General features: G+C 48.2%; 2 protein-coding genes and 1 non-coding gene across 4 annotated transcripts; 2 read left to right on the plus strand and 1 right to left on the minus strand.

The window, feature by feature from the left end:
• The first annotated feature begins 4,260 nt into the window (after window positions 1-4,260).
• On the plus strand, window positions 4,261-48,646 carry LOC144276841 (protein-arginine deiminase type-3-like). The gene is made up of 16 exons (XM_077837213.1): window positions 4,261-4,386; window positions 22,349-22,529; window positions 23,540-23,612; window positions 24,527-24,588; window positions 25,671-25,788; window positions 26,971-27,096; window positions 35,750-35,928; window positions 37,103-37,206; window positions 37,879-37,990; window positions 38,422-38,529; window positions 40,423-40,574; window positions 42,598-42,742; window positions 43,256-43,349; window positions 44,097-44,176; window positions 45,599-45,724; window positions 48,413-48,646. Exons 1-16 carry the CDS (start codon window positions 4,295-4,297, stop codon window positions 48,644-48,646), a joined length of 1,986 nt encoding a protein of 661 aa, XP_077693339.1. The 5' UTR covers window positions 4,261-4,294.
• Window positions 48,647-55,711: 7,065 nt separating this feature from the next.
• Window positions 55,712-93,001, minus strand: RCC2 (regulator of chromosome condensation 2). Of its 2 annotated transcripts, XM_077837155.1 has the most exons (14): window positions 92,868-93,001; window positions 92,459-92,661; window positions 91,110-91,450; window positions 82,140-82,233; window positions 74,470-74,613; window positions 73,568-73,699; window positions 71,598-71,686; window positions 69,797-69,911; window positions 67,522-67,688; window positions 64,945-65,125; window positions 64,565-64,670; window positions 62,215-62,287; window positions 60,298-60,375; window positions 55,712-59,171 (listed from the first exon to the last, which is right to left on the minus strand). In XM_077837155.1, exons 3-14 carry the CDS (start codon window positions 91,440-91,442, stop codon window positions 59,067-59,069), a joined length of 1,617 nt encoding a protein of 538 aa, XP_077693281.1. In that variant the 5' UTR covers window positions 91,443-91,450; window positions 92,459-92,661; window positions 92,868-93,001; the 3' UTR covers window positions 55,712-59,066. The 2 variants fall into 2 exon arrangements, with proteins under 2 accessions (XP_077693281.1, XP_077693283.1); XM_077837157.1 differs by lacking the exon at window positions 62,215-62,287.
• An 11,584-nt stretch (window positions 93,002-104,585) lies between these two features.
• LOC144277085 (U6 spliceosomal RNA) lies at window positions 104,586-104,694 on the plus strand. Its single transcript, XR_013348388.1, has one exon. It is a non-coding gene; the product is annotated as a U6 spliceosomal RNA (small nuclear RNA).
• Window positions 104,695-118,699: the final 14,005 nt, after the last annotated feature.

Genomic DNA, 118,699 nt, shown 5'->3' on the forward strand with positions numbered 1-118,699 from the left:
CGAGTGTATTTGCACCTTATCGACGCACAGCATGGATTATCAACTGGATTTCACTCAAGACCTTCAAGTGCAAAGCACAATTCTCTGCCACTTGAACCACAGTATGAGCTCCATCAGCTGATAGCAGTAGTAAGCTATTACTGTGACACTTTGGGGGTTCACCCACACCAGTAAGGGGTTGTGTTGCCAGCCTCCCTGTCGGCCTGGGTACCTCTGTGCTGTGCTCCTTTGTGTCAAAGCCCTGACCTAAGCAGCACTATAACCTCACCGTGGCTTCTCCCAGAAGTGACCCCAACAAACCTTCCAGTCCAGAGTTGCCCCCAAACCATCTCCCCTGCAGAGTCCAGTCCCTCTGCCTGGACCCACACAACAGTTCTCGAGTTCGCTGTCTTCAAAGAGACAGAGCCCACCCCAGCCTGTTAGTTTGGCTGAGGACTCACACTAAGATACAGCACTGAGCTGGTTTTGTAATAAAACAAAAATAAGTGTATTAACAAAGAACGGAGGCGAAAGCGATGACGAGCGCGAGTGAAAGAGACCGGGAAGGTTACAAACAGAACACACTTCCTGGCGAGTAAAACCTCGCAAGTTACAGTCTTTGCCTCCCCAGTTTCCTCACCTACCTCATGTTCTCAGCATCCCTCGTCCTCCAGACTAGGGGTCCCAATTCTGACTGGCTCGAAGGGTGCCGCACCCATCATGTCCCCTCAGTCATGGATGACAAAATGGCTTTTGCCTCTGCTTGTATCTTCCCAAAGTTCAATTGTTGCTTTGCTTTTTACTAGTCACCACCTAAGTTCCCTCTCAGGTGCGTGGCTGTGCAGGAGGTCACCAAGGGCCGTGCATTTAACTCCCCCAAGCCTCTTCCTCCCAGCTCTGGGGCTGCGGCGGGGAGAGGCGCTCTCCCCTGGCCCCAACCCTGGAGAAGCCGTGGCGGGGAGAGACGCTCTCCCCCAGCCCAGGTGCTGCTGTGAGGAGAGAGAGCTGGGGGGAGTCCTCTCTCTCCGCTGTAGCCCCGGGGTAGCCTGCACCCCATACCCCTCATCCCTGGCTCCACCTCAGAGCCCGCACCCCCAGCCAGAGGCCTCACCCCCCCCAACACACCCAATCCCTCTGCCCCAGCCTGAGCCCCCTCCCGCACCCTGAACCCCTCATGCCCGGCCCCACCCCAGAGCCTGAACCCCCAGCCAGAGCCCTCACCCCCTGCACCTCAACCCTCTGCCCCAGCCCTGAGCCCCCTCCCACACTCCGAACCCCTCAGCCCCACCCCCACCACACATCACCTCCATCTTGGTGCAGATAACAAAACTCATTCTGCACATGGATGGAAAAATTAGAGGGAACATTGGACAGTTGCTAGTTTTCCTCCACCACAAACCCCAGTTGTTCCTGGGGGGGTGCCACCTCCATCCCTCGTTGCTCCATGGTCATTTCCCCCCAACTTGCTCACCTGACGGCTTTGTTTACCTTGCATGCAAATGTGCTTTTCATTGTCTCAGGTTCCCCCGGCTTAGTTTACATTGGAGACACAGAACCTGTGAAACCACATTCCTTGGGCTTAAGCCCTGTCTGCCAAACACATCTGAGGAACGGATTGCCAGCCCCTCTCTCTAATTCGTTATGCGCCGCTCAGACGCACATCACACAATAGTATGAATGGCCAGCGCGTTACCAGTCGGCCTTCGACACATCATACGATACCTTTTCGATTCAGATGATGACAACAGCGATTTGGGCAACGAGTGTGCCAGGCCTGATGAGAGTTATGGGGTGCTGGGCCCTCTGACACTGGGACTCTCTGGGTCAGTTATCCTCTAGGTTGCTGCTCCACTAGAGAGGGGCATGACGCGCCTAGCCAGCGTGACACACGTCTCTCTGCAGGAGAGCTGCACTCCGGTTCAGACGGGTGCTCAAGGGAGGAATTGAAAATGGGACCTCCCAGGACCGGCTGCTGGGGACAACACTCATTTAACAGCAAGCTCCTGCAGGGTGTTATAGCCTCCCTCTCACTGAACGGGCCCTAAATCACTGGATGCACCGTGTGCTTCAAGCCATTTCTCTGCCTTTATTAAATCATCTCCATTCCCAGGCAGCCTCAGAAGACAGAACTCTTGCTCCCCGACAGAGACTGGTCCGCCCTTAGCAACATCATGCAGGGGGCGGAATTGCAACCCTGACCGTTGTACAAGTCAATTGCTTTCAGGCCGTTTCCCCAGGAGAACAAGATGCTGCTGCTTTAACTGTCCTGGATGCAATCCTCACAAGGAAGATGTCGTTCAGTACAATTTGTGCAGGTCCTTTCAGAACCCCTGGAATTTTGGCATCAGTTTTCCAGTGAAAAAATGCCTACCATTTCCAGGACGCTCTTTCGGGCGTGACACCCTAATTAGTCTTTCCACTTTAGCTATCCAGTGGAGTTGCTTTAGATTAGCAATGCCCCCACCCCTGGAGTGCTGGGCACCACAGCCGCAGAGCCCCCAGCCCTGGAGCACCTGCTGGGATGCCTCAGCACTTCCAGCGCTGGGTGGGTGACTCCAGCACCCACAGCCCCGGAACGGTGGGAGGGCCCCAGCGCCAGGTGGCCCCAGCACCGGCCCTAGCTGCCCTAGGACCCGGGCCGCAGGCTGGCCTGCCATAGACCCACCCCCAGCCCCAGCCCCCTTTGGGGAAGAGGAGCAGCCTGGGCTGGGGCTGTGGGGGAAGAGCGAGAAGCAATAGGGGTCCTCGGGGCGGAGCATGGGCAGGGCCATGCCTGGCTGTTTGGTGAGACTCAGCTTCCCCTGGCCTGCGATACCCACTGCCCATGGCACAATTCCATGTCACTGGTCCTTGTTGCAGTGTGAGGAGGGCTTAGCTAATTGAGCCAAGACTGAAGGACTCTTGACAAACTGGCTGAGCTTGAGCGTGATGGACCAGAGCTGAGTCTGAGATCTCACTATAGGCACATTTCAAAGCACCGAAGTCCTATTTTCAAAAGTAACTTACGCACGTGGGCCCAGATCCTCAGAGATATTTAGGCACTAGTCCAAGTCTCATCAACCTACAAGGAGACTTAGGCCCTATTTTCAAAATTGTCTTGGGCACTTAGGAGCCTAAAACACTTTGGTGCCTTTGAAAACTTTATCCTAAATACCTACGCTCCCCCCAGCCCACATTCAGGCCTCTGCATCCCAAATGCAGTCGCTGTAGAATTCCACGCCAGGCTCTTCTGTTCTGGGCAGTGTGCTAAACGCTCATGATGTTACTGCTTTCAACTTGAAAGCATCATTAAGTCCAGCACGTGAGCTAACCATAATTAATTGCTGCTGGGGTTATTTTGCCAGGGATCAACCCCCATTGTGAGGCAATAGGTCATTGGCTATTAGGTTGCACAAAGTCATTTCCCAACAATAAAAGTATAAACCAAAGAAGTCGGAATCTGAGGCTTGCTTTTAGTTCGGTACAAATTCAGTCCCATGCTTTGCTCCCCAAAACACCAGTGCACCATAGGTAAGACATAATTGTTCCACACACACACACACACACACATTGAGCACGGGCCCACGAACTCTTGAAATGAAGTGGCTCAGATGGGGCACCCAAAATTAGTGAAAATGTAGGCCTAAGCCTCTCTGTGCCTCAGTTTCTCCATCTGTAAAACAGGGATAACAGCACTGCCTCAATTACCTCCCAGGAGTGTTGGGGCTTAGTAGAAGATGTAAAGCACTACATGACTGCTGAGAGTTATTGTTGTTACAGTTTTAAAGGCAAAATTATAGACATGTGCAAACATATACAGACGCTCCCCGAATGAGCTCCATTGCAGTGAGTGACCAAGTTTGTTCCAGGAACATGCTAAATATTTTAAGATACTGGCTCTTCTTACATCCGCAGTTTCTGTTTCCTTGGTGTGCAGGTATGTAAAAGAGCCCTACAGTACATGGACAGGCAGGCACCAGAGAGGATGCTGATCTACTCCCAGCCCTGGAAATTGGCAGTACCTTAGATAACTGGTGTTTCCCCAAGTTAACCTGTCTCTCTTTCCTCCCATTCTTTCACCCCCTGCTGATGTTGCTGACCTCTAAACAGCTGATCACAGCAAGCAGAGTTCTGCTTGCTTCACAACCTGTCCCTCCAATCACCAAGCAGAGATCCTGGAGGTGGGATTACATCTATCTCCAGCTAATCACAGCCTACCGGAGAGAGAGAGGAGGGGTGGGACACTTGGCCCATGCCTTTTAATCTGATCGCGCTGGCTCATCTGCTGTAAACAGAGCAGCACAAGAAAGACTGCAGCTGAGAGAAGGGTACAAACATGTCCCAGCAAAGAACCATACGGCTATCCTTGCAGCAGCATACTAGCATGGTCTATGTGCTGGGCACAGAAATCTCCATTGACATACAGGGGTAAGAAATGCGAGCTTTAATAGCTGGCGGTTCTCTGATCATTTGGCTCTTTACTGGTGTCAGCTTTAAATGGATACTGTTCCCTGGGTTGGGGAAGGCAAGGGGTGCAGCGCTGGTAAAAGTAACTTGGAATGAACTCAGCTAGAAATATGTTGAAAATTATACCCTGGGTGCCAGCAGCCACATATAAGACTGGGAATGACTAAACAGCTAAGGGAAGTGGCATTTTCTACTGGGCTCCAGATGCGTGTCTGTCTAAAGTCAGGGGCCAGATCCTCACTGGTGCAAAGTGGCTCGGCGCCCCTGAAATCAGTAGAGCTGTGCGGATCTATCCCAGCTGAGGCTCTGTTTGGTATGCTCCGCACATGTACTGTTTGCGCATGCATTATTGTTAGGGATGAACGGCTTGGCTGCAGAACTCCGAGATTCTTTGTGATGCCCAGCTCTCCGCTGGGAGTGCTTGGCTTCTCATACCAATGGCGTGCAGGCCGAGATCGAGGGAGGGGAAATTTTGCACCCGCTCTCTGGGATATAATGTGGCTTCCTCACTCCAGCACCCTATTTTGTCTGGAGTGAGGAAATTCACAGAGTTCATTTACTGGCACTAAGGGACGAGGAGAAAGTTCAGAGGCAGAATGGTTAAGTGACTTGCTCAGAGAGTGGAGCAGGCTAGTGGCAAAGTCAGGCATTAGAAGGGAACTCTTGAGTCCCTCCTGCTGGTAGAGTACATAGGGCTGCTTCGTCCAGGGAACTCTTTGCCATCACCTGAGATTGTATGTGTAAGATCTTTAGGGGAGGGGCTGTCTCTTCTTATGCGTATGTACAGCCCCTAGCACAGTGGGGCACCGATCCCAGACGGGGGCCTCTGCATGCTACTGTAATACAGATACTTAATAAATGAATCCGCAGCATCTCCAGCAGTGCCATCTTTTATTATTTGTATTATGATAGCCCCTGGGGTTGGGAAGGCAGGGGGAATTATCCCTGGTTCGATACCCAGGGCTGTAGGAAATCAGGTAAAGTTGCAAAGAATACATTAGACTTGAAGGTGGGGTGAGATCAGAGTGCAGAGCTCCAGGTTCGCCTCCCTATAGACACCCACCTGTCTTTATCTGTTATCCTGCAATGTCCCTCCCTCTTCTTCCCGAGAAGTCTGAACCTTTGTAGTTGCATGTTGCAACTGCTGCTGAACTCCAGGCTTCCCGGTGCAAGGCCCGTCTGCAGTTGAGTTTCTCTCCCGGGGGAAGCAGGAAAGATCTATGTTGTATCACACTTATCTCCAGGTGTGACTGTTCGTTATCAGGGAGCAGGTGACCTGAGGCATCCCAGACCTCAGCCAGAGATGAACAAAAAGCCTCTGACAGCTATTATTCAACATCGGTTGCCTGGCAGAAAGCCAGAAATTAAATAATGGAGTGTCTCTCTGATGCAACTTCTTGCTGCCACTTGCAGGCACACAGAGAGTCTAGCCAGCTCCCCAGCCTCATGCAGAGCTCCAAGGCCAGCTCTTTGCTGCTGGGTGGCTCCAGGGATGGGATACTTTCTTGGTCACTGTGATGCTGGCAGACCAGGTCTTAGACCTTAGGCCTTACCTGAACACTGACAAATGCATCGCTGGTAACCAGTGTGGCTCACCTGTCTTAGTGTTGTTATTCTAGGTATTAGAATGATAAACGTGTTTAGACTTTATGAAGTGCTTGTAAGTTGCTGCCTGCATGAATCTCACTTACAACAGCTGTATCCATGCTTAAGTAAGGCTGCGAGTTTGTCCCAGAGGTCACGGACTCCGGGACTTGCCACGACTTCTGCAGCGGCTGGTGCTCTTGGCTCAGGGGCAGCTCAGGCAGCCCCTGCGCCAGGCATACCGGCAGCTGCTGGGGCAGTCTCGGCCCACCGCGTCCCCCCAGCAGCAGTGTTTGGCTGTGGGAGGGGGCAGGGGGTTGGAGCACCGGTCGGGGTGAGGTGGGCTCTGGCCTGTGCTTACCCGGGGGGCTCCCTGAAAGTGACAACATCCCCCTCGCTCAGCTGCTAGGCGGAGGCGTGGCCAGGCAGCTCTGCGCACTGCCTCCGCCCACAGCGCTGGCTTCGCATCTCCCATTGGCTGGGAACCGCAGCCAATGGGAGCTGCGGGGGCGGTGGTTGCACACACAGGCAGTGCGCAGAGCTGCCTGGCCACCTCTTTGCCTAGCAGTTGAGCAAGGGGGATGTCACCGCTTCCAGGGAGCCCCCCTCACCCCGTCCCATGCCACAACCCCCGACTTCCTCCCACATCCAAACTCTGCTGCTGCTGGGGGCGGGGAGGCATGGAACCAGGTAGGGAGCCTGCTGGCTCTGCCAACCATGCCCCCCCAGCATCAGCGGGGGTCCCGGGCCAGCTTGCGCCACACCCATGAAAGTGCATGAGTAATTGTCCCATCAGCTTGAACGAGCACCAGCCGGGGGCTGGGGCCGCAGGCCACCCCCCGCATCCTCTGCCCCCCCAAGCAGCCGGGCCACCCTCCCCCAAGTTTTATTCACTAGTATTTTTAGTAAAAATCACAGACAGGTCACGGGCTGTGAATTTTTGTTTATTGCCCGTGACCTGTCCGTGACTTTTACTAAAAATACCTGTGACTAAAACGTAGCCTTAGTTATAAGGTAATAGTTAAGTGCTTGCTCTGAAACTGGAAACCTCCCCAGTCAGGAGAGGAGCATTACCAAGTGTGAAATACCAGTTTGCCCCAGGAGGCATTATCTCCTGCCCAGTGAAAGAAGGCCCATCGACACCACACGAACCATTGTGAGACATCAGAGGACAAAAGACTTTGTGAATTGCTTGCTCCACTCCCATGAAAGTGCATAAGTAATTGTTCCATCAGCTTGAACTCTGGGGGAAGGGGATAAAAACCCCTGGCAGGAAGAAACTGGGTCTTTATGGTGCTTGGACTTTGAGGGGCAAGGATTTCTAAGCATAAGCAAGGGATCCCCAGTACTTGGCCTGGGTTAGCCTTAGAGGACTTATAGAGCTTGGACATAAGACTTACAGCAGCTTCTATCCCCTTTTGAACCTGAAGACTGGAACTCATTGGTATGTGTATGTTTATCGTATTTACAAGGTTAAAGAACTCATTTCTTTTTCTTAGTTAATCGATCTTCACATAGTTTATTATAGGATTAGCTACAAGTGTTGTCTTTGGAGTAGGATCTAAGGTGCAATTGACCTGAAGTAAATGATCAGTCCTTTGGGACTGGGAGTAACCTGAATATTGTTGTGATTTTTGGTGTAAGGGATCACATATCACAAAGGTAGGTTTATCTGGGTGGCAAGATAGATAGGAGTACCCAAGGAGACAGTCTGTGAGTACTGAGAAGTTCACACTGGATTTGTGAAATCTAAGTATAGAACTCATACCCAATTTGTGCTGTGTGCCCTGCTTAACAGTCTGCCCTGAGTTGGCACTCATGCTGTCTGGAGCCACTCCAGACAGCTTGACAGTCACTGTTTCAAATCCAGTCAAAGAAGATTAGAAGTTGTTAGTAAGGGTAACATGCTGGCTAAGTGTGTTGTCTTCCTCCAGTGCCTGATTCATAGAGATAAAAGCCTTCTACTGCTACCACATAATGGAAGTACTCCTTTAGGTCACATGGCAGAGACCAGTGTCTTGGAGCTAAAGAAGTGGGGTTCAGTCTCCACAGACACCCTTTTGGGTGGGGGATCATTACACATCTGATGGCTGTTTGGTAGCCTATTTGAACTGAGCACAGTTCATAGGAGACAGGTGTCTGTCAACACTGGCACCCTTGTTCGTTTTCTCAGTGGAAGGGCCAGGGACTGAATGGCCTATGGTCACTGAACTCAGTCTCCTCTTGTCCTTAGGAAGGGTCTCCCCAGGACAGTGCTGATGCATGTTGGCAGGGCAGCGTACGGGAAGTTCACCCCATTGGGGCCTGAGATGCATCTGCTCTGGGAACCAATCCACTCCTGCTTTCCTTCCCCATTCTCATCCTGCAGCCAATCTTGCTGGACCACAATCCAGTCCCCGACCTTCATCATCGCCATCATGTATATTACAGTAGCCCCTAGCGGGCCCAGTTGAGACTGGGGCCCCTCTGAAGGGAATGCACTCACCACGACAGGGCCTCTATGGGGCCAAGCATGGCATAGTGTCTCTTTCCCCATCCTGTGCCCCCTGCTGACGGCCTCTCTGGTCCTCTGCCTCTTCCCACGATTGGGCCCTCCAGTCATGTCATAGTTTCGTCCACTCCTTCTGGAGTAACAAAGTCCCACCAACAGAACTTCACTGTTGTTATATCAGGTCTCTGGCCCCAATTCTGGGCCCTGTGGTCCTTGTGCGCCCTATGCTCAGGGGTTCCAGTCATCCTTTGTCCCCTTGTTCAGCCTGTGTCACCATCTCAGTGGCTGGTAGGGAAATGCAGGCCCTCACACTACACCAGGTTCCAGCTTGGGGATCTTATAACCAGTTGCCCAGGTCTGCTCAGTCCTACACGATGCTGCTACTTCCTTGGGCTTCTTCCTACTCAGCCTCTCTCAGGTCTTCTCCCCACAACCTCTGTGGGCTCACCTGGCTCTCACGACCGCAAATTAAAGCATAATCTTGAACCCACTGCACCCTCCTCGGGCTTGGCCTTTCATGCCTTCCTTCACTGAGCACCTCCCTGGCCCTCCCTGGAGGCCTAGATCCTGCCCTTTTATCAAGGCTTATTGCTGGAGCCTGTTCCACACCTAGCAGCTGCTTCGTCTCTCCTGGCCTCTTGCCAGACTTCCCTACTCAGGATACAGTCCCAGGGCCTATTCCTCCCCGGGCTTTCTCCTCACACATTCTCTCAGGCCAACTGATCATGTCGGCAAGAGCAAATGGGACAAATGCCCACTATTGTCAAAAAAGTCCAGACAAGGCTTAAAAAAGGGACTGTCCTGGCCAAAACGGGACATACGGTCACCATAATCCTGCCCCAAATTGTTTACAGTCTCAATAGTCAAAGGATTATGCTCCCCTACCTTTACAGCTGGGGAAAGTGACACACAGTGAGAAATACATGACTTGCCTAAGGCCACACATGGGGTCGGTGACAGAGCCAGAAATGGAAGCCGGATCTTCTATATCTCAGTCCCGGGGCCTGAAACATAAACTAACTTTTAAATCCCAACGAGACTCTGAAAAATCAGGCACTCACTTGATTTCCTGTCTCCTCCAAGCCTGCCGTAATGGCTCCTCTTCACTGAGACTGCAGCATACACTCTGTGAAAGACCCTGCTGGGAGTGCAGTCTGCTTCCTGCATTCTCCCCCCAACCCTCCATATGAACAACTTTCAATCTGCTCTTCCTAGAGCTACTTGGCCCCTCTGTTTCCATCCCTCTTCTGGCAGCAGCAGCCCCCTGGTTCTGTTGTGGTCACAGGGCCTATCAATTTACCCTCACAGTGAGCTCAACTGTCAAAAGTCAGTGTAAGGTCATAAGATGTCACAATCACCTCCTACAACAGATGGGGATGGGGAAAGGGAGACGGACTGGATTGGTCCAAACAAAAAGGCCGATTGCTACAACTTTAGGACTGTGTTAGGATCATGTGGAGATAGAGGTGGTTAGGGACTATTTAGAAAAGCTGGACGTGCACAAGTCCATGGGGCCGGACGAGTTGCATCCGAGCGTGCTGAAGGAACTGGCAACTGTGATTGCAGAGCCATTGGCCATTATCTTTGAAAACTCGTGGCGACCCGGGGAAGTCCCGGATGACTGGAAAAAGGCTAATGTAGTGCCAATCTTTAAAAAAGGGAAGAAGGAGGATCCTGGGAACTACAGGCCAGTCAGCCTCACCTCAGTCCCTGGAAAAATCATGGAGCAGGTCCTCAAAGAATCAATCCTGAAGCACTTACATGAGAGGAAAGTGATCAGGAACAGCCAGCATGGATTCACCAAGGGAAGGTCATGCCTGACTAATCTAATCGCCTTTTATGATGAGATTACTGGTTCTGTGGATGAAGGGAAAGCAGTGGACGTGTTGTTTCTTGACTTTAGCAAAGCTTTTGACACGGTCTCCCACAGTATTCTTGTCAGCAAGTTAAGGAAGTATGGGGCTGGATGAATGCACTATAAGGTGGGTAGAAAGCTGGCTAGATTGTCGGGCTCAACGGGTAGTGATCAATGGCTCCATGTCTAGTTGGCAGCCGGTATCAAGTGGAGTGCCCCAAGGGTCGGTCCTGGGGCCGGTTTTGTTCAATATCTTCATAAATGATCTGGAGGATGGTGTGGATTGCACTCTCAGCAAATTTGCGGATGATACTAAACTGGGAGGAGTGGTAGATACGCTGGAGGGGAGGGATAGGATACAGAAGGACCTAGACAAATTGGAGGATTGGGCCAAAAGAAATCTGATGAGGTTCAATAAGGATAAGTGCAGGGTCCTGCACTTAGGATGGAAGAATCCAATGCACCGTTACAGACTAGGGACCGAATGGCTAGGCAGCAGTTCTGCGGAAAAGGACCTAGGGGTGACAGTGGACAAGAAGCTGGATATGAGTCAGCAGTGTGCCCTTGTTGCCAAGAAGGCCAATGGCATTTTGGGATGTATAAGTAGGGGCATAGCGAGCAGATCGAGGGACGTGATCGTTCCCCTCTATTCGACATTGGTGAGGCCTCATCTGGAGCACTGTGTCCAGTTTTGGGCCCCACACTACAAGAAGGATGTGGATAAATTGGAGAGAGTCCAGCGAAGGGCAAGAAAAATGATTAGGGGTCTAGAACACATGACTTATGAGGAGAGGCTGAGGGAGCTGGGATTGTTTAGCCTGCAGAAGAGAAGAATGAGGGGGGATTTGATAGCTGCTTTCAACTACCTGAAAGGGGGTTCCAAAGAGGATGGCTCTAGACTGTTCTCAATGGTAGCAGATGACAGAACGAGGAGTAATGGTCTCAAGTTGCAGTGGGGGAGGTTTAGATTGGATATTAGGAAAAACTTTTTCACTAAGAGGGTGGTGAAACACTGGAATGCGTTACCTAGGGAGGTGGTAGAATCTCCTTCCTTAGAGGTTTTTAAGGTCAGGCTTGACAAAGCCCTGGCTGGGATGATTTAACTGGGAATTGGTCCTGCTTCGAGCAGGGGGTTGGACTAGATGACCTTCAGGGGTCCCTTCCAACCCTGATATTCTATGATTCTATGATTCTATGTCTGGTAAACAAGAAAAGTGTGAAACCAAAAATCAGTGACCCAAATGTGGTGTGTTGGAAACGAGGCCTAAATGGTGGACCAGATAATGAGGGGATGGGCCACTCCGCCCACCACTCCCTCTGTGGGACTTTCAGAAAAGAGACATTGGGAGAGAAATTGGCTAGTGGAGCAAGCTTCACCATCATGCCTGCCTCCCCCACCATCTCCTGGGACCTTTGTCATCCTGATCCTGAGAGATGTCCTGACTGGACTGGACCAGAGAGAGGGACCCAGATGACATGGCTACCTCCACCAGGTCCAGCTGAATTCCAAACACCACCTGGGATGAAACAGGATCAAACTTTAACAACAGCAACACTTCCAGCCCATCTCAGCTAACTTCTCTTTTGCCCCAAAGGACAGCGATTAGCGTTTCTGATATTAGCTGAGAGACTGTCTAACAAGGGGTTTTTCTTCTAAAAACTCCCTCCAGCTCAAGGAAAGGGAACAAGGGATGTTGTTAAAAAGAAAGGTTTATTTAATACAGTACATTTCAGATGCTTTAACTGTCCTTTTCCTATATCTTTAATAAAGGGTTGAAAGGATTTCTAATCATAGATAAGATTAGATTTTGGGGGGAGGGATAGCTCAGTGGTTTGAGCATTGGCCTGCTAAACCCAGGGTTGTGAGTTCAATCCTTGAGGGGGCCATTGAGGGGACAAAAATTAGGGATCGGTCCTGCTTTGAGCAGGGGGTTGGACTAGATGACCTCTTGAGGTCCCTTCCAACTGGGATATTCTACTACTGTGATTCTAATAGTGTGTTTGCCGTGGTACTAAGCAGACCGAGGTCTCTGTGCACTAAACTCCGAACGTTGTTTAATGCTGCTTAATGTTGGACAGTGACTGGATGATGTTAATGCCTTTGGCCCATATAGTCCATCTAAATAAATACATCTCTTCCACAGGCTGTCCAGTTGCTCAGGCTCATGGCTTCCTCAAAGCTCTTTATGTTACATGCTGCAGATGCGAATTCCCTTCAGGCAGCTATTTGGACTTAAATGCAGAAGGCCTGTGTTAGGGGAAGAGAGGGCAAAGTGTTAGTCTCTAAGGTGCCACCAGTACTCCTTCTCAAAGTGTTTGAGTTGCTCTTGTGTTTCCTTTTCCCTGTGCTATCTCACGGTTGTACAGCAGGGAAGTAGATGGGCTAATAGTTTTATAGTTGGCTCAGAGAATGGCTTGGAGTGTCACTGATGCACACCATAAATTTAGAGCTCAGGCTGTCCTTGGAATCAGAGGAAGGGAGAGAAGCTTCACTGTTCTGTAACTGCATCCGGTAGCTTGGTGGACCAGCCACCACCAGGCCTGCAGGAAGGGGGAACGGGGGGCAGTTCTGGGTGTGACTGGCAAGTGGCAGGATTGCCAAACTGAAGAAATCAAGCACCAGGTGATGTGGAATGCCCTCAATTAGAGCTGAGTGAATCATTGTTTTTTTCTGTTCAGTGACCCAACTGAAAAATCCCAGATGCAAGCTGTTGGAGTTTCAAACTGAAACAGAGCTCTTTTCTTGGTTTGTTTTTCTTGCTGAAACAAAACAACTGAAAAAATACTTTGTTTGGGTAGAAGGAAACATTTTGAAATGCTGGTTTTGAAGTGACACCTCAATTAGAAAATGTCAATTCAAAAGGACCCGGCTTCTTTAAAAACAAAATGAATTGCAAAACCATTCAAAAGAACCTGGTTTATTTCAAAGCAAAATGGCAAAACGGTTCGTTCAGAAAATGCTGACATGAAAATGGCTCAGAAACCAGATATCAAAGATTAAGAATCCCCAGTGTATTTTTTCTCTTTCATGATTTTTATGAGTTTTGGGGGCTAACTCATTAGTTTTTAAGCACTTGGGGTTGGCAACACTGCACTATGGCGCCTTTGCTAGATGCAGCATGTCCCAAACAAGAACAGGGAACTTCCTGGAAAATACCCACAGGTAGAGGCTAAGGGTGGTAGCTGCATTCCTTGCCTGCCAGACTTGACTACATCCCTGACAGACCCACCTCACATCTTGGCTCTCCTGTCTTTAATCATCTTTGTGCCCCGCCTATTGTGAGTCTTCGTAACAGTTAATACCCCGGTCTCTGGGGCTGGGGCTGCACGGTGGGGAAAGCTTTGCTAATCCTTATCTACATAGGTAGCAACATACTGGTCACAGATTTTTGTGATGTGATCTCTTGTTTGTTCGGTGCTTGGTGACTAACACTTGGCTGTTCCCTCTGTGTCAGCTGGAAAAACAGTGGACTGACATGAGTTTGTCATGAGTTCTCAACCACGGAACCAACCGTCCTCGCTAATCATAGGATACCAGAGTTGGAAGGGACCTCAGGAGGTCATCTAGTCCAACCCCCTGCTCAAAGCAGGACCAATCCCCAACTAAATCATCCCAGCCAGGGCTTTGACAAGCCGGGTCTTAAAAACCTCTAAGGATGGAGATTCCACCCCATCCCTAATTGAGCAGCATGAATTGGCACGATGAAGTAGCTGTGTTCAGCCAGGCTTTTCCTCAAGTGATAATCCTTATAACAAGGAGGCAGTCCCTCCTCCAAACTCTCCTTTGCTGCGATGCCCACAAAAAACTGGACAATGGTTAGGCCACTGCTGTGTGGGGACCACTGCCAACATGCTGACCAGAGCTGTCTCAGCGTTTCCTTGTACTCCCCCGTCTGTTTGTATCCGTCTGCTGGTTTGTAAGCCCCTGGGGGCAGAGACCATCTTTTTGTTCTGGATTTATCCAGTGCCAGGTGCGACTGGGTCCCGGTCCGTGATTGGGGCTCCTCAGGGCTATGGTAACCCAAGTCATAAATAATAAAAGGTGAAGGAAACAGCCTCTCAGGTTGGGACTCGGCTCAGGGCTATGAGCTTTGGGAACGGATTCGGACCTTCCCAAGGCATCCCCCCAGCTCTGCACCAGATAAGGGGAAAGCTGAACTGGGTTTAATCCCTTGTTTGCTGGGAACCAGGTAGGGCTACTGGCCATTGTCACCTCATGCAGAGGGTCACCAATGACTGGGGCACTTTCTGCTGAGGTGAGGAGGACGTGCTGGGAGAACTGCCTTTGGAATGCTTGTCTCCTTCCTGACCCTGCACTGCTAAAAGGCAGCACAAGTCAGGGCCTGCCAGTAAGCAGGCAGGTTCCTCCATCCATGAAGGACGGCTGGGATAAACTTGTTCTTTCTGCTTTATTGATTAGCAGGAAATCTTAACTCCACCTGTTTGGCAACAGCTTGTTTCCTGGGTCTGCTTCTGGCCAGGTGTGACTAATTCAAAATGATCTGGACTAATGACTAAAGGGGGGAGGGGTAGCTCAGTGGTTTGAGCATTGGCCTGCTAAACCCAGGTTTGTGAGTTCAATCCTTGAGGGGGCCATTTAGGGATCTGGGGCAAAAACTGGGGATTGGTCCTGTTTTGAGCTGGGGGTTGGACTAGATGATCTCCTGAGGTCCCTTCCAACCCTGATATTCTATTCTATTCTATTCTATTCTATAATGACAGGTTTCAGAGTAACGGCCGTGTTAGTCTGTATTCGCAAAAAGAAAAGGAGTACTTGTGGCACCTTAGAGACTAACCAATTTATTTGAGCATAAGCTTTCGTGAGCTACAGCTCACTTCATCAGATGCTTATGTGGAAAGTGTAGAAGATCTTTTTATATACACACAAAGCATGAAAAAATACCTCCTCCCACCCCACACTCCTGCTGGTAATAGCTTATCTAAAGTGATCACTCTCCTTACAATGTGTATGATAATCAAGTTGGGCCATTTCCAGCACAAATCCCAGAAGTCACCTACTACAGGACAGGCCCAACAAAGAAAGTAACAGAACACCACTAGCCGTCACCTTCAGCCCCCAACTAAAACCCCTCCAACGCATTATTAAGGATCTACAACCTATCCTGAAGGATGACCCAACACTCTCACAAATCTTGGGAGACAGGCCAGTCCTTGCCTACAGACAGCCCCCCAGCCTGAAGCAAATACTCACCAGCAACCACATACCACACAACAGAACCACTAACCCAGGAACCTATCCTTGCAACAAAGCCTGTTGCCAACTGTGCCCACATATCTATTCAGGGGACACCATCACAGGGCCTAATAACATCAGCCACACTATCAGAGGCTCGTTCACCTGCACATCCACCAATGTGATATATGCCATCATGTGCCAGCAATGCCCCTCTGCCATGTACATTGGTCAAACTGGATAGTCTCTACGTAAAAGAATAAGAGTAAAAGAGAGTGGTTACTTTAAATAAGCTATTACCAACAGGAGAGTGGGTTTGTGTGGGGGGATGGGGGGGCAGTGAGAAAACCTGGATTTGTGCTGGAAATGGCCCAACTTGATTATCATACACATTGTAAGAAGAGTGATCACTTTAAATAAGCTATTACCAGCAGGAGAGTGGGGTGGGAGGAGGTATTTTTTCATGCTTTGTGTGTATATAAAAAGATCATCTACACTTTCCACAGTATGCATCCGATGAAGTGAGCTGTAGCTCACGAAAGTTTATGCTCAAATAAATTGGTTAGTCTCTACAGTGCCACAAGTACTCCTATTCTATTCTATGTTTTCTCTTGAAGAGGTTTGCATGGCTGCCACAGGAAGGATCCTCACCCTAACCACAGAGACCGTGACTCATGGGAGTTAACAGGAAAGGTGGATGCTGAATGACAAGCTAGGGCTCCCAATTGTGACCGGTGTCCTCTGCTCCTGATGGCTCCAAGGGGCCATTCTGCTGTCACTGGTTAGGAAGGGGGTTGAAAACATGCATCTGAATGATTGAATTGAATGCATGGACTGGATTGTCTCCGGTCAACCAGAAGTGCTCTGCTTTATGGCATGTCTTCAAGTCACCAGGGCCTGATGAAATACATCCTAGAATACTCAAGAAACTGACTGAGGAGATATCTGAGCCATTAGTGATTATCTCTGAAAAGTCATGGAAGACAGGAGAGACTCCAGAAGACTGGGAAAGGGCAAATATAGTGCCATCTATAAAAAAGAGAATAAGGACAACCCAGGGAATTACAGACCAGTCAGCTTAACTACAGTACCTGGAAAGATAATGGAGCAAATAATTAAGCAATCATTTTGCAAACACCTAGAAGATAATAAGTTGATAAATAATAGTCAGCATGGATTTGTCAAAAACAAATAGTGTCACACCCAACCTAATAGCTTTCTTTGACAGGGTAATAAGCCTTGTGGATGGGGGAAGCAGTAGATGTGGTATATCTTGACTTTAGTAAAGCTTTTGATACTGTCTGACGTAACCTTCCCATAAACAAACTAGAGAAATACAACCTAGATGGAGCTACTACAAGGTGGGTGCATAACTGATTGGAAAATCATTCCCAGAGAGTAGTTATCAGTGGTTCACAGTCATACTGGAAGGGCATAACGAGTGGGGTCCCGCAGGGATCAGTTCTGGGTCTGGTTCTGTTCAATATTTTTTATCAATGATTTAGATAATGGCATAGAGAGTACACTTACAAAGTTTGCAGATGATAGCAGGCTGGGAGGGGTTGCAAGTGCTTTGGAGGATAGGATTAAAATTCAAAATGATCTGGACAAACTGGAGAAATGGTCTGAAGTAAATAGGATGAAATTCAATAAGGACAAATGCAAAGTACTCCAATTAGGAAGGAACAATCAGTTGCATACATACAAAACGGGAAAGGACTGTGTAGGAAGGAGTACTGTGGAAAGGGATCTGGGGGTCATAGTGGGTCACAAGCTAAATATAAGTCAACAGTTTAACAAGGTTGCAAAAAAAAGCAAACATCATTCTGGGATGTATTAGCAGGAGTGTTGCAAGCAAGACACGAGAAGTAATTCCTCCACTCTACTCCGCGCTGATTAGGCCTCAACAGGAATGTTGTGTCCAGTTCTGGGTGCCACATTTCAGGAAAAGATGTGGACCAAATTGGAGAAAGTCCAGAGAAGAGCAACAAAAATGATTAAAGGTCTAGAAAACATGACCTAAGAGGGAAGATCGAAAAAACTGGGTTTGTTTACTATGGAGAAAAGAAAACTGAGAGGGGACATGATAATAGTTTTCAAGTATCTAGAAGGTTGTTACAAGGAGGAGGGAGAAAAATTGTTCTCGTTAACCTCTGAGGACAGGAGAAGAAGCAACGGGCTTAAATTGCAGTGAGGGCAGTTTAGATTGGACATTAGGAAAAACTTCCTGCCAGAGTGGTGAAGCACTGGAATAAATTGTCTAGGGAAGTTGTGGAATTTCCATCATTGGAGATTTTTAAGAGCAGGTTAGACAAACACCAGTCAGGGATGGTCTAGATAATACTTAGTCCTGCCAGGAGTGCAGGGGACTGGACTAGATGACTTCTCGAGGTCCCTTCCAATTTTACGATATGTGAAATATTCAGCAAGCTTTTTGTGGTCCCAGGTTCAATTCCTTTCTCTGCCACAGACTTCCTGTGTAATCATGGGCAAGTCACTTAGGGGATCATTTTAAAAGTGCCTAAGTCTCTTAGACTCTGATGCAGAGCTGGGCAAATAACTGATTTTCGGTGCATTGGCAGTTCTGAAAAAAAAAAATGGTTTAAGTCGAACGGCATCTGAAATGTTTCAGATTTTTCCTTGAATTGAAAAAGTTCATTGCAGGCTTGTTCCAGAGCAGGGATTTGGAATGTGGGTCTCCCACGTCCTAGGTGAGCGCCCTAATCACTGAGCAATCTCCTACCACCATTACCGCCTCCTTCACCTTGTCTGGCCACTTTGTGAATGGCTCAAGCTAGTCATGTCAAATTTGTCAATGCTTTCCAGTTGACCAAATCTTAATTTTTCCTCAAATAACTATTTGTCCCAGCTTTACAGGGAGATATTTGTCTCAGATTTACTCCTAGGTCCTGGTGATTTTTAATGAGACTTAGGCTCCTAAACCTGCACTTTTTGGTCTCCCTAAGCCTCAGTTTCTCTGAGACCCTTAATCTCTCTGTGCCTCAGTTCCACATCTGTACATTAAAGTCTGAGATGCTTACCAGATGGTGATGTCAGCCATAGAAATCCCTTAGATTGATACAGACCCATGTATTCCTACACGCACCCTTACACACCCCCAGTCCTCTAACCCTGCTCAGGAAACCACCACATGGAATAGGGCATTTACAGAGCATAAGAAAGCATTGCTAATTCCAACCACAAGGAAAGGTATCGGGAGGAGTAGCGGGTTTATAGGAAGATTTAGTACTACTCTCCAATGTGGTATTACCAACGTCTATTCCTATAACCTGCCACAACTGTACCCAGAGAAATGGGGAATGAACTTGTCAAAAGTTAGGGCAACTGCACCTCTAATCCCCCTCTGAGGTCCCTCGAGGGCACCCACTCCTGGCTCCTCAGCCATCATCTTTCTTGGGTAGAGACCAGTGTCTCTCTTCCTCCTGATTGGGGTTTTTCCAGGCTGCAGAGTTCCCTGTCTATACCATGATATCCCCAGCAAGCCAGATTGCTTTAAATGGGCCAGCGTCTGCACTTCGCTTTCTTTTAGCCCTGGTCTGCACTGCGGGGGGGGGGGGGGAAATCGATCAAAGTTACACAACTTCAGCTATGTGAATAACGTAGTTGAAGTTGACGTACTTAGATCGACTTACCGTGGTGTCTTCACCGTGGTGAGTTGACTGCTGCTGCTCCCCCATCAACTCTGCCTGATCCTCTCATGGTTCTGCAGTACAGGAGTCGAAGGGAGAACACTCGGGGGTCGATTTATCGCGGGTAGACTAGACGCGATAAATCGACCCCTGCTGGATTGATCGCTGCCCACCGATCCGGCGGGTATAAGTAAGCACCTTTATTTTTAAGGTGAAAGCATTACAGAGAAAACCTATTAAGATAATAAAGATCCTGCAAATGTGCTAATAAGCCTACCAAAGATCACCCCCCTACTCCGGCAGGGGCTCTGGTAGGAGGCAGTCCTTCAAACTCCACCACATAGCTCAGAATTAACACCACCATGAATAGCTCAGGCTATGTCCACACTACAAATCACTTTGGTGCAACTTACATCGCTCAGGGGTGTGAATAATAAATGCTCCTGAGCGACGTAAGTTACACCGACTAAGCGTCAGTGTAGACAGCACCATGGCAGTTGGAGAGCTTCTCCTGCTGACATAGCTACCACCTCACGTGAAGGCAGGAGTTATGAAGCCAATGGTAGAGCTCTCTCTTGTCTGCTTAGAGTGTCTTCACCAGAAGCATTACCATCAGTGCAGCTTGCGCTGCTGCAAATGATGTAGTGGAGACATAGTGTTAATCTTTCCTTTATACAGCTTGGGCCCTTGACCTTGAGATTCCAAGAACAGGCAATCACCAGACAATGATCTCCTTCTCAGGACACAACTTCCAAAGGCTGGGTTTTTGCATAACCAGAGGTGGGAATTTGCATTCAACTCCCTGTAGAGATTCCCCAGGCAAACCACTTGACACTATTTGTCCCCAGAGCCCATTTGTATCTGGCACGTTGTTCATTACAGTACTTTGAAGTTCATAACACTTCCCAGGATTCAAGCCCCCTCTGTCTTCTACGGAGAGGCTACATACAATCCTAACCCACAATAATACATAAATCACACGTAAAAATACATTTAATGCAATAGACCCCAAACACACAAACTTAATTCAGTAAGGTTTCCTAAGACTATTGCAGGAAATTGCCATGTCTGTCACAGAGATGATTGGTAAAGTCTCTAAGTATTTTTCTTCGGGTGTAAATGAACTGGCTGATCCCTACCTAAAGCTTTAGCAAAGCTTTTGACACGGTCTCCCACAGTATTCTTGCCAGTAAGTTAAAGAAGTATGGGCTGGATGAATGGACTATAAGGTGGATAGAAAGCTGGCTAGATTGTTGGGCTCAACAGGTAGTGATCAATGGCTCCATGTCTAGTTGGCAGCTGGTATCAAGCGGCGTGCCCTAAGGGTCGGTCCTCGGGCCGGTTTTGTTCAATATCTTCATTAATGATCTGGAGGATGGCGTGGATTGCACCCTCAGCAAGTTTGCAGATGACACTAAACTCGGAGGAGAGGTAGATACACTGGAGGGTGGGGATAGGATACAGAGGGACCTAGACAAATTAGAGGATTGGGCCAAAAGAAATCTGATGAAGTTCAACAAGGACAAGTGCAGAGTCCTGCACTTAGGGCAGAAGAATCTCATGCGCCGCTACAGACTAGGGACCGAATGGCTAGGCAGCAGTTCTGCGGAAAAGGACCTAGGGGTGACAGTGGACGAGAAGCTGGATATGAGTCAGCAGTGTGCCCTTGTTGCAAAGAAGGCCAATGGCATTTTGGGGTGTATAAGTAGGGGCATTGCCAGCAGATCGAGGGACATGATCGTTCCCCTCTATTTGACACTGGTGAGGCCTCATCTGGAGTACTGTGTCCAGTTTTGGACCCCACATTACAAGAAGGATGTGGAAAAATTGGAAAGAGTCCAGCGGAGAGCAACAAAAACAATTAAGGGGCTGGAGCACATGACTTAGGAGGAGAGGCTGAGGGAACTGGGATTGTTTAGTCTGAGGAAGAGAAGAATGAGGGGGGATTTGATAGCTGCTTTCAACTACCTGACAGGGGGTTCCAAAGATGATGGATCTAGACTGTTCTCAGTGGGAGCAGATGACAGAAGGAGTAATGGTCTCAAGTTGCAGTGGGGGAGGTTTAGGTTGGATATTAGGAAAAACATTTTCACTAGGAGGGTGGTGAAGCACTGGAATGCGTTACCTAGGGAGGTGGTGGAATCTCCTTCCTTAGAGGTTTTTAAGGTCAGGCTTGACAAGACCCTGGCTGGGGTGATTTCGTTGGGGATTGGTCCTGCTTTGAGCAGGGGTTTGGACTAGATGACCTCCTGAGGTCCCTTCCAACCCTGAGATTCTATGATACCACCCATTCCCCCCGCCCCCAGTTATGTGTCAAAAACTTGATCTAAATTGAGGAAATATTACATGAGTGAATATGTGTAAATAGTTAATGGTTCTCATGGATATGTAGCATAGTCTCAGGGTTTTGTAGGCCTAGTAAGACTACTTGTGCACTGTAAACCAGTGGCTCTGAACCTTTCCTGACTACTTTACCCCTTTTAGGAGTCTGATTTGTCTTGCGTACCCCTAAAGTTTCACTTCACTTAAAAACTACTTGCTGACAAAATCAGACATCAAAATACAAAAGTGTCCCAGCTACACGATTACGGAAGAGTTGCTGATTTTCTCATTTTTAACCATATAATTATAAAATAAACCAATTGAAATATAAATATTGTATTCACATTTCAGTGTATGGTATATCGAACAGTATAAACAAATCGTGGTATGAAATTTGCATTGACTTCACCAGTGCTTTTTATGTTGTCTGTTGTAAAACTAGGCAAATATCTAGATGAGTTGTACCCTTGGAAGATTTCTGCGTACGCCCAAGGGTACATGTGCCCCTGGTTGAGAACTGCTGCTGTAATCAGTTTCCTTTGTGCAGCTTTTGACACCAGATCTCAGCTGTACCTGCCCACCCCAAAATACTGAATGAAATCTGCTCACCTACAGCAGGTCTTCTCCATCATGGAGTACGGACTCCCGCAGTTTACGTCAGAAGCTTCCATGGGTGCCACTTACCTCACCCACAGGAATCCCCTCACCTTAGAACAGGAGCGGTCACATGACCACTGTCTGGCTCTGTGGCGTCTTTACGGAGCTGAAGTCGGGAGCAGACAGGATTTCCAGCTGCAACAGTAACTGAATGTGCTCCTCTGCCTCAGATCAGCCCCGAAGGACGCCACGTCGTTCGATGTCCGTGGCACCCCTGGTGTTGACATCTATATTGTCCACAACCCTGAGGTTGCCAAGGTACCAACGTGCGTGCCCAGATGGCCCCTGGATGCTGGGGTGGAGGTGGTGGTGACTATGAAGGCGCCAAGCAACACTGTCAATGATAACAAGGTGAGCTGGTCATGGAGGGGGAGAAGCACCCTTGGAAAAAACGATGTCAAACTTCCACAAGCGCAGGAGCAAAGAGCTGTTACTTGGGACTTGGACCAGGCAAAAGGGTGTTTGAAGTTGGACAACAGACACTGTGCCTTGGCTGGTGAGATGTCTGCTTGCTAAGGGTGCCCACGTCCTGGGCGTTAGAATGAGCGGGGTATCCCATGAATCCCTGGGCGATGCGTTCCCATTTGGGGCTTTCGTCACCTCACAGACTGAGAGAACAGCCCAGTTGCAAAACTGCTTCATTTCAGCAGCCGGGACCTGTTGCTTTGGTTTTACTTGCTGATGGATTGTTTATTATTTAGACTCCTTATCCTATTGTGCATTTCCATGAGGGAGCAATACGACTCTAATCTGCATTAGGTTTGTATTACAGTAGCATCCACAGGCCGCCTTGTCCTAGGTGCTGTACAAACACAGTGAGAGGCCGTCCCTGCCCAGAAGAGCTGCCTAAATTAGTGGTTTTCAAACTTTTTTTTCATTTGAAGACCCCTCAAAAATGTTGAATGGAGGTGCGGACCCCTTTGGAAATCTTAGACATTGTCTGCCGACCCCCAAGGGTCCACGGACCACAGGTTGAAAACCCCTGGTCTAAATGGAGAAGACAGACAGTGGGATAGTATAATCCTCATTTCACAGATGGGGAACAGGGACATAGAGAGAATAAGGGACTTGCCTGACGGCACAGTGCCACAAATTGAGCCCAGAACTCCTGAGTCCTGGCCCAGGTCCCAAGCCACATGACCATCCTCTTTGTCTTAAACTAATGAATTTTAATGAAGGAGTCATCTGCACAGCACTCCCAGTTGCTCCCAGCGTAGAGAGCGGAAGACCACCTGCAAGACTCGCACTCTGGTCTCATCCTTGGCAGCATTATGTCCCCAGGCAGTATCTGTTTTACTCTTAGCTTTGCTACAGGCGATGGTGTCCTGAAAATAGTAGTGCTGATCGTGGTGTCTTTGCAGGTTAGGATTTCATACTATGGGCAAGATGGGGGGCCTCCTATGCACACAGCCATGCTCTACCTTACCTGTGTTGGTAAGTAGAACCGAAGAATCCACCTGTTCAATAAACTCAGCCCCAAAATGCCGCTCCCTTCACTGGGTAGGAGGGTGGGAGGACACGTTTTCTAGGTTGGCTTCTGGGTACACTGGCAAAAATATCGGTGGGGGAAGGTGGAAGAGGAGCACAGAAATTTCAATTTTTCAGGGGAAATTCAAAAGCCAAAATATTTCTATTTGGAAATGCTGCAACAGTGACTCATGGGAGTTATAGTTTGGGTGCCTTATGCTCCCATTCTCTTCTGTAGGCTAGGGTCCCCAGTCAAACTACATCTCCCAGGAAGCACCACTGTCTCCCCCTTGGGGAGGGGGCTGGTGCACTATGGCTGGCGCTGGCAATGGTGCATCCTGGGAGATGTAGTTCAGCCAGGAGACTGGACCACAGGGGATCATGGGGATAAGAGGCACTTGGATTACAACTCCCATAAGGCACCATGGCAGCATTCCCACAGTTTCGAAATATTTCAGTTTTTGGGTGTTCTGTTTTTCAACTAAAAAAAAATCAAAATGTTCTGTGGAAAGCAAATGCTTTTCATGAATACTTTCATTTAGTCAAAGACAGTTTTGATGGAAAATTTTCAAGCAGCCCTGCTTATAGGGACAGGCCAGCTGATCTGAGCCCCATGTAATGGAGACCGGTTCCCTTGTAGCTCACTCCTCTCCCCATTGAGCTGTGTTCAGTTCAGTCAGGCCTTGTTTTGCCCTGAGGCTATGGGGGCTGCACACTTTTAAAGAAGCCTATAATGGCACATACCCACCGAAGGATCCCCCTCTATCTCCGCTTTTGGTACTGAAGATCCCAAGCTTGGCTAGAACATGGTCGAGTCCAGTTCATTGATTCTCAGAGCCCTCCAGCCTGATGGGTTCTCTTCTTCTCTTGTGCCATTGCAGACATCTCCCTGGATGCTGATACAACTCGCAGTGGGGCGGTGAAGAGAAAAACAACAGATATGGTAAGTATGATTCATCTTTGTACCCAAGGAATAAGGGAGACGAGTAGGCTGAGTAAATCCTGAGCTGAACATCCCAGAGCTCCCCAGCAGAGTATTAAGTGTAAAGGAGACATGGTTTATCTAGTACTGTGGTCTGCAGCCTAGAGCACCAGCTACAATAGCATTAATTAAGGGTTTGTCTACATGGGGATGCTCAGGAAAATTAATCTGAATTAATTAAAGGTGTGAAGTTCAAGTGGATTAGTTAAATGGCATTAAACCCCTGTGTGAACACGCTCATTCAGAATTAAAGTGGCTTTAATTCAATTTATTAATTCACTTGGAAGTTAATTAAACTGAATTAAGGCTACTTTAATTCTGGAGAAGAGCTTCCACAAAGGGGTTTAATGCATTTAACTAATTGATTTAAAATTCACACCTTTAGTTAATTTGGATTAATTTTTCTGAGTGTCCCCGTGTAGACAAGCCCTAAGTGATTTTATTTTTTTTGTTGGAAAATGTCAGTTCATCAAAACAGAAACTTTTCACAGGAAAGGGTCAGTTTTGACAAATTTTTTGACTTGGAAAAAACTCTGAGAAGTTTGGAAATTGTCAATCTTTGGTTTTGACATTTCCAAGATAAAAACATGTTAGTTTTCTGGGTTTCATGTAGAAATTCAAGCTAATTATAGTAAAAATAGTAACCAAAATGTTTCTAAATGACTGAAGTGTTTCAACTGACACAAAATTTGTTGATCTCTCAGAAATGTTCCTGGGATGGGAAGACAGTCCTCCACCCGGCTGTATCAGTAGGACCCTGGCTCCCAGTCCTATGCTCAAACCACACCACTTGCCTTACAACAGTGTATGTGTGTGAGTGGCTGGAACCTGGAAGCTCATATATTTCTGAGTTGGGAATGAGTAACATGGAGAACAGCTGGGAGGGAAACACTTTCCATAGGGGCTAGTGCAATAGGAAGCAGCTATGTCACATGCCTGTCCTCTCGGCTTTTATTACTGTAGTAGTGAAAAGAATTGGGTTCCAGCTCTCTGGTCTTGTTCCTCGTTTCCGTACCAAGCCTGTCTGTGTCTTGCCTCTGCAGAGAGAGTGGACGTGGGGCCCAGATGGGCAAGGAGCTATCCTGCTAGTGAACTGTGATAGGGATGACCCAAAGTCCTCGGATATGGACAACATGGATTTCTGTGTGCGATCGTATGCAGGTATTGGCTGGGAATGGATCACTGCTTTTGGAATGGGCATTAATCAGATGATGCAGAATGTTTGAAATTCCAGCCAGGTCAGGCCAGAATGCAAGATGTTAGCTGAGTCCTAAGAAGAAACTACACCTATATAAAAGGGAGTAGTGAGAGTATGAACACTGGGGACTAACCCAAGGAGCGGTTCATGGGCTCCACTCATCAGAGCTGGGCCTGGATTTTCATGGCCCCCATCCATGAATTGCTACCAGTAGAGCTGTAAAACATGTACTCTGGAAAATGCCCAGATCGTCCACTATAACCGCTGCTTATCAGGATGTCTCACTTATTCCGAACACGGCTCCAGGCACATCCAAGGGATCTCAGTGATACCATAAGATCTGCAAAAATGTTTGCCAAGTGGCTGTATTAGAAGTGTAACCCTCTAACTGAGCCATGTGACTGCCGGACTACTGGTCGGGCAGTGAGACAGCTCCAGCTTAGGCCAATTTTCAACCCATAGCTGGTCTACTTTCTCGGGAAGTCTAGATGTTGGGTGCCTCTTATGGAAGAGCATGTTCAAGATATCCAGGGGGTTTATTTTACATTGTGATGCTACTAACCTTAAGGCGCAAGTCTCTTGGAAATAAGCCTGTTGAACGGAATAGCCAAGGAGGCATATATCTCCTTCTCTCTCTTGGGTACCCAACCACTTTTAGTTTTGATTTTTGGAGGGTCATCTTTGAGTCTCCAATGCTAAACAAGAGACACCTGGATTGACAATAGAGCTTACAGTCTTCCCTAACCCACACCTGAAAAAAGGAACACAATGGAAACCGATAGGGTGGACAAAGCACAGGGGTCCCGTGTTCCGATGCTCTAACTTCATAGCTTCATAATGAGCTGCATCTTCCTCCTTTAGGACCAGCCCAAAAGTGGTTTCCCCATCCCTTCTTGATACAATTGAGATATATATACAGTGGTCCTATCAGACATAGCGTTACCTGAGTTTCTGTAGAGGGATCACATGCACTATGGACCAGATCCTCCCCCGGTGTACATTGGCCTACATCCAGTGACATTGGTGAGGCTAGGCTGATAGGCAGTAGCTGAACGTTAGGTTCCAGAGACGTGATGATCCAAATCTGAAAGCAGCTGCTTGAATAAGCCCCACTCTTTTCTCTTTTGGTCTCCTCTTACCCTCAGACCTTCAGGACATGTCCTGTATGATCTTGAGAACTCAAGGCCCTGATGCAATCTTTGATGACCACAAGCTGGTTCTTCACGTTTCCGTGTCAGACGCATACAAAGTGGGAGTTTTCCACGCTCGGGGTGAGTATCTGGCCTTCTGGCTGCTGCGGGCTTGGAATTACAGCTCTTGGCCAAGGCATTCTGAGAGTGTCTAGAATTGTCTCTGCCTTTGCTCTGTGCCTTTGCGCCACTGTGTTACACTGCAGTCTTGCATGCCATGATAACCTATTATGGTGAGAGCTGGCACTTCAACAGTCTGCTACACAGCAAGTGGAAGTTGGTAGTAAAAATTGGCTGGAATATTGAATCCATCCGAGGACCTGCTCCTGCTCCCTGTGAAGCCCGTGGGAGCTTTGCCACTGACTTCAAGGAGGGTGGGATCAAGTTCTAAATCTGCCCTTCAATTAGCTGTTCTCTAGCTGTTCCCTCTCAGGAAGGCTGCTCTCTACATCCACGTCCATTTACCTCCACCCTTTCACCCCGGTCTCGCAAACACTTCCACACATGGCATGCTGCTGGCCTGGCTCCCCAGCTCAGGGAAGACCAACGACAGGCCCCAAAGCTGGCCCGGCCCTTCCTGAAGGACACAGTTTTATTCTTTAAACCCCGCAGCACACCAAAACAAAGCTATTCCGCCAGCCAAAGCAGGCTTCAGTGGCTTTTCCCCTGTTGTCTTCCTTCCTACTCCAGGGCCTGCCAGCATCCCTCCTGCAGTGCTCAGGCCTGGATAGGACAAGGAATCTCCTGCCCACTTCCCAGCTGGGTCTGCTCACCCCACTCCCTGTTTGGAAAAAGGCTCCATCCCCAAACAGGGCTGAGGGTGGGGGGATCCCAGGGCGCCAGCCCTTAAAGAGGCAGACCACCCTATTACACACAGGCTCAGCTCTAAGCGAGTGAGTACTTCCATTGACTCAAGTGGACCTATTCAGGTGCTTTAACTTGTGCCTGGATATTTGCACAGTTGGGGTTTTCTATTGTATTGTTTGAGAAACAGTGGGCTAGCCCTGAACTGGGGGAACTCACAGGCCCTCTTTGCACCCCAGGGCACTCCTGAGCAGCACTGGAGGCTCATGGCCAGAGTGCAGTGCTGTAATTGTACTGTATCACAGTGATGATACAGGAGCGGGCAGAGTTAAGAGTGTCTGGTTGACCTTAACTGTTGCACTTCTCTGCTTTTTTATTGAGTACTTCTCCGTGCCACCTTAACATCCTTCTAGTGCGACATCCTAGTGTAACCAAGTGTCACTGCTGCCCATTATGGATGTCCGGGCCACCTTTTGTCCTGGCACCACCCCTGCTAGTGTGCCAGATGCCCCATAGCTGAGGCAAGTGCCACAAGTGATTCAGCTGCCAAGTCTCTGTGCGCCTTCACACCTGGGGGCCTCCAATGTGTGCTCTGCCAACTATCCCTAACACCACCCTCCTTCCAGGGCCACTCAGAGCCCCACCCTTCCCAACATGCAAGTGCCCTCCTGCCAGTGTCTTCCCCAGCTGGAAGAAGTGACCCACTTCCACCAGATCCAACACATGCTTCTGTTGACCTGTTCCCACGATCCACCACATGCCCGCTACTGACCTGCTCCAAGTAGATCCAGCACAGCGGGTGTTTGTTTTATGGAACAGTATCTTAACTTGGGGAAGATCTGAATTATAAGTGTTTAGTGCACTGGGGTTAGGGCAGTGGAAGTGAAGATGTGATATCAGCTACCAATGCAGTGAAAAGGAGAGTATTGCCCAAATAAGTTACTGAGACCAGACATCCCAGAGAGACATGACCAGTTCCAGAACAGGGGCAGCAAGTAAATGCAGAGTGTCTGCTGGGCTCTCCTAAAGGATGTTAAAACCTAGTTTCTGGGGAAGGACAGAGGTGCTGTGTTCGAGGGACGGGGCAGTGCACCTGGAGACCGACTGCTTCTGCTTCTCTTCCAGTTTGGGAAATGAAAATCCAGAGAGTCCCATGGGGCTCCTGGGGGTCAGTGAGGAGCAAACATCAGATGCGCAGGGGGAATTCAAGTACGTGGATGAGCGGGGTGGCTGGCTGGCAGGATCAGAGTGGAAGCAATTCCTTTGATGGCTTTCAAAGGCAGAGAGAGAATTTCACCCATTTCTAAGTGGTACTGGGCTCCAGGCAAAGAACGACACAGTTTGTGGGAGAGTTAGAGGTAACTGACTTGACTGCCCTACCTCACTCTTAAAAACTCTGCAAGGACATGGTGAGGGTTCGAGAGAAGGCCATTCTGTTTGGTGCTTGAGGCTGATGTGTGTAGAGCATAGGCTTGGCAGAATCTGATTTCTATCATTTCAACCAATAATATCGATTTACATTTTTACAGTGGCTGGGAATTGTGGCAGTGGGGGGCTGTCAAACAATTCCTGAGTGACAGCAGACACTGAGACTCAAAGAGTCAAAGCTTCATAAACCTTTCAACCACAAATTTTTCAACATCACAGGTCACAATATAGAAAGTAAATATCCTTAAAATCAACAACGCTGACCCGTTTTTACTAGCTGTTCGCTAGGCCATTTGTAACAAACGTAATTCAAAAGCCTAAATCCCTGGAGTTTGACTCTAATATAGTCTTATGTAGCATTTTTCCTCACTTTGCCAATCTGTAAATTTCAATTATTGTCGGTGAAAATATTTAGTTGTTGGTTTGCATGTGTACGGTGAAATCGACCTTTACCGATAAAAATCGAACCTTTCCAAGCCTGCTTATGGAGCCAAATGTAGGTCAAACTAATTCCAAACCAGAACTGAATGTTAGGGTCCTTTGCCAGGACTTGCCTGTGCAAGGCCCCTTTGTGGCCCAACTTACCTGGCCATGGGATCGCCAAGTATGGGTCCCCCCCTCTTGTGGTGTCTGATGCAGTCGTGCTTTAGCCCGCTGGCTAAGGAAGGCTCAAGTCCCACCCCTTCTGGGTACTGAAGTCCCCAAAATAAGAGAAAAATAAGAATTCAAAATAGGATTGGCCGATGAGTCTTTGGCACTGTTTAGGGCCTGTGTTCAAACCGGTCTCCCTGGGTCCAGCCGTCCCATCCGCACGCTGTCCCAGACTCCAGGCTCTAAACAGGGTTCCCTCATCGGGGTGGGTCTTAGAGCTCTGTCTCCTTCCTGGTTAGCCCCAAATTGAGCTGGGCCATCTCCTTTTAACTCCCCTGTCCATGTGTGATGCCTGCTGCCAGTGTCGCTGGACAAGGGCCAATTGGGTCCACAGGCCTCATGCACCCCCTTCCGGTCAGTGCCCCCCCATCACGGCTCCTAGAGCCTCACCTGGGCTCTGAAAAAGACTGCCTGGTTCTCAAACCTGCCGAGCTGCCCGATGATTTCAATGAAAGCTGCTGGATGCTTAGCACTTTTGAAAACGAGAGCATGTCTGGAGGAGTCCAAATGTAGATTTAGGGATGTAGGCTCCTTTTTCTGAAAGTCTTTGCCATACACTAAGGATATGTCTACACTATGAAATAGGTCGAATTTATAAAAGTCAATTTTTAGAAAGCGATTTTATACAGTCGATTGTGTGCGTCCCCACTAAGCGCATTAAATCGGTGGAGTGCGTCCACAGTCCCGAGGCTAGTGTTGACTTTCGGAGCAGTGCACTGTGGGTAGCTATCCCACAGTTCCCACAGTCTCCGCTGCCCATTGGAATTCTGGGTTGAGCTCCCAATGCCTGATGGGGCAAAAACATTGTCGCGGGTGGTTTTGGGTACATGTCATCAGTCGCCCCTCCCTCGGTGAAAGCAACGGCAGACAATCGTTTCGCGCCTTTTTTCCATGCGGGCGCCATACTGCTTTCAGCAGACGGTGCAGTAGGTCTGGAAACTGTCATCATCGAACGACCGCTTCCGTTGCCACTCTGCTCTCCTGGTGGTCTCGCAGGTCCTCTATATGACCGTTGTCATCTGCTGCTTCTGCTGCAACTCTGCTCGGCTGCTCTTGTCTCGCCACACCACGGCAAGTGTGAAGCCCACTCAGCTGTTGTGTCCTGGCAGCAGATGGTGCAGTAGATCTGCAAAACTGGTCATCCAACCACCGCTTCCCCTGCAACTCTGCTTTCCTGCAGACACCATACCATGGCAAGCATGGAGCCCGCTCAGATCACCGCGGCAGTTATGAGCATTGTAAACACCTCGCGCACTATCATGCAGTACATACGCAGAACCAGAACCTGCAAAAGCAGGTGAGGAGGCGACTGCAGCGCGGTGACAAGAGTGATGAGGACATGGACACAGACTTCTCTCAAAGCACAGGCCCCGGCAATTTGGCCATCCTGGTTGCAATGGGGCAGGCTCATGCCATGGAAAGCCGATTCTGGGCCCGGGACACTCCCACCAGACTGGTGGGACCGCACAGTGTTGCAGGTCTGGGGTGATTCCCAGTGGCTGCGAAACTTTCGCATGCGTAAGGGCACTTTCACAGAACTTTGACTTGCTTTCACCCGCCCTGAAGCGCAAGAATACCAAGAATACCTCACAGTTCACAAGTGAGTGGCGATAGCCCTCTGGAAGCTTGCAATGCCAGACAGCTACCAGTCAGTCGGGAATCAATTTGGAGTGGGCAAATCTACTGTGGGGGCTGCTGTGATCCAAGTAGCCAACACAATCACTGAGCTGCTGCTATCAAGGGTGCTGACTCTGGGAAATGTGCAGGTTATAGTGGATGGCTTTGCTGCAATGGGATTCCCTAACTGTGGTGAGGTGATAGACGGAACCCATATCCCTATCTTGGGACCAGATCACCAAAGCAGCCAGTACATAAACCGCAAGGGGTACTTTTCAGTGGTGCTGCAAGCACTGGTGGATCACAAGGGACATTTCACCAACATCAACGTGGGATGGCCGGGAAAGGTACATGATGTTCGCATCTTCAGGAACTCTGGTCTGTATGAACAGCTGCAGCAAGGGACTTACTTTCCAGAACAGAAAATAACCGTTGGGGATGTTGAAATGCCTATAGTTATCCTTGGGGTCCCAACCTACCCCTTAATGCCATGGCTCATGAAGCCATACACAGGCACCCTGGACAGTAGTCAGGAGCTGTTCAACTATAGGCTGAGCAAGTGCAGAATGGTGGTAGAAGGTGCATTTGGACGTTTAAAAGTGCGCTGGCGCAGTTTACTGACTTGGTTAGACCTCAGTGAAACCAATATTCCCACTGTTATTACTGCTTGCTGTGCGCTCCACAATATTTGTGAGAGTAAGGGGGAGACATTTATGGTGAGGTGGGAAGTTGAGGCAAATCTCCTGGCTGCTGATTACACACAGCCAGACACCAGGGCGGTTAGAAGAGCACAGGAGGGCACGCTGAGCATCAGAGAAGCTTTGAAAACCAGTGTCATGGCTGACTAGGCTATGGTGTGACAGTTCTGTTTGTTTCTCCTTGATGAAAACCCGCCCCCTTGGTTCACTCTACTTCCCTGTAAGCCATTCGCCCTCCCTTCCCCCTGTTCAATCACCGCTTGCAGAGGCAATAAAGTCATTGTTTCAAATTCATGCATTCTTTATTAATTCATCACACAAATGGGAGGATAACTGCCAAGGTAGTCTGGGAGGGAAGCACCACGTGGTGTGGAGGAGGAGGGAAGGACAAGGCCAGACTGCACTTCAAAACTTATTGAATGCCAGCCTTCTGTTGCTTGGGTAGTCCTCTGGGGTGGAGTGGTTGGGTGCCTGGAAGGCCTCCCCCCCCCACGTTCTTGGGCATCTGGGTGAGGAGGATATGGAACTTGGGGAGGAGGGTGGTTGGTTACACAGGGGCTGCAGCGGCAGTCTGTGCCTTTCCTGCACCTCAACCATACGCCGGAGCATATCAGTGTGATCCTCCAGTAGCCTCAGCATTGCATCCTGCCTCCTTTCATCATGCTGCCGCCACCTGTCCTGTTGCTCCAGCCATCTGTCCTCATGTTCATTTTGTGCTGTCCTGGACTCTGCCGTTGTCTGCATCCATGCATTCTGCTGGGCTCTTTCAGTTTGGGAGGACTGCATGAGCTAATAGAACATTTCATTGTGAGTGCATTTTTTTCACCTTCTTATCTGCGCTAGCCTCTGGGACGGAGATGCTAGTGGCAGCGTTGAAACATTTGCAGCTGCGGGAGGAAAAAAAGGGAGAGTAAAATTGAGAAAGACACGCTGGCTACTTAAAAGGAGGGGCTGATGTTTTCAGGTTAACGTGCAGCACAAACCCAACTAACCCCCTCCCCCCCCCACAATTCTCTGGGTTGATCGCTTCACCCCTCCCCCCACCGCATGGCTAACAGCGGGGATGATTTATTTTCAGCCACAGGCAACAGCCCAGCAGGAACGGCCACCTCTGAATGTCCCCTTAATAAAATTCCCCTATTTCAACCAGGTGACCATGAATGATATCACTCTTCTGAGGATAACACAGAGAGATAAAGAACAGATATTGCTTGAATGCCAGCAAACACCCGGACCACACGCTGCCAGGCTTTCTGATGCAATGATGCCAGACTATGTGCTACTGGCCTGCCGTGGTAAAGTGTCCTACCATGGAGGATGCAATAAGGCTGCCCTTCCCAGAAACTTTTTGTAAAGGCTTTGGGAGTACCTCTAGGCGTGCTTCATTGAGATGTCCCTGGAGGATTTCCGCTCCATCCCCAGACATGTTAACAGACTTTTCCAGTAGCTGTACTGGCCATGAATGCATCGCAAGTCTTCAGGGCAAATTAATCATTAAACACGCTTGCTTTTAAACTGTGTGTTATATTTACAAAGGTACACTCACCAGAGGTGCCTTCTCTGCCTTCAAGATCTGGGAGCCCGAGTTGGGAAGGTATTGGCTCCAGGGTGATAAACAGTTCCTGGCTGTCAGGGGGAACAGTTTCTCTGCTGCCTGGTGTGCACTATCTTCAACCTCCTCCTCATCATCATCTTCCTTGTCCCCAAAATCCTCATCCCTGTTGCTTGAGACTCCCTTGCAGGAGTCCACATACAGGTGTGGGGTAATTGTAGGGGCACCCCCTAGAATGGCATGCAGCTCATCATAGAAGCAGCATGTCTGGGGCTCTGACCCCGAGCAGCTGTTTGCCTCTCTGGTTTTTTGGTAGGCTTGCCTGAGCTCCTTAAGTTTCACGCGGCACTGCTGCGGGTCCCTGTGATTGCCTCTGTTCTTCATGCCCTTGGAGATTTTTTTCAAATATTTTGGCATTTTGTCTTTTGGAACAGAGTTCTGATAGCACGGATTTGTCTCCCCATACAGTGATCAGATCCAGTACCTCCTGTTCGGTCTATGCTGGAGCTCTTTTGTGATTCTGGGACTCCATGGTCACCTCTGCTGATGAGATCTGCATGGTCACCTGTGCTGATCAGCTTGCCATGGTGGCCAAACAGGAAATGAAATTGAAAAGTTTGCAGGGCTTTTCCTGTCTACCTGGCCAGTGCATCCGAGTTGAGAGTGCTGTCCAGAGTGGTCACAATGGAGCACTCTGGGATAGCTCCCGGAGGCCAATACCATTGAATTGTGTCCACACTACCTGAAATTTGACCCAGCAATGTCGATTTCAGCGCTAATCCCCTCATCGGGGAGGAGTACAGAAATCGATTTTAAGAGCCTATTAAGTGGACAAAAATGGCTTCGTTGTGTCGACGGGTGCAGGGTTAAATTGATCTAACGCTGCTAAATTCGACCTAAACTCATAGTGTAAACCAGGGCTAAGATTAGCTGGGATTAGCCTCTCTGCAGCTGGGAGCATCAGTTACTTGGGTGGACCCAATATGGATATATTTAAGTGATGCTTCTTAAATATTGTCAGTAAGCTCCTAGGTGCAACCGCGCCCCCGTGCTGTGTAAATGGATAAAATGATCAAAACTGGGGCTGCCCCGGATTCTGCTGTAATAATGGAGTGTGAGGAGATAGCAGGTTAGCAAATCAATGGTGAATAAACTCCTCCAATCTGTCTTGCTGTTCGTAGGGTCACACTATTCATTGTGAACATTCAGTGACTTCTAAGATGTTTTTGAAACACTTCACCCATCCTGAAAGTTTCATGAATTCAGAGCTGAAATGCACTGCCCACTGTTTGTCATTAGCTAGGCTCCTATGTTCTATGTTTGGTTCTCATATCCATCACCTGAAAACTACTCATCCAACCAAATACATTGGGCAGCTGATGGGGCTGGTTCACACCTGAAATCCCAAGGCTACCATTGACTGGATGCTCTCTGACTAGCTCTAAAAGATTATGAAGCTGCTTTCAGGGCTTTGGGTAACATCACCTCTAACCCCCGGCCTTTCCTCTTGTAAATTCCAGTCCAAACTAGAGATTGATGCAGAGCAAGACCGCATCCAGGCCTGTAAAGCACCTCTCATGTGATTGAAGTAATCAGACTTTAAGTCCACTCACTCTGGTCTTTTCTATCATGAAAATTGGCCCCAGTTGCTAGCATTGGTGTATTTGCATCAGTGTAGGCTGCAATTTACACTGGTGGATTTAACTCCTGCGAGGAAATTGGTCCACTGGTGCAAATCATGGCTTCGCCCGTCTCCATGAGGGGTTTACACTGGTGCAGCCACAATGCTGGGGCTAATTCTCCATGTAGACAAGGCCCTACACACACAGCATGCAAGGTCTGGTCCAATCGTCCAACAATGCACTTCCTGTCATGTCTGGAAGCTTGATCCCCAGGAGCTGGGAACAGCTGAGCTACCTCTGCTAGCTCCATTGTACTCAGTGTGGTTCCCCCGACATGTCAGTATACTTCTCTACATTCGTAGGTGATGACGTTCTCCACCAGTATGAGCACGTGCTGGGGTCAGATGAGCTCTCCTACATAGTGGATCGTCCCAGCGGACAAGAACAGGACACCTTCTACGTGGAGGGATTTGCCTTCCCGGACGCTGACTTCTCAGGGCTGGTGTCCTTCCATGTCACGCTGCTGGATGCCCCAGTTGAGGTACAGTAAGCCGCTGCGCTCACTTGGCCTGCGCCTACGTGGGCTGGAGAGAACGAAAGCTCTTCTCTAGCGGGGGTGCTGCCAGTCCACCATGCCCCTTGGTGGCTCAGCAGCAGCAAGGACTGAGCCGTGGCCCGCTCGATCTTAAAGCCTGAGCTCTATGCTGGAGCATAGGTTCAGCCATGGCAGGCCTGTCAACTGCTGCACATGGCATGACCACCACCGGAGGAAGCCAGAGCACCGCACAGCCTGGGTGTAGGAGATCCAGTCATGGGGACTGACGGGCTCATGTCCCCCTCCCCTGCGCTGGACGTTTTGGTCATGGAGTGGTTCAGCTTTGGAGTCCTGCCACTGGTGCCAGGCCGCTGGCTGCTAGCCTGCGGGATTAGCCTCTGCAGAATCGGTGTCTCTGGTGGGCCACCCAAAGGAAAAGCTGCTTCTAGGCAGGCTTGTTGGAGGATTTGGGGAGAGGGGATGGAAACGGAACAGTATCGGAATAACACATCCCACGGCCCCTAAAACCAGCAGGGCTGGGTGCGGTCTCCACGTGAGTGGTATGCTTTCCCAGTGGGCTGCTTGGTCCGTAACTGCTGCTGTGGAGATCGCTGTGCCAACCGCCTCGGTACTAATGAAACACGCTGGCAAAGAGAGCGTGGCGAGTCTACAGCTAGTAGCCGGTTCACTGCGGGATAACTACCTACAACTGCCGCCAGCTAACGGAATTGCTTCTTTAGCTGACGTGGTCGCAGGCTTCGGCAGCAAAGGTCATTGGGTTGACCCATGCTGGGGGCCATAACATTGGTAGGAGAAGGCGAAAATGTCCTGGCTGGATGAGGGGCTACCCTAGATGAGCCAAGGGTTTTGATGCTAAACACTTAACAGGAGGAAACTGCTTTTCAATAGCAACTAAATCGAGGTCTCCTGCCATTTGAGCCAGGCCTGAGTTTCCCCTTCCTTCTGGGCAGAGGCTTGAATTACAGTGGGGTAAAGGGCCAAATGCATGGGAGCAGCAAAGGGAATGATAAAAGGCATCACTGCCCTCCAGATCCTGTGGGGATGACGTAGCAGAGATGGCAGAGGCCACATGCAAGCAGGGATCTCCCCCCTGCTCCAGAGAGATCTTTGAAGTTGGACTAAGATCCATCAATCACCCCTTGTTTTTTTCCCCCCATAGAATCTTCCCGAGACCCCGATTTTCACAGACACGGTGGTTTTCCACATGGCTCCCTGGATAATGACCCCCAACACTCAGCGGCCTCTGGAGGTCTTTGTCTGCAGGTGAGGGCAGGATGGGTCAATTGCCCTGGGAAATGGGCTGAGCTGTCATTTTCTACCCAGGGGCTTGATCCTGCGAGGTGCTGAGCCCTCTGCTCCCGGTCCAGTGCAGCCCTTCAGCACATGCATAACATCACACACATGCATAGCCCCGTTGACTTCAATGGGCTTTGGATCAAGCCCCAAGGGCCTAACTGGGATTTAAGAGCAAGCCAGGTTGGAAGAGGCCACCCCCAAAGACCCATACTAGGATGGGCCTCTTTAGGCACGTGAAGTCAGATTGTGGAGACCTTACAACTGTCCCTGGACCCATCATGCCTGGAATCACTTGATTATAGCCTGGACCATTTCCATCAACACACCTTTGTGCCATGGGAGGGCAAGAACACCTGGACCAAAAGCCCCAAGTGGTGGCAGTGAGACTGATGGGTGAAAAATTCTCTCTTGATACCCAGGAAAGGGGCTTGGCTACTCTCAGGCACCAAGCCAATTAGCACCTCGTTAACATACTAAATCCCCTGTTGGATAAATAATGGTTGGCCAATCCATTCCCCACTGTTGTTTGACCTGGGCCTGCTGGGATCTCCCCAGTGACGGGGTTTTTTTGGGCTGGCGGGATGGTGTCTGTCTGTCCCCTAGTTTAGGCCTCACTCTCCTCCCCCGTTTCATTCCCAGTGTGAGCGACAACGCCGACTTTGTGGAAGCCGTGAGCGAACTCGCCAGGAAAGCCCACTGCAAGCTGACCATCTGCCCGGAGGTGGAGAACCGCAGCGACCGCTGGATCCAGGTCATATCACCGGGAATGGGGAAGCCAAATGCACGGGGCCTGCATCTCTGCTGCCTTGCAGAGTCATTGACGGCTGCCAGGTGGCGTTTTGTGCCCTTGTTATGCGGCAGTCAGTCACTCAGTGCAGAGCAGTGCGGGAAGCGGGCCATAAAGCTCAGTCACGTCCTGCTGCATCACAAGGGTCCCTGGATGAAACCAGCGAGGTTCAAAGCTGGAGGAGTGGAGCTAACACTCTAAAGATGTAGCTCCGAGAACAGGCTGGGTCGAAACGAAGAACCTGTCTGCATCTGTTCAGCAATGGTACAACCGCAATCCCATGTGGGCTTGATCCAAAGCCCATCCAAATCAACAGCAATCACTTCTGCAGGTTCTGGTTCAAGCCCCGTATTGGCTGGCTGTTTATTTGCCATTCTCTTTGTCCCCTCTAACAGGACGAGATGGAGTTTGGCTATGTGCAGGCTCCCCATAAAACGTTTCCCGTGGTCTTCGACTCACCCAGGGACCAAGAGCTGCAGGACTTCCCTTTTAAGAGCATTTTGGTATGTGACGCTGTCTAGCGGTGCCAGCCCTCAATTTAACACCAGCTCTTTGGAAAGTTTGTGTTGAAAGGCTTTGGGTTTTTTGGATAGAAATTGCAGTTTTCAGCTATTGAGACATTTTGAAAAATGCATCGATTTTGACTAAATTTAATTAAAAAAATGGAATGAAGTGTATTTCAGAATGGAACATTTGGATTTTTCATTCCGAAAGAACTTTTCAAGACTAAATTCATTGGGTTTTTTTATATAATTTTTATTTAAAGTTCAAAAATCGACATGAAATGTTGTGATTTTTATCAAAATGTTTTGATCGACCCAAAACAAACTTTTTGGGGTCGTTTTGTTTAGCAGAAAATGTTGACGTGTCTTATTTTTGGTGAAATAGAAAATCTGGTTTCCGTCCAGCTCCGTGCCTCTGCGATGAGATTCTGACTCCTTGGAGGGCTGTAGGACCGACTCAGATTCTGTTCTTCACAGCCAGATGTGCAGCCCTGTTAACTTGTATTCAAAATACTGTCAAAGTCAGGTTCAGGACTCACATAATTTGTCAGACCACTCTGTTTATTAGCAAAGCGCTTTGCCAATGCACCCAGATATGTGAGTCCCTCTCTGAGGCTCAAGCTAACTTATTTATACAAATAAGCCAAAGACAATTTAACATAAGAGACAAAAGGAAGCAGAAACTGACAAATATACATACATATCTTATTTGCATACTAACATTTACCAATCTTCTAGGTCAGTAGGAGCTCTAAGTTAATTTGAGGACCCATTGTCTCACACTCCTTGATGTTTCACTTCCTGACAACTATATTTCAACAAACCCTTCAAGTAGCATTTCTTTAATGAATTATAATTTCAATATAATTCATTCTACTTTCACAATCCCTCCTTTTGGTCAAGCTACGCAATGACCAGCAATGACTGGGTTCCAAATATCAAGTGTTCTTTATCTCTTTGTTCATCAGTGATATTTAAAATCATCAAATTAGCACTCTGGTTTGGGGCAGCTATCTGTGTAGCATGCCTGACACAATTTTGGATACAACAGGAAAGTAACTGAAAACATACAAAAATTATTAGGATTCTAACAGGAGAGTTAGGGCTCCCTGAAACAACCAGTTTCCTATGCCAGAGAAATTGAAAAGGTTACTTAGCCACTTCCATAAAGAACTTGGCTCTTCGTGGGGAAGATGTGCTATTTGTTCTAAGTGGCTAGCACGATCTATTACCTCATTGGTGTTGTCTGGTATATACACACAGCAGTCTTTTCCAATGAGAGCACAAGTCCCTCCTTTTGCTGCCAGCACTATGTCCGATGCCTGACGGTTTTCAGTAGGAGCTCTAAGCTAATTAGTTTGAGGACCCATTGTCTCACACTCCTTAATGTTTCTCTTCCTGACAACTATATTTCAACAAACCCTTCAAGTAGCATTTCTTTAAAGAATTATAATTTCAATGTAATTCATTCTACTTTCACAATATTAAGCATAGGCTTCTGTAGGGTTTTCCATCCACAGACCTCAAGTCGTTTGCAAAGGGTGAGGGGAGCATGCCTTCATTTTACATATTGGGAAACTGAAGCACTGAGAGGCAAAGTGACTCAACCAAGGTCTTACAGGGAGTTGGTGGCAGAGCTGGGAATAGAATAATGTAGGTTTGACTTGCCATGCTGTACCTGGTCCCCTGGACCATGGTGCCTCTTTGTTTAGCCACTCCAGACAGAGCTTTTAGCACCAACACCAGCCCGGTGAGGCGGCGACTTTAACTGCTTCAATTGCAGCAGGGTGCAGTGTATCTTGTGTAGCATGCCCATTTAAGGCCCGGGCCTCACTTTGTCCGAGTTAAGCAATTCATTGCTCTCAACTTCATTGTCATCTTATTCCCTGGAAGGGCCCCGATTTTGGCTACGTGACCCGAGAACCTTATAATGAAAGAGTCTCCAGCCTCGACTCTTTTGGGAACCTGGAAGTCAGCCCTCCAGTGACCGTCAAAGGGAAGGAGTATCCACTGGGAAGGATCCTCATTGGCAGCAGCTTCCCCAGGTGAGAGGCATGAGCATGGTTCGGGACAGCATGTGCCTAGGGAGAATAGACCAGCATCTCCTCCCAGCTGAGCTCAATAGGAGTAGATGTGGCAATAAGACAAAGTTGCAAGTGCTACAAGCTTTCCAGATGCATCCGTGGAATATCAGTGCCAGGGGAGCAGAGGATGAAGGGAAGCATGGCAATAGGGAAAGTGGCAGCTCTGGAGATAGACACCCAGAGAAAGGGGTACAACCTACTCCCATCCCACAACAAGACAGACATTTAACTACTGAATTGCTTGTTCATATGCAGACAGTCGGCAGCCATAACCAGTGAATTTCTCCATGCCTACTGCTGCAGTCCTTCACTTAATTCATCACAGAACAGTCTTACATTGATGGAGCACCTACAAATTAGGCTTATCATTTATTATTTGCATTGTGGTAGGATGCAGGAGCCCCAGTCTTGGGCCAGGATCCCAAGGTGCTAGGTGCTGTACAAACCAAGAACAAAAAGCTGGTCTCTGCCCCAAAGAGCTTCCAGAAGTACCTCATGACATGCCCCGCATCAGAGGGACTTCCAAGTATTTTAACCACTGGGTTTCCAGTTTAGTGGACATCCCTTATTTGATGCCTAATGTCCTGCAACCTGTACCCAATAAAGCTACCCTGAAGCATCTGATGAGCTAATCAGCGTGGGGCCAAGCATAATTATGTCCAGGCTTCTGCAGTGATACAAGCCCATGATCTGGCCAGGTTGAGATGTGGGATCACTTGAAAAACAAGCTTTGCTCTATATTTGGCCTCGGTATTTTCTGTGTGATTTTGCATCGTAGGTGCCAGGGCTGCCACAGGCTGGGAACGAGGGGCACGTTTAATGTGAGAGTCATTAACCATTAGAACAGTCCACCGAGGGTCATGGTGGGTTCCCCAGGGAGAGAGACATGCTTTCGACCTTACACAGGGCTTGAGGAAGAGATAAAAGACATTACTTCACCCACCTTGTCGCTCTAATATCCAGAAACCAACACGGCTACAACGACACTGCATACGACGGTGGTAGAACCATAGACATGCAGGGCTGGAAGGGACCTCCGAGGTCATCTAGTCCATCCCCCTGCGCTAAGGCAAGATTAGGCACACCTAGAGATTAAGTCATCAGGGATCGGGGCCTCGTGCTGAGCGCTGCACAGACGTAGCTAATGAAAAGACAGGCTGCAAGCCCTTGGCGGAAGCGACCAAATAAAGCAGCATCACCAGGAACCCTGGCCTAATCGAGGCGGATTCTAGGCGCACATTAGACAAGTTGCAGTTGAGACGATTTCGGGATGATTCAAGTTGTTGGCCTCAGCTTCCTGGCAACGTATTACATAAGCCACGAAGTAGTATTTACACTTTGCATGGGGCGGTCAGGTTAGCAATTACACGCCTACCACTGATCTAGAGTTTATCAGCCTTTAGTGCTAGATGAAGGGAATCTGGGGTAACAGGCATGTCATGACAAGGGGGCCCGTGCCCCATCTCCATTTCATGATGTTGCTCCCTGCTTGGAGTGAGGGTGGCCTGCTCTGCCCTCCCACAGAGGCAGGAGAAAGAGTAGCTGTCTCCTAACTACCTCCCCTGCCCCACCCCAGTACTTACCCCAGGAGCTGTTGGGTATGTGACTAGGCCAGAACTGCTGCTCTCTTCTCCTCTTGCCACACCCAGGGCCGCTGGCTGGGTGGGGCCCCCAGATCAGTGAGTCATGGGGTTAGCTCCTCCCTGAGATGCACACGGCTGGTCTTTTCAGAGCAGTCGTTTCAGGTTCTCTGCAAACTCAGGCAGACGTCCCTGCATGAGTTCCACTCACGTCATGTTTTCAAGCTTTCCTCTGCAGCCATGAGGGCTTAGAAATTTACTTTCATCTGACTCCTGGGGTGGGGGGCCTAGCCATGAGCCTGTAACTGTTATGCCTTAATTTGGCCCTGTCCACCTTGCATCCCCATTCTGCTCTTAACTGAAGAATGTGTCTGGCTCTTCTCTTGCTTCCCTTTGGCCTCTAGGGTTGGCGGCAGGAGGATGACAAGGGCCGTCAGGGACTTCCTCTATGCCCAGAAAGTGCAGGCCCCTGTGGAGCTCTACTCTGACTGGTTGTTTGTGGGTCACGTGGATGAATTCCTGAGCTTTGTCCCAGCCCCGGGCAGACAGGTACCATACGCTGGGTGAGAGGTCTCGGACCAGCCCAGGGCAAACGGGTACCGCACACTGGGCAAGAGGTCTCGGACCAGCCAAGGGCAGATGGGTACCACACACCGGGTGAGACATCTGGGACCAGCCCCGGGCAGACAGGTACCACACACTGGGTGAGACGTCTCGGACTGGCCTTGGGCAGACGCATACTGCTCACTGGGTGAGACCTCAAACCCCCAGAGCATATGTCTGCTCCAGCACTGCCATGTGCTTTTTAGACACCTGAACATTTTAGGGAGGTCAAAACATGTGGAACTCTCCTCTGCAAGATCCCTCTTTTCAAGCTGAATTTACCTCACTCCAGAAAACTGATTGCTCCAGGGAGGGTGTAATGAGCGTGGGTACCACACCTGTTGATCCAGACTATTGCAACCGTTCCTTGTAGACTGAACCCACTGGGCAGAGGGTTTGTAATGTGAAATGTGATTGAATGGCAAAGATCTGTCAATGAACCAGTTTGTCTGTTGTCAGGATTTTCGGCTGCTCTTAGCCAGCCCCAGTGCCTGTTACAAGCTCTTCAAAGAGAAGCAGGAAGAGGGCTATGGAGAAGCCAGGATGTTTGAAGGTAGGATAGCTCATCTTTTTTCTCTCTCCTGCACCACTTCACACATTAGAACAAACCATCCGGAAGTTTCCGTCTGTGGTGAACAGGCCTGCCTCAACAAGCTGTTCTACGGGCACAGGACAGCTCAGCAAAGAGCTGCTCAAAAACTTCCTGTCAAAACTGTTTTAACAGAAAGTCTTCAATTACAAGAAATTTTGTCGAGGAAAAAGTTTTTCCATGGAATACTTTTGATTTTTCATTTCCCCCCCGCCTCTCCCCAAAAGGTAAAATTTCTATTTGGTTGTGCTGCGTGGTGCCTCATGTCCAAATCTTCTCTATAGACTAGGCTCCTGGAATAAGCTACATCTCCCATGCTACACCATGGCCAGGGTTTCCCATGATGCACCGCCTGCCCTCTCCAAGAGGGGAGACTGTGGTGCATCATGGGACATGTAGTCCTACCAAGGTACCTAATCTGTTGAGGAGAATGCGAGTTTGAGGCAGCCGAATTACAACCACCATGAGGCATGACAGCAGCATATATTTTTTTGAGTTTTAAATTTTTTAGTATTCAAATTTTCCATGGAAAATGTTGACATAAATGACACTTGCTTTGTTTTTTGTCACAACTTCCCCTGGGGAAAAATACACCATTTTCTGACCAGCTGAAACAAGGCTCTTAGATCTACATATGCACGTAGGTCACATGTACATCCCTGCTTAGCACATGAATTTTCATTCGTCTCTTAAATATCTTTCTTCTTGCAGAGTTAGAGACAGTCACCACAACAACAATAGATGAGATTCTGGCCAATGAAACCCTGAGGCAGGAGAACGACTATGTTCAGGTAGGGACAGGAGACAAAGCAATAACTCGGCGATATTGGATGCAGGACTCTGGTAACCCAGTTGACCCACCTTCTGTCCATCTAGGTGCCGGTGTAAGGACCGATCACTGTTGCACGTGAGAACCTTACTGAAAATGTCTGGTTGGAAGCAGTTTGTGGCAGATTGGAGACGTGGCCTAGAGAGGCTGGTGTAAGGGGGCTGCTCAAAATACATACAGCCACACTGAAAATAGGATTTTGCCACTACTAAGAAAATCTGACATTTTTTGAGATTCTTGCACTCAGACTGTCCTGTTTTTACTCACAACGGGCCACAAGTGTGCCCTTGTTGCCAAGAAGGCCAATGGCATTTTGGGATGTATAAGTAGGGGCATAGCGAGCAGATCGAGGGACGTGATCGTCCCCCTCTATTCGACATTGGTGAGGCCTCATCTGGAGTACTGTGTCCAGTTTTGGGCCCCACACTACAAGAAGGATGTGGATAAATTGGAGAGAGTCCAGCGAAGGGCAACAAAAATGATTAGGGGTCTAGAACACATGACTTATGAGGAGAGGCTGAGGGAGCTGGGATTGTTTAGCCTGCAGAAGAGAAGAATGAGGGGGGATTTGATAGCTGCTTTCAACTACCTGAAAGGGGGTTCCAAAGAGGATGGCTCTAGACTGTTCTCAATGGTAGCAGATGACAGAACGAGGAGTAATGGTCTCAAGTTGCAGTGGGGGAGGTTTAGATTGGATATTAGGAAAAACTTTTTCACTAAGAGGGTGGTGAAACACTGGAATGCGTTGCCTAGGGAGGTGGTGGAATCTCCTTCCTTGGAAGTTTTTAAGGTCAGGCTTGACAAAGCCCTGGCTGGGATGATTTAACTGGGAATTGGTCCTGCTTCGAGCAGGGGGTTGGACTAGATGACCTTCAGGGGTCCCTTCCAACCCTGATATTCTATGATTCTATGATTCTATGGTCTAGCTCAAAGGGGATGAAGTACTGAGTAAAAATGGGTCATGTATGAAGGGAAGAGGAGGTGGCTTTGTGGCCAAAGTAGAAGAAATGGCTGTGTCCCGACAATAAGCAGGTCAGGGCACCCTTGGGACAGGTGAGAGAGAGCATAGGAAGCGCCGAGTGTGTCCAGATTCACAGTGGAGCCGGAGAATTAGTGAAATAGCCGGGGAAGACTTTGCCTCGATTTATCTCAGCTCTGATATAAGGCCCTAGCAAGGGGAGAGTTGGGTTCATGGCTGGGTATTGGGTTTCACATGCCGCCACCACCGGCCCTCCAGGCGAGGTTCTTTCTCCATTTCAATTCCCAATTTACTTCCCACGTTGTCTCTTACTGAACAGTCAGCAAAAACGCTGCCTCTCCAAACTGCTCCTCCCAGGGCTGCCTGTAGGAGGAAGGGTTTTGTGACCTTGTCCTTCCTCCCCAGAGCTGCATCGACTGGAACAGAGACATCCTGAAACGGGAGCTGGGCCTGAGCGAGAAAGACATCATTGACCTCCCCCAGCTCTTCACCGTAATCAACAAGGAAGCCACTGCTTTTTTCCCAGACATGGTAAGAGCTGTAGGAACAAGGGTCTCTCCCGTTTTCTTGCAATTCTAGGGGTTAAAAAGTAGGTTTTGGTTCAGATGAAGTGTTTCAGTTTGGACTATTTTTAAATAGTTCTGATTTAAAAACCCAAAACTAAAGGAAATCTTGCAACAAAAAGTCCCTTTGAACTGAAAAAAAATCAAAACATTTCAAAAATGTCAACACAAAACACAGGGTTTCTCCAGACTTTTGTTTTGTTTCTCTAATTTGGCCAAACCAACCTCAAGTCATAAAAATTTCAGTGTTGCCAAATCTGCATTTTTCACCAGAAAAACAGTTTCACCTGAAAAATTTCATCCCGTTCTACTGAATTCTTCTCTGGGGACTGGGTTTCGCTGAAAACATTCAAACCTTGCTGAGTACAAGGCTAATCTTCGTGACCAGTCCTCCTCCTCAGACAGCCCATTCAGAGTCCAGCCTCCTTCACAGCGTTGTCAACTCTTGCAGTTTTATTAGGATCACTGTTGCTGACTCTCACGATTTTATTGCGAGTAGCACGGTCTCTTCTGGGGCAGCTGTTTTTCCATAAAGTGCCAACTACTGGAGTCAAGTGAATGCAAGAGAATCTCTGCTTTTTCACTTTGTAACCCTCATGATTGTGAAGGAAAGCTGAAAATGTGAAGTCCCCTAATGGCTTGGAAGCCAAAGGCAAATCCAAAAGAGTAAACATTTATTATTGCAAAAAATTACATGATTTTTAATCCAGTGTGATGGGATTTGGGGTCTTAGGGGGTGGGGCGGATGAGGGGATTGCATATGCAGACTCATCTTGGGGTTGGCAATGCTGCTTTAATTAACAGTACCTAGTGCTTTTCATCAACAGATTGCAAAGCACTTTACAAAGGAGGCCAGTCTCATTACACCCACTTTACAGATGGGGAAATCTAAGACACAGAGTGGGGAAGAGACTTGCCCAAGGTCACTAAGCAAGTGAAGGGTAGAGCTGGGGATAGAAGCCAGGTCTCTTGAGTCTCAGTATAGTTGCTTTTTCCACTAGACAATGCTGCCTCCTTTAGGTGCCTGGCCTGCCTTCTGGGCCCACTCCAAAGCTCAATTAAAGTCAGGGGGAACCTTTCCATTGACTTCAGGTCGGGCCCTTTGTCAGGTGTACTTCAGGGTAGGGGCTGTGTTCAGACAGCACCCAGCATAGGGGGGGCTCCTGATCTTAGCCCCCAGGCACCACCATGATAATCGGTGATTCATAATTAAAAATAGCCAAAAATAAAAATGGATCCTAAAACGGTGCGTTACAGTTTGCCTGGGCAGCATTGCCTCCTATCTGTGCAGAGGAGCAAAATCATTCTCTTCTGCCACGCAGGGCACGTCCACGCTGGAGCTAGAAGGACGTACCCACGCTAGTTCTGATTGAGCCAACCTGCTAAAAAATAGAAGCAGGACGGGGCAGCCACCCCGAGCACGTGCCTTGGATTTCAGCCACACTTCGATCTTTAGTGCACTAGCTCAACCAGCATGAGCCTGGGTACGTCTCCGCAAGCTGGAAATTCCACCTCCAGCTCTGGTGTAGTCAGACCCGGAGGGTACATTTACGCTGCAATCAGAGCCGAGGCAGGGCCGTGGCTAGCCAGGCTCAGCGGACTTGGGCATACGTGGTTCAGGCTACCGGGCTATAAAATAGTCGTGGAGACATTTGGGCTGAATATTTGGGCTTGCGAGGGGAGAGAGTCTTGGAGCCCAGGCTCCAACCCAAACATATACATTGGTAATGTTAGCCCTGCAGCCCGAGTCAGGTGACCCAGGCTCTGAGACTCGGCGCGACGGTTGTTTTATTGCAGTGCAGGCATAGCCAAGGAGACCTCGGTAGAGACTAGCTAACCCTGGTTGCAGCATGGCCAGGGACACCCATGGGAGTCGCTTTCCATTAACGGTACACTCTTTTCTATAAGAATGGAGACAGCATCTGCTACTTGATGGCTAAACACAATCCAGTTGGCTCAGGCAAGGCCATGTGACTCAAAACGTTCTCCCCCCATCAGTTAGGAACTGTAGAAATTACACATGTTTCTGGCTCCTTCCCATTTCCAGCTGCTAGATTGTATTTAAGAACGGCTCAGCGGCCTTAATTTCCCTATTGTCCTTGGCCAGGAGGGCAATTGTGGTAGGTGCCAGGGGGCTGTTGGGCCGTGGCATGGACCCTCTCTCCTGCCGTGCACAATCACGCATGGGAAGGGAAGTGTTCTCCCAGTCACAAACAGGAAAGGGAGCTAGTGCCTACGAGAATTTCAGCATTAAGCTGGGGCCCAACTTTGAGATCCTCAGCTTAAAACTATTCAGCAAGCTCCCGATTCTGTGCGTGACTCGTCAGTGCGGGGTCTGTATAACGAGGAGTCAATATACGACGCCTTGTTTAAAAAAAATAAATAAAAACTCTCAGTAGCAGAGGGGCTCACACCAAACTTTGGGGTGCCTGGAGCTGGATCTGCAGCTGAGGTTTGTGGCTTGAATCCAGCTGCACGCTGTAGTTTTGTAGGCTGAGTCCTCACTGTATCCCCCAACACTTGGCTCTGCGCTCTTTCTTGTCGTCACGCTGGAGTTATGCAGAAGACACTGCAGTGAAATCCGCAAAGGAAGGTGTCTGGCTGGCCTAACAGTATATTCAGTGCTCCCATCCGCTCTTTCCTCTCCTGGCTACAGGTGAACATGATCGTCTTGGGGAAACACCTGGGCATTCCGAAGCCATTTGGGCCGATCATCGACGGGCGGTGCTGCCTGGAAGAGAACGTTCGTTCCCTGCTGGAGCCGCTGGGCCTGACCTGCACCTTCATCAATGACTTTTTCTCCTACCACACCCTCTCCGGGGAGATCCATTGCGGCACCAACGTCCGCAGGAAACCCTTCTCCTTCAAGTGGTGGAATATGATCCCCTGAGCAAAGGGGGTGAAATAAAGCTCACTGCTTTTTTTTCAGAGGAGGTGACCTAAAGATGAACGTGACATACAGTTTCCTGGGGTTCACTTCACCCACCACTGAATTTGTAACTTCAATAAAAGCAATACTTTCTAAAGAAACCCATTACTAACCTGCATTTGAAATTGCTATCTACCCCATCCCCTTCTCTGCCGCACAAGTCAGACAGTTTGCTGGGACTGTAATCCCCACCACTGTTTCTTGCCGCTCATCAAATATAGAACCTTAAAGATGTGTGTGTCACCTAATTTATTATAGCTACCTAGGAACCTATAAGGCCCCCAATCATCATGTATTTATCCTCATCTGTGCAGCAGAGAAGTACTAGCAGCCCCGTTTTACAGTTGGGGAAACTGAGGCACAGAACATTTAAGTGACATGGCCAAGGTCACACAGGAAGACTGTAGCAGAGCCAGGAACAGAATAGTCTAGTATCCCAGTTCTGTGCCTTAACGACAGCTGACTGGAGGACGACAATTCCCTCGCATGGCAACTTTCAAGATTTTGAAGGAAGGCAGGCAATGGGGAAGGCACTGAGCTGGGATGCAGAAGTCAAGTCCCTGTTCGGCTCATTCAAAGCAGATTAAAACAATCTCACCTCACTCTGATTCAGGGAGTAAACCAGGGTCTCCCACATTCCAAGCCCGGGACCTAGCCACCAGGTTACAGTCTCTCTCTCCCTCCTCCCTGGTTTGACTTTGATGAAACTACATATTTTGTTGAAAAAAGCTAACTCCAGCTTTAAGCACAGGGTCCCACTTCTGCTACAGAAAGGAAAAGCTACAAGTTAGGGAGAGTAGTGAAAGCTGAACCCGTCTTCTCGGGCTCGCTCCTCTCCCCATTACCTGGGGGAGCTGCAACTTTCCATGTAAGTTTTCTTTTCTTTTCTTTTCTTTTTTTTTTTTGTTGGTTTGTTATTTAAGGCAACCAAGGGTATGCGGATCCCTGGGGGTACACAAAGGTCTTCCAGGGGGACAACAACTCACCTAGAGATTTGCCTAATTTTACAACAGGCTACATTAAAAAGCACTAGCGAAGTTAGGGCCAACTAAAATTTCATACTGCTCTATATGCCATACACTGAAATGTAAGTACAGTATTTATATTCCAGTTGATTTATTTTAGATTTGTAGGGTAAAAATGAGAAAGTCCGCACTTTTTTCAGGAGTAGGGTGCTGGTCTGATTTTGCAAGCAACTCGTTAAGTATAGTGAAACTTGGGGTACACAAGACAAATCAGACTCCTGAAAGGGGCACAGTCATCTGGAAAAGTTGAGAGCCACCGCTTTAAAGAAGTTATTTGAGTACTTAAGCACAGGGGCCTCCTCACAACCACACCTTGTTGAATTACAAGACGTCAAGGGGCATGCAGGGCTGTAGCTTTTTCCATTTGGAGGGTGAAAAGTAACTTTTCATCACTTCCACTCCAACCATTCAACTTTCAGACCTGGCATGGTAATATTTCTCACAGAGTACATCAAGGGCCAGATGTCCTGAGTTTGGAGAAAACACCTGACTGGACAGTAAAGTTCTGGCCACCTGGAAGTTGATCACCATCCTGTGTTATGTAAAGTTCAAGAGTTCACAGTCAGATGCACGGAGCATATAGGTTTTACATACTCAGTGAACTCTTCTTATGGCGGGGCAATAGATACTGAGTCAATCTGGGCGTAGCATACTCTGTAGTCATACCCTTAAGCTCCTTGTAAAATCTCTTTGCGAGGGCAAAACAACGTGTGTGTTCTTACCCTCCTGTGGCTAACACACGATAACTTAATTAGCGGTTACCATTCAAGAAAAAAATCATAGAGTCACTGTGGAGATTTCTCTGAAAACTTCAGCTCAATGCATAGCAGCAAAACGAGCTAACAGAATGTTAGCATTAACGATTAGGAAAGGGATACAACATAAGAAAAATATCATGACATCATTAGGAAAGGTCCAGCAATGAGGATTAGGCAAGTGGTCAGGGATGCAACCCTGTGCTTGGGATGACCTTTAGCTTCTGACTGCCAGAAGATGGGAGGAGAAGACAGGGGTGGATCCCTCCAAAATTGCCCTGTTTGTTCTATACACTGCCCCTGAAGGCCTGGTACTAGCCCTTGTTAGAGACCGGATACTGGGCTAGATGGACCACTGGTCTGACACAACATGACTGTTGTTATGACACAATATCCTAGTGAAGACAAAGCAGTTTGTAGCTTTCACCTGTGTTGCAGGTCGAGGTAAAGACTATGAGGGAGCCAAGGGAACCATCAGACCATTTTTTTTTTTTTTTTAAAAATCCAGCGTGCACCCGAATGAGCTATTTAAGAGCTAGCCAGTGCCGTCACAGTCCGAACGGCAGAGCAATATCCACTTTGGATAAACTCTTCCGAAAGCTTATTCGTCTATACGTCGGTGCAGATAATAAACAGTAAGTGCATTGGGCCTATTGCTCCTCTGTCTGTTTTCACACAGATTCAGCTCCTTTGATTTCCAGTAGGGTCAATCCTGACGTACAGCCGTGGGAGAAGAGCATCGGGCCCATTGCATTCCTGGCTTACCCCCTTCATGCGGAAGAGAAAGATCTGTGGACTGTGCTAGGATGCTTTTTGTGGCGTGCTACTGCCCTCTACTGGCTGATCCAGTCCCTTTGTCCTTTGATTAGAGCGGAAGATGCAAATTGGGGGTTATGTCTGGATTCCTTATTCCTCCTGGTTTCAGAGTAACAGCCGTGTTAGTCTGTATTCGCAAAAAGAACAGGAGTACTTGTGGCACCTTAGAGACTAAATTGGTTAGTCTCTAAGGTGCCGCAAGTACTCCTTTTCTTTTTATTCCTCCTGGTCGTTAGGGGCAGCAGAACAGTCCAGCCTAGAAAGGCAGACTGCCGAGAATATTGGCAACATCCCACTGCAGCCAGGACCTAGCACACCTGCCCTCCTTCTCTGGGTCAATCTGGCAATCTGCTCCCGCTCCCATCGCCTGCCCTCCTCCATGTACACCTCCTACAACAGGCCTTCAGAAGCAGCAGCCTGCCCCACTCTGCGATGGAGACGGGCTGCCACTGGACCAGAGTGGCTTGATATGCATTACTGGGTGTGTGATTGCATCCCCCAGCCCCACGCCCCTGATACAGCTGCAGCCGGGTATCAGAGGAGCATTTTCATTGCCACTCACCCTCTCCCTTCACTGTGGGACCCGACCACCTGGCAGCTGCCTGGGGCCCACGCGACGGACCCACCTGCCATTTGCTTTAATCCGTTCCACTGCCCCTCAGCTGATTTTACCTCCCTGCCTTGGCTCACCCCACTACCTGCATTCATGCTGCTGGTCACTGCCACCTTCCCATTGCCCATCCCTCATACCCGTCCTCCCTCCTCCAACCCAGCCTCTCCAGCTCTCACTTCCCGTGCTCAGATCCACAACCCAAAGCACCCCCACACCCAGAAACATGCTCCAACACGTGCACACCCAGTTTACATAGCCACGTAATATTCTTGTAACCTTCATCTTCCCTCAGTCTTGATTATTGCTACTGCCCATCTCTAAAGTCAGCTCCTTGAGCTGGAACCGTGCCGGACTGGTTCACGGAATGCTTAGCACACTTCCCGTGCTGTAGGAACTGCCAGGATGGGTCAGACCAGGGATCCATATAGTCCAGCCTTCTGTCTGGGACATTGGCCGGTAGTGTTGCCAGGTGACCAGTTTTTGACCAGAACACCTGGTCTAAAAGGGACCCTGGTGGCTCCGGTCAGCACCGCAGCGGGGCTAAGGCAGGCTCCTGGCTGCCCTGGCTCCACGCGGTTCCCGGAAGCGGCTGGCATGTCCCTGTGGCCCCTAGGTGCAGGTGCAACAGGGAGGCTCCCCAAGCTGCCTCCGCCCCGCAGCTCCCATTGGCCGGGAACTGTGGCCAAAGGGAGCTGCAGGGCCAGTGCCTGAGGATGTGGGTCGCACACAACACACAGAGTCACCTGGCCGCCCCTGCGCCTAGGAGGCAAACGTGCCAGCCAGCTCCGGGAGCTGCAGGGTTCTTGCCTTAGCCCTGCTGAGCTGCCAAGCGCCTGAGGTAAGCACCACCTGACTGGATCCTGAACCCCCACCTGCACCCCAACCCCTGCCTGGAACCCCTTCCTAACTCCCTCCCAGAGCCCACACCCCAACCCCATCCCTGAGCCCCTTCCCAGAGCCTGTACCCCACAGCTCCTCTCACACCCCAGCCCTGAGCCCACTCCTTGAACCCCTCATTTCTGGCCCCACCCCAGAGCCCACACCTCCAGCCTTCGTCCCCTCCCACACCCCAACCCCCTGCCCCAGCCCAGTGAAAGTGAGTGAGGGTGGGGGAGAGCGAGTGATGGGGGGGGATGGAGTGAGTGGAGGGTAGGGCCTCAGAAGGGGTGCGGCCTTGGGGATGGGGCAGGGCAGAGGCAGGACAAGGGTGCTCAGTTTTGTGATTAGAAAGCTGGCAACCCTATTGGCCGGTACTAAATTGTTCACAGGAAGAGCAGGACACCCTGCAGCGGGTAACTAAAACAGAACCATGCCAGGAGGAAATGCCTTCCTAGCCCCTGCTAGTTAGGGACTGGAGCATGGGGGTTTATATCCCCGCTACATTTTGTAAATTAAGCCTCTTTTTAAGATTAGGAAATTACAAGACATGGCTAATAACCCCCCATAGTTCATAATCCCACAGTACTAGGGGAGAGGCGGTGAAAGGGTTAACTCACATTGTCTTGACAATTTAAACAGCTTTCTAACATGGAGTCTTTACACTGAAGTGCTTGAGCATGTTTAATTGGGTAAAGCATTGAGACTACATAGGATCCTAGAGCTGAAAAGACTTTCTGATCTAATAAACCCGTTCCGGTGAGTGGATTGCAATCAGTAGCGGCACCCAAGAGACTTCCGTACCAAGCAGATTTTGGGTATTGCACCTAAGCGTTCCCAGAGGCCTTTGTTTTTAGAAGGGCACAAGTTTTTTTTAACCTCTTGGTTTCTCTACATAAGAGGGGTCGGCTCGTCTCACCAGCCGCCCTATGTGCTGCCTGGAACAAGTCAAATTCAGTTTGGGGCGCTGAAGAGAAAGGGCAAGGGAATAGAGCAAGGAAAGAGCGGACATGGACACAGGCTCTTGTCCGAAAGGAGCAGTTTGGGTGGTAATACAATGCTTGAGGCGTCAATTTAAGAAATCAAGGAAGAAATCTTGAAGAGGTGTTAGGGTACGAACAGCTGCCAATACTCTACGGCCGCTTCTTACTCAGCAGAGGCTATTCCAATCATGACTCAGCAGAGGTACAATATCTGAGCATCGTGCCCAAAGCACAGCGACAGAGCATTTGACACCTGTGAGCCCTGCAGAGCCAGGGTCAGCCCTGGGAGAGCGACCGAGACCCTATGCTATCATTAACAGAACTCTAGGGAGCTGTCCAGGTGAAGGAAAGAACCCAGCTTGCACCTCAGAGCCCCGGAGGAGTTTGCAGCAGTGACAACTAGGAAAAACCCTTCTCCCCAGGTTTTTATTTGTAAACTGAGGCAGCTGCTGTGGGAGCCGTTGCGGCACAACCGTGGAATCCTGCCCTGCCACTTTTGTGGTCGCTTCTCAGAGAGCAACTGCACTGCAAGCAGGCGCCTATCAGGGCAGGTGAAATTTGCAGTAGTGCTCTTGAAATTCCCTGTTCAGATGTAGGATTACAACCCTCTCCCAGCGACCAGTCTTTTGAAGAGAGACCCCTATCACGCTTCAGAGCAACAGTCGTGTTAGTCTGCATTCGCAAAAAGACAAGGAGGACTTGTGGCACCTTAGAGACTAACCAATTTATTTGAGCATAAGCTTTCGTGAAGTGAGCTGTAGCTCATGAAAGCTCATGCTCAAATAAACTGGTTAGTCTCTAAGGTGCCACAAGTACTCCTTTTCTTTTTCCTTATCAAGCTGCAGCTGATCTAAGATGACAGTGTTTGGAAGTGGGGTTGAAAGCAGGGAGAACAGAAAACTCCCGTAAGCCTGCCGGATGGCTCACCCTGTAACGCAGAACCTCTTTCCATCAAACTGATGGGAAGCCCAAGAGGCTTAGACTGTCAGCTCTTTGGGGCAGGGACCGTCTTTTTGTTCTGTTTGTACAGCGCCTAGCACCATGGGGTCCTGTCCATGACGGGGGCTCCTTAGCACTTCTACAACACAGGCATTGCTTTCCCTGCCCTCTACAGATGTTACTATGCTAGCCCCGCCATTTGCTGGTAAAGCGCAAAGGACATTTGTCCGATGTTTAACTATTTCGTGACAATGACATACTGGGCTAACCCAGCAGCAAATAGGCACAAAACGGCCAAAGACATTAAAAGCTACTATGTTGGCACAGGCTATGGTCAGCAGTGAACAAAAGGCCTGATCTAACTGCAGTTTGGTGGCCTAGGAGGAATGAGTTGGTGGTCTCAGCTGAGTTTCTAGAAATCAGGAACAATGCAAACATTTTGGTGGTTGGCACCCTTGCTAGTTTCAGCAGAGGCCAGAGACTGATTGGGCCAAGGAGACTGAGCTCTGATTGGAAGTGCTTCCTCTAGGTCAGAGGTTCTCAAACTGGCAGGTGAGCCCCTCTCGGGGTGGGGGGTACATCACTGGGGGGGGATGAGATGCTTGGGGCGGGGGGAGGGAGGGGGGGAGAGACATGACAGACACCTTACTGCACACATTTTACTCACAGCCGTGAATAACTAGCAATGCTGATTTCTCCAGCCAATCAGGTCCTCAGAGGACGCGGTGCGCATAGAACAGTGTATGTACTTGTGTGGCACGAGAGGGAGGGGCGCACACAAATACAGACACAAGGGGGGGGGGGGGCGGGGGGCCCATGATCAAACAAGTTTGAGAGCCACTGCTCTAAAGTCGTGAGAGGGGTGCAAGCAAGGAAGATTAACTTTGAAGGGTTTCCTATCAGTATGGCATCTTTTTCACAAGTAAATTCACTCAGGGGAGTAGAAGGGGGAAAATACTGAGGAGTAGCACACGTGCCCACTTCCAGGCTATCAACAGAGGCCTCTAAACCAAAAGGTGTACACAATGATGTTGTTTATTTAAACATTTACTCCAAGAAATATAAAAAAAACCCCATGAAAATACAATTACAGCACTAACCCAGGAACCTTTCATCTCGTCTAAACCAAAAACTGCTCCAAGATCCTTTTTCTCCGACTCTCTTTCACTCTCCCAAGGTAAGAGCACAAAGAAGGCAGCTGGGGGAGAAGTTAATGAGGAACGTGAATAATGTTTAATTTCTAACTACCACAGGCAGGACTTTGTCTGCCTTGGGAGGTTCAGCCCCTTTTGGTTTGAATAATTTTTGGGTGAAGGTTACTTTAATTTTTTTTTTTTTTTTTTTAAATAGCTGAAACAGCTTAATACTAGGTCAGACGGAGAGTCGGCACCTGGCCTCTGGCATGCAAACTCCCAACCCCAGAAAGGGTCCGTAAGAGTTGAGATTTCCAGTGCTGCAGACCAATATCTTGGGAACTGGTCACGGCCAAGTCAAACCTCTGTCCGCTCATGTCCTGCATCTGTTAGTGGGCTAGTCAGTGAGCCAAGGACACAGTCTGAAAGGAGATTTTTGTTCGGGAGTTTGGCATTATACCAAGAAGAGACAGACAGGCCGCAACTGTAGCTCAGTGCAAAGGTTTTGGTGATGTGGGTGAAAAGGCTCACGTGAGTTTGATTGTAGCAGAACCTCTGGCCTGGATTTCAATTCTCAGGACAAATCTCTCTTACTTTGAGGATGACTAATTTAGTGTGTTCCATTTAAGACACTTGGGGGCCCACTGTCAGAAGCACTGAGTGCATGTGACAACAATTGATTTCAAATGGGAGCTCTGGGTGCCTAGTGCATCTGGGGAGAAAAAACAAAGCAAAAGAAATTCCAGGTGACTAAATTAGCCTCCCATAAACACAGGCATTGAAAATTAGTCAGATATTTTGGAAAAATTGCGACCGCACTGCTTGAAGGTGGTTTATAACAACTGTACATGTAGGCACCTGGTTGAACAGGAGTTCAGTTCAGTTTCGTTAAACACTCAGTGCTGCTCCATGCAGAATTAACCAGGTGCAGACACTGCAGCTGGCTACTGCTGTGGTCTCACATCGCAAGGGAAATCCCACTTTTCTAGAAATCCACCTGATCCAAAGTCTATGGAATCACAGAAGTCAATAGAAAAAACTCCTATTAAATTTATCGGGCTTTCAAATGGGCCCTAGATACCTGGCGGGGAGGGGGGGGGGGGGGAAGAGGAGACAGTTAAGATTGAGGCCACTGGATTTACTCAATACTGTAAATGGGAAAGGCTGACTAACATTATTAAACTAGCAAAGCAAAGACTCAATTGAAGAACTTCTCCACCCAGCTGCTTTCCATGTTCAAGGAATTTTTTACTTTAAACACAATAAACAAAGTTTTTTGCAGTCAAGAATCCCAGAACTGCAGTGTACCAGGATGCTAGCAAACGTTGCCTCTAGAGATCAGTGCAGCTTGCTAGGGTAACGAGAAAGGAAAAGCCATGCTCACATTTGTGTGGAGACAGAGCAGAGCACTCTGTTAAAAGGCACCTTTGTTTCTCCAGGACAGTGCAGAGTATTGGAATGGAAGAAACTTTTGATGGGTATCTGATCGTAATCGAAAAATAATAAACCTCCAGACTGTCCAGGGCTGGGAGCTCTTTGCATCTCTCCGCCAGCAAAACCAATTTGGTTCAACAGCTGCTCAAGAGTCAAATCGAGGGCCAAGTCCCTGCTGGTGGAACTGCTGTCCATTTTCACCAGCAGAGTCTGGCCCAGCACCTGCTCCAACACCCAGTTTGGAGGAATTGGATGTGACTGTATAGACAGGGTTCATGGGTCAGCAGGAGGCAGTAATTTCCAAGGGGAGGAAGACAAAGGATCCCCTAACGAATGCCTGCAGCAAGCTGGTAAAAAAAACCGCAAGTTTTTAGGGAAAAAGACGTTTATTGAAATGTCAGCGCTGAGGGGTTGTTTTCTGACTAATTCTAACCCCCCTACTGTCAGAGGCCCTGATCCTCCAAAGACTTACACACATGCTCAGCTATGCGCTCAGAGCAGCCCACTGACTGCAGTGGGACTCCTTATGTCTAGTATGTATTAAGCAGGCAAATAAGACTTACTTGATCAAGGCTCATGTCTCACCGACCAAAGGGAGAGGCCTGGGCTGCAAAGTTCTGATCTAACCCTCCCATCCCCAACAAATTCAGCGGTGTTTGAATCCTGGGTTTTTATTTAGGCCCCATCTCTGAAGACTTCAGACTCTCAAAGAAAACATCAGTGAGGCAAATTGCTATGAAAACCTCACACAAAACACAATTACCCTTGGAATCAACCTCACTTTGAATCAACTTCATTTACAATCAGCACTCAGGAGCACCACTCGTGACAGCCTTTTCATAAGTGACCACAGGTTTTGATGCCTGACTTGACATATCTAGGGCTTCATTTTTCAGCGTGGGTGAGCACCTGCCGATCCTGTTGTTTTCAACTGGAGCTGTGAGTGCTCTGCTGAAAAACGAGCCCCAAGGTGTGTCAGATTGTGGGGTACCCATCTACCAAGGCACCAGGTGCTATCTGAATGTGTTGATCTAGATTTTGTCTTGATGGAGGTTTTTAATCTGAATGGAAACAATTTAAGTCGCACAAAAAGGTCAACGCTTATGAAACAGCCATGAAATAGGTGGCAGCCAGAGTCCCGCAGCTTAATCTACCAAGGGGTTACACTGCTGGATGCCTGCTCCTTGGGGCTTATGTCAGACGCTCCTCACACAGAACAGAGACCAGCACATTAAAACTAGAGAGATGAAAATGTAAATTTGATTCTGGAGAGAGATCTCAGCAGTTGACTGCCTCAGTTCACCAAAGAGTTGGCCCCATAGACACTCAGGGTAGATTTTCAAAGGCACACAGGGCTATTAGGGGTTTAACTTCCATTGAAAGGCAATGGGAATTGGGTGCTTACGGCCATTTGTGCCTCTCCAAATCTTCCCCCAAGCTCTTAGTGGCAACTGGGACTCTCCTCAATTCAATGCAACAAGCGCCATGTGGCCCTTCTTATGCGTCAGCAGCTGTTCCACTGTTCACCAAAGTACGTGGGGTTTATATGCCAAAAGGTCCTGCCATTTTCATCGGAATAGGAACTTGTGAGCCAGGAGCAAATGTCAAACGTTTAAAAGAACTGAACACTTTGGAAATGATACAGTAACAGGTAGTTAAAACTGTGAATCGCTTATAAAATTGAACCTCGGAAAGGCTAACAAAAAGCTTCGGTCAGGTCTCAATGCCGGTCTGCAATCTCTTTCGGTCCCAGTGCACATTGGAAATGACAGCTGCCATGGCAGGGGGGCGCGGGGCCCTGGCCTTATCAGAGGGTGCGGGGGTTATATTCAGGAAGCTTCTTTAGTTTCTCTTTCTCCACTTCGCTTTCGTCCCTGGCTATCACCAAAGAATGGGCGTAGCCCATCGCCACCTGGGTAGACAGAACAAAGCATTTGCCACCCTAAAGGTTATACTGGATTTCCATTGCTAACGAACTGCCGAGTTGGGAGGTCTAGTGGATACAGCACTGGCCTGCGATTCAGGAGATTAGGTTCTAGTCCCGGCTCTGCTGTGTGACGGTGCCTCAGTTTCCCCAAGTATAAAATGGAGGTAGTGATACTGATCAGACTGTAAGGCACAGGGAGTTCTACTGATGACAATTGCTGTGTAAGAGCCAGGGAAACCACAAGTCTTTTTTTATGATCAGTGGCTTCTTATAACTCACCTTTGGAGGAACAATGTGCAAGGACTAGCAAAGCGCACAATTGCTAGATTCCAAAGCCTGAAGGGACCATTGTGATCATCTATTTTGGGGAAGGTGGTCAGACTAGTTCCTAGGGCATATCTTTTAGAACAGCATCCAGTCTTGATTTAAACTACACCCCATCCCTACGTTCCTCTAACTCCTTGTGAGAGGTTTGCTGACACACCACATTCATGCTTCTGAAAATCATCATTCATTGCATCTATCATGGGCGCCATGGTGACACGAATGATGGACACCATCTCCCTGCTTGGGTATCCGCATAAGGGATGGAGTAGGGAGTCTGGTCAATTTCTGTGCGGATTTAAAATGAATGGATTAATGAACATTAACAAGCGTCTACTCTACACCTACGGGGATTTTACTCCATTTTACAGCCCTCCTCCCCACTTGTTGTGCATACACATGGCACATACCCAACCCAGAAACAATCTGTTTGAGCCAGGTTTCTACTTGTGCAGTCCTCTCTGAGAGCGGCAATACACAGACACCTACACACTGTCTATACACAGACGCCTTTCCATTACCTATGGAAAACAGACTCCCCTGCACTTCCCTCCACCTCCAGTTGCTGGTGTATTTTGCATAGGACAATCCCGTTACCCAATATCCTGAGGTTAAACAGGAATCTCACTGCCATGCTTCGAAGCATCAAAGCAGAGTATTATGAGGAAAGGGATTATGAATAGGGCGCTGGTTTTCAGAAGCATGAGATGTGAAATGAGCCTCTCAGGCTGCAATCCTGTCTGCTATGCTAACGGCTCATGTTTTTATTTGCTGGGTCTGCTCTCACCTGCTCTGGATAAATTCCATCTAGGGTTTTCACCTCTTGGGCTGCAGTAGAGGACTTGGGTTTATGGTCTCCATAGCCCTGTGAAGAGAAATGCAGAAGGGGACTTGTAAGATCAGAGGGTAAACCACAATTTAACCATTGTCCAAGAGGCTGGATTGTGTTATTTGGCCCATTCCCTTGGTTTGCACTGGCTTCTGGAGTAGCCCCATGGAATAACCAAAGGTATGGAGGTTAGCAATTCTCCTAGGCAGGTTTAACTGCCTGCAAGGGCAGCAGACACACAGGAAGAACTAGCAGTTACAAAAAAAATTTCCTGAAGACCAAGAGAAAAAAGGCTCTGGCTTCTAGTTTGTATTTTATAAAATCCTTGGGTTTTTGGTTGGTCCTACAAAAATGGTTCTGCAGAGGAAAACAAAATGTTATCCCCAAAGCAAGATTGCCAGCATGTGAGTGGGGTATTGATGCTGGGGCATGAGGAAAGGACACCTCACCAACAACTCAGAATTATGTTATTTTCAGCTTCATTTGGAAAAGGGGTAGGCAGGCCGAAGAAACTTCGTTTTCCAAATTTCTAAGAGTAGCAGTCAAATGCAATGAGCAATGGGACTTTGATAAGGCAGCTAATCAATAGGTCAAGGGGGAAAAAAAAAAAAAGGGATCAGAACATCTAAATCAGTATGAAACAAAAAAGCCAATATGGTGGCTAAATCTTGAAACCACTGAAAATTCAAAACACTGCAATGCATGCACAGAGAAATCCAGAGTCACAAGCAGTCTAGCTCTACCCCAGTCACTTGGGACACTGAGAATTTGAACCAAGAAGGCAGATATATAGACACCATACAAAAGTATAGCACGGGGGTGGCCAAATTTACTGGCCCCCCGAGCCACATACAACACTCTTCAGAAGTTTGAGAGTGTGGGCACACCTGCCAGGAGCTGGGGGTTGGGCATTCAACCCTGCTCCTGCTGCTGCTGAAGCCCCGAGCCCTGGCAGGTGCGCCCCACAGGGCTGAAGCCTCAAGAACCCCCTCCCCACTGGGCAGAAGCCCCTTCTGCACCACCCTGCTGCAAGGCAGAGGTCCTGAGCTTCCCCGCTCCCAGTCTGGTAGGTGAAAATGGGGGGGCTCCGCGAGCCGCACTTTAATGGTAAAAGAGCCGCATGTGGCTCGCAAGCTGCAATTCGGCCACCCCAGCATAGAGGAAGTAGTCAAACTATGATTTCCCTGGGAAAATGGTGCATATTAGATAGTTATGTCACACTACCCCAGCCCTCAAATAGCTCTTAAGGAATGAGATAGAAGGGCTGTTACATGGGCTCAAAAAAGTGGTGAGATAAAACATTCGATAATTAGACACAAGAAGTGCATTAGGGTGAAGCCAATTGCCTTCTAGAGGTTGTTAGGCACAAGGCAACGCTGAGTGTTTCCAGCTATTTGGGAAGCCAGTTCTCACTGAGATACAGAACTCACTTGGGTTTATGAGTTAAGTGCACCCACGCATCCCTCTCCTCCCCTTCTCTCTTGCACAAGCTCCCTGTTTCCAGAAAAATTCACTTCGGAATATTTTGGTAATTTTCTCTGGGAGAATACTTGGCGTAGTTGTGTGTGTAGGAGTGAGCAGAAAGGTACGTTTCTGTGTAGCACTTCATCTCTGTGTAAATTACCTATTATTGCATCTTCCAGGCTAACTTTTCAACATGTGCTTAAAGGGAAAAAATTTTTCCCTTTAATAACTAAATTAAGGAGGACAGTGACCATTTAAAAATACAACACCCCACTAATTTAGCGATCACAGGATTACAGCAGTCCACTTGTAATGCTGTTTCTCCCCATCTCTTTGCTTGCAATCTTATCTTCTCTGGTACCGGACCAGCCTGGCTAGGGTTTCTGTGCAAGTCCACAGCTGCCTTCTTACCAGTTCACCGAAGGTCGGAGATGGGCCCCAGCTGATTGTGCTCTCATCTGCAGCCACTATAATACTGCTCTTCCTGAAACAGGTACACAGGCTGTTACTGCTACACGATCTGCCTTCACGCCCGCCCCCCGGCAGCCCCATTTTTTCGTTTCCCATGCCAACTGGCCGCTTGGTACCAGAAGAGAATTTCCCCAAGTATTTTTGGATGCTTTCTTCCTCAGATGCAAACCCTGGTCCAGCTGTTTTCCAAAGTGCTGCAAGGCCTGATCCAGCTGCACCTGGCTTGGGTGGGTGGATCCTTGTGGAGCCCCACTGAAGTCAGAGGCCCGCCTCAAAATGGAGCCCCATAACTATTCATTCCTGAACGCAGCGTTTCTCAAACGTGGCCACCAGCGGAGTTTGTGTGTGGCCACGACAGCCTCCCAAGCATTGGCAGAGATTGGGGCAAAGCAGCGCCCCCTCCCTGCCCCGCCCAGCTCTTGCTCCTGAATAGCGGTTACCAAGGGCAGCGAGAAGCACTGCCTTAGTTTTGTGCTGGCCCTGCCAGCGGGGATCAGCGCCCTGCACCACCCAGCCTCTTCGGGGGCTCTGGGCAGCGCCTCTGGAGATGCATGGGGCCAGTGTGCACAGCGCTGGAGGTGGCTCGTTAGCTATGGCATTCGGTCCCAAGAACAGTCCCCTGGGCAGCTACCCTGCTCCCACCCGGCTGGGACATGAGGAGCCTGCAACTCTGCAGGTGGCAGGTGAGTTCCTGACCCGCCTTCCCTGGGCCAGGCTCTCACTGAAGGGCACGGGAAGCAGGGATAGAGAGCCGAGTTTGTCAGAGCCGCCACCAGCAAGAGTTGGTGGCCTAAATTTGTTGAGAGAAGCCCTGTAACATACTCAAGATAAAAACCTTTAACAGAAAATCAAGGAGAGGTTGAACAAACATTAGGTCTTAAAGAGATTCCCTTCCCATGTCTACTAATACTATGCTCCCACTCCAACAGAAGTCAGGCAAGTCAGAGATCGATGTTCATTTGAATGAACATCCATGTATCAGAAGTTGCTTGCTTTTTAGCGACAGAAGAACATGCAGGGGAATGCCTGGATCGAGAGAGTGGGGAAAGAAATCTTTAAGTCACAGTGTAAAGATTTACTCTCAAAGTTTGTAGGGCCCTTAGAGGTCACGTGCTAGGTTTCTTCATTGCAGCATAGTAAAATTAGTAACAGTATATTTACAGGGGGACTTTTCAAACAGATCCTGATGTTCCCCACTCTGAAGAGCTTGCAGTCACAGAGAGACAAGACAAAGATAGGTGTGGCGTGAGACAACAGGCCAGATAAGGGAGAGGGTGAAGAGGATAGGAGACCAAGGAGGAAGGATTCCTGGAGAAAGAGGGTTTTAAACAGGTGAGGAGGAGATAGAATCATTCTATTTCTCACGGACCTCTAATCAAATGCTCATGCTGCTCACAAACCTCCCATTAATACAAGCAGAAGCATCCTCTAAGCAACCTAGAAACACTGAACAGCACCCCTTCTTCCACACACACACAGGAGTGCTGGAGAATGGATGAGATTTTAAGAATACACTGATTAAAACCTGTTTAATGATCACTTGATTTGAAGATTTGCCTGCGGTGTTGGAGCCTTGTTGGTCACAGCATATTAGAGAGACCAGGTGGGAGAGGTCATATCTTTATAGAGCCAACTTCTGTTGGGAGAGAAGCTCTGTGTAGCTCCAAAGCTGGTCTCTCTCACCAACAGAAGATGGCCCAATAAAAGACATTACCTCACCCACCTGGTCTCTCTTAAAGATTTGACAGTTTCTCCCCCACGCTCAACTGACTGCAGCAACCATACAACCCCCCACGAAACCCATCATCCCAACCCCAGAGCAGGAACTGGAAGGTCAGACATCCCATGATGGGTTCTCCACTCTTCCTCATGAATCTAAACAAAGACGTCGTCAGCTCCCTCCCAGCACAGGGCAAGGCAACAAGCCTTTTCTAGGAGGAGATAGTTGCACCCAGACATTCGTTTATCGTGGGCCATTTCCCTCCACCCTTGCTTTAACCAGGCCTCAGACCTCCCTTCCTTTTCTACTGCTATTAAGAATACTCACCCTATGTATCCAGCAGGTTTTCCGCTAGCACAGGGTCAAAAAGCAAACAAACAAACTCATCACCACTATCTGGATCCACCAAGCAGAGCTGGACCCAAGCCCTGGATAATCGCTGCTCCTACTATCAGCCCCTTCTGTCCTTGGATCTGCCAGCTAACAGCACTACTTCTACGATGTCATTCAGGCAAGCTGTGGGCAACGGTTCCCACCTCCTCATTTCTGGGGACAGGAGCGGTCACTTACCCACAGGCCAAGCTGCGGATTTTCCAGCCACAGAGGTCCTGTACAGCTTTGGGGTACATGGTTGACTCACGGGAGGTGTTTGTGGCTCCCCAGAAAAACAGGCCACCTGCAAAACAGAGCAAACAAACCAACCAACATCAGACTCTGAGATATTCTCGGACACAGAAATCCATTTGAAATGCACATGCACAGACGCTGTAACACATGCTGGTCAATCACTCCAGGTTTTGTTTTAAAGATACCGGGAAGATTCATAAGTGAGCTCTCCCTGAATGGAGACAAAGGCTGTCTATTGGAGCATGGCTCTCACAAGACAGACTTTGTGGGGAATGATGGCTTTATGCCAAGGCCCATCTGCAAATAAAGACGGGGCAACTGACCTGTTTCGCTGACAGCAAAGGAGCAGGTGTAGCCAGCGTAGATCTGAGCTGCCCCACGGCCCGGGAAGTCAAAGAGCTTGACCAGCCGTGGCACCATCTCGTCCTTCTGCTCAGCATGGCCCAGCCGGCCGTAGCCGCCAAAGCCCCAGGAGAACACACGCTTCTGGGAGTCTAAAACAAGCTGCAAAGGGACAGATGGTGACATGCAGTTGGGTTTAGACACAGGAAGATGTCTCCCCACCATGCAGCTATTTGCAGAATGGATTATTCGTTCTGCTCTACAGATCTTGGCAGACAACCAAATGCAGCTTATCAGAGGCATAAAGATAACCTATGGCGAATTCTACACTGCAGGGGCTAAAACCACTGAGATGATGCATTTAATACAAGGACATTCCACTATTTTCTCTGCCAACTATTCCATTCTTCCCCTCTTATCTTAATTGTTGTTAAGTCACATGTCTTCCCACTCCTCTCCTGGAGTAATAAAGCCAGAAGCAAAAAGGGCTAGGTGTCTAGACAGCTGGGTAATTCCGTCAATTTCATACTCCAATATTGATTAAACTGGAGAAAGAGCAAACAAGCTGAGGACCCTGACACCTCCCCCAGGATTCCTGCTCAGAGCTTTTGTGCTGCTCTATACAGAGCTACTCAACAATGGGCCATAAAATCCCAGGGCTCTGCCTGGTGCATTTACACAACAATTAGAATTTAGCTGCCACCCAAGATGTGGCCTCCAGTACTAGGGGGGTTAAGTCACATGGCAGCTCCAGTCAGATAAAATGTCTCAGCAACAATAATTGCAAAAGACATTTATACTTCAGGCATCCTGTGGGTACACATGTATCTTTTCCTCCGTTATTTGCTTAACAAGTCCGTCTGTCTCTCAGCAAGCTATTACAGAGTGGATTTTCAGGTTTGGAGGGGGTTTATTATTTTTAATCTATGATTACGCATTTCAAACCACTAAATGGTAAGGATTCAAACGACTCAAATTGGATTAGGACACCTCCCACACAAAGTAAAAATCATAATCTGATTACGCCAAGATTGGACTCAAACCCTAAGCAGGGCAGGGAGAAACAGAAGGTTTGTGCAAGCGACGGCCTATATTACAGATTAGCGTCAGCAGATTTAGCACATTTCCCATTCTTCCACTGTGTGAATTACCGATTCTAAGAAAAGGTGTCTGACTCCAACTATCCCTAGAGAAGTTTCAACATGCACCAAGACAAAGTTGTGATCAAACCTTTGTGCCACGGGCTAAAGCCTTGCAAATAGTCCACAGTCACGGGATTACAGCCTTAAGTCTGGAATGAACATACTTTTAGGGTAGGTCTGCACTTGGGAGCTGGGGATGGGATTCCTAGCTAGCACACCGAATGCAGAGCGTAGCTGCAGCAGGACAAACAGAAGAATGTGCCAGCAGCCCTGAGCATGTGCCGATCAGAGACCACAGGCACATACTGGAGTACTGTGTCCCGTTTTGGGCCCCACACTACAAGAAGGATGTGGAAAAGTTGGAAAGCGTCCAGTGGAGGGCAACAAAAATGATTAGGGGACTGGAACACATGACTTTTGAGGAGAGGCTGAGGGAACTGGGATTGTTTAGTCTGCGGAAGAGAAGAATGAGGGGGGATTTGATAGCTGCTTTCAACTACCTAAAAGTGGGTTCCAAAGAGGATGGATCTAGACAGTTCTCAGTAGTAGCAGATGACAGAACGAGGAGTAATGGTCTCAAGTTGCAGTGGGGGAGGTTTAGGTTGGATATTAGGAAAAACTTTTTCACTCGGAGGGTGGTGAAACACTGGAATGCGTTACCTAGGGAGGTGGTGGAATCTCCTTCCTTAGATATTTTTAAGGTCAGGCTTGACCAAGCCCTGGCTGGGATGATTTAGTTGGGGTTGGTCCTGCTTTGAGCAGGGGGTGGGACTAGATGACCTCCTGAGGTCCCTTCCAGCCCTGAGATTCTAGGACTCTATGGTACTCAGGGCAGCCAGCTGCGCTGCCGTTCGCACTGCTGCAACTACACTATGTTTAACGCCCCAGCGCAATCAATCCCAGCTAGCAGGAGTAGGCCTCTTCAAGCTTGGAATAACACCCCAGGCCCGAGGGTCGGCATGCCCTTAGATAGAGCTCATGGAAAGGAGTGAAGAGAAAGCACCGAAGGCTTTAACACCTCGGAGGATAAACCTGAGGGAAGGTTTTCAACGAGGTCGAGTGCGACTTCTCGTTAGAGGTGGGACAAACCAAGATTCCGAACCCAAAACTCCTGGAACTCAGAAAATTCTTGGCGCATGACCAGATCTGTTCAGAGCAGCTCTGTGCCTATTACTGAGAATCCAGCACGAACGAAAGTCATTTTTAGAGACTACGTAACTGCCAGTCACCAGGAGTGATTTAACTACATGTGGAAGGTACAGCGCATTGAGGGGGAACTCATCAAATCAATTTCTGTCAAATCCCAGCAGAATCCCAATGACTGAACACTGAGCAACGCTAGATAGGGAATCGGTTTCTTTAAGGAGCACTACTGCGGACAGTGCTTCAGACTGCCAGGTGAAATCCCAGCCTTACCGTGTGGTTAGCACCGCAGGCCACATCTCGCACGACCACATTAGGGACAGGAAGGATCTGCCCATCTTTTGTCTTTTCGATGAAGATGGCAACGCGACGGGGCACCAGCTCACAGTCGTACTCTATCCTCTGAGCACGGGCGATGAACTTCCCATCGGAATTGTGTCCTGTTGTAGGGCAAAGACAGATGTGAAAAGGAACTCTGCGTGGCCGGTACCCTGGCCCACACCACTCAGTAACTCAGCAGGAACCCTCTTGAAGAGACATCCCATGACCCATGGGATAGGATCACCACTCTAAGTTACTACACTCATCAGGGTAATAGTTTCTTTGCTAACCTTTGACTCCCTCTGAAAAGGGAGGTATGGAATACTTCTCACTACATACAGACATTATTACATGTACTGCAGTAGCACCTAGGAGCCCTAGTCATGACCCGGGCCCCCATTGCGCTAAGCACAGTACAAACACAGAACAGAGCTCCCAAAAGCGCTTCCCCTCTCATTAAGGGGAAAGGAGGAGGAATTCCTTGCAGCTATTCCTGGAGCTTTTCCCATTTATAAAGGATTTCCACCTGATTTCCTCTACAGGCAATTTAATGTCATTTCCCATTTTGTCAGGAAACTGCACCTCCAGCACGTCATGGTATGTCTACACTGCGATAAAAAACCCACGGCACCAAGTCTCAGAGTCCAGGTCAACTGACTTGGGCTCATGGGGCTAAATCGGGGTGGGCAAACTTTTTGGCCTGAGGGCCACACCTGGATACGGAAATTGTTTGGCAAGCCATGAATGCACATTAAATTGGGGGTTGGGGTGTGGGAGGGGGTGAGGGCTCCAGCGGGGGCTGCAGGCTCTGGGGTGGAGCTGGATATGAGGTGTTGGAGGTGCAAGAGGGTGCTCTGGGCTGGGATAGAGGGGTTTGGAGGGTGGGAGGGGGATCAGGGCTGGGGTGCGGGAGGAGGTCAGGGATGCAGGCTCCGGGCGGCGCTTTCCTCAAGCAGCTCCTGGAAGCAGCGGCTTGTCCCCTCTCCGGCTCCTATGCGGAGGTGCAGCCAGGCGGCTCTGTGTGCTGCCCGTCCACAGGCGCTGCCCTCGCAGCTCCCATTGGCCTCAGTTCCCAGCCAATGGGAGCTGCGGGGGCGGCGCTTGGGGCAGAGGCAGCATGTGGAGCCCCCTGGCTGCCCCTAGTGTAGGAGCTGGAGAGGGGACATGCTGCTGCTTCCGGGAGCCGCATGGAGCCACGGCACGCACAGAGCGGGGCAAGCGCCCGACCCAGCTCCCTGGCTGGAGCGCCGGAGTGGGGCAAGCCTGGGACCCCGCTAGCTGGTGGGAGCTCGAGGGCCGGATTAAAACATCTGAAGAGCCGGATGCAGCCACCGGGCTGTAGTTTGCCCACTCCTGGGCTAAACATTGTAGTGTAGACATTCAGGCTCAGGGTGCAGCCTGAGCTCTGAGACTCTTCCCCCACCCTGCTTGGGGCCTCAGAGCCTGGGATACAGCCCAAGCATCTACACTGCAATTTTATAGCCCCGGAAGCCAGAGTCAGCTAACCTGGGCCAGCCACCGGTCTTTTTCTGCAGTGCAGACATACTCGCAGACCCTTCAAGCCTGCTCAGGAAATCCTCACCACCCTCCAAGAAGATGCACCCCGTGGCTGCATCAAAGCTTCTACTGCAGGAAAGCATGCGCACTCCCTGCTCTGTAGATCACAGCTACTAGACATTAACCAGACAAAGTACAGCTCATGCATAATTTAACACGCTGCCTGGATGCACAGTGGCATATTGTCAGCGCCACAGAAACGACAGACTACACAGTCTAGCAATCCAAATGATGGGGGTTTATAGACACTCCAGGGGCAACGGCTTTCGTTTTGTTATAACAGCGCCGCCTTGCATTTCTCTCTCCCTTTCCATCAGGGGCTCTCCAAAGCACTTTACAAATATTGGCAAATTAAGCCTCACCACCCCCATGTGAGGCAGCGTAGAAGCACTCATTGTATACCTGGGGAAACCGAGGCATAGAAAGGAGAAGCATATTGGCCAATGTCATACAAACAGAGCAGAGAGAAGAGAAGCCAGATTGTAGGCTTTAAACACAAGGCCATCATCCCCTCTGGAAGAGGACTGAGATAAGATGTGCCTGGCCCCCCCATTATTGTTTAGATTATATCAACATGCCAGTCTACAAAAAACTTGGTGGCTGTCTCAGGCTGGATTTTAAGTCAGCTGTCATTAAAACTAGATAGTCCTTTAAAAATAAACCACCATACCCAGCTGTCCATACTCAGGGCACCCAAAGGAATAGAGGTTTCCTTTGCAGTCCATGATCATGCTGAATTCAGCCCCACAGGCCATTTTGGTAATAGGTTGGCCGTTGTACATTATCTACAAAGGAAGCAGACAACAGTAGCATTTGGAAACAGATGAAACAGAGTAACTCAAGTGCCCCTTCTAGGCTGCCAGTGAGCACCGCCAGACTCACAGAGCAAATACATGGTTAGGCTTTCAAGGGGCACAATGTTGTTTTCTGACACACATGCAAATACCAGGCCCAACTTACCTAGGCAAATCAGGTATTTGCATGTACAGTGAAGCAGGACGTTTGCATACACCAAGTGGCTATGTTTAGTGTGTACCAATTTACACCCAAAATTGTGCAAACCTAACTGAAGAAACCTGGCCTGTCATTTGAATAACTGTCCCGATATTGGGGAAGAGGAAAAAGGGGGTTTGGGAAATGGTCAATTCGATAAGTAACCCACAGAAATATGAAGGGAGGAGAAAACAGGAACTGAGGGAGTGTCTACCCTGGAGTTGGGGGTGTAAGTTCTGGCTTGAGGAGACATCCCACGCTAGCGCTGATCAAGCCAGCATCTTAAAAACAGAAGTGCAGCCAGCTGGTGGGAGAGGCTAGCCACCTTGAATACAATCCCATCTGAGCTGTTAGGTACATTCTCCGGTGGCTAGGCTAGCCCCTCCCGCTGCTTGCGCCACGATGGCTACACTTGTATTTTAGCACTTCAGCTCCATCAGAGTTACAGTAGGTTATATCTACTCGAGCTGGAAATTGCACCGCCAGCTCCCGTGTACACAGACTGTAAGCGTTTCTTAGGACAGCTCCTCAGGTAAACTTCCACTCTGCCCTCAGCTGGATGTTCTCTTCACTTACTTCATGCACTGGGGCAATATTTTGCTACCCTTTGGCTCTTACGTCTTCAGCCCAGACCCATAAGAGAATGGATCCCAGTGATTATAAGGCAGCGGCAGGCTCTGTTTAATCTCCAAGCCGAGGTGCGAAAGCTCTCCTCCCTGATCCATTTTGCTTTCCAAGACAAGAATGGGAATGGCTAAGAAACAGGAAATCTCCTCCATGGGCGACCAATTTGACCATTGTTTTGACTTTGTGATATGAAAATCTGAGAGCCTGTCTATCAAAAATTCAATTTATGGCGGTCCAAAAACTCACATGGGATGCTCTGAGTCCCTAGTCACACCAGGGACCAATCTAGCAGCTGAGCTGTTTGAACACTAGATTGCCTGGCCATTGAGGGGAAACCAACATTTTAAAACCATGTTTAAAAGTTACGGGAGGATCTAGATGATCACTCTGGCCTCTTCTGGCTTTATAATTTATGTTCTAGACTACATAGGGAGGTAATCTAGAGCATGGCTTTAAAATGGTCTGGACTATCCACATTGGCCAGGTAAGCCATGTTAGCCAGTACCAATCTGACATCAGGTTTAAATTGACTCAGGTAACACTGTATAATCTTCAGTTTGGATAGGGCTTTTCCACTGGTCCAGCAAATAGCATCACATCATGTATTTTGTCTATTTATTTTCCAAGCCAGTAAATAACAAACAGAAGGAAATATAAGGCAGAATTTTTGTTCTGGATGAAGATTCCATGTCTCCCCCGACCTTCGCTCCTCCTACTGGAACCAGGTCCAAGCAATTTGGCTTTAAGGATCATTATGGCCCCAAAATGGTCACCAGTGCGGTAGCCAGGACGTGAGAAATTAAGGAACCTGTTGACTGACAGAGGAACCCAAAGAAGAGCGTTAGAAGTACCTGAGTGGGACTTGGAACTGCATCTGTCTGATTGCCGAGACCTAGCTGTCCCATCTTGTTCTCTCCAAATGCAAATACAGAGCCACTCTCTGGAACAAGAGGGAAACAAATGCAGGGGAAGGAGGAGGGGTGGCAGTTAAGGGAGAAGTTTAAACCTCCATGTTAATGCAGAGTTGCTGGAAAACCATTAACACAGAATGGAGATGGTCATTCCAATGCACCATGCTAAATTAAAGCATATTGCCCCATAACAAACATTACGGTTGTCTACAGAGGGACACTCAAGAAAGTTATTTAAAATTCACACCTTTAGTGACATTGAATGTGGATTAGCTAAATTGTATTAAACCCGTGTGGACACTCTTATTCGGAATTAACATGGCCTTAATTTGGTTTGTCTTAATTCCCTTCTAATGCCACTTTAATTTTGAATAAGAGCATCCACACAGCAGTTTAACAAATCCACTTTAAATTCACAGCTTTAGTTAATTTGGATTAACTTTCCTGGGTGCTTCTGTAGCATAGATGTATGCGGGAACTATGCTGGCATAGCTTTGTGGCCATAGATATGCTGGCCTAACCCTATAGTGTAGACACTGCCTACGCTGCCACACTGGGGTTTTCCTCCCATCAGTGCAGACACAACCTCCCCGAACAACAGTAGCTACATCCACAGAAGCATTCTTCCATCAACACAGATACATCTACTGTGCGGGGATCAGGTCACCAAATTCCGGACACAGGGATGGATTTTTCACAGCCCTGATCTACGTACTTATGTCAGCCTAACTTTTAAGTGAAGGCCAGGCCCTCACACAGATAAGCTTTAAGCCATCCAGAATCTTAGGTCTCCACTAGAAAGGCTTCAACAGTGCGGCTGAGTCACTGTAGCACGTAGACACTGACAACAGCGACGGAAGGGGCTGTTCGGTCACTGCAGCAAATCCACCTCTCCCGGCAGTAGCTAGGCTGATGGAAGAACTATCGACCTAGCAGCATCTACACCGGGGCTAAAGTTGGCTTCATTACATGATACAGGGCATGAAACTTTTCTCAGCCTTGAGCAATGTAGTTAAGCAGATGTAACTTTGTAGTACAGCCCAGCCCAGAGAAGGAATGTATCACAGTAAGAGAAATTAGCAACAAGGCGGCATAATCACCATTTTATAGCACTGCTATCGAGATAGTCATCTGCAGGAGGGGCCATGCACAGGCGGCCATGCCTTACGCTCTAAATAGCAAGACGAAGGGCTTGTTTACATTTCACTGTGGTATGAAACGTAGAGCACGCTCATATGGGTCACTCTAATTGCCCCATGTAGACACCGCTGGCGTGAATTAAAAGGTACTAATGTAGTCCCACTTGAAACATTAATACGCACTAGGTATCGTTGTGCCAGCAGGGTCTACCATGGGCATTTAGAGCCCTCTACAATTCACACCCCCGTAGTCCAGACTGCGGCACCACACAGACAAACCTCAAGTATCTTTTCCTTTCATGCCCAGTGATGGAAGTTTCAGAAGTGGAGTAAGACTGAGACCATTTTCAATAGCCTTCATATTCTTTAGGATCCCTTTGACCACAAGACCCTGCAGCACAGCTCTCGGCCAAGGACTCCCTTTGCATCCCTTCACAAGCCAAGGCATCCGCTACCCACCAGGGGCTGAATGTACTGCTTCCAAGACCCTATCCGCTTCTGATAACCTAGGGCTAGGTGGCAGTGGGAGATGGAATCTTAAGGTGCTATCCTGGCCCCATTGAAGGTAATGCATGTGTTGTTTCAATGGGACTGGGATTTCACCTTTAAGTCTTTTGATCCCGAGGTGCTCTCTCTCTCTCACTCCCAGGTGCATTTCCTGAGGATCAGTATTTGATGCACCAGTTCCCTGTATGCCCCAGTATTCTTCAGGGTCCTGTAAGGAGATTGATAGCCCAAGCCCAATTCCTCTTTCCCAGCAGCCTCCCGTACCCGTCAGAGCAAGCGTGTGGTTCCGTCCACAAGCTGCTGACGCGATCACCTCGTTGCTGAGAACTTCAATGAGTTTTGGAGCCTCCACACGCTTGGTATCTCCATGCCCCAGCTGCCCTTTCTCGTTACGACCTAGAGAGAAGCGTGCACACAAACAACACGCATGAGCAGGTGATGACCTTTAATTTTAAAGAAGAAGAACATACTACAGACTCCAATCCCTCTTCCTGCTCATTGAATTGTACCCTTTCTCAGTGTGACCAGGCCTCACACTAGGAGAAACAACCCTTTGAGCTTTATCTACTCCTCCATCCTTCCCAAGCAGAGCTTGCCTATTGTACGAGTTCCTAACCTGGGGATAGCAACATGTCTCAAAGGGGCGTGACCATACTTCCTTTCCTGATGGCTGCCTTGAAGCTTTGCCAGTTGAAGCGTGGGAGACATGATATGGAAAAGATGGAGAACTGCCGTTCTAATGCATCTGAACTAGTCTCCTCGGGATTCACAATATACAGCAAGGGGCAAGTCACCCACTAGCTGTCAAAGATCTAATCCGCCCCACTGAACTCTGTTTCAAGGGCAGCTCTTTGGACACACCAGGCAAGTTTGGTGCGCTTGGTGGAAGCTGGGAAAAGAGGCTAGATTATTTGACTCAAACACTTAACAGAAGAGTTTAGGGGAATGTACAAATTAGTTCCACATATCCCTTCAAAACTAGGGCAGAAGCCAGGCTGTTTCAGGAACTAGTTCTGAATGAGCCACGTTTTCAGCACTTCCGATACAGGCAGCTGATAATCTTAGGAGCCGTGCAGAGACCAATGCCTTCCTCTATGCCAGCAATATCTTTACTTGATTCATGATCTAAGGGTTACTGATCCACACTCTTTTTGCATACTACTCACCCCAGCTCCAGAGCTTCCCCTCTGTGGTGATGAGCAGACTATGAGCTGCACATGGTCCAGAAACCACAGTCCGTACCTGAATCCCTGAGAGACACCCATACCTGTGAGGCCCCCACAAGTTCTGGCCCAGGTTACGGTAAGCCACTGTAGAGAAAGCGGAATACAGACAAGTCTTACAAATAACATGAAGTCAACAGCAACTGCACTAAAATCATCTCTGAACAAGTCACTGTCCACACAGAAAACCCACTTAAATAGGAACAGGTTTGTGGATTCAGTTTTGTCCCAGAGTTTATCCAAAATTTAGGGTTATGCTGTGTAATTCCTGCAGCTCACCTCATTCAGCTGATTCATGGTTATATTTTATGTACTTGCTATTGCAGAAATCCAAAATAGCGTCCAGCTGACCACTGACATCTTACGTTCATCTCAGTGTTCTGTCATGCTACAGGATAGTCTTGGTTGTCAACATGAGACAGGAAGAGGGAAAGGACCGCAGGAGATTTGTGACCTTTCAGAGTCATTAACGCCGCTAATTTCTATTGAGAGGGTAATTACACCAAAAACCACCCAACAAAGCAACCCCAGCAATTACAGGCACCCTGACAAAGTGACAGAGCTAGAGAAAGAATGGGGGACCTCAGTGAGCCAATTAAAATCACTGTTGCGAATTACCCGCATCCTACTTAGGTGGCTTTGACCATACCACACAATGAGGCTTGAAAATAGTGAATGACAAATGACTTCAGGAGTCACTTGATCTTTCATGTCTTAATTCTCCCCATAAGTATAACGGGGCTGTAATACAGCATCTCTATCCAAGGATCTCAAAGCGCTTTGCAAACATCAGTGAGTTCAGCTTCACGGCACCCAGCTGGGTACCTACAGATTGTCCAATTTTACACATAAGGAACAAAGGGTTAAATCCTACAACATATCAAGCACCCACTGACTTCAATGTTAGCTGAGGCATTCAGCACCAGGAATGAGAGCCTCTGACTGATGAAGTGCACTACCTACAAACTGAGTTCTGATGGATACACTCCACTCTATGCATATTAGATCTTGTTTGTTCTATCTATCTTCCTTTATGCCTTTAGCCCTTCTTTGCCAATGATCTACCACCACAAAGCACTGTAGTTACGACACTGTATTATTTAGATTTACAATAAGCTCATATCTTGGGCTCTAAACAATTTCATGCACTTTTAAATGCTTTGTCATTGTATTTTATTTTATTTTTTTAAAAAACACCTCCACCACATCACAGGGGTATTATGAGGCTTAATTCATTAGTTGAAAGCATTATAAGTGTGCAAAGCACTGCAGAACTTGCATTTTTTTGTTGGGCTTCCTAGTCACAAACTCTGCAGTCTGTGTGTGAAATGTGACTGAGAATACCACAGAGGAGTTTGTTAGAGACTGGCAGTTGGCAAAAATGGCCGCTACCAATTATTAATTATTATTATTATTAATTGTGGCAATTTGGCAACAGAAAAGCTTCAAAAACAGACTCCAGCGAGAAACTGCTGAGCTTGAATTAATATGCAAACTAGATACCATGAACTTGGGTTTAAATAGAGACTGGGAGTGGCTGGGTCATTACCAATATTGAATCTATTTCCCCACATTAAGTATCCTCACACCTTCTTGTCAACTGTCTAAATGCGCCATCTTGATTATCACTATAAAAGTTTTTTTCTCCTGCTGATAATAGCTCATCTTAATTAATTAGCCTCTTACTCCACCTTTTCATGTTCTCTGTATTTATATATCTATCTTCTTACTATATGTTCCATTCTATGCATCCGATGAAGTGGGCGGTAGCCCATGAAAGCTGATGCGCAAATAAATTTGATGGTCTCTAAGGTGCCACAAGTACTCCTGTTCTCCTTGCAGATACAGACTAACACGGCTGCTACTCTGAAACCTGTAATTATTATGTCTGTCTGTTTTAGCTACAAACGTTGAATGATGAGGATGCTGTCCATACTTGCCCTGGATACTCTCAGAAAGAGGCACCTTGGTACATGTTATTTGCAGAGGATATTCGAAACTATCTTTCTCTTCACTGCATAGAAGAGGATATTGATGAATACAGAGATGTGCCGGAGAGACATTGGCTCAAAATTAACAGAGGAAAAACAGAATATATGATGTGTAATTTCAGTAATATGAACACTGAAGAATTATCCTTGAAACCAGATGGGCAGACAATACCAAAAATACAAAGTTTCAAGTATCTGGGATCCAGATTCTGGGAAAATGGGCAAACGGAGGACAAAATTAGAAGTAGGATAATAAAACCCAGCTCACATGGAGAGAGAGATGTGGTGTCGTATGTGACAGGAAGATACCAGTAAGATTAAAGGGAAAGTCTAAAAAACGGTAGTCCATCCAGTTTTAAATGTCTGGCTGATACACATAGCTATATACTGACAACATTCAGAGGCTGTTAAAAATCAAATGGTGTTTCACAAATACCAAATACTCAGTGTTATGCAACAGAAGAAACATGAGCAAACAATCTGTTCCACAAGAAGTTAAGATGGATAAATGGTGTAAGCAAGAAAGACCACGGGAGGAACGTGCATCGTAGAGATGTGCTCAAAGTAACAGCGAAAAAAATGAGGGAATGCAGGCTCAGATGGTTTGGACAGGTAAAGTGCATTCCTAATAACATGTAGCTATGAGAGTCCCACAGATCAAGATTGAAGGAAAAAAGAAAGAGGCCGACAAGAATAAGTGGTGGGATACCGTAAGGGACCACACTAGCACTAGAGGATATGCCACTGAACAGAGCACTTTGGAGGGAGAGGACTCAGAGCGGACTGGATTAATGCAAAGAAGCTGAATGACTGACAGATTACTGAGGTAAGCACTTTCCCCCATTTTAATTATTTGAGGAATCATCTCTATTTCAAGATGCCGTTTACCACGGGGGTAGTGAAACTAGACATACGCAGCAATGGCCAGCGGGTTCCAAACGTGGAGAAGAGAAACAACAGGAGTGGTTTGTACATGCTTATCTCGGATGACAGAAATCAAGCAGGACTGGTCTATTTTACACCATTTAAAAAGGGTGTATCTGCTAACAACTCTGGAATGCAGTTTAACTGTGGTTTTTAATTCCCTCTGGTATGGCTTACATCTGTCAGTGTCTACTGAATTGCACTAACTGTTCTGACTAACTCGGATGGAGGATGTCTGTTCATTGCTGCCCTCGAAATTTACAAAGCCAACTAGTGCATTTAACTACACAACTCCCGTTAAACTTGGTGGGAGCTGCATGCCCAAATCGCCTAACTTAGTGGTTCTCAACCTTTTTGAGCTCAGGACCCATTTGTAAATGGTTATGGCCTGTCGCAACTGAGTAAATAGTCTCGGGAGGAGAGGCCCTGGGGTGGTTTTTGGCAGATCCTGCCCGGCACTCCTGTGCTGTGGGGCTGGCTGGACTTGGCTCTCTGCTCCGGGTGTTGCAACCTCTGGGGTTGTAGCACCGCTCAAGTTTGGCCCCCTTGGTGACCTGGCTCATGGGGTTGCAGTGCCACTCACTCAAATTTGACCTACCCAGATTCCATCGTCATGACAGCTGGGCCAAACCCAAGCGGCACTTGGACCCCAGGGGCTGCACTGCCTGGAGCAGGGAGGCGAGCCCAGCCACCCTCATGGGACAGGGGCCACAGGAGCTGCCAAGCGACCCTGGGAAACATTCTGGAGACCCGATTTTGGGTCCCGACCCACGGGTGGAGAAACCCTGCCCTAACTGACTTTGAACATCTCAACCGGTCTCAGCTCGGAGGCTCTAGAGACGGTACAATAGTCAAAATGATAACAAAAGATTTAGAATCAAGGTAGCATGGTCTAGAGGGAGAAGCATTAGACTAGGACCTAAGGAGATCTGGGTTCCATTGTTAGCTCTGACGCTGATGTGCTGCGTGTCTTTGGGCAAGTGTTGCTTCACCTCCCTCTGCCCCATTTCCCTTTCCATCCTTTGTCTGACTCTTCCATTTAGACTGTACGCTCTTCACAGCAGAGATGTCTCGTACTAGGTGTCTGTACAGCATATAGCAAAACTGGGCTGTGATCTTGGTTGGATCCACTAGGCACTACCATGGAGATAAACAACAACAACAGAAGGTTATGCTGATTTTACTCAGTCCAACCGTCTGACTCCACAAGGTAGGAATCAATGGCAAGAAAAGTTACACTGCGGACAGAGTGCTGGACTGGGACTCAGGAGAACCCAGGTCTTATTCCTGACTCTTCCGTTGACTTGCTGGGTGGCCTTGGGCAGGTCACTTCCCCTCCCCCGCTCTCTGTACCTCAGTTTCCCCATCTGTAAAATGAGGATAATGATCCCGATCTCCTTTGTAAAGGTCTTAGAGGTACTTAGATGAGACATGCTAGATAAAAGCGAGGTATTGTTAATATTATAAATGATTAGCAACAATTGTCATGTTTGAGCCTACTGGAGGCAGCCACCTCGCTGAAAGGTGCCGTCATGTGACCTTGGCTTTGCAGATCCCTACACTCCAAAGACTATAAACCCATTTTGATGTTCATTTAGCAGTCTGAAAAATCAGTCGTTTGTTTGAATAGCAGAGTTCTGACGGTTTGGCAAGCCATTATTGGAAGGTCTAACCCACAGGGCTCTCCACGTCGTTAGCATCACTGAACATCAGCGGGATCTAGCTATTCTGGAACACTTTATGGCCCCTGTTATCACAGTATCTGAGTGCATCCCAACCTTTAACGCATGTATCCTCACAACCCCATCCCCCACATGAGGAAGGGCAGGGCTTTTATCCCCATTGTACAGACACAGAACTGAGGCCCGGAGAGATTAAGTGACTTGCCTAAGGTGTCACAGGAAGTCTGTGGCACAGCAGAGGTCTCTCAAGCCCTAGGCTAGTGCTCTAAACACTGCATCATCCTCCTCTGATGGCAGTCTTCAGTCCAAGGTTCAGAAACGCTAACTAATTACAGATTTTAAAAAATCCAAACATTTCCTAATTTTCCAGAGCAAGAAATGCTTTTTCCTTTGAACATCTAGACTACTGAGCTGAGCACAATAGGTGCAGTTTGCCTTTAAGTGAGAGGCCAAACAAAGAGCTCACTGTGAGTACAGACAAGGAGGCAACCTCCTGATAACAGACAGGCTATGAGTTCTCAAGGTCAGTGGAGAAGGTGCCTTTGTCCTTCATTCTCACAGGATACTGAGAGCCCAATTCCACAAGTAAGCCTTTAAAGAGAATATTTCAATGAATGCCTGGTCTGATATTCAGAAGTGCTAAACAACTCTGGAAATCAGGCCATCAGTACATATATTGGATCCTGGTGTTGTCTTTCATAGAAAGCATGACCTCTTCCACATCTCTACAAGGTTACATAATTACGTTAAACATTTTATAATGAAGAAAAGCACACATTTTTCCCCCACAGCACTTTTTGTAACATTTTAGAAAACAAGTTTTCCCCCAGATGGTCAAATCAGGGCAAGTCCTCAACCATTGTTTCTTAGTCTAATCACCTTGCTGTTGTTGCATTCCTAACATTTCACGCCCCAAACAACTCTAAGTACCAGAAATATTTTAAGCTCTTGTTCATCACCTGTTCTTCTTTCCTAAGGCATGCTGATAAGTGATCCACATGGCTAGATACAGACAACATTCAGAGGCTGTTATAAATCAAAGGGTGTTTTACAAATAAGTGGCCATTGATCTGCTATGTTGCAATTTCTTGCAGCAGCAGTGCCTCAAATACAGACACCTAGAATTCAATAACTTCACATGAAGAAGCAAGAAGCCGTATGCCTCACAGGAGCCCTCTAAGTCATCTAACCACAATAACAGAGAGAGCTGCCCAGCAAAGCACTGACGTCGTGGATTTGGCGTCAAATGGCTCTCTGGCTAGATTCCGACCATGGACATGAATTTTTGGAGCGTTGCAAAAGTCAACAGGAGTGCCCGTCCCCCTAGCAGCTTTACAGGATACAGGGATTCCCGTATCCAACAGGAGGATCAGACCCACTTGTTGCTGGCTGAGAATAGGCACATTGCACAGACTGGAGAAAGAGGAAGCAAACTCACTCCTCGACCAGCCTTGTTCAGAATGTTTAGGACTTCAAATGTTTCCACTCCGCATTGCCCCACATGCTGCCGTTGAAAGCAAAAGGCACATTTTAATGCAGGGCTGTGTTCCAGGAGCTTTGGCCTAACTTTCCAACAAGTGCCGGAGTGAAAGCTGTCCGGCATCCATGAAATATTCTAGATCGCTTAAGTTTCCTGTAAGCTGCATGGCCGCGCAGCAGCCTATGAGCGCCGTGAACCCGCTCAGGGACCTGCCGGGGCCAGGGAAGGGAAGCCCCGCCCCCAACCCAGCCACCAACCTGCGCTGGCCTGCCCCCCCCCCCCCGAAGATGCGGCCTGGACCTACTGGGGCCGGGCGAGGGGCGCCTATCCTGCAGCCCCAGCCCAGGTGCTGCTACAAGGAGAGAGAGCTGGTGGGGGGGGGGGGAGGGGGGGAGGGAGAGAGAGGTCCTCTCTCCCTGCTGTAGCCTCAAAGCCCCCTTCTGCACCCCAAACCCCTCATCCCCAGCCCCATCCTAGAAGCTGCACCCCCAGCCGGAGCCCTCACCCCCTGCACCCCAACCCCCTGCCTCGCTGCTATGGGGAGAGTCCTCTCTCCCCACCATAGCCCCAGAGCACCCTCCTGCACCCCAAACCTCTCATCCTCAGCCCCACCCCAGAGCCTGCACCCCCAGCTGGAGCCCTCACACCCCTGCACCCCAACCCTCTTCCCCAGCCCTGAGCCCCATCCCACACTCCGAACCCCTTGACCCCACCCCCACCACATGAATTTTGTTATGTGCTCCACTCTGAAGGGGACACGTCACACTTCACCTCCATATTGGTGCACATAACAAAATTCATTCCGCACATGGGTGGGAAAATTTAGAGGAAGCACTGTAGGCCGCCAACCTCACAGATACCACAGATGTTAAGCTACGGTCACTGTGTCTTCGGCAGAGACGCTTGTATGAGTCTGTATGGTTGAGCTTGTCAAAAATCAGACCAGGAGATCTCCAAGGAAGGGATGCCGGTGGCACGCTTCCCTCTGAGCTGGCACTGAACAAATACCCCAAACATGGTACAATGGGGGAAATGTACTGGTCCTGGCGCCCCCTTTCAGATGAGACAACATTGTGATGATGTCTACTGCTGGTGATTAATGATCTCATTGCACTCCGACAGTTTGGTGGTAGGCAGATTCTAGCTTGGACAATGCCTTACTGCAAACCACAATTCTTTCAGACACTGCTTTGGTATTTTAATTCCTTTGCAGGTCATTTGGCTATCCCAAGAATGTCAGTTTTAAGACTGCATCTTCCTCCTTTCAAAGGGCTTAGTCCTGACTATGTAAAAGATTTTCAGAGCATGACTGACTGTTTTTGGTATGGGGACAGTAGAAAGAGAGACAAGCAACAGACATCAGGCTTGTCGCCTAAAGGGTATGTCTACACTGCAATCAGGAGGAGACACTGCAGATCAGCTATGCTTACACCAGCTGCAATCACACCTCCTGATTGCAGTGCAGACATATCGTTAATACGGTCATTTTATCCACAATCGGCCACTCAGACACATATGTTGCTTAGCTTCTCCTACCTTGCTGTTTCGGCACTTCTTTACGGCCAATCAGGTCCCAGTTGGTTGCTCCAAATATCAGAAGCTGCCCCTTGCACTTGGACCCTTCGAGTTTCTGCCAGGTGTAAAGAGAAACAATCAGGTGAGCAGACAGGAAAGGCAAACAGGAATTGCAACTGTTCTGCAATTACCTCAGCATACAGAGAGAGCAGGTGGCATGAAATCAAACTGTTTGTTAGTATTGCTACCGTTCATTTAGATGCTCCAGGCAATCGTGGAGTGTTTTATTGCACGAAATAGCATGGCGGCCTGTAGCAGGGCAGTTATACCTATGGTTTATTTTTAGACTGATTTTGCTTTTTCAAAATCTGGTGAAGATTCATACCAAATGCATTGCAGCAACTAACGATCAGTATTTGCAAGTTACATTCATAGTACCGAGAGAGGATAAACTCCAATAAAACTGGCCTATAGTTTAAAAAAAATAAAAAAAAAACCCTAAAACTGGATGGCCATTAGAAAGGTCCTGGCTAGAGACATTAGGATACAGCAGATGTAACACTTTGTACTGTACATATTAGCTCCTTAAGGTTGAAGATTTCAATTGTTCAGGGAGTTGAGTCAAATACACCATGCACAGGATTCAAACCTTCATTAACATCAGGGACCTTTTCCCTTCACCCCCACTTTATTCTGGCAGCCCACTGCATCTTAGCCCTTATTCTCCCAAAGCGAGGCCCACCACTGTGACCATCATCCTACAAGTCATAGAATCATAGAATATCACGGTTGGAAGGGACCTCAGGAGGTCATCTAGTCCAACTCCCTGCTCAAAGCAGGACCAATCCCCAATTAAATCATCCCAGCCAGGGCTTTGTCAAGCCTGACCTTAAAATCTTCTAAGGAAGGAGATTCTACCACCTCCCTAGGTAACGCATTCCAGTGTTTCACCACCTTCCTAGTGAAAAAGTTTTTCCTAATATCCAACCTAAACCTCCCCCACTGCAACTTGAGACCATTACTCCTTGTCCTGTCCTCTTCTACCACTAAGAATAGTCTAGAACCATCCTCTCTGGAACCACTTCTCAGGTAGTTGAAAGCAGCTATCAAATCCCCCCTCATTCTTCTCTTCTGCAGACTAAACAATCCCAGTTCCCTCAGCCTCTCCTCATAAGTCATGTGTTCCAGACCCCTAATCATCTTTGTTGCCCTTCGCTGGACTCTCTCCAATTTTTCCACATCCTTCTTGTAATGTGGGGCCCAAAACTGGACACAGTACTCCAGATGAGGCCTCACCAGTATCGAATAGAGGGGAACGATCATGTCCCTCGATCTGCTGGCAATGCCCCTACTTATACATCTCAAAATGCCACTGGTCTTCTTGGCAACAAGGGCACACTGTTGACTCATATCCAGCTTCTCGTCCACTGTCACCCCTAGGTCCTTTTCCGCAGAACTGCTGCCTAGCCATTCGGTCCCTAGTCTGTAGCGGTGCATTGGATTCTTCCGTCCTAAGTGCAGGACCCTGCACTTATCCTTGTTGAACCTCATCAGATTTCTTTTGACCCAATCCTCTAATTTGTCTAGGTCCCTCTGTATCCTATCCCCACCTGCCACTGTATCTACCACTCTTCCTAGTTTAGTATCATCTGCAAATTTGCTGAGAGTGCAATCCACACCATCCTCCAGACCATTTATGAAGATATTGAACAAAACCGGCCCCAGGACCGACCCTTGGGGCACTCCACCAGCTGCCATCTAGATACCAGCTGCCATCTAGACATGGAGCCATTGATCACTACCCGTTGAGCCCGACAATCTAGCCAAGTCATGATGGGACTCTCTTCAGAGCTTGCCGCCATCTCACCCCCAACTCCGAGCATCACCCCACAGCACTCCTGCTCTCAGGAGCACTGGTTGCGCCCCACAGCACTTCCTGGCAGCCCCAAAAAGCAAGAAAGCAGGCTTTCTAGTCAGATCACTTATTCTGAACTAATCAGCAACAAAAGGACCAACTGAATTTTTTCAGAACCTCAAGTTCCTTGGGGAACAGAGTCTCTCCAGCCTTAAAAATCCGACCCTTTACAGCTGACGTAGCATAACCATATTCAAAGCTGTGGTCCTGATTTTCTCAAGCGCAGGGCTTACATGTCTCCAGCTGCAGCCTGGAAGAGGTGGGTACTCAGCACCTTTGAAAAATCCAGCCCTTTATGCGCCGAATATGCACACAGCTCAGAAAACAAAAGCCAGCATCATCCATCCTGCAATGCTGTCCATGTGACACTCACAAAGGCAAATGAATCCCCCGCTCCACAGGACTGAACTTACCCATGTTAAGAAGGTTTAAAAAATAAGAGTGGGAACAAGAATTCTGGAGCTTAAATTTAAGTGATTGGTTGGGATTTTCAAAGGAGCTAAGGTATTTAGACACCCAACCAACCCTGAAATACAATAAGAGCTGGGGGCTTAACTCCTTAAAGCTCCTTTGAACATCCCAGTCATTATGTTTGCAATCGCTGATAATATAAAACCCCTGACCTTTGGTTGGCAACTTACAAACTAAAATAGAATGCCCCACAAGAGAATGCTTCAAACGATGGCCTCTGACTTTTACAAGGCTGGGGAAATTATGCATCCATTTGGTTTTGCTCCCAAGCACACAGCTAAAAGCCAACATTATAGCACACTTCTGTAACAAACAGCTGGTGGGAGAGGGAGGGTTAGACACAGACACCCTTGAAAAGGAAAAGAAACAGCCCAAGAATCTGACAGGGAAGCCACCTAAACTCCATTTAAATTACTTAAAGATCTTTATCAGAGAGATTAGAACCACAAGCCTTTCAAACGCTCCCACTATTTCAGATCACGCCCAATTTTCTCTGTCCCCCTTTTCCTTTAACTGATAGGCCATGAATTTTATTTCTGTAGCTGGGATTCCAGAGCCTAAGCTTCCTGGATACATGTTACGTCAAAGCATCTGTCTTAAGAAACAGGAACTTCTTCCTGAGGCAAACCCCTCTGTAGGTTCAACTGACTTTACTCCTACAACTTCCTGGTCTGCCAAATGGATCAGGAAATAGAGCAAAGGAGAAAAACTTGTTTTCTAGCAAAAAGAAAAGGAGGACTTGTGGCACCTTAGAGACTAACCAATTTATTTGAGCATAAGCTTTCGTGAGCTACAGCTCACTTCATCAGAGCTTATGCTCAAATAAATTGGCTAGTCTCTAAGGTGCCACAAGTCCTCCTTTTCTTTTTGCGAATACAGACTAACACAGCTGTTACTCTGAAACCTTGTTTTCTAGCAGCGGTTTCTCATAGGATGTCCACTCAAATCAATTGAGTATTTGATGCTGTACCACATCGGGAACGATGGAGATACGGTCTGGTACTGAACGACATGGCTAGCACATCACTCAGCATTCAGAAACCAAGATATTCTGCTGCCATCACACAATCAGAATCTGGACAATGCTACCAAACAACAGCTTGACTGCAGACACTTTAGGAACCATGCTAAAAAAGAAGAAAAAGAGAGTGTTTTAAATTTAATACACTGCAGTAATTACAGATGCTTCTCACAGTGACTGATATGTTGGCTTGGGAGACCGGACAGGTTTTCAGAGTTAATTGTTATCTTTATTAATGAAGTTGGGATTAATACTATTTGGTCTGGGTTTGTTTTTTTTCCTTTTGTGAGTACAGGCACGATGATAAGATGCTGTACAATGGCTATAGGAAGAATACATCAACGCAGCAAAAACAAGCTAAGGCTATTCGACCCATCTGAAGTGGAGTCCAATTTTCCCGGAGGGAAGGTGCCAAGTCCAGAATGTTCAGTATTGTCCAGGTTAAAAGACTATACCAAAGATTTACTTAGCAATAAAAGAAGTCTTCCCTGTACACTAACCTAAGCAGGCTCTTTGGATCTTTGCTGCCTACTGAGATCCTAGTCACGTAATTTGTGCTAAGATGGATGGGATGGAAGGGGAAAAAAAATATACGATGCTTTCTTCAATCAGCAAAATGGGGTTTCCAGGGTAAAATTACTTTGGAATTGTATCTCAAGGGAAAAAAGAGGTTTGAAAGGCTGATGTTCAACCTTTTAACAGACTCATTTGGGAGGCTGCATCTTTTAGACAAGGAACGAGTGTTAAAGGTGCCTGTCCATTAGAGAGTGTATTATTGCAATCAGCTACAAAACAGGGCAAGTAAATAAATCTGGCTTATGTCATGGATTCATCCCAGAGTTAACGAACCCTCTGAATGCACGTTACACTACAGTGCTGTGTGATCTCGCTGCAGCATTAAACTTGCATCCCCACTAAATGACCAACATCACTTGCATGAGCAGAGCAAAGGGACTGTTACGAAACATTCCGTTAGCTCAGGCAAAGATCACAAACTTACATCCGCATGCAACAGCGGAGCAGAGACCTTATTGGCAAAGCAGGCTGAAGGTGTTTGTAGGATGGATCCTTCCCTTTCCAAGTCTCATAACGTACAAGAAAAGAAGTGGCCAAGCCATGACAATGCAGAAGCAACTTCTACTTCAAAGGAATGAGCAAAACATTTTCCATAGCTTGTTCGTAAGTAAAACTATTCCCCAATGCTTATTCCCCTACCCACAAGTCAAACACTGAAAGCTGGCTTTATCCACAAGATTCAAATAAATTAGAGCATGGTTACCACAGGGAAAATCAAAGACCCAATAGTTAAGTTTGGCCTTTGAATCATGACACCAGTGGACACTTGAGGCCAAATTTTCAGAGAAGCTGAGCACCTGCAGATCCAAAGCCCTGGTTTTCCTGCATGTTTGGAAGTTTAAATAGATGCCTCATGACAACCCAAAGGCTTACAGTGGAGGCAGTTTTGAATAGTCTTCTGAAGTCTCGTGGTGGGTGGTCTTCGGAGGTTTAAAACAGTCTGCACTGTACTAATCTTTCAGTCTGGCACGTATTTCTGTTCTACAAGGAGAAAAACTACGAGACCAACAAATACTTTAAACACTTCCACGCTTAACTGGTCAGTAGAAGGGAAGCAAACAAAACCCAGACCAACTGTTCATGGCGTCACCGACACTTCTGCTATTTCAGACATCTTTAACATTGTCGCCGGCATCACAACACCATCATCTAAAGGAGTCCAGACTCCTGCACAGATGTCAGTCCCAGAACATGGGACCCTTCCCCACACCCCATAAAAATGAAAATGCAGCATCATAAACACTGTTGCAGAAGCAATGTCAACAAGTCAGGCATGTGTTTAAGGTTTTGCTTACCGAACAGCCTCATGGAAGACATGCTGTTTCAATCAAGATCCCAGAGGTAAGGAAGATTCTGCTCACAACCGCAAACAAAAATTTACAGTAACTAAAACAGAAGCTGCTAAGATGCTTTCGTAACAAAACTAAGTAACCACATTAACATTATTCAAATTACTCTCCATCTTTTTGCGCCAATCCTCTTTCCCCTTGTCTCTCTCTCTTTTTTTTTGTAAAGCCTCAGTCATCCATCTGGGTCAGCACAGTTGGATTCTTACACTCATAACCTTCAGTGGGGCTGCATATGGGCACGAGGGTCCACCTGCATGGTTCAGACTGTAAAATCTGGAGCTCAGATTGTAAACTCTTGGGGGTAGGGACTGCATCTTATTTATTCTGTGCCAAGCAAACTCTGGCTGCTCTATAAAACTGATCACTATAACGCAGGCCACTCAGCCTAATACACGCAGCATGGAGGAGTCATGAGTTCAGTGGTTTTTCACATGCTGTTTCTTGCGAGAGAAGAGTACAAAAGTGTCTTAATATCAGTGCTTGCTTCAGCAGAAGATCTCATCTTATTCCAGATGCTTGGGGGGGGGGGGGGTTGCAAAAGTCAGGAGCTTTATAATTAGTCAGACCATTTTAATTAGGGATCCACAGCAGTTCTGTGCACTTTCCAGCTCCCTGCCTCTCTCCTTGCAAACAGCCCTGCCCCCAAACAAAAGGAAAAAAGAGAAGTGTGGCTGGCAACAATGCTAATCAAGTTCTCTACTGCCTCTGCCCCCATTATACAAGCAGGGCTTCCCCACCTGCTGGTGAGACAGGAGGGGGAAGGGAGAGAACACACTGGGCATGCGCAACAAGCCCTCTCCAGCTTATGCCTTTACAAGGGAGCCGGGCTTCCCTTGCATCCTGGGGAGGGGAACCACCACGAACACACACATGCGCAATGCCTGCCTGACCCCTGCTACAGTAGCAGGGCTTCCCCCACGTCCTGGGGAGATGGGAGGGAGGGGAAAAAGGGTTGGGAGCAACTGGGCATGTGCACTGCCCGCCTCCTCTCCTTCCCCCAGCCCCCAGAGTCATTCACCACTGCCAGAGACAAGGCGGGAACCTCAAAGCCCTTAACAGTGTCTCTCTCCAAACAACAAATAATCCCCCTGCCCTGTAATAACATCCCCTGGAGTGTCTAATGCAGCCCCCAAACACACACACTTCCCAGACAGAGACAGGCCAATACCAGACAGGGAGCAAGGGGAAGATCTTCCCTGTTACACATCTGTTGCTGGATCAGCTTCTGTGGGTGAAAGAGACAAGCCTTCCAGCTCCACCCGTCTATGGAGCTCCAAAGCGCGCCTCTGTCACCCACCGAAGTTGGTCCAGTAACAGATATTACCTCACCCACCTTGTCTCACACCCTGGGTCCAACAAGGCTACGCAAATATGCGTAGCATGAAGTCTTTCTCTCAAGCTGAAGAATTGCGGGGAGGCTCCCAACTTCCAATGCCAGTACATTTCTTTCAGGAAGCTGGGCTCCTTGAATGGCATCCCAATCAGAGAGGGACTGTCTTTCAAATAAAGATCATGATTTCTCTTTCATGATAAAAGCAAAGCCTCTCCCTCTCTAACATCAAAGTCTGTCTGGCTGTGATGATCATAGACTCATAGAATATCAGGGTTGGAAGGGACCTCAGGAGGTCATCTGGTCCAACCCCCTGCTCAAAGCAGGACCAATCCCCAATTTTTGTCCCAGATCCCTAAATGGCCCCCTCAAGGACTGAACTCACAACCCTGTGTTTAGCAGGCCAATGCTCAAACCACTGAGCTAGTTTGCTTGCAGATGTAATAAACGGATCACATACCCACTTCCCAGCAAAGCGAACCCCACTTCCCAGCAAAGTACATTCACCCCCATGATCGTAAAACTAAGGGGTTGGGTTTTTGCTTGGTTTGTTTGTTTTTTTTTCAGGGGGAAGAGTTCTGTTAGTGACCAAGATAAGTTTGACATCGAAATCCTTCCTGTGGAACATTTGAGAGGGTTATTTTTCTTCTGTTGGCCTGGGGAATATCCAGACTTCCCTCTCTTCCACCCAAAAAGGACTTCCCTTTCCCCAAATAAAGAAGGAACCAAACAAAACACGTTTCAGAGTAGCAGCTGTGTTAGTCTGTATTCGCAAAAAGAAAAGGAGGACTTGTGGCACCTTAGAGACTAACCAATTTATTTGAGCACAAGCTTTTGTGAGCTACAGCTCACTACAGCCAGCTTTTTTCGCAGTGCATGAATTCCCTCCCTCCCCCCTTTTCTTTTGAGAGAGAGAAGGCCCCCACACCTCCAAAAAAAGTGAGCTCATTTGATTCAGCAAGGGGCCTAATCTAAGACACTGGGGCGGGGGGAAGGGGGGGATCCATTTTCAGGGCAGGTTTGAACTTCTGTCCTCAAATCCAAAGTAGCCATAACAGTTACCACATCCAAAATGCAAGTACCCCTACATTCCCAGGAAGAGCGCCAACTGCTGGACTGACCCACATGGAGTGGGAAGACGGGTGCTTACACCACAGGGGCGAAAATTCCCCATAGGGGGGCAAAAAAATCAAGCCAAGAGGAAGAGAAAATGTTTGATAAATATCAAGAGTAAGTGCAAGGAGGAGATTGTTTAAAAGGCTTTTGTTGTGGGTTAAAGGGACTGGGTTGGGGTCCAGGCCATTTGCAGAACTTTAGTGAAGGAAATCTTCACCCGATGTGATTAAACGTATTTAACCTATGGATTGTTAATTTTTAAAAAAGCATTAAACAATCACACACATCTCACCCCCAACCCTAGCTGGGTCAATTTTAAGAAAAGCAGCTATTTATATATTTCCCCTGCACAAAAACTAAGTGGGGAATGACAAGAGGGATTTATCTCCCAGCAGTTCACAGGAAAAGGGGGGCATACTGCCCACACCTGGTTTTGAGGGTGGGGTAGGGTGACCAGATGTCCTGATTTTATAGGGACGGTCCCGATATTTGGGGCTTTTTCTTATATGGGCGCCTATTCCCCCCCGTCCTGGTTTTTTCACATTTTCTATCTAGTTATCCTAGGGTGGGGACAAGTAGGGAGTCCACCTAGTTCCAACTAGGTGATGGGGGGGGGGGGGCACAAGGGGACCCATACCGCCCTGGTTCAGAAAGATGAGAACTATTTGTCATCTCTTCTCCCCCTGGTTACTTGGGGATGGTGGCTCCCACCCTCCCCCACCCGGGCCTTGACCTACGGGGCAAGGGGGGGCTCCCATCCCTCCCCCACCCGGGCCTTGACCTACGGGGCAAGGGGGGGCTCCCAGGCCTCCCCCACCCGGGCCTTGACCTACGGGGCAAGGGGGGGCTCCCAGGCCTCCCCCACCCGGGCCTTGACCTACGGGGCAAGGGGGGGCTCCCAGGCCTCCCCCACCCGGGCCTTGACCTACGGGGCAAGGGGGGGCTCCCAGGCCTCCCCCCACCCGGGCCTTGACCTACGGGGCAAGGGGGGGCTCCCAGGCCTCCCCCCAGGGCCTTGACCTACGGGGCAAGGGGGGGCTCCCAGGCCTTGACCTATGGAGTAGGGGGGGCTCCCATCCCTCCCCCTCGGGCCTTGACGGGGCAGGGGGGGCTCCCAGGCCTTGGCCTATGGGGCAGGGGGGGCTCCCATCCCTCCCCCCGGGGCTTTGGCCTATGGGGCAGGGGGGGGCTCCCCCCGGGGCCCGTCTCTCACGATCCGCTCCTTGCTGTGCTCGGGCTCGCTGATGATCACGGCCTGGCCTCCGGCTCGGCCGCCGCCCGGCCCGGGCCTGGCCGCCCTCTTGCCGCCGGGGCCCCCGTCCAGCTCGGCCGCCGCCAGCAGCAGCTCCCGGGGCCCGTCCTCCTCGCTGCTGCCGCCGCCGCCGCCGCTGCTGCTGCCCTCGCCGCCGCCGCCGGCCCCGCGCTCAGGCCGGCCCCGCTTCCTCGGCCCGGGGCCCGGCCGCTTCCTGCCGGCCGAGCGGGCCGTCCCGTTGCCGGAGCTGGCCTCCCACACGGGCCCCGCCGCCGCCGCCTTCCTCCGGGGCATCTTGCCGGCTGGGCAGAGCGGGACAAACACACACACAGGCGGTCACGGGCCCCGATCCGGCCGCCGGGCCCTCCCATCGCGGCAGGGCCCCCGGGGCGGCGGAGCTCTAGGCTGCCGGGGAAAGTGGGGGGCAGCCCCCCCCCCGCAGGTTATACAGCCCTGAAATGCACAATCGAGCAACAACAAACCCCCTCACGTGGCAAAATAGTTCCCCCCCGCCTCGTGCAGGGAAACTGCCCCCCCACCACCCCAAATGCACGAAAATCGCACAGAAAAAATCTCCTCCCCCCCCCCTTCGTCCTAGATGGATTAAAATTTGCTACCTTGAAAAAAAAAACCGGCATGGAAATGGCACCACTCCTGCGAAAGTTTAGGGGGTAAATGTGTGTCTCCCCCCCCCATTAGCATTCAAACTAGCCAACAGACAAGATGTAAGGGGAAAGAAAAATCCCCCCCCCCCATTAAAATGTACAGTGTAGAAAAGATCCGGACATTAAACCTACACACAGAGAAAGGGGTGATGAGCTCCAGCGATAGTTTTACACCTTGGCAAACAAAAAATCCCGCAAGCAAGTGGGGGACACCCCCCCCCCCAAGCCGGCTCCAAAAAGTATAGGTGAGAGTTCTCGACCCACATCCCCCCTCAGCCGGAATCGCTGGGATACTTACAAAGCGCTTTAAAGTCTATTAAAAAGTAAAATCTACCCCCACTTTGTCTCTCCCCTCAAGGCACCCGCAAAGTGTGTGTGTCTGCGGGGAGGGGGGGATTTCCCCCCACCTGAAGCTGCTTTTGTTTTTGAACTCTCCTCCCCCTTATTAAAAAAAAAAAATTCAACTCAATTGTCTCCCCCACCCGGCTCAGAAATGACACAAAAATCCAATTCATGCCTCCATCCTCGAGGGTTCAGAGCTTGATCTTCTACTGGCCGGATCCGTTCCCAGGCCTTTTCAAGAAAAGGCTAAAAAACACACAAAAAGATGCGCTTCCCCCCTTCCCCAATAAAAGCCATAAACACCTGTTCGGGGAGTTGGGTTTGTTGTTGCTCCAAATCAAGAAGAAGAAAAAAAAACTTTGACGTTCTCCAACTCTTTCCAGCAGGTTTTAATTTTAATTTTTTGCCCGTGTAGCTCCGCCGGTTTATTTCTGATTCAGGTTAGGGATTTTCCCAGCTCTCCTCTTCTAGATTTTCCTCCAGCGTCCCTTTTTCTTTTGCTCTGCCTTTAAAAAAAAAAATTGAACAATGGGATCTCTGTCTGTCTCCGATTAAACCACGTGGATCCGCCTTCCTTCCCTTTTTTTATTCATTCAACCCCAACCCCCCTCCTCTTAGGGTTTTTTTTATCCGCTCCCCCCCGCCACTACCTTTAAAAAAATCAACTTTCTCCTCCTCCCAAAGAGATCCGAATCGAATTTCAAAACTCTACCTGGTTTGGATGAAGAGTGCAACAAAAAGAAAGAAAGAATTCAAAGGCTTTAATTAATTTTGTTTTGTTTCCTGTTAAAGAAAAGGGTTGGTTTTTTTTTTCCCCCTAGCGCCCACCCACCAGATGCACTTAAAATGTAAATATGAGCCGCCAGAACAAATGCTACAATACAAAACAGAAACACATGTATGCACAAGAAAAAGGAAAGAGCTGTGAAAGAAGGAGGCAGGCAAAGTCCAGCTTTGAGAACAGCTCCATCTCTAGGACAGGATGACTTGGGGGGGGGGAGCGGGGGCTGTTAATTCAGTTAATATGTGGGGGAGGGTTCTTCCCTTACTAAAATGCTACTGTGAAATCCTCCTGCATGAACGAAGGCTAATGGTAAAACTGCCTATTTGTTATGTCTTGGTATTCTTTTATTATGCTCAAATAAATTGGTTAGTCTCTAAGGTGCCACAAGTCCTCCTTTTCTTTTTGCGAATACAGGCTAACATGGCTGACTAACACTGCTGTTACTCTGAAACCTTTATTATTATGATTATTTATTTGTATTCCAGTACTGTCAGTGGACCCAAACAGAGATTAGGGCCCTGTTCTACTCATAGGTGCTATAGATACATGTATGCATTGTGGATAGTTCTCTCAATGTGCAGCGGCAGTCAAAAAAGTCAACAGCATGTTAGGAACCATTAGGAAAAGGGTAGATAATAAACAGAAAAATATCCTAATGCTACTATATAAATCCATGGCACACCCACACCTTGAATATTGCATGCAGTTCTGGTCAGCCCATTTCAAAAAAGATACATTAGAATTGGCAAAGGTACTGAGAAGGCCAACAAAAATGATTAAGAGTATGGGACAGCTTCCGTATGAAGAGAGATTACAAAAGCCGGGACTGTTCATCTTGGAAAAGAGATGATTAAGAGGGGAGATGATAGAGGGCTGTAAAATCATGAATGATGTGGAGAAAGTCAATAAGGATATGTTATTTACTTCTCCACTGAACACAAAGAACTAAGGGTCACCCAATGAAATTAATAGGTAGCTGGTTTAAAACAAACAAAAATAAGTATTTTACACAACGCACAGTCAACCTGTGGAACTTGTTGCCAGGGGATGTTGTGAAGGACAAAAGTATTACTGGGTTCAAAAAATAATTAGATACATTCATGGAGAATAGGTCCATCAATAGCTATTAGCCAAAATGGTCAGGGACGCAACCCCATGATCTGGAGGTCCCTAACCTTGACTGCCATAATCTGGGAGTAGACGACAGGGGATGGATCACTTGATGGTTGCCCTGTTCTGTTCGTTCCCTCTGAAGCACCTGGCATTGGTCACTGTTGGAAGACAGCATACTGGGCTAGATGGACCCTTGGTCTGACCCAGTATGGCTGTTCATAGAATATCAGGGTTGGAAGGGACCTCAGGAGGTCATCTAGTCCAAGCCCCTGCTCGAAGCAGGACCAATCCCCAATTTTTGCCCCATATCCCTAAATGGCCCCCTCAAGGATTGAACTCTCAACCCTGGGTTTAGCAGGCCAAAGCTCAAACCACTGAGCTATCCTCTTATGTTCAGTGTTGTTGTAGCCACGTTAGTCTCTGGGTATTAGGGAGACAAGGTGGGTGAGGAGATATCTTATATTGGACCAGCTTCTGTTGGTGGGAGAGACAAGCTTTCAAGCTTGCGGACATATAGTGAGAGAGATGGGTTTCAGAGTGGTAGCCGTGTTAGCCTGTATCAGCAAAAAGAACGAGGAGTACTTGTGGCACCTTAGAGACTAGCAAATTTATTTGGGCATAAGCTTTCATGGGCTAAAACCCACTTCATCAGAGAGTCCTTCACCTGAAGAGTTTTAAATCCTGCAATTTCTTTCCCTGAGACTATTCCTGTGCATAAAGTTAAGCACATGCTTAAGTGCTTTTCTGGATTGGGGCCAGAATGCTTAGCAGTTTGCAGGATCAACCCCTGTATGGGATAGATCTAAAGGAAATAATATCCCCATTCTACAGATTGGGGTCTGAGGCAATGAGAGATTAAATGAGTTGCTCAGAGTCATACAGGAAGGCTCTGGTGGATCCAGGAGCTGAACCCAGGTCTCTTGAGCCTCAGTCGAGGGCCTTAAATACAAGACCATTCACCTGGTCAGTATTTATTGATACAAGGTCTCAAATGCTGGTTCTGTCCATTGACAAGAAAGTAAGGATTATTATAATTCTATACTTCCTTTCACTCCAAAGAATCCCAAAGCACTTAACAAACTCTTGCTCCCTGATTTACAAATTATATAACATCTACTGCATGTATATAGATATATCTATGCATCTTTCTGAATTGTTTTTACCCAACTCTGAAATTCACCTATCTCTGGGGTAGAATGCAGCAGTTCTTTAAAAGCAGCCAGACCCAGTGACACTGCACAGTGAGTTAGGGCAAGAAGTGCCGAAGATTGCCAATCTGCACTAAACCCAGGTATGAAACCAGAGGAAATTCCACCTCAAGTTAGTAGCTGGGACATGCCAATGTCTTTCCGTTAGCTGTAATAGTCCATCATTCGTCTTTTCCTGCATTGAACCGTGGATCGTTACTTGTATCGAGTTTTGTGTAAACCCAGCTTGGAAGAAGCTCCTCTCTGCTGTGAGGTGTATTTGAAATTGCAGTACCTGTCATGAGCATAGTATTTTATACACATAAATACTTTCATAACCACAGTCTTTATACATATCTCATAATGACCATCAAGTTCAGAGCATTACAAGCTTTCATAAAAGACCTCACCCTACATATTTTATACACAATAACATTGTATACAACCAGTTGGTTCACTTGCTTACTCTTTGGGGCCTAGGCTCCCCCTGTCCTTCCCTTGGGGTGTCTGGACCCTGACTGGCACAGCATGGAATTCATCTCCAGGAAGTATAATTACCAAAACTGGAATACATTAGGGCATTAGTGTTAACACTTTTACCCTGTAAAAAAGTGGCATTGAATCTTTAATGGTCAGGATCTGATTTTACATATCACGCAAAAGGCTGCCTCTACTGGCCCCTGGCCCCAGTATGGATCGTAGAGTGGCTCGTTACTGGTTTAGAGGAAAGAAAGAATCACTGAATCACCACTCCACTATCACTTCCTGAGGCACATGGAATTTTCAGGGAGGCCTCCCATCAAAACCATGTTCCCTGCTTATTTTAGAACATCTGAGAAGATGAAATGGCTGGAAACATAACAAATGCTTTCCAGTGTATGTCATAAGGGCATCGTCTATGTATTTGGTCTCCCAGTGGGTTAGTTTAAAAGGGGGAGAAGAAGAAATTTGAGCCGAAGCACAGTGCTGTGTCCTGATTTTAAAAGGTCAGAGCCTTTGTGAAGAAATAATAACTTCAGTGATTGTTATCCTCCCTTTGCTGGCTTTACCATTTCCTTTATGTACAGTGCCCAGAGTTGTCAATTCAAAGTGAAGAGCAGAGAGGACGCTGTAGTGGATTTGAGGGTGCCTTTGTAGTTTCGCAGGGCAGGAATAAAATGCAATCCTATCCCATAAAAATGTCTCTGAGGCCCTTCTGATCCCACCCTTATGCTCCAAATAATTAGTAGCTGCCCTTTTTATTGCTAGAGCTGTCTTAGCTTGTTTAATTACTTAAAGGCTTTGTTCTGGCCCAGTGTGACTGGAGACTTATGGTAAGTGCATAACACAGAGGGCCATTTTGCAGTCTCCTTTACCTCACTGTAGATCTGGACAAACTGTGCTTAACAGGTCAGGTCAGCTTGACAAAGCCCTGGCTGGAATAATTTAATTGGGGATCGGTCCTGCTTTGAGCAGGGGGTTGGACTAGATGACCTCCTGAGGTCCCTTCCAACCATGATATTCTATGATTCTATGATTCTAAATCACTGGATTTACTCTAGATTTACACTGGTGAGAACTGACAGCAAAATTAAGCCCATAGAGTTAGTGCCCAGGACACACTGCATTGTATCACAATGTAAATAAGAAATTAAAAATAAATTAAAAAGTCAGATCCTGATAGTGTTTTCTCTGAAGCACATTTGTGGATGACTGAAAAAATAATAGCTTGTCAAATTGGTTTTGTGTCCTATTTCCAAGAAAAATGTCTCAAGATAGCCTATCACGGACTCAGGATCCAGATGCCAAGTGCACTGTCTATGATTAGGGCCCTTCCAAATTCACGGTCCATTTTGGTCAATTTCATGGTCCTAGGATTTAAAAAATTGTACATTTCATGATTACAGCTATTTAAATCTGAAATTTCACAGTGTTCTAATTGTAGGGGTCCTGACCCAAAAAGGAGTTCTGGGAGGGTCACAAGGTTATTGTAGGGGGGTTACGGTACTGCTACCCTTATTTCTGTGCTGCTGGAGGCGGCAGCGCTGCCTTCAGAGCTGAGCAACTGGAGAGTGGTGGCTGCTGGCTGGGAGCCCAGCTCTGAAGGCAGCAGGGCGGAAGTAAGGGTGGCAATACCATGATCTCCCCTACCATAAACTTGTGACCCCCTGCAACTCCCTTTCGGGTCAGGATCCCCAATTTGAGAAACTCTGGTCTCCCCATGAAATCGGTATAGTATAGGGTAAAAACACAGAAAAGACCAGATTTCACGGGGGGGAGACCAGACTTCACAGTCCATAACACGTTTTTCATGGCTGTGAATTTGGTAGGGACCTATCTATGATCAAACGGGGTCACATTAGGGATGAGAAACCAGGACTATCTCATCTCCCAAGCCTTTGCTCTAACTACTGGAAAGACACTCCCTCTTTACATTATATTCTTCCCTGTTCTGGAGGTTTAACAATCAGAAGGCAGAATACAGAACTATAATTCACCAGTTTAATCCCATTCCTTTGGAGCTGGTACAGGGGATGTTCACTCAAGAACTACACTAAAAGATTTCATGTAAAAAAAAAAACCAAATTAGCTTAATGGAAGTGGCTACTGCTCATCCTTAATGGGCTAGGAATCCCTGATGCCCATTTCTCGCTCTGCCACTGATTCATTCTGTACCCTTGAGCAAATCACTTCGGACCAGATTCACTGGTGGAAGCCGGGTGTAACTCCGTTGACTTCAGATGTATTGCTGTTGATTTACACTAGTGTAAAGCAGAGTTTGACTATTAATCTGACTTAGTTTCCCTCTCTGTAAAATGGGCAGAATAATACCTACCTACCGGGTCTCCTGAGTCCCAAGTCCGTACTCTCTCCCCCATACCGTGCTGCATCCCTACCTCAGAAGGGTGAGTATTAATTAGCTGGTGTTTATACAGTGCTTTGCACATATAATGCTGCATGTAAGTGCTCAGGGACAACTCCTCAGCTGAATGGAGCAATGCTGATTCATCCCAGTTTAAGTGCTGACCCTGAGTATTATTATTAGATTTGCTTGGGGAAGTGCTAGGAGTTTTATTTTCGTTTGGTGCCCCCAATAGACCAGCAATAGCGACCCAAGACAATTCGGCAGATGGCTACAGTCTATAAGGGTGCCAGTCATGGACTAAGGGTCACCAACTCCCTCTTGAAACTTTTTTTATTTTACTCTAAAGGTGTCAGCGATGTGTATAAGGTCATAGCTTAGGTGGCGGAAAAGGCCCAGAAAGGGGTTCAAATTAGGGACTGACAAGCCAGATCTGAAGGTTTTGCTAAGGTTTAGATAAGAATATGGATCATTTGGGACTCACCTGGAGTCCTTTTGCGCTTCTCTCACCTATACAGAAGAGCATGATCTTGTGGTTAAAGCCCAGGGGTAGGAATCAGAGCTGGTTGTATGTCTGCCTCTGCCACACACCCAATGTGGGACCTTGGGCAAGGTCACTTCACCTCTCTTGCCTCAGTTTTCACAACTGTACAATGCTGTACAATGCTCAGTGGGGGCTTATGAAGTTCATTCATTGATGTTTGTAAAGTGCTTTGAAATCCTTGAATGACAGGAGCTAGAGAAGTGTGAAGATCTACCTATCTATCTGTTATGTAATGGCACCCAGCACGGTAGTTTCATTTATTATTATAATTTATTGTGAACACCTCTGTAATATCTCATGCTTTGATATCAAGCACAAGCAAGATTGCTATCAAGAAATTCATTCTATCACATAATTGCCATCAGGCTTCCTTAGGAAAATGGCACACTGCAACTGGTCTCGACTAGAGAACTGGTTCCCCCTTTACAATGTGGCCATGCGGCAAACTTGGTGATGTCTGGGCTGCAGGCAGGAAAATAAAGGTTCTTTCCCCTTGTGTGTCATGAGCGCTGATGCAACTCGACGCCAGAATCATATGACGCTAAGGTGTGGATTTCCAGAAACTGGTTTTCCCTGCGGGCTGCCCTGGGACAGTAATTTGGAGAGTGAAGAACTGGTCCTGCCTGTTATGCTACTGCATGATATGCATTGCCATGTAATCGCGGAAGGCCTGAGCCTGCGCTTACAGAGACTTCTCCAATGGTACTGGGTGTGGACAGGCACCAGTTAGGTGTACCACAGCACTGCGTTATGCCTCTAGACCAGAACCTCTCTGGGGCACCGGCTGTCTGTGTTTGTTTAATCCAGGTGCATGATTAGGGCTTGTAGGCAATACAGTGAGGATGAGGATAATTATGAGAAGAAGAAGGAGGAGGAGAAGGAGAGAAGAAATATAAGTTTCCCAACAGAAACATGCAGGGAATTACAACCTTTTATCCATGAGGCAGCTGCTTTGTTCCTAATATGCAACTCCAATCAGGTGGATGGTTCAGAATCTACACAGGTAGGGTTGCTGCATAATAGTGGTGGACGCCCATTCATTTTTCACTTGTCATTCTGTGGCTCTCGCAGAAAGGCCTCCTGGGATGCTGTTTTACTGTCATGATTAAATCACCGCTAGCCTGGGCAGGGACCATCTTTGTGTTCTGGGTTCGTACAGTGCCTAGCACAGTGGAGCTCTAGTCCGTGACTGGGGCTCCTAGGTGCTGCAGCAATACAAAGAACAAACAATAATTCTTCCCCCCGGGAATTAAACACATAAATCAGTAGGAATTTGGGGCCAGATCCTCAGCTGGTGTAGTCACTGTAGCTCCATTGATTTCAGTGGAGTTGGTTTACATCTGCCCTTTTTTCTGGATTTCTTTGGAGTGCCGGGAATACATTTGTTTGGGTTTTGTATTTTTTCTTTGCCTGTTCTTGATCCTTTTGCTGCTCAGTAAGAAACAGGCAGATCGATGCACATATTCAAAGGGGTGTTTACCCATAAAATCAGGGTTTCACCTAAAATAGGACGCCCAAAGTTCTGTGTTCCCTGCTTCTGTTATGGTGAAGGATATATCACTCAGGGTTTTCATTAGAACCTACTTTTTAGTTGTGCTTCTAATTTGGAAAAGGAAAGGGATGGGAGAAGATGACAAGCTCTTTGGGGCAGGGATCATCTTTATGATCTGTTTGTACAGCACCTAACACAATGGGGACCTGGCTCGTAGATCTTAATAACTAACAAATAATAAAAGTCACTGAGACCTGCCAGTGGCGATGCTCGTAGGATGGGATTTGCAAAGCAGCCTAAGGAGATTTAGGTACCCAAATCACCTTCACTATTCTAGGTGCTCGTACAGCCCTCCTCACTATATTACCTGAGCACTTCTCAATCGTCAGTGGATTTCTTCTCACATTTCCCTGTGAGGCAGGGCAGTGCTATTATCCCTGTTGTACAGATAGGGAACTGGGGCACAGAGAGACCAGATGCCTTGCACAACCTCACACAACAAATCTGGGGTAGAGCAGGGAACTAGTCGGCACCCAAATCACTAAACTATTCTTACTCCTGATGGGCATCCGAGTTCAGAGCAGCTGCAGCTGTAGTCCCCCTCCGTGGTTCCACCGAGGGTATCCACTTTAGTATCCATCTCTTCAGCCGTCACTTCTCTTGGCTGGAGACCCACGTCTCACTTGCTCCTGGCTGCACAGTGCCCTGCCTACACTGTGATATCCCCAGCAAGCCAGACTGCCTAAAAGGCCGGTGCCTATACTTTGATTTCTCTTCAAGGGCTGTGACCAGTGGATCGCTCGCAGTTACAAGTTACCATCCACCTCCTTCTAAGCAAGCACATTTATTCTTAAGGTAAAAGCATTACAGACAAAACATACTAAACAATAAAAGAACCTACATGTATGCTAAAAAGATTACCAGAGTCACCCTGCAACTCCAGCCTAGGGCTTTGGTAGTTTTAATTCTTCAAAACTCAGCATTGGGTTTTCCTCATGGTTATAAGTTCATCCATGTTAGATTCAGAATCAGAACAAAGACTGGGCAGATCAGTCATTTCTGGCCTTTGATCTCAGCCTTGTGTAAGAGGTAATCAGCAGGCAATGACCCTCTCCTCAGGGCATAGCTTCAAAAGGCTGTGGTTGTTTTTTTTGTTTTTTGGGGGTTTTTTTTTGCATAACTTGAGTTAGGGAATTTGCATTAACTTCTCCCTAGGAATTCCCCAGGAAATCCATTAGCACTTTTTGTTCCCAAAGTCCATATTTGTCTGGCACATTTTCAGTATAGTCTTTTGGTCTTAAATCTGTCACATTTGCCCTCCTAGAAAGGTAATATACAATCCCTGCCCACAATAATACATCCCCTTAATACAGTGGTTTTCAATCAGTGGTCCACAGACCCCTGGGGGTCCACAGACTATGTCTAAGATTTCCAAAGGGGTCCACACCTCCATTCAAAATGGAAAAAGGCTGCAAACCACTGCTTTAATACAATAAGGCCTCCCATATATACTGAAATTGCCATATCTGTCACAGTGGGTATGTCTACACTGTAGCTGAGAGGGTGCTTTCCAGTGTGGGTAGATAGACACACACTAGCTCTGCTCAAGCTAATGAGCTAAAAATAGCAGTGTAGCCAGGTTAGCATGGGTGGCGGCTCAGGCTAATCACTGCGTAGAACCCCCTTCCAAGCCCCCTGGGTATATACCTGGGCAGCTAGCCTGAGCCACCGCCCATACTAAACTGGCTACACTGGGGGTGATGCAGACACCTGCAGCAGACTCATAGAAACATGGGCCCCTCATCCTCCCAGTCTTTCCCCTCTTGTTGCTTCCCACCTATCCCCAAGCTTCTCAGTGTTTCCGCCACGCTGCTCCTGGACTTTTGAGGAGAGTTAGTTTCCTTTCCTCCCACCATGAATAAATACATTTTAAACAATAACATTGTACATAATAGCTGGGATGGGGTGGGATAGCGGCGGGGAGGTGTTATGAGGGTAGTAGCCAATCAGGGAGAAGGAATTTGCATAACCTCCTTATGGGTATTGAGAAAGACCTATTCTGCAGCTCTAATCTAGCTATCTATGAGAGGTTTGTCAAGGACTTTCCTGGGTACAGGATCAAGCCCCTATAAAACTCACTTGGCTGTATTACTTAGGTGCTTATTTTGGCCCTTATCCAGTGGAGATGGATGACCTTATAGAATCCTAGGTAGACAGTTTTTTAGTTCATTGCTGCGGCTGATGCAAAGCCAGCCACTGGTGCTCATATGGCTTTGGTTTTTTGCTTGTTTTTGTAGGCCCTACAAAAATGGTGGTCACTGCTTTTATGCTTTGAATTTCTCAAGCATAGTCTTATTGAGGTCAATTGGGAGTACTCACAAATTAAAATGAAGCATATGCTTAAGTGCCTTACAGAATCAGCGCTTTGTGCAATTCATGCCAATAAGCATTCCCGCTTATGCAAATCACCGCTCTCCAAGTGGGTAATACTGGCCCTCAGCCAGCCAGCATACTGGGATTTGCATGTTGGATGAAAGAAGAGTACAATTTTTGTGAAATGCCCAACTCCTCAGCCAATCATAATGCAGAGAACTGCATAACTAAGAAATAAGGATAAAGTTATGGTTCAGTAACTCAACAGCAGACCTGAGCCCTGATTGGCTAAGAGAGGTGAAATTGCAGAATAAATGTCGAGAGACAAGGTGGGTAAGGCAATATAACTTTTATTGGACCAACTTCTTCTGGGAAAAGAGACAAGCTTTCGAGCGCCACAGAGCCCTTCTGTGGGAAGACCGGCAAATGTAAAAAGCAGGTGCACAGTTGCAACTCACATTTCAGCCCCATTTCACCTAAAACAACTGTCAGCCACGTTTGGAAAGACCTCTTCTTACTTTCCATTGTTTTTTAAACCCTTCCCAGGAAGCTGGAAAATAAAATGCTGCATATTTGGTCTTTTTAACCTGACAAATGTTTATTTTGTTTTATTCTGTTTCTAACAGAGCTGATTGATTTATAGAGTGCCACCCTCGATAAGGGTCAGCACAGGCACAGATACCATGGTGATGGACGTCCTTATCGAAACCTAGGCAAACAGAGAACTGGTTAGTTGACGCAGAGTTAGCAACTGGAGCGCACATGTTCCTTTCCTGTAGACACTATGCAAACAGTGGTCCCTGCTTTTATGCTTTGAATTTCCCAGCAATGGCATCATGGATTTTATTTTTAAATACAAGGTATTTAAAATCCTGGTGTTAAGGAGTGGCCTGCTCCTTTAAGGACCAGGAGGCTTGGGTTCAATTGGCCACACCTGTGCCCTAATTAGCTGCCTTCCAGCCTAAGGGGGCTGAACTAATTGGGGTCAGGTGACAGCCTGATAAACACCTGGGCCTCATAAAAGGGCAGAGAAGTCAGTGTAGGGGAGGAGGAACTCCAGGGAGCATGCTGGGTTGGCTCTTACGGAAGGCCTTGAAGTAGGGTCTGGAAGGACACAAAGGAATTTGCCTGGGAGTAAGGGCTTCCTCCTAGCATGGAGAATTGTAAAGGGAGTCCAGAAGGTGGGCTGAAGAGGAGCCAAGTGGGGTGAAAGAATTTGTGGTTTGTTTGGACTTTTGTTATCCTGGAAGGTGTTAAGTTTTAATGATTGACTTGGGTGGAGAGCTAAGCTACAGCACCAGCTCCAGCCTCTGTGGGGGACCCACCTGGGAAGGGGAAATTGAGGCAGAAAGTGCCTGCAGCACCATGCTTGGCCAGCAGGTGGCGCTATAGGGCCCTGATTGTACAGCACTACACCAAGATTATAGCAACCCTACCTCCAAGTTTTCAAACTCCTAAATTTCGTAAGGGCCTTGTCCTATTAACCGTCAAATGTTCTGTTCTTGGAATTTCTTTAAATGTCCTATTTATGGTCAAAATGGAGTGACTACTGGAAAGCTAAATGTGTTAGTCTCTAAGGTGCCACAAGTACTCCTTTTCTTTTTTTTTAATGTCCTACAGATTCAAAGCATTCACTGGTCTCAGATTTGTCCCTCAGGGCTTGGTTCTGCCATCCTCATGCTGAGTGATTTTGCCGATTTCAACAGGACACTGCTCACAGAGGATTTGGCCATGAACCCTGAGCGAGAGTCAAGGCATAGTTGTGCTGCCCCACAAGCAAACTGGGAAGCAGATCCTAACCCAGACAATCACAATCCGATGCTGGCCTTGCTCTGGTCTGGAAATAATCTGCACCAGCCCGACACCTGACACAGATGGCTTCCCCTAGTGCTCGGGTGAAACTGCCATGATGCTGCCCGCACCTTACCGCTGCCCATCCACTCCCCACCCCATGGGAGTAGCGGTCTTTCAGACTGCCTCTCCCTACCGCACACGATATGACTAGTCCGTGCAAAGGAGCAAGGGGGTGTCTTCTGCCCCCTCACTCCTTGCACGGTCACATTAGGAAGACCACGATCTGGCCTGGAGGAACTTCCCGCTCAGCCTTCAGCAGCACATATACTGACATTGGAATGATACAGAGAAGATTAGCAAGGCCTCTGCGTAGGGCTGACACGCAAATTCATGACGCGGTCCGTAAGGCACTGGCCCGGTATGATATAGCCAGTCTGACCCTGACTAGACACCAAACAAAGTACCTGCGGCTGGTGTTATTCCTCACAGGCTTGGACTCCGTGGGTGCTCCAGGGCTCAAGCACCCATGGACGAAACTGATCAGCTGTTCAGCGGCTGGTGGGAGCACTTGGGGGACGGTGGGGAGTGGTGAGCGGGCAGGTGGGGGCGGGGCCTCAGAGGAGGAGGCAGAGCACAGGCAGGAAGAAGGGGAGCGAGGGCCAGGCCTGGGGGAAAGGGGCAAAGTGGGGGAGCACCCACGGGGAACACGAAAAGTCAACACCTGTTGCTATCCATTGTTAGACTCTGTCTTATGAGACAGTAGCCAACGGGGCTGTAATTCTGTCTGTGGCTGCATGGAAGAACACCTCTACTGGAATCCCCCGAGGACTTTAATGAAACAAGGGACTCGTTTATAGGACTTGGTCTATTTTAATTTCTCTTCACTGTGGAACTTTATTTTTTGCTGCCTGGAAATGCCTGGAGGTCACATTCTGAAGCTAACCAGGGACCACAGAAGGGCAAAGCTCATTCTCTTAATTTAGCTTTTTGTATTAGAAGTGTTCCAAGATTGCTCCCTTGCACCGCTTGTCCCTGTGCGGAGCTTGCCAAGGGCAGGAGGTGCAAAGCAAGGTGCACGTGGGGACGGCGCAGAGCGAGCTAACACCATTAATAACCTCCCCACAAAGACTTTTTTTTACACTCATGCTCCTCTGCCAGAATATCAGACAGGAGGAATTTCAGACTGAACCGTTTTATTTTGACCCAGTTAGGGAGAGGTGGTCAAAATGGAGTGACTACTGGAAAGCTAATAGGAGCCTTTATCCCCTGTCCTGCATTGGGGTCTGCTAGCCCAGATCCCCCTGCGTGTGGAGAGTCCCGTTGAGTTCAGTGAGATGTGCACAGGCCTGCGTTAGCAGATCCTGATGATACAGTGGTAGACACGGTAAATAATCGGCTCTCTAGGCACTCCTGCTTCTCCATATCAGCCAGCGCTCAGTTACAGTTAAGAGACTATTCCTACAAAAGCATGATATGAAGTGTAATTGAGGACTCCCAGGCTGGGTTCTGATATTTGGTCTGGTAAGTGCTGTGTATACAAGGTTAGGAGTCAGTGGATTGTCTTATGTCTTTTGTTCCTAAAAGCTCATACTTCAAGGTTGCAGATGGCCACCTGCAAGAGTCAGGAAGGGATTCCCTTCCCCCTTCCCCCATGTATCCTGAGTTTCTTTTTTTGTGATCTACTTCCTCTGCAGCATCAGGATTGGCCACGGCTGGAGATGGGACATTGGATGGGGAGGGGCAGGGCTCTGTGGTGGCATCAAGCGTTCTCTCTCTCAGGTGCTTGGCTGGCTGGTTCTCGCTCAGATGCTCAGGACCTAAGTAATTGTCAGAGGTGGGGTCAGGCAGGAATTTCCCCCCAGGTCAGACTGGCAGTGAGTTGGGGAGTTTTAACCTTCCTCCGCAGCATGTGGGTGCAGGTCACTTGCCAGGATTATCTGGGTACATCTCATTTGATCAATTTTCTGCCATTCTGGGGGCCTTGGGCACTGGTGCACCTGGGTCCCTTTTGTCCTTTGCTTGTGGCACAGATCACTCTAGTCTCCTGTGGGCTGTGATACTTCGGTTTGATTTTGGTTGTTGGGTTCAGTGTGCGGGTGCTGGGGTGGTGTTGGTGGCCTGTGATATGCAGGTGGCCAGACTAGATGATCTGATCATCCATTCTGTAACATACCAATATTTACTTCTTGCCTGTGGATTAGAGATGGAAAAAGGGCATAGAATTGGGATACCATGGCTCTATCCTCCAGCCATCGGGCACAAATAACTTCTACTGAGGTCAGTGGCTGCTATTCTATCCCATGCAGGGGGAGTCGGTTCTCCAATCAAGTTAAGGCTAAGGAAGATCAAGCTAGGGGGCCGAATCAAGGCTAAATTTTGGGAACACTCACAAATTCTTCTCATGAGATGTCAAAGCTTCTCATAAGATGTCAAAGTCATCTCCATCCATGGCTGAACTGGACCCTGAAAACAGGCCTCCTGCTTCCAGTTTGGGGTTTGACCCATCCCCCAAACATTAGTGGCAGGTATGGCTTTGCGGGGTTCAGATCTGGACAGCTTCCACCCCCACCTGGATATGTAGTTAGGTAGCTGCTATGCTTTCGTTTTCGGTGTGCTGTGCCTTTACGAGTCTGTCGGCAGAGGGCATCGTTACTGTGAGGCAGCATGTTACAGAAGAAGCGCATCTCCAGGACACCTGACTCTTTCTCATTTTGTTAAACGAAAATCTAAATCAGTCAGGCTGAAAGTACGTGGACGAACATAATACAGCCCGCCCCCAAATTCCAGGGAATGGAGTCGCCAGTTTACCCATCCCTGTGATGGGGTCAACTTCCCCACCGGCTGCCTCACTTTCCCTGACTCAGCTCCCCGAAGAACAGATAGAGACTCACATGGTCCAATCACATCCCCTTCTTGGGGTCCCAGTTTGTTTAACACAACAGAAGAGTTCAGCTCAGCTCAATACCTCATGTCTTGTCCAGACATGATATGGAGTCTGCTACTAGATGAGTTGTTTAGCTCATGCTCCAGAGGTCCCCGGTTCAGTGACCAAGATGATGGCTGTTACATTTGCATTGTGTTGCCCTAAACAATCCCGAGTGAGGCATTATTACTGGTAGGGAGGCAGCATTAAATGAAGCTTTGACTGTTACTGGGGAGCATAAAGGAAAGGGCAGCTGCTAGAGAGGCTCACAATGGGTGTAATCTGGTGTAATAAATATGATAAATCAGGCAAGTAACCCCCCCGCCCCGCTATCCAGGATATTTAATTAGCAAATTGAGACAAGGAAGCTTGTATCACAAAGAATATGTAGGAGGCAGGACAAAGGATCCCAATTGTCACTCCAAAGTAAAGCAGATACTCAGGTGACAGGCTTCCTGAAAACAGGAGTGAGAGAGGTACCTCTCTCAGGGGAAGGCTGCCAGGTAGGTGTGTCCTTGGCGCTCCAGGATCCTATGTTTTTAAATGTTTATTTGTATGATTATTCTCCTTTCTTGTGGGGTTTAATGCCCAAGGGAGCCATTTATGGGGCTGACCGAAGGCAAGATTGAATGTGCTCCTAGCACTTCATCTCCTGGAAGGCGGGAAAAGCATGAGGAAACCAGATCTATTTCCTTGCCACCCTTAAAAGACATTCTTGAGGTGGTGGAAAATAACATGGATACTGAGAGGTTTATCTGGGTTGCTGCAGAACCCAAAGCCATGGCCTCAAAGCTCAAAGTCTAAATCAGGATCTGCTGGATCTCCTGGCCCACCTGTACTGTAAACATCCTGTTCCTGGCCGCTTTCTCTTTTGTTCTGAGGACGCAACCCGCTGACACAACCCGCTGTACGCTTGAATATTGTCAACCTTGAATATTTTCTGGGCCTGCAGAATGTGGCTGGTTAAACAGAAGGAATCACTTTCGGTTGTGATGGAAGGAGCTTGCCTAGACCCTCAGCAGAGCAGAAGGAAGAAGACAGTTATGAAGAATCTTTTCTGCCTGCAGTTGTTCTCCTGAAGCTCATAATTTAGAGCAGAATGGTCTATTTGGGCATGTTGACCTGTGTAGGCTTCATGGCCGTCAGTCTCTGAGGGAGGCCACGCCTCCTCATGGTCACATACCTGTAAAGGTGCCCAAAGGGGGGGAATTAGCTTCCTCTAGTTGTGATGTTGCACCCCATAATGCTTTATAGAAATATGCTTGTGAGTGTAAATATGACATAATTGAAATGTTTTATCCTAGAAATGCCATGTAACATATCTTTGCAAAGGTTATGGTCTACTGCATGTATTCATCCTATTCATATGCATGTATCATTTTTATATCTGAAGTTGTGTTGGCTCTATGCTTGTCTTTAAAGTGTTTGTTATAGAAAGCACCTAAGGCAGATTTGATCAACATAGTGTGAAGGGGTTATTCAGGTAAATGGAAGTACTGGGCTAACAATGGACCTTGATAGACGCCAATCCACATCCACATATGAGCTTTCCTGGGAACATTCGGGCTAACATGTGGCCTGTAGAGAACTGAGTCATGCATGGACATGTGACTTGCCCATGTGACTCCAAAACTCCATCTTGTAGCTGTGATGCTACACAAGGGGAGAGAGGGGTTTCTACCCACAAGAGAGAGACTATATAAGCCCCTGGAAATCCCTCTATTTGGTCTTCAGCTGCCTCAAGAGATAGCCTCTCCACCCCAAAGAGATGCCTAAAAGAAACTTTGGAACAAAGGACAGTAACTACAGGGGAGTGAGTGATTGCTGGACTCAGACTAGGAGGGAGTACAGTCTGTAAAAGAATCTTATTGGAATATCTCTGAGGGTGAGATTTACCTGCATTTAGTTTCCTACTGTATTAGGCTTAGACTTGCATGCTTTATTTTATTTTGCTTGGTAATTCACTTTGTTCTGTCTGTTATTACTTGGAACCACTTAAATCCTACTTTTTATATTTAATAAAATCACTTTTTACTTATTAATTAACCCAGAGCAAGTATTAATACCTGGGGGAACAAACAGCTGTGCATATCTCTGTCAGTGTTATAGAGGGCGAACAATTTATGCTCAAATAAATTGGTTAGTCTCTAAGGTGCCACAAGTACTCCTTTTCTTTTTGCGAATACAGACTAACACGGTTGCTACTCTGAAACCTATCCTGTATAAGCTTTATACAGAGTAAAATGGATTTATTTGGGGTATGAATCCCATTGGGAACTGGGTATCTGGGTGCTGGAGAAAGGAGTACTTCTTAAACTGTTTTCAGTTAATCCTGCACCTTTTAGGGGACGTGGTTCAGACCTGGTTCTGTGTGTGTAGCAGGCTAGCATGTCTGGCACAACCAGGCAGGGCACTGAAGTCCCAAGCTGCCAGGAAAAATGGGCTCAGAGGTAGTCCCAGCACATCAAGTGGCAGTCCCAAAGGTGATTTCTATGACCCGACCTGTCACACTAGTGCTCCGGTCCTCCTGCCGGGCAGAACAGTACGGCAGTCTGTGAGCCCCAGGTCCAGTCAGGGCAGGGCAGCAAAGCAAAGGGTAAGCTCTGGCCTTCACTTAGGGCAGAACACCAAGAGCGTCTATGGGGCTCCGGTAGGGTTGCCCATGGAGCATAGGGCCTCCTGGCCTAAGGAGGGAGAGTACTGCCACCCCAGGCGGGGAGGCGGGGGGACACAGGCCCACCAAATTCCACCGCATCCCAGGCCAGGGCCCTAACTGTGTCCGCCACTGGGTCAGCAGGGATCTGCCCGCAACACGCTGATCTTGTATCCGGCCAGCTCCCAACCAGACTGTGGCCTGGTTTCCCTGAGCTGCTTCCTAATCGCCCCCTCGGGGATTCCCGCGTCTATCGTTTCGGGGAGCTCTGGCCAGTCCGCAGCCAGCAGTTCTTCAGCGTCTCAGTCGGCCAGTGGCCCCGAGAGCACTGGCCAGTCTTCAGCAGGCAGCTCCTCTGCAGGGTCCAGCAGCAGGCAGGATGCGTCCCTCTCCGGTGGTGGCTCCACCCCAATGGAGCTGCATGGTCTGCCTTTTGTACTTCCCCTTCCTCTCCCGCTCTTCTGCTTCCAGTGGGCGGACGTGGCTCTCCTGGTTTGGCCCACCAACGGACGTGTTGTGGGTCCTTCCCTGTCACTCCCTGAGGGAGGCCTCCTCGCTACAGCCTGTTTGTGATCACATGGGTTTGGGATTTCGGAAACCAAGATGTGGAGGGTCGGGCCTAGCGGTTGGAGCAGTGGCAGTCGGGCCAGGAACCGGAGCCAGGAGTCGAAAGCAGGTCCAGAACAAAGCAGTTGCAGGGCTGGGAGCTAGGCCGGAGGAAGGTCAGGGCTGCAGCTGGAGCCAGACGAGGAGCTAGGCTAGAAGAAGGGCAGGGCTGGAGCCGGAGCCGGGCTGGGAGCTAGGCTGGAGGAAGGGCAGGGCTGGAGCTGGAGCCAGATGGGGAGCTAGGCTAGAAGAAGGGCAGGGCTGGAGCCGGAGCCGGGCTGGGAGCTAGGCTGGAGGAAGGGCAGGGCTGGAGCTGGAGCAGGCCTGGAGAAGGCTACAGCCTGTGGAGTCCGCCAGCACTCTCAGGAAGGGGAGAGTCAAAGCCATGAAGTGAGGCTGGGCAGACTGAGCAGCTGTTTCTCCTGTGAGGCTATGTACCTGCCCTGAGAGCCTCCAGACCGGCTCCTGGCTTGTGGATTGTCTCTGGATTGTCTCAGGGATGACTCCTCACCTCACACAGGGTCTTGTTTGGTAAGATGGCTGAGCTGATAGGGCACTGGAGTTGGAGTCAGGAGCCTGAGAGTCTCTTTCTGTCCCTTCACCTCATTGTGCCTCAGTTTCCCCTCCTGACTTTGTCTCTTTAGACTCTGCGTTATGCAAGGAAGGGGGTCTTATTAGGGGTATGTACAGCACCTAGTGCAATGGAGCTCAGGTCTCCGTTGGGGCCTGTAGTTGCAACTGGAATGTAAATCATAAAAATAAGGTGACTGTTGGCACTGAGTGCACCTCAGATTTATTTCATAACAGACTAAGGCACGTATTTAAATTTGTTTGGGAGAAACAGTGTTATCTAGTGGTTAGAGAAGGGTCCTGGGAGTCAGGACTCACGGATTTTTCTATTCACACCTCTGACACTGTGCAAACTTGGGCAAATCACCTAACCTCTCCGGGAATGTCTACACTGCATACAGAGCCAGGGCTCTGATTCAGGTTTGAGCCCAAGCCCCCCTTCCATCCACACACAAATCAGTCACTCGGTTCAGCAAGTACTCAGGACTTGATTCCTAGGACTCTGGTAGGAGGGTGGGTTAGAGCCCGAGTCCCGCTGTGTCTTGGATCCAAGCCTTGTTGATTTGCAGTGTGGATGCAGCTCAAAATGTAGACTCGAGTCAGAAGGTCTGTGCAGTTCAGTATGGATGTGAAAGCACAGCTGTGAGTCCCAGGTCCTGCAACTGTAAGCCGAGGTTTACAATGAAGTGTGGGATGCTCAAGCGAGGGTTTGGAAACGAGTCCACAAGCCCGGGTTTCACCAGGTTTACAATGCAGTATAGTCATACTCTCTGTGCCTTAGCTGGTTCATCTGTAAAATACGATGATAACGCTTACTTACCTTGCAGGAGTGTCGTGAGGCTTACTGATTAATGAACTCCTTGCAAAGCAAAGGCTCTTGCTTTTACTGGGTGTAAAAAGAATCCTTGCAGTGGTAGGTGCTTTATCTCATCAGTGCCAGCAGAGGGTACCCTGGCACCAGGATCACCTCCATGGAATATGACAGAATGCACTTGAACAGGGTACCAGTTCCATGTCATTATGCTGGTGTCAGGCATGTTCCCATACTGAGTCACAAATGGTAAAAGAAAGAGAATTTTATCCCAAATCATTTTACTGCTCAAATGCTTTCTCTGTGTCTCTCCATCCATCATGTTACCAAGACACTGATAGTCAGATACCGCCATGGTGGACAGCTGGAAATGCAGACAGATAGATAGTTCTGGTTGGGGAATGAATTTTTTCACCTGCAAAAAATAACAAAAATGAACATTTGCATCTCAAATTTTCTCAGAAATGTGAAAAACAACAAGTTTTGGTTGCTGAAAACCCCTTTTTGCTTTTGTTTTTTGCATGTTCAGTTTTTCAACAAAAATGTGAACGCTTTTGATAATGACCAATTGTTTTGCACCTTCCTCTCAAGTATGCAGTGCTGGCTGAGAGAAAGGGCCTAGAGGGAGCAGGGGTCTGGCTCATTGTCTTTGAGGCAAGAATTTACTCCAGGGGAAGGGCCAGATTCTGCTCTCAGTTATGCAGGTGTAAATCCGGAATGACTCCACTGGCTTGACTAGAGGTTCCCTGGATTCACACAGGTGTAACTGTAACAGGATCTTGCCCATAGATTTTACATTGAACTAAATGATTGGTCAGAAAGCAGCTGTTCTAGCCCTTCATCCGCTCAGTGCAGTGAGAGACACTACCCGAAGCTGTATTCACCTCCCCAGGTGCATTCCCATTCTCCTTTTCCTCTCCTGCTTTCCTTTTTGGGGGCGGACGGATCCTGATAGAAGCAGAGTTCCCACAATAGAGGATGTTGCAGCTGCTCAAGTCTTCCCTCTCCTAGTCCCTTTCTAGCTGGTTCTGCAGGGACATTTTCTTCATTCCCTTTTTCTTCCCTGGCTGCACTTCCACTTCCCTGGCCCCATTCCCTTCACATTCATGGCCCCGCTTCCTATTAACATCCTCTCCCTTCCTATGCCCGCTCTGTCACTGCCCTTGTCTCCGATCTCGCCAGCTCTCTAGTTCCATATGCTGCTGCCAGACACCACTGATCCCCAACTTTCCATCCTGACTTGTGTTAACGGGACGCCGTCCCAAACTCCCTCTTGCTCTCTGGCTAGCCAGAAAGGGGAGCATTACCCCGTTGCCTTTGGAACAACAGTTATTAAAGAGTCGAGACTTGGTGAGCTGGAAACACAACTGAGTTTATTAAGAATTAAGAGATGAACTCAACTGGGCTTAACTGAGCTTGCTAGTGCCTACAGGCAGCTCCTGTTTCCCAGCGTATCTAGCAGCAATCCCTAAGGCAAGCAGCTTTGCTGGCTCCTCTGCCTTGTTTGCAGCTTCTTTTACAGGCCTCCAGGCTGGGCACATGTAAAAGCAGCAGGAAACCAGGAGGAACCAGCACTATGTGGCCAGCCAGCTGTCCCAGAGCTCCATGGGACATAGTTTGAGACCCTCTGCATTACATCATCCAAATAAACTCTGATTGGCTGATCAGATGGTACGAGCAGGATGCTGCTTCCAACAGCTTAACCCTTTCGTGGGTGTCCATATCCAACAAGCCCTGTGAGTACCATTACAATAGCACTATCTGCTGCTATGGTTGGAAAACCAAATGTAATGGCCTGCACCATGAGTCATCAGGAGGGGTCGAACTGCGGCCCTTCAGCTCCTAAAATTCAGCCTCTTCCACTTGAGCTAAGAGACTAGCTTCATTAATCAGTACCAGCAGTAGGCTTTTAACCTTTAGGAGTACGTCTACACCAGTGTTTTTCAACCTTTTTGATACCAGGGACCAGCTTGCTGCCTTCCGAAACTGTATCAGGGAGATCTCAGGAACTGGCGCTGGTCCACGGACCGGTCGTTGAGACTCCGCCCAACGCAGGGTAGCGAGCCTCTGAGCGAAAAATAGGTGTGTAGACATTGCTACTCCGGCTGGAGCCCAGGCTCTGAGGCCTAGGGACTGGGGTGGGCTTCAGAGCTGGAGCTGCACCCTCTATGCAGCTATTTTTAGCGCTGTAGCGTGAGCCTGAGTGTGTCAGTTTGGGATCTGAGACTCATTGCCGATGGCTGGGCAGATGTGCCCGAAGCGGGCCAGCCCCATGGTTTTGGCTATATGTTTACTGTATTTGCAGTTCTATACCTACATACATTTTGAAGTGAGAGACACATTACAACCACCCTCTCTTTCTGTCTCTCTCTCACTCACCCACACACTCCTTCTGTGTGTGAAGCCCACACACCACTTCTGTGTTTACACCCTCCCCCCTTCTGTGTGTGAAGCCCTGGGGCAGACCTTTGATTGTCCTTTGGTTAGCAATTCCCCATATCCCTTGTTTATTGAATCACATTGTATGCACAATCTCCTGGCAGGGAAGGGGTTAACCACCATTGGCTCAGGCAGGCCAAGGGCTCCAGGTGAAAATCCAGCTGATTTCTGCTCACTGTAATAGCATCAGAGATCCCGGCAGCTTTCCCTTCTCCCCCTCCTCTCAACACGTGCTGGCATGACGTGGACCAAATGGGAAGACAGAGACTAGTCCAGCGGTGCCAGCCAGGTTAGAACACTTCATTCTTTGAGGACTGAATCAGCACTTGCTTAATGCTGCTAAAGAATGTACCAGAAAGGAGGGGGAGGGAATCCAACCAAATCAAAACAAAATTGTTCTCGCTTGTGCCAAAACTGATGAACTTTCTTGGCAAAACAGGCTTTCTTTCATGTCTCCAGGGGCTTAAGTAGGAAGCAGATCCCCAGATTCCTTCCAAAGAGGAAGTCTGAAGGAAATCCTTAACCCTTGAAGGCAATTGCACTCCTGCCCTGGCACTAGATGAGAGATCTGTGCTGATTGCCGCTCTCAGGCAGTCAGCTGAATGGCTGGAGTAGACTGCGCACTGAATCATTTCTGTGCAGAGAGCGTCTGGTTCAGGAAATACTGAAAGCCAAAGATGGGGACTTGGCCAGACAGTGAGGTCATCCTAGAGGAATGAAGGGTTTGACCCTGCAAATCTTGACTCGAGCAAACAGCCACCACTGAAGTTAATAGGAATACCTGGTGGGAAAAGGTTTTGCAGGATGGGGCCTTAAGTGTTGAGATGGGCCTGGAGATTGTTGGCCCAGATCCTTGAAGATATTTAGGTCCCTAACTCCCCTGGGAGGATCTGGGCCCTACTCTGTAAATCAAGGCTTACCAGGAAAAGTTCCAGCTGCTACTTCAGTAACTATTGAGCCAATACCAGGCACATGTCCAGTATGGGCAGATGTTTATGTTCACTGCTTTAAATGTGTTGCTCATATTGAAAGCTCTTTGATGCATTGCTCAGGTAATATTAAATGTATCTGCGTATGCCATTTTACTTGCATTGTTCCAACTGATCTGTATTATGGTTCCGTCATGTTGGGTGAGCTGATGACTAACAAGGTCCATCCTGCCATGGAACATGGAAGCCTTGAGAGCTCTGGCTGCAGGAGGAGCTGTATGAGCAAATGATCTTTACCCCCTTTCATTGTGTTTGTTTTAAATAATATGGAAAGAGCACTCGGATGCAGGCCCATTCAATTAGGTTTCTTTGCTATGCAGGGTGAGCCTGTCACAGAACACTTTGTACAGCCATTTTCCAGCCTTTTGCCTCACACACTGGAATTGGGGGCTTTCCGGGCTTCTGGTTGCCAAGCTGGGGAGCCTAAGCCCCGAGAACTCATGCTACAGCAACGGCTTCCAGACCCCCTGGCCCTTCTGTCAGGGTTTGTTCCTGGGCAAGTCAGTGTCTGTTCATTCAGATCAGTGAAAACATCTCCATGTTCCCTCCCATGTTGAGAGACATGTGCACCTGCTGGAGACTACAGCACTTGCTGTATTATAGAGGTACTCCAAGTACACGCTTGGTGGAGGGCAGGAGAGGGGGCGACAGCTGGTGCTGTCATGGAGCAGGGCATGGGCAGTCATGCGTATTGGTCAGAGCTGAAGTCAGCAACCAAGAACAGCACTGAGGATCAGAACTGGAGTCAGGAAGCAAGCAAGGCTAGGAATACAATGGAGTCGCATCTTATGTGGGGGTTAGGTTCTAAAGTCAGCACATAAGGCGAAAATCGCGTGTAGTCAAAAAGAGAGAGAGACGGAAGAATAAAAAAGGGAGCAAGACGCAAGCCAGAGTGCCGCAGGGTGGCCAGGAGCATTATCTACCATCAGCAACACGTTAAAGTCAAGTCCTTTCTCTTGGCGGTACCACTTGACCTCCGGGATGAAACACTTGGGGAACCAATCCAGAAACAATGCTGCCGTCACCCAAGCCTTTTTATTTGGTTGCCAGAACACAGGCAGGAGATTTTTGTTCTTGCCTTTTAGGGCACGGGGATTTGCAGCCCTGTAGAGCAAGCCCGGCTTTATTAAATGTCCAGCTGCATTGCCACAAAACAACACAGTCACACGGTCTTTAGCTGCTTTGAAGCCAGGGGTTGTCCTTCTGATTTCGAAGTGTAAGTGCAGTTGGGCATTGTTTTCCAGAAGAGCCCAGTCTCGTCAGCATTAAAAACTTGTTCCGGAAGATAGTCCTTTTCGTCTATGATTTTCTTTAATTGTTCAGGATAGGCTTTTGCTGCCTCTTCATTGGCAGATGCAGCTTCACCAGTAGTATGCATGTTTTTGAGGTTGAAGCAGTTCCTAAAACTGTTAAGCCAACCTTGGGTGGCTTTGAATTCCTTCTCATCAGAAGGCTGTCCCTCTTCGGTGGGAGGTTTGAACAGCGCATAGAGACGAAGAGCTTTTTCTCGCAACGTGTTGCCATCGATAGGCATACGTTTACGGTTCATGTCTTCCAGACATAAGTTTAATGCCTTTTCAGTCTTCAGTAAAGTCTTATCATGCACCTGGCTCATCAGCTTAGCAGTTCTTGGAGCACCTGATGCCACGGCTTGATGAATTTCTCTCTCTCGAATCTTGATGGCAGGGATGCTAGATTCGTTGAGGCCATATTTACGTGCCACGTTGGAGACCGACATATCATCTCTCAATAAGTCCAACACAGCCAGTTTTTCCTCCAGCGTTGGAACAGATTGCTGTTTCTTCGGTTGAGCACCAGATGAAGTAGTTGGCTTGTGTTTAGGGACGATGTTGTGCGAAAAATACGTATCTGTGATTGCAGAGCCATTGGCCAATATCTTTGAAAACTCATGGCGATCGAGGGAGGTCCCGGATGACTGGAAAAAGGCTAATGTAGTGCCCATCTTTAAAAAAGGGAAGAAGGAGGATCCTGGGAACTACAGGCCAGTCAGCCTCACCTCAGTCCCTGGAGAAATCATGGAGCAGGTCCTCAGGGAATCAATTCTGAAGCACTTAGAGGAGAGGAAAGTGATCAGGAACAGTCAGCATGGATTCACCAAGGGCAAGTCATGCCTGTCTAATCTAATTGCCTTCTATGATGAGATAACTGGCTCTGTGGATGAGGGGAAAGCAGTGGACGTGTTGTTCCTTGACTTTAGCAAAGCTTTTGACATGGTCTCCCACAGTATTCTTGCCAGCAAGTTAAAGAAGTATGGGCTGGATGAATGGACTATAAGGTGGATAGAAAGCTGGCTAGATTGTCGGGCTCAACGGGTAGTGATCAATAGCTCCATGTCTAGTTGGCAGCCGGTATCAAGCGGCATGCCCAAGGGTTGGTCCTGGGGCCGGTTTTGTTCAATATCTTCATTAATGATCTAGAGGATGGTGTGGATTGCACCCTCAGCAAGTTTGCAGAGGACACTAAACTGGGAGGAGAGGTAGATACGCTGGAGGGTAGGGATAGGATACAGAGGGACCTAGACAAATTAGAGGATTGGGCCAAAAGAAATCTGATGAGGTTCAACAAGGACAAGTGCAGAGTCCTGCACTTAGGACGGAAGAATCCCATGCACCGCTACAGACTAGGGACCGAATGGCTCGGCAGCAGTTCTGCAGAAAAGGACCTAGGGATTACAGTGGATGAGAAGCTGGATAGGAGTCAACAGTGTGCCACTGTTGCCAAGAAGGCCAATTGCATTTTGGGATGTATAAGTAGGGGCGTTACCAGCAGATCGAGGGACGTGATCGTTCCCCTCTATTTGACATTGGTGAGGTCTCATCTGGAGTACTGTGTCCAGTTTTGGGCCCCACACTACAAGAAGGATGTGGAAAAATAGGAAAACGTCCAGCAGAGGGCAACAAAAATGATTAGGGGTCTGGAACACATGACTTATGAGGAGAAGCTGAGGGAACTGGGATTGTTTAGTCTGCGGAAGAGAAGAATGAGGGGGGATTTGATAGCTGCTTTCAACTACCTGAAAGGGGGTTCCAAAGAAGATGGATCTAGACTGTTCTCAGTGGTAGCAGATGACAGAACAAGAAGAAATGGTCTCAAGTTGCAGTGGGGGAGGTTTAGGTTGGATATTAGGAAAAATTTTTTCACTAGGAGGGTGGTGAAGCACTGGAATGCGTTACCTAGGGAGGTGGTGGAATCTCCTTCCTTTGAAGTTTTTAAGGTCAGGCTTGACAAAGCCCTGGCTGGGATGATTTAGTTGGGGATTGGTCCTGCTTTGAGCAGGGGGTTGAACTAGATGACCTCCTGAGGTCCCTTCCAACCCTGAGATTCTATGATCCTATAATCTTTAAACACTAGAATCACACCCAGCGCGGCGAGATGCTCACCGGATCGGCGGGCAGCGATCAAT

The sequence above is a fragment of the Eretmochelys imbricata genome, chromosome 18, assembly GCF_965152235.1.
Source record: "Eretmochelys imbricata isolate rEreImb1 chromosome 18, rEreImb1.hap1, whole genome shotgun sequence".
Taxonomy (NCBI): domain Eukaryota; kingdom Metazoa; phylum Chordata; order Testudines; family Cheloniidae; genus Eretmochelys; species Eretmochelys imbricata.

Excerpts from the sequence above, each read along its gene's own strand:
- LOC144276841 (XM_077837213.1), top strand. The coding sequence starts at position 4,295 with ATGTCCCAGCAAAGAACCATACGGCTATCCTTGCAGCAGCATACTAGC. Across the intron at positions 22,530-23,539 it reads ACACTGTCAATGATAACAAG|GTTAGGATTTCATACTATGG; the intron begins GTGAGCTGGTCA and ends GTGTCTTTGCAG. Across the intron at positions 44,177-45,598 it reads AGGAGAACGACTATGTTCAG|AGCTGCATCGACTGGAACAG; the intron begins GTAGGGACAGGA and ends CTTCCTCCCCAG.
- RCC2 (XM_077837155.1), bottom strand. The coding sequence starts at position 91,442 with ATGCCCCGGAGGAAGGCGGCGGCGGCGGGGCCCGTGTGGGAGGCCAGC. Across the intron at positions 82,234-91,109 it reads AGCACAGCAAGGAGCGGATC|AAACTCGAAGGGTCCAAGTG; the intron begins GTGAGAGACGGG and ends TACACCTGGCAG. Across the intron at positions 74,614-82,139 it reads AGAAGTGCCGAAACAGCAAG|TGGCTTACCGTAACCTGGGC; the intron begins GTAGGAGAAGCT and ends CTTTCTCTACAG.